Source organism: Motacilla alba, chromosome 12 (assembly GCF_015832195.1).
Source record: "Motacilla alba alba isolate MOTALB_02 chromosome 12, Motacilla_alba_V1.0_pri, whole genome shotgun sequence".
Classification (NCBI taxonomy): domain Eukaryota; kingdom Metazoa; phylum Chordata; class Aves; order Passeriformes; family Motacillidae; genus Motacilla; species Motacilla alba.
The window spans coordinates 6621827-6743722 of NC_052027.1; the positions used below are offsets into that span (position 1 = coordinate 6621827).

Consider the following 121896-nt stretch of genomic DNA (forward strand, 5'->3'; position numbering starts at 1 on the left):
GAATTTGTGCATGTGTTTGTGCCTGGTGTTTGTCCAGCCACATCTTGGGGATTTCCTTCTCAGGCATCCATCTGATCCTAATCCCAGCCAACAATAGCCATTTTATTCCATTATAGTCTATCACACAGTAATTAAAGAAATTATTTCCATGCTATTGTTGCTATTGTCTGTGTATACATCACAGACGAAAATAGGAAAAATATTTCTTGTTAAGACAGTCATCTGGGGCATTATTCAGCCACTTGTCTGTTATGATTTCTTGATCCATTTAGAAAATGACATCAAATTACAATGATATGGAACTCTCTAATAGCATCATTGTCTGATTTCATTCTTTCAGTTTTCTTTTAATTAAGTCAGGAGTCTATTCTATGAGGGGTAAATGGTCTTCATTTATAATACCCCATTCAAAGCTTGCTGCTTCAGATAGTAGAAACAAAAGGCCTAATGAAAACTGACATAAACTAGAATAGGAAATCTTGGTCAGGCATTTCTTATGGATAAGACAGATAAACAGATCATTCTTCTTGTTAAATACAGCTCACTGGCAGCACAGAATACCAGGATTATGTGAGCATACACCTCTTGCTGATTGTGTTCACCATCCCCAAATTGTGTTCACCATCCTCTGTGGAAGGAAATGTGAAACCCTGATTTGGAGGCTTGGCTCTGCAGAAGCCCTGGATGGGCTGGGGGTCAGTGCCAGGATCCAGCATTGTCACTCTGGTGTGCTGGGGAAGGAAATGCAGCAATAGCAGTGGGAAGGTGTGGAGAGGAGCCTGAAGGAGAGGGAGTTAATGCTGTGACTGTGCCATGGCCTCACCCAGAGCACATTTTCCTTGTCTGTGAGGAAAGGCTGAGAGCCTGAACACATGGGGCTGGAGATACCTGGCACAGCCTTGTTGGATATTTTCTCATACCAGACACAACCAAGTTCTTGGGGACAATAAAAGAGGGAACCCTCTGCAATAGGTGCACAGAGCAGAGAAGTGATGACAGATGGTAGATATCAGCTCTCTGAGAGTTGGTTGCAAATCCTTTCCTTTCAGAATCCAAAAGCTTGGACTGTTTCATGACCCAAACCCATTAGTCTAGTTTTCCAAATGGAGTCTTCCAAGAAAAATAAAGGCTTGTCCTGAGGTGTTATGAGAAAGACCTGATTTTGTCTTGTGGGAATGGAAATATGCTTGGAAAAAACTTTTGGGTGGGGATTATTGTTCAATACCAGTCAAGAGAATGCAATTCTTTTTTTTTTTTTTTTCCACCTTCAGTATTTTTTTTCTCTTCAGAACTTCTTGTTTTTTTCCAGCAGTGCAAAGAAATTATAGTCACCAGGGTCATGCTCTTTAGACACATGAAGAATTTGAGATGAGCAAAAAGAATGGTAGGATTTCATATCATTGCAATACCTGGACGAAAATTAAAACCTAATCAGAGGATTTGTGTTCACCACCCCAGCAGCTGGTAACTCCTGAAGCCAGCATAGCCTTAAAGCATGTCTGCTACCACCCTGCTCTCCCTGGGACAAGCTCCCAGCAGCTGTCCTCAGTGGGCATATGGATCCACTGCTTTTGGCTACCTGAGTGCAGACATTCCTATCCCACAGAGGTTGTCTGACTTGGTGTGGGTACAAGAGCACTGGAGTGGAACAGCTGGATCAGCTTAGAGTGCTCAGGGGCCAAGGTACCCCTCAGCCTAGTCCCAGGTGAGGTTAGCACAACCAAGAGACTCCATACAAGGAAGCTCTCAATGACAATGTAACTGTTTTGGCTAGAAATATTTCTTTTTGAAGCTTTGGAACTCCCAAGCAGGTCTTGCATTTGTTGTCTGAGTCAGGCTGTGGTTACAGCTGTGGACATCACATCTGTTCTCGTTAGTTACTCATGCTCAGCCCTGCCTCTGATCTGACCTCCCTGGCTCAAGCACATGGTGAAATTGCAAGGTAATTGGCTACCAAGGTGATTTCCTGGATAGGAATTTTGAGACCAGCTTCCTACTCAGTTTTGCTATTTCCTACTCAATCCAATTTTCACTGCCAGTGTTGGCATAAATGGGAAATCTTCCTCCATGTGTTTGTCAAAATCAGAACAAAGCCTACAGCTCTCAAAGCAGCATACATCTTTTGGGGGGATGATGAAGGGATATTTTTAAAAATCTAATTTTCAAAAAACAAAAATCTCCAGCATAGAATTACTCTCTCTACATTAACTTTTTGTGCTCAAAAATGCATATCTGAGGTGTATAAGCTGGTTTTCCCACAATATTGATCCTCTAGGGTACTTAAACATGTGCATTCCATGGGCACCAATACATAATGAATAATAGAACTGTAGAAGCTTTACCAGAACATGGGTGCTGAAGTGGTCCTGCCTTCTGTGATCAATCAGCTTTGCAGGTTCATCAGACTGACCTGTACGTGGCTGATGTGGAACACTAAAAGCATGTGATCACCCTTATAAAGAACTCAATCCTATTAATTTTCTTTATTTCTCTGCATTTTTAGTCAATCAAAAACTGGGCAAGACAAACATTCTTGGTATGCAGAAATCTCTGAGAGGTGGGAACACAGAAAAAAAAAAATCTTCATTTGCTTTAAAGATCTCTTATTTCTCCACACACAGGGTTTCTACTTTCAGAAATCCTCCAAGTATCTTTTCATTTATGCTTTGAATAATCTATACTTGTAACCAAATTTTGTTTGAATTTTTCTTTCTGTTTTCAACTAAGAAATAGGGTAAAATCAACAGAGTATGTTTGCACTCAGGAATTTTGTCTATCGCTAGTCTTAAACAACTTTCCCATTATAAATTATTTCTCGCGTTTTATCTAATTTATCTTATCTAATGGCATCTCTGAATTAGGATTCACCTCTGTGCAGTTAAGAATGTAAAAACAGTTTAATAAGACCTAAACAGGTGCTTAAAGCTGAGGGTGTAAGCCAAGGTTTCTCAGATGTAAACAACTGGAAGTTCACGCTGCTGTTGTTTTCTGAAGGGTCTTGTCTAAGTCACTTTTTTCCAGCACTGCAGTGGTCCTGAGATCTGTAAAGTCCCTTGTGCACTTAAAGTTAACCTTGAATAATTGGTTGTGGCATCTGGGCTTGGATTTTGAGAATATATTTTGTAAATGTAAATATTGTCTCTCATTAGTATGCTCCAATATTTGCTTACAATGTTGTTTGTGTGAATTTCCTAGCAGAGAGATTTGCTGACAAATTATAGCTGGAGAACAGCAAAACTGAAGCCAACTCATTTGCAGGATAGAAAAATTAAAGTACACAAGGTACTACAGACAGCAGCCAGTCAGTTTTTAGTGACAGCATTCGCATTTCCACACATTTGTGATAAAAAAACCATCACAGGGGCACAGTAAGAGCTGGGCAAGGGTCTCTCCTGGTCTTCAAGAAAAGTAGGAAGATTCCCTTACTTTCAACATTTAGTTTTCTATTTACCATCCATGATACTTTCAGTAGTTGCACTGCTAGCAGGTAGTGAAATAACTGATAAAAGCTGTTTCTTAACTATTTCTGCTTTGCTGTAACTAATTGACATAAATATTTATGTTGTAGTTATCAGTAAAATATATTTTTCTGTAAGTACCAATAAGAAACCAATCCTTTAATTATGATATAGAACAGCTGGTGGCATTCACAGAAACATTTCCTTTTTACAGATAACTCAGAGAACAGGGAACAGTGCTATTTTCACTTGGACCCTTTCAAAGAAACAGGAAAATAGGAAGGGAGTTTTAATATTTTATTCTACATGAACATTAACTCCCACATTGTTCTCTGTCCAAGATTATAAACAATGTTCATTTGAGAGGCTTTAGATTCATTCCTATTTTAAATACTGTAGGGAATGATTAAAGATACTGAGCATTAATCTTGTGAGGATACATCAGAGGCACTTCCAGCTTGTGCCCTGCAAGCTAAACCCTGTGCAGGCACCACAGTCTGTAACCTTTCTGCTGCTCCCAGATCATCTGGTAAAATTTTCATCAAATACTCAGCCCTTTTTGATGTCTGCCTATGTGATACTTGTCAAGAGCTGGAGAGACAGATTGGTGCTGGATAACTACTGTTTGGACCCAAAAGTCATTTAATATCTGTTACAATCCCTAGAAACTGCTCAGGGATTCTTTACCAGCAGTTAATGAATGTGCTTTAGTGATGAAAACAAAATAGAGTGAGCTGAGCTCTTCCTAATGGTTTGTAAATCCTAAATACAAGATGGATTCTGCTCCTAACTCCATCCAGCAGTTTATAAGTTGATATGAGAGTGAGGATGATAGGAAGATATGGCTTAAGGCAGCTGTTGTCTCATGGTTTTTGAGAACCAGCAGACTCAAATTCAAAGCATCTGTTGCAAAACTAAATGAATTCTAGTTGAAATTTATTTCTACAAAAGTTGTCCACTGGGACATTCCTACAGTAAGTTGAATATTTATTTCTGCTGTGAGACATAATTGCATCTGCTGTGTGTTTTTGATTTCTGAACGTCTGGGGGCAAAATTTCAGTTGCTCTAAATGGGTAAAGCTGTCCTCCCTGCTTTTGTTATGGAAAATTCTGCTTGAGATATCAAGCTGTGGGAAAGTTGTTTTGTTTTGGATTGTTGTAAGGAGATGACTTTGGATAGGTTCATTTTTTGGTGGGTTTTGGGTCTTTTTTCCTTGTGGAGATAGGGTCAAACTACAAGTAGAATACTTGCAGAAATGTTGTTCTCCTGTGTCCAGTAAAAAGCCTAATTTAAATAGTTTCCTAAATTAAAAAAAAAAAAAATTACTGTCCTAGTAAAAGTTATTGTTTTGCTCAAGTTTTTATTTCCTATGAGCACAATAATATATCATTAACAACCTAAATATTTTCATTCAAAATGGTGCCATTTGTCTAGTTGGGAGTATGAAACTTCATCCTTTCATCCTTCACTGTGGGCCAGGTTCTAAGGCTGAACTGTCATCTATTATGGGGAGGAACATAAACTCCTCCTCTGGCTGGTTTCCAGTGACAGAGATTTGGGGCTTGGGAGGTCTTTTGTAGGTGTTTTGGAGTTTTGTGTTGTTGGATTTGTTGGTTGGTTGTTTTTTGGTTTTTTCTTTTAGTAAGAAAATATTTTATTTTTAACATTTCTAGCTTTGATGTGTTTTTAAACAAATTCCACAGCAAGGTTTTTTTTTGCTCAGTAATCATTTTGCCCTTATTAGAGTTTTATGTATGATCTCCCAAAATATCTCCCCAAAGCTTCTCCAGAGTCATTTACTGCATGTTGGACAAGGTTTTTATGGAAAGAGGGGCATGCAGGCAGAGTAGGTACACATCTCTTTATATACCCAATTGCTATTGTCCCATGCTCAGTGGATCTCAACATGAGAATCACGAGATACCTTTATAATGTCATTGTTTTAATACAGAGGTCTGGGGGTTTTCTTCAGGATTTTCAGCTGTTGTTTCTTAGCTCTTTGTCTAGCTACTTTGTGCATGAAATAATTCATGTGGTTTGGACACCTATTCAGGAGAAGGCTCTAAGTTCAACTTTTAAACTGTTGAGTTTGTGTATGAGAAATTTTTTCCCACTAGCTTTACTTTGGACTATTAGCCATAGCTGTATCTGGGCCAAGATTTTCATGAAGCATCAAGAATTTACTGAGTACATATTTTCATTCTGTTTTTCCCCCTTGAGACTACCTTTCTCCTGCAATCCAGCCTGGAAAAGAAACTTACCACTGACACAGCCTTGACACTTTGCACAACACTTCCTATCCTTCATGTACTTCTCATCTTGGGTTTTTCAGGAAACCGCTGGGGCAGTGTATAAAACTGCAAATGAAATGCAAGTTTACGATTATACCACTCATGGATAAAAATCACAGTTTAAAGAAATAATTAATAATAAATAATAAATATTGGACATGTGGCAGAAGACAGAACAGATTAGCATTTAGTTGATATGCAGAATTTTTTCCTGCTTTATTAGAGTTGATATCATGTGCTAGTCTGTACTTTAGGAACTTGAAAATAAATTTCTAATCACAGAGAGTCAAAACTGTTAGCAGGGTGCTTAAACCTCTTGCTTTGAGCTGTGGACCTGCTTCATGTTGATTTTTAATTTTTTTTTAACGAGACCAACTCAACAAGTTTCAACTTTCAGCAGAAGATGGTGACCCAGAAAGAATAGTCCTTATCCTCCCTGATTTTTCTGACTTCATCCTCCAAAATCTTATCCTTTCCTACTAAGTTTCCCAGGAAATGCAGCTTTGCAACAGACCCAGTTTTATTATTTACACTATTTAAGATTGCCCAGCTTGAAGCAGATTTTCCAGCAAGGGTGAAGGGCTCCAGCTGCTTGGGTCTTTTAAGCAGCCTTAAACTTGACAACCAAAAATCATGTAAGCAATTTACGTACCACACCTGAAACTCTGGGCTGTTGTTTAGTTATATTCAATAACTGAAGATTCTCACCAGATTCTTGTTTCTGTTCAAGCTGTGCATGCCTTCAGCAGAGGGACAGAAACTCTGCTACTAGTCCTGCAGAGCCATTTTTCTGGGTGCTCACAGTGTGGGGTTTGCACAGCTCTTGGTTGTCATCTGCTCTCTCTTTCCTAAGTAAAAACTCTACAAGTTTTCTGCCTGTTTTATGCTAGCGATAGCAGAAAGGAGGTTGCTGGAGAATGTGGATGCGAAGCAAAAGTTTTCATGGGTTTGGATTTTATCACAGTTGGCTAGAGTGAACTACAGTTGGCAGAAGTGAACTTTACCTTTAAAATATCACTTTTTCTGTAGCTGTTGTCTGTATTCTCTTTGCCCTGGATCTCCGGGGGCTCTTGTGTTTTGGTTCCCAGTCGCTGAGTGTGACTGGCCAAGGACTGAGAAGGACAGGTCAGAATTACCAGAGTCATTTTACCTTCTCCTCTGACTGACTGCCAGGCAGGACACAGATGTTTTCAGATTCTCCTGCTTGATGATATCAGGACATCAGTTTGTGGTTTATTGCCTGAGGCAAATTCTCCTCATGTGCATGATTGCAAATGCTACATAAGCATTATGTATGATAGAATGTAAGAATGTGATAGATTAAGTAGAATAAGTAACTGCACTTTGCAGAGTTCATATTTGATGTTCAGCTTGCAGCAAGAATAAGAAATTAAATTGTTTAGCCCACTATTTTTTGAGGACTATCACTAACAGTGATAAAAATGACAGGATGACAAGACCACATGTGCACTTAAGACAGAAAAAATAAAAGCATGGGATAATTCAATCCGTAGATTTAATTTTCATGCTCTTGCAGTCTCTAAGGACATTAGTGACTGACAACTTTAATAGCAAAAATCTGGATCTGAGGGTCTTCCTCCACTGACCCAGCAAACCTTTGCCAAGTCATGATGGCTGCCTGATGCACAGCCTGAGTGTCAGCTGAAGAAAGAGAAACACCTGGGATTCACGGGCTGAAAAAGACATTCAAAAAGGAAATAGAAGATGAAGTGGAAGAAGGTCACAGGCAAAGAGCAAAGACTGGAGTAGCTAAAACTGATGGAATGGACATTGCTGGGGATGAGACAGTTCCTGCTTCATGGATCATAGGGATTTCCAGCCTTGGTTTTGTCACTGGCAGCACTGTGCTGCTGTGATATTACTAGTTTGAGAGTGGATTTTCTCTAAACATCCCTCATGTGGCAATGCTCTGAGCAATGGGCAGTTCTATTCCTCTGAGCAGAGTATCAGCTACACCTGGGTGTAAGAGAGGTGAAGGATACACCAGGGAGCAGTGGGCTGCAAGGAGAAGCTCTGCTACCAACCGGGAATGCCACAGAGCTCATCTGCAGATGTGAGCTCCTATTTAATGTGATTTCCAGCAAATCTTTAATCGGGCTCATGACCAGCCTTCTTATGTCACTTTTATCTGGATCTCTCTCGTCTCACCCCATAAAAAAGTGGCTTTTATGAAGATGTGGAGTAGCCTACTGCACAAATGACACATCACCTCCTGAAATCTAATAGAGCTGTCATCCTCGTGCTGCTGTTGTATCTGTTAAAGCCATCAGCTGAACATCTGTCCCTCTGTATTTTATACATTACAAACCACTTTGCCAACTGCCTCCACCCAGCTAGGTTGCCGGAAACACTGCATTTTAAATGCTTTTAGAGTGGGAGGAAAGAGGGAGTGTTTTTTTCATTTTTCAGTCAGCTGCATCTGATAAAAGAACACTTTGTAGTGCTGGGTAACCCTAAACATTTAAAAGCTGGTTTGCAAGCCATGCTGCAGTATTATAAAAAGGACTGGAGCTCTTCAAAACTCATTCGATTGGAATCACACTGGACCCAAATTTGGCAAGAAAACCACCTAATTTCAGTGCTGAAATCTGTAACAAACTGGAAGTAATTCTCCATTAGCATGGAGTTCATATAAATCAAGGCTTCTGCTTCCAAAACTGAATTACCCACAACAGCACAAGCTATTGTTGCTTTTAGGAGCAGACATCCAGACCCAAGCATGTCCAGTTCCAGGTGTTCGATGCTGTAATGGGGGCCAAGATTTTTTGAGATATTTGAATAAGTTAAACAGCATGTAGAGCTTTCCTGAAAAAAATGGTCTCTTTTTAGAAGGGATTTTGACCCCTTCCAAAAACAAACAAAAAAAAATCTGTTTTTTCTGATTCTGAATATTTTTAGAAATATTCTAGATTTCTACAGAAATATTCTAATTTTCTGGCAGGATCTTTGTGTTTGGCTTGATGATGCCCACAGGAAAGAGCTGCAAAGAGCTCATGAGCCTGGACCAGCAGCAGAAGGCTGGAGAAAGCAGTGATGAAACAGGGAGCAGAAGCAGACTGGAGGGGATGGCCAGAGGAGCTTCCTTGGCAAGTCCCTCTTCCCACACAGAGTTGGGTAACACAATTTCATCACATGCACCTCAAACAGAATTTGATCTCCTTGTAAAGAGTGAGGAGCTGAGCAGATTGCTATTAAAATCAACCAGATTTCGTAGAATTAACTGTAGGGTGGCAAACATGAAATAGCCAACTGCTATTTCTTTTTTACCCTTGTTTTAATGCTTTTTTGCCTAAACAGCAGCAGGTGTTCTGGGCTGCCCTGTCAGCATTTCCATATGGGTCAGAAACTAAATCAGCTACCAAATATGGATGCAGAGTAATTAATTACTCCTGCAGTACTTCTCTCTCTTTGCTGATATTGCATTTATATTCGTTTTGTGCTGTGTGGCAGTTCCCAAGGCAGTGTCTGATTTTGTTTGTAACTTGGTGTAGTGAAAAGAACATCATTTGCTATCCCTAATTCTAAATGTTACTATTGTGTTGTGGGGTTTTTTTTTGCCTGACACTCCTTTGCTCAGACAATGCTGGAGAGTCAAACCATATATAAAGATGCTGTAGGTTTAATGCCTTGTGATTGGGATTGATATGGAATATGGTGTATTTGAGAGTTCATCTTGAGGGAAAAGTCACAGTACAGCAAATTTATTAGCCGTGATGCTTCTTAATATCTTGAGAAGCTCACCCTGTTGCACCTGCCAAGAAAGGCTGTCTCCTGGAACAGCTCAGGCAGTTTATCTCAATAGATACTTGGATACAGCATAAAGGACACTTGCTGGCTCTGTACCTGCATTTAAAATGGGTTAAGACTAAACTGTGTGTGTCTGCAGCCTGAGTATGTGCTACTGATAAACTCATAATCAAAGAAGTGAAACCCTTTTGAAGATCAAAGGAGCCGTTGTTATGTGTATCTGATTACAAGCCATGGTCTACAGTGTCTTGCAGCAGCAAATACAATCAGTGACACAAACAGGAGTGGTTGGGATGGAGACATGGGGATTTAGGACTCTTCCTTCGTCTTGGGCACTCTGACCCAGTGTTAGGAGCAAAATACACATCGTTGCTGCCACGTACTTCCAGTTTCTCCTACAAGCTGAGTTTTCAGTCAACTGAAGAGACCTGGGAGGATCAGTGAAACTGTCAGATGTATTTTGTCATGGAAAGATATCCTGACTTCTAGACACAAAGAAAAGCTGTACTTTTTCCCCTGCTTCTCCTTTTCCACGTCAGACATGTCCAAGAATGAGGGGGAAAAAAAAAAAAATCACACTTAACTATGACATGTCTCATCCTTGCATTTTCCAATGTTATGAATTCATGTTGCATGGTTTAGGCTTTGTTCTAGTCCTAAAATACTTTCTAGTGCATTAATAATCATATAACCATAACCTTGTCTGGCTCCTGAGGTTTGAGGGATGAGGGGAATTTTTGTAGACTCAGGGCACACAGACTAAAGTAGCCATGTGCCAAGATCAGCGCTGATGGGGTGTGGAGGAGTTTGATTAATATGCTGAAACTTAAGCTGTATCTGCCAGAGACTGGTACTAAAATACCAAAAAAAAAAAGAATTCTAACAAGATAGATGTTTGAGAAATGCTGTAGATGCCTCACGTTGTCAGGGGCACAAGGAGGAGAAACTTTGCCTTCTTGTACTTCTGCACAGACCAGATATTATTTTGTTGGTAGATATCAAGAAGCATGTGAGAAAGGATAAATGGAATATCTGGAGACAGTGATTTCCATCAAAACCACCTCAGTGGCAGCCCCAGAGCAGGTTTTTCAGTCTGAAGCAGATCACATGCACTGTAACTAATCCTTCCCTCCCATCCTCCATTCTAGGCAAAATCATTTGTGCTTGGCAGCAATTGCAGGAGTTGTGGTGTGAAGGGGTCTGTGCAGTGATTCCAGTCTCATCTAAGATATAAAGTGATCGTGCTCTCTTCCTCTCACTTCCTCCCCCTTCCATATATCCCAGCAATGGATTTCCCAGAGCACTTCTGTCCCATAAATAAGGCATGGTGTCACTCTTGTTTGCCTGCCAGAGAAACTGGGTAACACCTGAAAATCTGAAGAGGAAGGAAAGGAATATTTCATTATAAGTGATTTCTAAAAAAAGAATTTTAGAACAAGCAAGTCAAAAGTTTATCTTGAGGAGAAAGGAGGTTCAGTAAGGCACTGTGTGTTGGAAATGCCAGCTGTTGTTTATAAGAAATGCTGCATGGAGTCATAGCACAGCCCAGGTTGAAAGGAATCTTGAAAGATCATCTGGTTCAACCTTGTCAAGAAGAAAAAAAATGTGATTAAGAAAATGTCCTGGTCTTGCTATTTCCAGACATGTTGGATTGTGCCTTGCTTTTGCCAAGGGCCAAGGTCAGACGGTGTCACTCTGATAAGGCAGAGTGGGAAATGGGGCTGGTAGGACACTTCTATTAGTTTCCACATGCTCTATGTAACCAAAAACTGAAGCACAATCTGTTGGCACAAGATTGTCTGTGTATCCTTAGTTCAGTCAAAGAACTTTTCTGAATACTTGACGTTTTAGTCTCAACCATGGTTTACATCTGAACTAATTTGAAGGTTTATTATGATTAGAATCTCAAAAGTCATTTTTGATTAGCAGTCTGCATAGATCAGAAATGATATTGTGAATCTGAAGCCCTGCTGATTGCCAAAGGTAACACATTCTCTGTGCTTACTCAGGTTTTCAGTGCTGAACTTTTTTGAAGTTGAGCTGAACCATGGAATATTTGTTTGCTTTGCAACTGTTGTCTAGCCATCTGCTTTAGGTTTTGCTTGATTTCAAGAAGGGTTGGATTGTTTTGGCTTTTTGTTTTTTATTAAAGATGTTGGATGCATTAATCCTCTGAAAAATCAAAACGCCCTCAAGATTAATTACAGATATGGGTCAGCTATTTGTTGCATTCTACCCATATGAAACAGGTGTTTGGGTTGGCAAGTCATCCAGGGGCAAAGGAAGGACTTCATAGAGTTTTTTTTTTTCCTTTGAGTTTATGGTGAAACTGAGCTTTACACGTTCTCCAGGAGTCAATTACTTCAAATGTTGTGTTCTGCAAACAATCCTTACTGGAACGCTTTCATAGAATCACAGAAAAACTGAGGCTGGAAAGAAAATGTACAGGTCATTTCGACCAATCCCTACACAAAGCAAGAACATCTGCCTTTGTCTTTCTCATAGCCATCCATGAGGTAGCTGGGGAAAACAATTAGATGCACCTATCCTCAGCTTGTTCCTTTCCATGCTGAAAAATTGCCATTCGTGGTCTGTCCTGCGCTCCAGTCCTTGCTGACTTGGTTACAGCATTTTCATGTCTTTCTTGACTGAACTACTTCCTATGGAAATACAGGGCAATCTCTTCCCCTTACCGGTGTCTCCACACATAGCCTGAAAGGTTGGATTGGGTTAGAGAACAGTGCAGGAAGGTCTGGGGAGATAAACGGGAAGGCAGTAAATTCACAGCTGAGACAGGCGCCTGTGGCTGGCAGCTTTCAGTGGGAGGTGCTGAGCTCACGGTGTTTTCCTGGGGGGAATTCTCCAGTAGCATATTTTGGTGTTGGAACCCAGGTTTGTTTTCCTTAGATCTATTTGGCAAATGAATAGTGCTTCCAGCAGCCAACAGCACTTCAAGTTTGATCCAGCAGGGAGCCCCCTCCTCAGGTAGAAGGGATTCAGACTGCAGAGGTTAAACTCAAATGCTGGAGTCCCATCTCAGCACCCCACTCATAAGAGCTTGCTTGCCATATGCTGACAGATGACTGTCTTTTCCTCAACAACTAAACTCTTGTTTAGCTTTATTTCAAATGTTTACTTTTCTGCTGGGGTTTCAATAAAAGCCCCTTGTCCTGCAGCAGCAGCAGCAAGTCATCCAGGACAAGAATGGGGTCTGTAAAACTGTCCTGGTTTTGTGCTTGTAAAGCTCTTTGAGGGAGACTACACTACCCATCCTGTGTTTTGCTTTTGGAAGGAAGTTAAACATACATTATTTAAGTTATTTTTGTTATTGTTAGATCATGGGGACAAAGGGACTGACTGGTAACAAGCATAAAATAGTTGAAATTTATGCCCCTATGATTCTTTTTCTTAAAAACTAAACAAAACAAACTTCCAAAACAGGAAAGGAAGAGGTGGGGGGAAGTGAGGATCAGTTGTTATGTTTTGAGTTGCTTTGGTTTACGTGTTGCGTTTTTTCTCTTTGAGCTCCTGTTAGCCTACTGCATCTCAGGCTGTCTCTGGTCCCCAGAAATAAGGCCACTTATTCAGTTTCTCTAACAGAAGAGTTGCCTTTGAAAATTAAATTCTAGACCACTGGTGTATTGGTCCACTGAGGAGAAGTGCTTCCAGCACAGTACTGTGCACTTGCCTCTGTTTCCTGGCGGCTTTTCCCCTCTGTTACTGCACAGTGATCAACTCCCTGCCACAGAACAACTGCTACAGCAGCTCTGGACAGGAGCAGAAAGTGTATTTTAAATTTCTCTTTGCCTTTTCTGTTTCCAGCTTTAAATGGTGCTGAGTAGTGGGAAAAAATCAAGCCTTAAGAGCAGCAGCAGCAGCTCTTGAGCCTGCAGTAGCTTTGGGTGCGCTCAGTGTTGATTGTGCAGCTCCCACAGCATCCAGCCCCAGTGCTGTGCTGGATTCAGCCCTCCTCCCAACTTCTGGAGAGGAGGGAGCCAAACCTTCGAGTCCTTCTCCCCTACTGGTGTTGACTAAATCATGTGAGAGGGATTAAGGAGAGCAGTGAAGCATTTTAACCCTGCTCTCTCCACAAGAGCACTGGGAAACCGGAGTGTTCTCTGAACAACTGAACAACTGGGCATGTGCATCAAAGGAGCTCAGACATGAGAGAGGGAGAGAGGTGGAGTTTGACAAAGAGCCCCTAATCCAGTTAGCTCTTGCTGCTGCTGATGGGGCCACAACATGGAACTAAGGAGTGTTTGCTCTGGGATTTCCTCCCTCTGGACGCTGAGCACTAAGGATCTTCTGGGTTTCAGGAAGGCAGAAGGGCCATAGCAGATTTGTGTGGTGCTTCCACAGGCGTTCCCACTCCTCCCTGGAGCTTTCTGAAATCACTCTGCCTTTTGATAGTGGCCCAGCTCCCCAGTTCAGTGCCTCCTCTTTGTGCAGGCACCATGGAGTCCAGGCTGGAGGGAGATAATACTTCCTGAAGTGCTCATTTATCCCAGCGGGAGAGAGGCGGCTCGCAGCATCCACACGGGTTATTAAGCTGAACTGAAAAGAAAGAGCAAACTGCAGAGTTGTATTAGTTTATGTATTATCAGCGTTTGTAAGGTACCTGTTGCCCTAGTAACGAGGAACAATGTATATAGGTTCAACCAGGCAAAATCACCCTCTGGTCAGGGAAATAAAAATTCATGGCCTTTCCTCTGGAGCCACTCCTCCAGTGCTTGGGGAGGAGGGCTTAGGAGACAGAAGAAACTGAGCTGGTTGTTATGATCATACAATCCCAGTTTCTGTTCATTCACTGCTCCTGGGAACCCTGCAGAGCTGCTAACAAGCTGAGTGCATATTGAGAGCACGTAGGGATATGCTGGAGGCAGGGGGACAGAGGGGTGGGCAGGTTCACATAATTCGAAGCCTGCACAGTGCCTGCCAGTGCAGTGGGCTTGGGGATATCTGGAGCTGCCCTTTCCGTGTTCCTCTTGCTCTCATCTCCAAAGGACTGGCTGGGGAACTCACCAGTGGGGCTTCTCCTGACCCCATTCACCTTGGGAACTAGGCTGTCTTGGCATGAGAGCAGTGACAGGCTCTGCTGTTTGTGTGACAAGTGTATGTGCTGCCCTGTCCTCACTTCTCAAGGCTTGGTGTTTAATCATTAAATGGGAATCACAGCATTGCCAAACCTGAAAAGCTACCACTCACAGTCTCACTCACAGTAGCAGCTGCTCTTCTACTGAGGGCTGAATGAGTGAGTGAATGTGGTGCTGTTGCTGTTTGTGTCACAGGATGGTCTGAAGACCATCACACTGGGCACTGGGAGCTCACCATGGCTCACTGGTTGCCCCCTCTCTGGAGCAGGGACCCTGGCTGAGTACATGGTCCTCTGGACTTTCAGATGCTTGACACTTGATGTTTTCCTTACAGAAAAATAGATTGCTCTGTATAAACAGTATAACAAGATAAACATTGTGCTCAGTATGACAACCAAGAAAAATACTGCAAGGATACCTTAAAGGCTGAGATGGGTTCAGAAGACAATGCTGACTTTGTGTCAATGTCAGGGGGAGAGTCATTGCTCAGGTCCTGGCAGCTGTAGGAGATAAAACAGCACTTTCTATTGCATGTGGGTCAGCTAGCATGGACTTGTTTCTAGCATTGATTCTGTATGCTGGCTAATGACAATACAGTTATTGTTCTTACACCTGTTTGCAAAGGGAAATGAGTTGATGACAGAATTTTAGTGCCTCTCCATGAGGCAAATGGGTCAGGTTTCTTTATTTTTGCCATTTAGTGACAATGGCAAAAATAGTCTTTCAAATCCAAGCTGCAACCCAAGATATATATAGGCAATTCAGCCCCTTGTTTTATCATCTCCTAAAACACAATAAAGTAAGTCATTAAAATCTCCACCAGAGTGAAACAGGAGGTGAGATTCTGATAGCTGTAAACTAGGCAGCCAGCTAAGGGGGATCCAATTATTTGTGGCACTGCAGGGTTTTGCTGCAGGATCACATCACAACTGGTAGCCAGCAGCACAAAACTTACTTCATTTTGGCTTGATTCTTGTCACAATTGCTACACAAACAGTAAAAATTCATCATCTGTCACTGTTCTGTGTACCTATCAATCTCTTTGTTGCATCAGAAGAGATTTGTCTTCGCTCTCTATCAGCCACCACAGTGATTGCCTCACTGTGACTTTGACTATAATTTTAATTGTCTATAGATCCTGCACTGATCTTTCTGACACTGAAAGATTTAAGAGTAGAGTTAAGCCCCAGAATCGATGTTAACAAGTCTTTACTTGGGACCCTTATTTAATAAACTCTCATAGCCTCTAGGGGTGATTTACAAAACTGACCTTCACTGACTGACTGTAAAACCAGAAAATCAGTAAATACAGTTCTTCAGAAAGTAATGGATGCTTCCTTATTGGGAATCATCATGGCACCTGAGCCATGGCCACAGCTTTACCTGCCCCAAAGCATTACTGCTCTAACTTTTGAGTAGAAGATTTATGCCCTGCAAAGGGCAGAATAAACCCAAACTCCTGGTTCAATGCACATTAAAATGTTGTAGCAGAGGTAAAAGTAGCTGATTACTTGCAGTGTGGAGCCTCTTCCCATGTCTAGCAGAACTGACAGTGTAGTTTTAAATGGTCCAAGTTATAGGAGTCTGAACCAAATGTGGTAAAAGATACAGTATGGAAATGCAGGCTTTGATGAGGACATGGCTGGATAACCTAGCAGGCATTCCTTGGCTTAACAACCCTGCAACAAAGTGCAATGACTTGTGTGGCTTTGAGTTCACTATGAAGGTTTCTGCTTTAAAAATTAAAGGGGGACAAAAGTAATTGTGTTGGGATTCTGTTCTGGCAGACAACGTGCGGCTGGGACCATGCCCCCAGTGAAAATGCCATGGAGAAAATGTGTCTGCTCCTACCCATCACATCGCTTTCCAGTGCTTTCCATGCCAGTGCCTGGCTTCAATCCATACACAAAACCCAGGCTGCTGGCTGCAGTGGTATTTGCAAAGGTGAAATCATGCAACTGTTACTGAAGCCGGCTCGTTCCTGATCAGAAAAGTCGATAAACATTTTACAGATGATGGGTTTGGGCAGCGGGTCTAAAGTGACTCTGCTCTGCCTCCTTTTGCCCTCTGGTTTGACTGCTGGAGATGCTGTGTGCAAATGGGTATCAAAGGTTTATTAAGCGATACAAGTCTGTAAAGAGGTGCTATCCACAAATCTGTATAAAGTATTCCAGGCTATTGTAAGGCCTTATTACAAGAAAATGGAAGGATTTTGCATCAGTTGATTAACCAGTTAGGAAACTGTGCCTCTCATTAAACTTTTATATGACATATTAAATGTACAGTTGTAAATGAAAGGTGACTAGGCCATTTATTGCAAAACAAATGGATTGATATGATTAAAAGGGGGCTGTGCTTTTGTGTGGGGATACTGTCAAGAGGAATAGGAAGAGCACTCGCAAAAATGAGAATGCCACGATGTGCTTTTACTTCAAAACAGAGTCCTGAATCTGCCCTGTTAGAAAAATCTATCACTGAGACTTGAGTGAAGTATTATCTAACCATCTGAGACACAGCCCTATAATTCATGGGTCATTGACACAGTAGAGAAGATCAGTTCTGGCTATTGTAGCAGCAGAGGGACTCTTAATCCATGGATTATTAACGTGGAAAATTGAAGGGGCTGTTACAGGCTTGTGGTTTATTAGACTATTGTGGATTTAGGGAGCTTTAATTTGAAGATTATGGACACAATGGAGTGCAACAGATCCCTTGACAATGTCAGTGGCAAGGCTTTTGTACAGGAGAAAGCTTCTGCCTGAATTCTGTCCTTCTCCATCCCACAGGATACTGCTTAAGAAAACACTTATGGGGCTGCAATCACCTTTGAAGCTCATTTGATCAAAGTAACTCAGAAACACACTTCTCTGAAGATAATGTTCCCTCAGCTCTCCAATCTGGAAATTATTTTGTTCTAGCAAGGCTTTTCTTGCCAGCACTTGATTTTCATCCCCTATTGCTGTTTTGTCTTGCAAAAATTTGATGCTACATTGTGTTTGTATAACATCATTAGGTCCATGGGATGCTTTGCAGGACAAGTGAGCTGAATGTGTTATGTTTTGGAGAAGGACTAAGGAATGAAACCTTGGACCTTCACTAGCAACAGCTTTTTGAAATACCCTTCTGCCTCTGGTCACCATCTCAAATGCCTGGGTGAGCTTATCTCTGCTCCCCATCCACCTTGAAGGACTAATAGAGATGTGAGGAGTTTGTGGGTATGGAGAGGCACAATGAGGCTTGAACCCATAGTTCCAAAGACAACCAGCCAGCTCTGAAAGCACACCAGGGAAAATTTCTCCCCTGCCGAAGAATGTTGTATGTTTTCCTTTCGCCCTTCTCTGCTCCAGAAGAAGGGAAGGAAAATGGAAATTGTTACAGGAAACACTGTGGGAAGGGTTGAGGGAGACTCAGAACTGGCATTGGGTAAGCTCTGTAACTGCAGTGGTTCCACTGCCCAGCATGGGCATGAACTGGAAACCTTCCTTCTCCATTCTCTGATTTATGTTTGCAATACAAGAGGAGCTGTGAGCAGGCCAGCACGGAGTGGCTGGTTGGATCAAGGCTCGTGGCATGTCTTCTGTGCCCGTGCTCAGCTCGAGGTGTCTGTGCTTCACACGTTGTTTTGCATCTCTTCCATGGCTGTCTGCAGCTGGGGAGGGGACTGAGGAGAGCAGGGAGGAAAGCCAGAACGCCATCTGTGCGGGCAATGTTTGTTTTGTTGTGTTTTTGTCCAGATAAAGCACAATTTTTCATGGAGCTTCTTGCTGCTGGAAGCTGAGGAAGCCAAAGCATGAATGGGATCAAGAGGAACTGCACAAGCCCATGGTTGGTGGCTCATGAATGGCTTTTGAATGGTGTCTCAGACACAACATTGACACCAAGATTTCGAGCAAGAGGGAGGACAACAGGAAGAACAGCCACATTGCCCTCTTGTCCAGGTAATTTTCCTAAGTTGGATACTTCCTACTTCTTCTATTGGATTTCGTTTTAGGGCTAGACAAAACCTTAAAAGCTTTCCCAACAGGGGAAGGAAGAAGGTAGCTACACAAAATAAACTACAGTGTGTGTGAATTTGGGGAATGGAAAGCAAAAAGGATACAGGGAGTTCTCTCAGGCCAAGACAGGTGAAATGAATGCTCCAGTTTCCTGGCCAAAATCAGTAACATAGAGTCACTGTCACTATGTGATAAGAGAAAGCATGTGCAGGACTTCAGAAGGCAACTCAAGAATTTCTAGGAACAGTCCTGGGCACCGGGACAATCCCCACCCTCTGATGCTCCAGTGTGTACCAAAGGCTTGGTATATACAAAAAATCTCAGCAGTCATGCAGAGTCTTGATCAAATTGTAAAATTGGTTGAGTGATTATTTTAATTGAAAAATATATATTTACTTGAAATAGATTCCTGTTTCTCAACTATGCTTATGTTACACAGATAGTTTGGTTTATATTTGAATAGAAAATGTTTAATATTCAGCCTGGGAATAGTAATTTAGCGCAAATAACTATTTCTTCAATATTAATTTCCACTTCAAGTATTTACATTTTCTTGCTTTCCCTCTTTGCCCTCTTCCATTCCTCTCCCCATCAAAATTTACTTATATTTCCCAGGGAATATATGTGGTTTAGAGTAATGCAAAACAAATGATGGATTGAGTGTATTTGCAATGCCCTTTGAAAACTGTCCCAGTGTTCAAATACTGTTCAGTTTTATTCCTCTAAGTGTTCTACAGCTTACTGCTGCAACATGTCATCTACACAGCCAGGAAGTTGTACAAGATACACAAGATTCAAGCCAACAGGATAAAATCCAAGTGATCTTTTAGCTAGCTTTTGAAATGAGTAGAATTTTGTGACCCAGAACTCCAGAAATTAATATTATCTGAGCAGTCAAACACAGATGGTCCACATGAAGTTTTCTGTGTAACTTCTAATTTGACATGTGAAATATTTTATATAATTTTTTTAAATATACTGTGATTTTGAGCCCTATGCTATTTAATAGAGCACATATTGTTGGAAAGGAGCAAAGACCTGAGAAGTGTTTGGTTCATGAACATTGCAGGTTTAAGCAATTTTTAGAATTTGTGTAGCTAAAGATGCCTGATTTTTGACAAGCATTGTACATGCAACTCCATGAAACGGGAGCACACCTTTTAATGCTGATGTGCTGGACACCTGCAAGGAGTTCTGAAAAGTTCAGTCGCTCTGACACACTAAACTCTCAAATAGTGGGAAATTTTCCTTTGATTTCAGCAGATGTCTCCCACAAGTACGCAAGAAAATGTTTGTCTTTATATTATCAGCAGTTTTTATATTACAAAATAGCCAAAGGTCAGAATTTCATTTTCTCTCGGGCATGGTGCTGAATGAACAATAGCTGAATAACTGTATTTGGATTCAGTCACTGATTGCACTCCCTCAAGATATTCTCACAATCACTTATTTTTCCATTTCTGCCCAATAAAGTGGCTGGAGTTTGGTAAACAGCTGGAGTCACAGGGGTGTGGGAGGTAAAAATACAACTGAGGTAGGTGAGAGGTTCTGCTGGTGAGAATATGAAGGAAGGAAAGACTCTGAGTTCCTGGAGCTTCGGGCATCACCCTCCCTGTGAGAGGATTGGGAAACAATGCATATTTTGGTCATTTGGTTGCTAATATTCAGAGCAGAATTACATCCTAATTTCAAGTGTTTTGCTAGCAGATGAAGCTTTTCTACTGCAGCCTAGGAAACAGAATGGTTGTGCTTGACAGTCACGTTCACAGGGGATACCTGGGGCTGCTGAAACACTCCATGCTGTATGTGGTGAATAGGAGCTCCCATTGCCATGTGAAACACTGTGACTTGCCCCCAAGGGTGCAGGGGAATAACACTGTCTGGGCAACAACATGGAATTACTCCTACTCAGGTTACTGCTCTTCTCTGTCTCACGGCCTTCCTGTACAGCAAGGTCACATGGGGAGCCATCAGGAGGCTGCTGACACTGACTCAGAGCAAGCCTGGCCACTTCTCCTCCTCAGCTTTGCCAAGATAACCATCTCTGCTGGGAAGAGCCAAGGTGGGGATCTCTTTCTTTACTTGATCAAAGCAAATCAATTACCTCCTTTTAGAGCTTTATATATTAGCATCACATCTCTTTTCACTTAACTGCTTCAGCCATTCATTATCCATTCAAATGGAACCTGGCAGAGCTTCCCATATTCAAGTTTTTTTGGATCACTAATTATATCTGTTATTGGTCCAGAAAACATCAGATTTCAGCTGACCTCTCCCTCGCATGGAGCTTTTCCTTTCAAACCAAATTTTTTTTTGTTTAAATATTTAAACATTTATTTATTTAAGTAGCAAACCCATGCATCCTCTACTCTTGTCAAATTTCACTAGACTGCATTTCTCTGGCTTTGCTTGTTGTCTTATGGCTCAGCAGATAATGTATTAATGACCTGTACAAAGCCCCAGCAGGATATATCCCAGGGAGAAAATGGACAATGTCTGGGTTTCTCAGTGGTCCTTCTTTTGGAAATGTTACTCAGAAAGGTGTTACAACTCTGATGAAACAAATTCAGCTGCTCCTTTGCAGATACTACATGCACAATGAAAGATTTTCCATCTTCATTTGCCTCGATTCAAAAGTTGCTGGTGTTTCCTACAGGAACACTAAGCTCTGTGTTTATTAGTCCAATAAATGGCCGTCACTTAATTCTCCAACCAATCCTCCCAGCAATTTCCATCAGCAGGGTTCCCATGCTGTGCATCAGTGACGGTTCGTGAACTTGCTTCAGTAACTTCCCGTGAGTTAACACAGCTGAACCAGACAAGTCAAACTACAATGACTTCGTTTTGTTGGGGGATTTGGAAGCCTGGCATCCTAAAGAGATTTCCACCATCACACTGTAAGTCTCTACACCTGAATATGTTGTTAAGTTCTATCCAAATTTGACAGACAGCTAGGTATGTCAGCAATAGCAAGATAAGCCACTGAGGAGAGATAAGATCCATGCTGCTCAATCAGGAACAAAAATTGACCTGTAATCTCAAGTAAATCTCAAAATCCCTCAGACTACTCATAGGAAAAGTATTCCTGCTATAGGAGATGTTCTGACTTGGAGTTTGTGAGTTACTACCCAGAGACTGGCCCAGCCCTGAACCAGGGAGCCAAAGGCAACAAGGCTTTGCAGCTTCTGTTGCTCACAGATTGGCTTCTTGTGAAACTCCTTCCTAATTTCGCTGTCAGAGATGCGTGTCAACCTTTGGACTTTTGTTTTAAATACACAAAGGTGGGTTTTTCCCATTAAATATTGTGCAAGTGTGCTGAGAGGTGCATTTCCAGTACTTACTTTAGTAATAATTCTTGAGCATGGATGGGAAACTGAACCTGAGGGCAGGGAGCACAGAAAGCTTTATTGCATTAGAGAGCATGGCAACCTGAGAACATCTCTGTGTGGGATCACAGCTTGTAGAAAATCAAAATATAAATGTCCAGATGTATATAATGTGGTGCAATGACTCCACAATCCCAGAACTCTGCCTGGCACATTTACATTTGGACCACAGTGGTCCTGTGATGAATGCTGATGGAGCAGTGAGTTCCTGACAGGTCTCAGGTCTGTTCTGTGGTGGGGGCTGGTTTCCAGCTCTGTGTGTTTAGTAGATCCTCATGACCAACTGCACACTCTGTCACTGCTGAGGAAAGGTGTTGGAACTGAGCCCTGCTTTCATGTGTGAAGCTTTTCTCTCCTCCAAATCTGCAGCAGCATTTCCTGCTCAGTGGAATAGGAGAGCAGTGATGCTGTCCAGGCTCTGGGTAGCATTGCCCATGTGAGGAGAGTGGTTCTGATGATAAATATTTGATAGGTCATTCATGTCTGATAAAGGCGAGCAGCAATACATTAAACTTTTCATATTCCTTCATCTATCTCCTTTTTCCAATGACTTGTTTGCTGGAGTGCCTCACTCTCCTGATCCTTCCTGGTGAGGTAGGAAATCACTTGTTTTGACATTCTCTAAATAACAGAATTTCTAAATAACACAGAAGACTTCATCTGTTGAAGCAAATTAGGTGAGAAAGAGGCACACAGAGCAGTTCTCAAAATTCCCCCAAGATGTCTAGATCCCCTGAGCACTGGGCATTAAAGAAATTCCTATAAGTTTTCTATTTACATCTTTGCTAGCCTAAATCCCTCTGAATGTCTGGTACTAACTCATATACCCGTGGTTACAGAAGGAATTTGATGTATACAGGAAACAAATCCTTTCCCAATAATAAAACCAGTGTTTAGCTGCTGTCTTTTCCATCTCACATGCTGCATTCTGGAGAGCTTACCAGCTTGAACTGGACACCAGTTATAGTGTTTTTATTTATTACCAGTTTATTTGTGGAGGGAAACTCAAACTGCTTTGCATCAGGAGCAATTTATATATAGAAGTGTATATGTATAAATATACGTAGTGTGCGTATGCATATTTGTGTGTACAAAATACATTTACAGGACTAAGAAAATAAGAAATGAGCGGTTCTGAGAGTCCAAATTCTCATCCAAGGGAGAACTACACCTGTTGCCACTGGCTTTTGAAAACTTTTGTGAAAAGTGTGAGAGCTACATTGCACTACATTCCTCACAAAACTTAAGGATGGTGAATGAACACTAGTAAATTCCGAGTAGCTTTTTTATTTTTTAACTTAATTTTCCCAGTAAACTCCCTCCTACCAGAAGTTCAGCTGTGACTGCTTACTTAAATTTATTTTGCTTAAAACAGGAACTGAGATTTAAAACCATTATTAATAAACAGTTTATTTTTTACTGTGAGGCATCCAACGTAAGTCATAAATTATTGTCCACTTAATTAAAGACACCTTTCTAGCTGTTGCTCTAATCAGCTCAATCTAGAGCAAATAAATTCAGTGCTTTGCCAGTTTTGTCAGGGACTTTGGTGCAGGCACAGAAAGTGTCAGGGTTCCTTTGCTCACCACTCCAGGTGTTACTGGGCCCTGTTGGAGCTGATTTTCAGAGGCCCTGAGACATCCTTGAACTTCTGGGAACTCTGACTCTTCATCAGCAGATTGTCTAAGATGTGGACTTACATGCCTGGCCAACAGAGTGAGCTCACCTCTTGTCTTTATCTTTTTCTTATTTTCTTTGAATCCAAGAATGGGCCTGTGAGAAATTATAGTAATTTGGCCACAGCTATCCTGGAAGAGCAACTCTGCCATTGATGGAGCCAGCAACTTGCTCAATGACCCTTCAAGCTAACCCACACACAAGCTCATTTTCTATGAAATGGATAGGGACATTTCAGGCAGCTGGTTGGAGAGAGGAGCAGGTCTGTGACTACTACCCGTAGCAAAAAAAAATTCTCATTTTCAGTCTTTTCTACAGCTGACTCTCTGTAAACCTCCTGAGTCCATGGAAAACAATTCTACTGAGAGCTATGAAAATACAAGTAGAAAGATATCACCTTGACCCCAGAAGTCACCCATGAAGTTTGTTACAGAGGCTTCAGGAGAAATGAGAAACAGAAGATACATACAGGTAGCTGGAAATGTCTGGGTTGGTAAAATTCACCACTCTTTTAGAGTAACCTGCAAAAGAAGGGACAGTGGGTTAACCTTTGTTTATAGAGATGTGTCAAAGGTGTGTATTCCTCTTCCCTGCATCTCATCCTTAATTGACTTCTGTTCCCAGTCCTGGTATGCTCCAGTGGCCTCTGATGTGATTCACAGAGGGGTCAGAGAGAGCCTAGGATGTCTGCAGATAGGAGAAACCAAAACATGGCAATAATTACAGGTAGGTGGGTATTATTCTGAAATCACACAGAATTTCACCAGCTAACTCTCTCTGTCCTCTACTGTCAGGCCCCAGAAAGTTGCCTTGAACCTCAGTGTTTGTGTAGGAGGGCAGACAGAAAAGAGATTAAATGCTCCTTTTGCAATATCTTTTCAAGCATCAAAGCCATCTCTGCTGACCAAGTAACTGCACTTCAGTGACTATGTCATCTGCCCAGTGACATTACCACTGGTTTGCAGTTAGATAGCACTTCTCAGAAAGGGAAATTTAATCTATTGGATTACTTTTTCTGAGTAACTGGGGCAAAACATACAAACAGGGAAATTTTGCAAGGCCAGAGTTTGTTTTTATTTATGACATCCTTTAAAACAAAGGTTAACCTTCTGTTCAGAGAATTTCTTGTAGGGCTAAGGTTCAAAACTGAAAGTAGCAGCCCAGCAGAAGATGTGACTGGGAATTGTGTAGCAAGTTGGAGACAATGATAAATCTGAATTCTTAAGAGTATATATGAGGGCTGGGGTGCTGCTATTTTGGGTTAGTTTCTCACTTTATGAATTTTTAATATTACTTTCTATTGAAGTTGAATGGTTTGTAGTTTATTAAAAAATAAACATTTTTAGGTTGGAGAGAGATGGAAGAGAATGATGAATGTAGCCTGGGAGGCTGTACCAAACTCCTCCCTTCTCAGAGGTAGATGTCCTCTGAGCCACTTGAGCTGGTTTGGGATTTTTTCCCTTAGCAGCTCTGTCCAGGGTCTGTTCCCATGAAGCAGGACCATTAACTGAAGCCTGAGCATGTTGGAGCAGGGGCATTCTCTGCAGAATGTCCCCTTCATACACTGCAGCAAAACTGGAGCTGGTGCCACTTGAGTGCTTTGGGTCCTGTGTTTGTGGATTTAACTTCATTTTCTGCTCCAGGCCTCCTGGTATGTAAGAGAGCAAATTCAAGCTTGTAGTTGTGTTCAGTAAGGCAGCAAACTTGCAGGGGGAATACTGCCCTCCTGCAGTTCATGGTGTTCTTCTAAACTATTTATAAATAGGTCTGCTGCAGCCAGTGTTTGCATTTGGAGAGCCTCACTGTTCTCATTTTCAAGGCTTCTCTCAGATCTGAAAGTAAAGGTCAGGTTGACTCCCCTTATTTGAAACAGAGAGGAAGAAAGTTAACCCTGTAAGCAGGTGGCTCTGATGCAGTAATTCTCAGGAAAATGAGTACATCTTCCCCTCCCTTTGGCTCCATTTGAATTTCTCTGCCCTCTTCATTAGCTGATGATAGTTCGAACTTCCTGCATCCTTTTAAAGAGATCCCCCTGCAAATCATCATCTGGGACTCATGAAATGCAGAGATCTGGTAAGCAGCACAAATCACACGCTTCTGGCCCACACTTGCCAGAAGCCCTGGATAAGTTTTCAGCTGAGTTTATGCTTCACCTCCCTCCACTCTACAGAACAATAACATACAGGCCCATTTTCCCCAAAAAAGCTTGCACCAAAACCAAAATCCACTTCATGGAGGATTATTTTTTGCTGATTGAGAGGTGTTTGGAGATGACAGGCATCTGATCTCATCTTAAGCCTTAAATTGCTGTAAATCCTGTATTGGTTTACTTTTTACTTCAACCAAATAAGATATTATCCTGCCTCAGAGTTAACACTTTCCAAGCTTGCCTCAGCTGAGTGTTGCACACCAAAGGCATTATTATCTGCCACCACTGGACAAGGCACTGCACAGAGCCACCAATTCACGTGTGACATAGCTAGAACACTAAACAGGATTGCACGGCTCAGAAGGTAGGAACTACATGCATGTAACAACCATTTTGCTTCTCTGTGGGGCCCTTGAAGGGCAGGTAAAATACTGGGACAGCCTGAGATGTGCTGTGTAGTGTGTATGGGCAAAGGATATGATGTCTCATCATCTTCCAGATGTTGCAATCCAAAGGCTGCAGTAAGAAAGTTGTCAGTGGTGGATATTTACTTCAGTGAGGACTCAGTGGAGGTCACAGCCTATGTCTGAATGATGGAAACAAGAAGGAGGGTGTGAAAAAATTTACTTCTGAAATGCAAAACACTTTTTTTTTTATTTCTTTTATGTTAATATGCAAGAGCACCTTACCCTCCTTTATCCCAGGAGCTGTCTTAGCAGTCTCCTTCAGAATAGATTATCTTTGACTCAAGCGGTACATTTATTTTGGGACAGATTGCTAATAAATAGAGTTTTCTAGGTGTTCTGACTGCAGGGAATGTAATTGGTAGGCAGGTACATTATGAACCTAACTAAAGAAGGCTTACAAGACTAAATATTGTTTTATTGCCTATTTAAGACTTTGAAATGAAATGTTTGTATAAAAGAAGGTGCATTATCCCAAGACAGTGGTTTTATTTGTGCTATTACTTAACAGAATGTTACAAACACCCGAGAGGCCTCTGTAAACTTTCTGACTGAGCTGTGAATTGAGGCCAAGGTGAGTGTCGTGGTTTGGCACCGGCCAAACACCAGGCGCTCACGCGAGTTGTTCACTTACCTTCTTCTGCTACAGTTGGGCAGAGGAGAGGGGAAAAAAAAATTAATCAAGGGTTCACGAGTTGAGTTAAGAACTGGGAGAAAAAGCACTCTCAAGGCAAAACAAGTTTAAATTTAAAGGTATAAAGTAAATTTATTATTAACAGAGTCAGAGGAGGATAATGAGAAGTAAAGTAAGTCCTTAAAACACCTTTCTTCCACCCAGCCTCTCCCTCCTTCCCAGCAACAGCCCAGGAAGACAGGGCATGGGAGTTTTGGTCAGTTTGTCACTGGATATCTTTTTCTGTTCATTCAGGGAGAGGAGTTTTTTTTCTGCTATGTCGTGAGTCCCTCCCACAGGCAGTCTTCCCAAAACTGCTCTGGCTTGGGTCACTCATCCCTGGCGTGCAGTCCTCGAAGGATAGGCTGCTCTAGTTTGGAAGCAAGGACCCTCTCTCTCCATCTCTGGCAGCAGGGGCCCTCTCTATTCGGGTCTCACACTGGATCACAGCTTTCTCTGGCTTCCACCCACTCTGGTGTGAGCAATTTGCCCACGGGCTGTGAGTGGACCTCTGCAATGGACTTCATGCATTCCAAGGGACAGTTTGTTTTACCATGGTCCTCACCACGGCTTGCAGGGGCAGCCAGGCAGGCAGAGCTCACCGTGGGTCACATGGAGATGGCAGCGGCCTTGGCAACGCATTGCCATGTACCACACCAGGGATGGCCCCGGCACTTTGCCACTCCTGGAAAAAACAATGTTTTGATTTTCCTCTTAAATGTCATCACAGAGGCATTACCAACCTCTCTAACTGGGCCAGCAGCATGTCCATCTTCAGGGCCATCAGAGATGGGCTCTGTTGGACATGGTGAAAGCTTCCAGCAGCTTCTCACAGAAGCTACCCCTGTGGCCCTCTCCCGCTACCAAAAACCAGGCTGTGCCAAATCAACACAATGAATTTCTCCCACTAAGTCCCAATCACTGGGTAAACATGTTCCTCTTAAGGAGGTAACCTGGTCAAAATGCCTAGAAGTTATTCTGATCAATAACAGAGCTCCTCTTTATACATTTTTATGGATGTGCGAGGTTTTTACTCCCTAGTAACACGTACAGGTATAATTTCTTTTAGCACAGAAGCAGTAAATAATTAATTCATTACCACCATTCTCTTTGGGCATGTTCAGCTGCTGCTTGTTGTGAACATCCCAAGGACTCTGAGGGGTGGTTTCTGTGCAGGCAGTGGTGTTACCCTGGCAAGCAAGTGTTCACCCACTGTTTAGAAATCTAATTTTCTCTGCTGGTATGTGAAAAATTGCATGGCATTCTTGTCACAAAATTCCTTTTCCAGTTTTCCTGTGTTTTGTGCTTTCACAATTCTCTTTGGCACAGCAATTATTACTGTACCAGCTGCAATGCTTGCAAAAGGTAATCATAATGAAACCTTGCTAGGTGTCTTGTGAAATGCCAGCACTGGTGAGTATGGGCCCCTCCAGAGCTTTTATTATAGATTTTGCTAATTCATTTGGGTATGCATGTGAAGGCTTTGATGTCATTTACCTCACATGACAGATCTAAGTGAGTTGCCATAATTATTTACCTATGAACCATAATTTTTTATCCAGAAAAGTGCAGTTTGTGGCTGGTGTTTTGGGACGAACTTCTGCTCAGTGTGTTCTTTGAACGGCTTGGCACCTCAGGTGAATGACAGAGGTTTTAGTTTTGTACATCACTGAAAAAAAGCAACCTTATAAAACACTGTTAATGAGAACTAGCTCTGCATTTTAACAACTGTTTTTATTATTACCAAATTATTTGTTTTACTATATTGTCATTTAAAATTTAATTTTTTGTAGCTCTGTTTTCAAGTATAGAGACTGGTTATGTATATTTATATTTATATTTGTAGGTTTACATTTTTTTTATTCCTGGAGACCTTAAAAATTGAATTTACTTCTGTATTTTTCCATTTATATTGATAAAATATCATACACTAAGTAATTCCCATACCCATTACATATGATTTGCCCACTCGTACTTATTTTGTCAACCTTACTTCCTCAGGCTATTTTCAACTTTAAGCCACTGCTAATCCATGACCATAGTGCTTTTGTCTCCAGGTCTGAATTATATAAGTATTATGGAACAAGGATTGAAATTAAGTACTCTTGACTTTATTGTACAATGACAGTCAGCTGATTAGCTTTTCTATTTCCACTAACTTAAATAATAGAGCAAATTGAATTACTTTAATTTTTTAAAAATTATTAATTATTTATATATTTTTTTCAATGGGGGAAGGCAATTTATGAAATATTTCTAAAGGGAAAGTGGAAATGAAAGAAAATAGTGATGGTCTGTGTTTCTGGGTGTCCAGAATTGCTGCCAAGTGCACAGAAAGACAACTGAAGCAAGAATGTACCCTGCATTCTGCAGTGCCCACTGCAATGGCAGTGGAATAAAATCTGCTGAGACCAAAAAGAAAAAACAAAAAGCACTTTGGTCACAGAGCTGAAATGGAAAAGCAGCAACTGTTAAACGGAACTTTTGTAGTGTGTCTCCTCAAACTCTGTCTCCTTCCATGAGACTCAAAAAGCAGAACACCTGTAGAACGTCAGGTTTCCTTTCAGGTGCAGGAGAGCAGCATTGCATGGCATGGCCATGTCTCCAACAGGCTGGGCAGTTTGCTGCTGCTCCTGTTCCAGCCAAGCTGGTTGATTGTCATTTGAAATGCTATCTCTGAGCTGCTTTTGTTCAATTGCTTACTTTTCTGAAAGGTTATAATCAAAAGGCCATACTTCAGGAATAATTTGGCTCCCTTGAATGATACTGGTTTCCAAGTGGCATGTAAATAAGGGGTCACATTTTCCAAAGAGAGCGCTGCCCCACCATCAGTGCTGTGAGAAATCTGCTTCACAGCTCCATGGCTGAATTTAGGGGGAAGCATTGCTGACAGGCTGAGTCAGTGGCCCAAATTCTTCTCCCTTTATCCATATAACCACATGAAAATTGTTTCTCCTATCCACAGAATGTGCATGAATAATTTGCTTGGCATGGGACTGGAGCTAACTAGCACAATAAATGCTTTTGTAAGCTCCATATGTCCCTTGCCTTGGAGCTTTTCAGATGATCCAAAACCCTGGTACTGTGACTAAAATGAGAAAAGCCTGGGCAATGACTTCAGAAGCAATTGGGAGTGACCTAAAGCTCATAAAGGATTCTTGGCTCCAATGATATTGACAAAGGTCCATCAGACTTACAAGTTACATCCAGACCTTATTGAGATCCTGGAATGACCCCTGCAGTCTGCAGAGATGGGTTTTTAAACCCTGCAAGGGGGTCCGAATTTCCAAACTTCAGAAACAGCAGACTCTTTAACTCTCCTTTTGGAAATAAGTTCAAGAAACGAGTGCACACAAGTTGCCTATCCCTCTCCTTCTCTTTGCACTCGATATTTTTGGTGTAGTAGAGTTCAGTAACGGAAGTGTAAACCTTCTGTTTACATCTATAAACAAGATAAGGTACAAATTGCTGCAATACAAACTTCCTTGCTCTGGCCCTCCGCTGACCTCAGCTATAAATGACAAGGACCCCTCTTTCTCACAGTTGCAGGAGTCTCCAGTCTCTAGGGCAAAGTTTAAACCAGCGAATGTGCTTACAAAATCTTCTGTGTGAGGTTTTCTGACTGCTGTGCTAGTCACACGCTGCTCAGGGCCAGGGGCTCATGCCTGTGACACGAGGGACAGATGCAGCTGGACCTACATTTGGAGGGTGTCGCAGACACCTCCAGCTGCAGGGTGCATTTGCACCCATTTCCTGGAGTCAAGGAGCAAACTACATGCACTTTTGCTGAAGGGCTTGGATAGAGAAGGCCACGCTTGTACCACATTTTAGACCTACAGGAAACATCCGTGTCACTGGATCTCATGCTTCAAGCCTTCTCCTGGAAGCTGAGTCAAATAAATTGGTTGCAAAATATCAAAGATCATGCCAAGTAAACACAAGAATAATTAGATTTAAAAGCTACTCATGCATTGTCTTATTTTTATTTCAATGGGTGCAGAAAGAAGAGCTGCCAGTAACACAAAAGCTGTTCTAGGCACAGGAACCAAATTCCTTGGTGACCAGGACAGATGACACATGGCCTAAGGGAACAACACGAGAGGAGGAATGGGGCATGAGAAAAATCTTATGGAGTGGGGCAGAAAAGGAAACTTCTGAACCTGACAGCTGTAACTGTCTCCACACTCAGAGATGTCACAGCCACTGGCAGTCACACACACACATCATTGAGACTATGGTGGGTATTCCTAATCAGAATTGTTAATTTGGGATTTCCACAGCCATGTCTGTCTGGATGGTGAAAGTGGAAACTAAACCATCACGTGTGGTACCAACATCAGACCGTAGAACAGAGCAAGGTTGGGCTTTTGAACACCAGCACTGCATTTGCACAAGGGCAAGAGTTACATTGATGTTTGTGTGTCCCCAGGCAGGACTTGTGTCCCTCTCCTCCTGGAGCAGCTCAGCAGAGGAGCACAAGGACATCACCTCTGGCATGGGTCACCCAACTGCAGATCCCTGGAAGATGGACTGGTGCTCAGGCAAGGCCCTGTAAGCTTTCCTTGTTCCTGCCCTGTCACCACTGAACGCTCACCATTGGTGTGCCCTGGAGAGAGAGTGAAATGGCTCGAAGAGGGTCAGGTCAGTAATTCTTGTGTGTTTAAGCAATGCAGAAACTCCTCTTTTCCTTGTGCTGTGCAGTGGATTGCAGGAGAGTGACTTAGGGGTATCTGCAAGAGAGAAGGGCCATGGGGATGGTTCTTGGTCACTGCTGTTAATGATGCTGCAGAGGGGTGGTGACACTGGATCCCTCACAATGCTTTCAGCAGAAGCATGTCAGCTTCTGAAAAGTGCCAGCTCCTGGCCCAGAGGCCTCTTTTCTATATGTAATGGTATCAAAAAAAAAAAAATCATGCAATTAGATACTGCTGCCCTAAAGCACATGGTTTTATATATGTATAACTAGGGCTACAAAGTTCCATTTTCACTGTTCAGAGGAGTTAACAGATGCACAGAATCAAACAGGATAACATGTTTGTTTCAATGTGTCCAGTTCTACGTGTGTTTGGGGGAAGTTGCTCTTTTGGCTCTCCATGTGTTTCACAAGCTATGGCAGGTCTAGGAGTCTCAGCCATGGGTGAGCATCTCCCTCTCCTGCTGTTGAAGGAACACAAACATCCAATTTGTTGGTAGATGAAACGGCTCAGATTTGGACAATTCTCTGTTTTGACCATGGGCTTTGTGCTACAAAAAACCCATGTGCTGGAACCTCGTATGAAAACAAGAGAGAGAAAGAATGCTGCTGGTGTGTATGAGATTTCTCCTCCCTTCAACAAATGCTATTCTTAGCAGGCTGGCTGGTGTGGAGTAACGCATTAACTGAGTGTGATAAGGCAGGGGAATGCTGATACTGCCCCCATTTTCAGCCCTGTGTTTGCTCTGCCATTAGACAATGGGGTCTTGGTCCCCTAGGAGGCCCTGACATGCCAAAACAACGTCAGTTAAGTCAACAAATATCCTTGTGTTACAGTCATTTCCAAATCGTGCTGTGTCCATTTAAAAATTCTGACTGGAAAGCTAAGGGATATTTAAGAATTAAGATGATAAAATACGGGGAGACAACATGGAAACAGCTGGCTTACAAACATGAGCCTGATTCCCATCACCAGCATCTGTTAATGTTATTTATGTTGTAATGCATATAAGAAAAAGGAAAGGTCTGAAAAACATGACATGTATACATCAGCATCCATGAGCAGGGTAGGAAATTACCCCCTTAGCAGAGCTGCCACACCTCCAGACATACAAGGTGTGCTGCCCACATGCACATCTCCTTGGGTCTGCCATGCACCTGCAGGGGTGATGAGGGGCTCCAGCAGGGCCATAGTTCTCAGGAAGGTCCAAATCCTTCAGATAATTTTGGGTAACGCTTCTGGCTGAGGAAAGAAATGTCATGCCCTTGCACTGGGTATGGGGGAGCTCAAGTCCTGGTGTCATTGAATTCAGATATTGTGGGTAATAGTGCTATAATCCTTACTGCCAAATGATCACACCTGGATTTAGAAGCAGGTTGCATGTATGAAAACAACACTGAGATTACTGACAGGCTGCTTATTCCTACTGGCATCCTTATGGCTCCTGTCCCAGCTTATCCCTCCTTGCATGCAGAAGACAAAGGCTCAGTTGAAAAGTCTTGGGAATTTTGAGGGCTGTTCTTGTGTGCTTAGAGTTGACAAAATCAGCTGCTTAATTCATTGGCTGAAAACAGATGAAAGTAACACCTACTTGTGCTATGAATAATTCATCAGTGAAAGAAAGTGCTGCAGGATACTATTTGGGATGAAAACTGCACAACAGTAGTCTCACAAGTCAATTTGCTACCTATAAAGGAAGGGATTTCTCTCAGCTGTCCTCTCTTCAGGGAAAAAAAAAAAAAACAAAAAACAAAAAACAAAAAAAAACCACAAGTCCTCTTAACATTGTCTGCATTTGGAAACAGCCTACATTTTAAGTAATTAAAACTGATGTTCCTGACAAACATTCGCCTCCAAAGAAATGGTCTATTGTAAATGTAAACTCTCAAGATCCTTCCAGGCATACCAGCAGACTGTCTCCTAAAAATTCTTCCCAAGCCATCTGGTGCCTTATCTTTGTAGCCAAGCCATACAATAACTTTAAAAGAGGATTGTTGCTCGCAGGGTTTAGTCTCAGGACAACAGATTCTCTTGGAAGTATCCCAGTTCACCCTGAACCCGTTAGACAGGCAGCTCTGGTTATGTGAATTCTCCGCTATTTTTAATCAAGAACCAAAATGTGCAGCTGTGGTTCTGTGGGGAGATCCTCTCTTCCTGTGGTTTGCAAAGGGAATGAAGGAGTTACAGGGAGAAGCTGGAGATTTCCAAACAGGGATTTACACTCCATTAATTCTCTCTCCAGCATCCCAGCCAGAGTGGCATGACATGAATGTGGTTAAGAAGGCTGCAGCCAATTCACATCATTCTTGCAGCTCTCCTCGCACCTGTGAGGGGAAAGGATGGATTCCAGGTTTGCTCCTAGACAACCTTTGCCATCAAAAAAAAAAAAAAAAAAGGTATTTACTGAGTGAGAAGGCATGAAGGTATAGAGCAGAGACGGCTGTTGGAAACAGCTGGGAAGAAATTTTGTTTCAGCTTTGCAGATCACCCAAAGCTTGCTCTCCCTGCATCCTGCTACTTTTGTGCCTGCTTTTTAACATCTCACCTAAACAACATCTTCTAAGAAACTGAATTCTTAGTGTTAAGTCCCCTGTTTTGGTTGCAAAAGCAGAGCCTGACAGTGAAGTTAAGCAGCGAAGCCAAGGCTGCAGGTACCTGACAGCAAAGCAGCAGCTCAGGCACAAACCAGAGTGAGGGATCCTGTGTTAGGTGTGCCCAGCTGCTCAGGCAGTGACAGCCATCGGGAGAGACAGCGCAGGGTGTGCGGCTGAAGATAGAAATTGTTCACCACTCCTTCATCCAGGGCAAACGCAGCATAGATGGGGAGAGACCAAATCCCTTTTTTTTATTTTTTGTCCTGTATTTATATGCTGATTCTTCAACACCTTCTAGTCTGTTTCTTATCAATGCTGCTTTCAGAGGAAAGGAGGAAACTGGGTGCAAGGGTATAGGAGCACCTATAAGAAGAGAGCTGTTTCCTCAACATATCCTGCAAGTTGGAGACTGCTCACTTAAATCTGAAGCATCACATTTAGGCAGCATCTCTTAATCATTTAGCATGGCGGGGGGGGGGGGAAGACAATGGCTGTGGTCTGTTGCACATTCTGGCTGTGGTAATGATGTGGTACCAGCAGTGCTACAAAGTGATGGGCTGCCATTAGATTATCTTCTCCCTCCCTGTGCCCATCTGTTCTGGGAACCCTCAGCTACCTGAGAAGAATTTTAAAACACCCTAGTTTTGGTACTGCAACTTAGCAAGCACAGACGTATTTCTAAGTTAAAAAAGAAATGTTTTTTTCAAGCTGTTGCATCTTGGTAAAGAAAAAGTGGATGTTCTATATGCTTGTCAGGTGGATATTAATGAGCAAGATGTGATGCTGTCAAATAGCTCCTGGAAATGACAGAGATTCTGTACTTCTCCAAGTCAGTAGAAGTTTTGATGATGAGTTTTGACAGGCACTGGATTAGGCCTAAAACATTCCCAGTTTTTTGGCCATTGACAATTTTTTTGACAGTTTTATAACCGGTAGAGACTTCCTACCACAATACAAATACGACAACACAGTGAAGACTTCCCCCAGGGAGACGTCTTTGCTTTTAGCTGGGTACCTTGTTACACCCCAAGGGAAATCAAACAGTGTAGGGATAAAGAACTTGATATCTGTAAAGTTGCTTAGCTTTTTCCCTGCTCTACTGGATATTTGTATTTTGTTATCTCTGGAGACAATCTACTATTTGGGAAAAGAATGAAAACAACCCTCCTAAAATAGAGTTTTACAGTTTAATGATCCCTGCACTGAAATATTACATTATACACTTAGGCTGCAGACAAGATGGAGAGGGAGGGTGGAACTACAATGAGGCCAGAGCTCCATGACCCCATGTTCTTTGCCGAATCAATCATCTCAGTCTTTTTTTCATAAGGTGATGGTGACACCTAACAGAGCTGTTACGATAATTTGTTTATATAAGAAAAGTACATGACTCGAGGGATAAAGCTTTTTGTACCTGTATAATTTCCAACATTCCCAGGTTGCCTTTTGGTGTGGGATTACAGAACATCTGCTCTATTTAGTCCTCCGAATATTACTGTTAATGTTTTGGCAAAGGCACCTGAAACATAGCATACATGCGTAAGTTCATAATATCAAAAGTCACGAGGAGTGTATTCAGGTCCTGTTTGATTTATACCATGTGAGATTGCAAAGTGACATTGCAAACACAAAAGATAAACTAATAGAATGTTTAGCTTGATGTGGCTTAATTTGCACAAAAAATGGGAAGATTCAGAATTAAGTGTTTCTTAGCTACTTTAGGACCTCTCCCAGGTTTACCTGTAGTAAAAGGGGAGATGGGATCTATAACTGCTTATTAGACCAAAGGAACTGCCAGGCTGCAGCGCGACCCAGAAGCTGGGCTACCCTGAGCACTTTCCACGTGGCAGATAAGAGGTGTAAGGAAAAGGAGCAGTGTGTGAACAGTCAGCAGCAATGCCGGGAGCAGGGGAGGGACAAGCTGGAACCAGCAGTTTCAAGTGGAGAGCCTCAAGGGATCATTATGTCCATCCGTGCTGACCTGAAGATGAAAATCCCACACATTTGCAGTGTCTACGTGGGCTTCGCTGTTCCTCCCACCCAGTCCCTAGTTCCTACTTCATGTATCTGTTTTCCAGGGTCAAAGCTGTTTCTGAGGCAAGCTGAAGGCCAGTTTCCCTGCATGTGAGTGGAGCAGTGAAACAGACTTGTTTGTGTTCCCTCCTTCAACTTCTGTTCCCAAATGGTGATTCCCTACCCAGGCAGACAGCAGGGATGTTATCTGCAAGGACAAGGCTACCCTGCATTTCCACTGTGCCCCACCTTACACCAGGGTGCAGAGCAATGGATGGCTCTCACAGGACACAGCTCCTGCTGCAATGCACTGGCTGGGAAGATGTTTGAGTTGCCCAGTTTGACCCAGGACTGAGATGAAGGATGTTTGGGTATTATTGGCCTGGGTAACCTTGAATTAGTCACTCAATGTGCACATCTCAGTGTTCAGGGGAGTGGGATGGCACTGATGGCTCTGCAGCATCCTGGCATATCATTTCACATCTCCCTCAGCCACTGGCCCTAAAATGGGGACCAGGATATGGGCCCACGGAGAGCGGGTTGTGACAGCAGTACAGTGCTGGTATTGCTGGGAATGGCAGGGAGCACTTCCCAGCCTCCTACGGTCAGAGGAGCAAACTCCCAAAGAACCCAGTGATTCAGACCTTGATGGCAGCAGCATACTACATGGGGTAAGAAGAAAACCCCAGGGAGGAAGCAGGAGCTTAAAGGACTACAGTAGATGAGTGTATTTAAATCCTTTTAACGAGGACCAAAAAGAGTTGGCTTGGCACAGATAAATATGAAAATTAAGTATACACCAAGAACTTGCAAGTTTCAGTCCCTCCAAACAAATGTGAAAGGCTTACAAAACTTAAAAATCCAGCTTTGACACAACTGCTGAAAATGTCTTTAAAGAGAAGCCTCTATGAGAGCTTTCAAAACAAAGAGAAAGGCAGTCCAGAGTGGTATCCTTTTTACTAGCATCAGCAGATGAATGAGAGAGGCAGGAGAGGGTGGTCACCTGTTTGAAGAGAATGAAATCTTTCACTTTCTGACCACACAGATTAGACAGAAGGAAAAGAGTTGGCTGTTTCAGATATCTTGTAGCATTGAGGGGCAACCATCAAAGAGAAACTGTCTGCCTTGTGGGATAATGGTTGGGCAAGCAAGAGGATGCAGCAGATAAAGGAAGATGATGCTTGCCCAGAGAGACTGAGCCACAAAAAACAAAGATTAGTACTGGAGATGGCCTCACCTATAGTGAAAATTAAATGGTAACAAGGGGGAAAAGCAGTACAAAAACCTCAGGAAATCTGGGTTCTTCAAGTGTATTCTTGCAGCAGTGTGCACTGCCTTAAATTTCTCACTGAAGTTTTGCTGTTGCAATCAAGTTCTGATTTTGTAGTTTATACGAGAGGCATTTGCAGCTCAAGTTCTGCAGTATTTACATAGGCAAAATTCCCAGTGTTTTAAGGGGATTTTTCTATGGGTAGGTAGGGGCTCTTAAGTCTTACTTTTGACTGGGTGAGGACTTGGAGTCTGCACAGTTACCATACCGTAAGTATTAATAGATCCTTCCTAATAGGAAAGTTATTTGAATTTAAGATTGCAGCTTAGTTTCTCTAAGCTCCACATAATCTATTTACTCACAGTACAGCTTTCATTCTGCACTTACTAATCTCCAGCTGTAAAGATTCAAAATGCCACAGAACATACAACTTGTGCACATTGATGGAAATGGCTCTGGAAGTCATGTCATGCTGCATGGAATGCATAAATGTATGTTTAGTGCCATTGCGAAGCCAGGATTTGGTCCTGGGAGGTTTCAGACCGCTCCCAACTCTGCCCCATAATGGAGTCCCATGAGTTGGATCCCCTCTTCTCTAAATGATGGAGTTGTGTTTCTCGCCTTCCCTCAGGTTGGTGGTGTCAGATCAGTGGGTGAGGCTGTGAGGATGCTCCACAAAACAACCTTGCTCCATTCAGCTCAGTGCCAAAAAGGGAAGGGTCCTACCCAGCCAAGTCACAGGCATGTGCTGTCACTTCTCAGCCTCTACCAGCTCCTGAGCTCCATCCAACCTCACCCCAGAGCCAAATTAACTGGTCACCTTGTAGAAAACTAAGGAGGAAAAAAAACTCCAAAGCTTTGGTAACTTTTCCTGTGACAGTGAGCTAACAGAAGCAAGGCAGCTCATTAGCCCCTGACATGGCAGGGGGGTGCTGAGGCTGAGAGTGATGGGATGTGGGAGAGGACATTTGTGAAATGGGGACGCCCAGGGGCAGCCCAGATAAACCAGACCTGTTTCCCAACACTGCTGATCAGAGGCCTGAAGGCTGCACCCCTCTTTCCCAGACACTGGCAGGACAAGCTCCACGTAAGCCTCCTCCCCTCCCCTCTGACTCAGCCCTAATGCTATGTTAAGCTTTTCACCTCCCCTTCCTCAGGCAACTCGGTTCACTTTTCCTCACTCCCCCTTTGCTGATCAGCTGCTCAATATTGCTCCACATGCCCAAATGGCAGCACAGGCTCCCCCTGGCACTCCTGGGAAATGTGTCCACACCCACCTGAGCTCGGGATACAGCCTAACCTTCCTTCTCCCATGATTTCTGGAGCATTATCCCAAGCTCAAGCATGCTGTATCTCTCTCTGTGAAGACTGAAAGGTTTGGGGTACATATGGACATTGTAGGGAGGTGGTCAGGGCTCAGGGTGCTCTGCAAGCACTGCAGCTCAGGGAGATACGGGTGAGTTATCTCTCAGTAAGTATCCAAGATTTTAATTAAACCTGGTTTATAAGCGTGGGAACAATGCCATGCAGGGAGGTTATGTGCCATTACACCTTGCCCTAAGGATGTGCTGACTTGGTCTCCACAATCCTGGAGATTCCTGCACTGTCGAGGCTCTGCCTCTCAGCCCTGCAACCCTGGCCAGCCAGTAGCAGGGTTGAAGATGCACAGCTTTGCAGGTGATGCTTTATTTACTCTTTTACATTCATCATAGAAAATTAATAATTGACTCTTAATAGCTGAGGTTTGTAGGACTCCACCAGTTGTTTTGAAGAGTCAGGAGGTGCCATTTTGCCCAGAAGTGGATTCTGATTTGATTTTTATTATAGAACTTTCTGCAGAAAATACCAACATTTCTGTGCCTTGTGCCAAAGTGAGCAAAGAATGTAAAGAACTTTGACGTTTTCTATGGAAGTGCAAACTGAACTTCCAAACTTCTCTTTTGGCTTGCTTACGGGTTTTAAAGGTTTTAAAACCTTTTAAACCAAGGCTGAGGGTTTTGATTTGAAGGAGGGGTAGAAGCCAACACAATTATATGTAGCTCTAAAGGATGTCTTAAATTTTTACAGAGACCTTTCAAACTGTACAACAAAACAAAATAAACTCAGATAAGGATATAATCTTCCTTTTGCCTCAGGGTGCCTGAAAAGTGCACAACACAAAACTAATCCTGAACAAAAGTTGCTTGAATTGCCTCTTATCTGAGAAATGCAGAAGAAAACAACTGCTGTAAGTGCCACACGGGATTCTTCAATTGCTGATCCACTTCTTCAAGCTGCCTTGGAGAAAAAAAAAAAAAAAAAAGGGAAAACGTTAATTAGGTAAGAAAACTCAGCTCTCCTCCCAGTGAGTGACAAAGGGACTCATCCCCACCAGGTCCTGGCAGAGCAGGCAGCTGCCGGTGCCGCTCTGCCAGGGCTACTTTAGGATTTTAAAGCCTTTTGGATGGAGCCGGCGGGGAGCGGGCGCCGAACCCGAGTGTGCGAAGCCGTAGCTCGGACTCCCCCCGCCCGCTCCATGCAGCTCCAGCGATGGCTTTTCTTGACCAAAACCTGCGACTTCGGCTTTCGCCAACGATGAAAAAAGTGACATGAAGGAAGGAGTGGAGCGGAGGAGGGCGGGCTTGATCTATGGAGCACGCCCCTTTTTAAACAGAGTCCCGGCAGCTCTCGTCCACCAGCCCGACGGGGGGAGAGGCGGAAAGCGAGGGAGAGCAGGCAGGCGGGCGGGCGGGCGGCTCCCCCGTCCCGGCCCGTCGGTCCCGACCCCGGCCCGTCCGCCCCCGCGCACCATGCGCGGCCCCCGGCGCCCCGCGCGCCGCCGGCCCGCCCGCCCCTAACGCCGCCCGGCTCCTGCGCCTTCCCGCGGCAGCGCTCCGGGGGCCGGGAGGGGGGCCACAAGAAAGGAGAAGAGAGGGGAAAAAAAAATTAAAAGAGGGAAAGGGAGGAAAAAGGAGGAGAAGAAGCGGAGGCGGGGAAAGCTGCTCCTCCGAGGACAGCGCGCAGCACCATGCAGCTGGCGCCGCTGGCGCTGGCACTCACCACGCTCTTCATCGACGGCTGGAGGACGGCAGCGAGGAGGCAGAAGCTGCACCCCAGGCAAGGTAAGGGGGTGCTCGGGGAGGGGCGCGGGGAGTGCTGCGCTGCCGCCCCCCGGGGCCGCGGGGCTCGGCCACTTCACTCAGCGTCTGTCCCCTCGCAGCCCAGCTGCTGGAGAAGCTCAGCGAGTACGAGATCGTGACTCCTACCCGAGTGAATGAGTTCGGTGAGCCCTTCCCCACCGATGTCCACTTCAGGCGGCGCCGGCGGAGCACCAGTGCTGCCCCCGACGCCTGGACGGCGGCTGCCGCCGACTCCCCGAAGGCACACTACAGGCTGTCCGCCTTCGGGCAGCAGTTCCTCTTCAACCTGACGGCCAGCTCGGCCTTCATCGCCCCGCTCTTCACCGTCAGCCTCCTGGGAGAGCCCGCCGCAGACCAACGGCGCCTCTACGCCGAGGCGGCCGACGCCGATGTGAAGCACTGCTTCTACCGGGGGCACGTCAACGCCCGCCCTCGGCTCACCGCCGTTATCAGCCTCTGCTCCGGGATGGTGAGACCCCCGCCCCGCTGAGGGCCAGGGGCGGAAGCGCGGAGGAGGAGCGGGGCGAGAGAGGGTGGGCGGGCGGAGCGATGGCGCCCGCCCCTTCCCCTGACGGCGGCGGGCGGCTCCGGCCCACCCCGGCCGGGGCTTGCTCCCACGCCGCTCTTCGTCGCTCGGGTGCCGGGGTGCGCCGCTGCTGCTCCGCGGATTTTGAGGGAAAAATGCCACCCACCGACACCCGGAGGGGCCGGCCCGCGGGCCAGACCCGGGCACGGACCCCGCCTGCCTCTGGGGGTGCCGGTGAGGGGTGGCTGCGGGCTGGCCCCGGAGCCACCCGGGACCAGGGGCATGTCCCGATCTCTGGTACCCTAGCTGGGTGCCCTTCGGTGCGGGGATGTTGGCACCGGGATGCGCAGAAGCTCCTAAAAGGGCTGACTCTTCCGTCTGTCCTGGTGCCTTTCAGTGCCACGGGGTGCCAGTCCTAGGGGCTTCCCGGAGGTTTCTGCTGGCTTCATTCAGTCCCGGGGTTCCTCTGGGTGCGTGTGTTCACCTAGGCTTGGGCACATGTGTATGTGGCTTCTCTCCCAGGTGCTGACTGTGGATACCAGTATGGGATGGCTGCAGAATGTTTTGTCTTGGATATTTTTTTATTTACCCACCAAATATGTGCATTCACAGTTGTGTGCAACTAGGAGCGTTGATGTCTCCTCATAAGCAGGGATTTCACTAGCTGGACACCTTCCTCTGGTCCTTATGTGTGGGTTAAAAGCCTGTCTCAGGGAAACATGCTGTGTGAAACCAGCACTGGGGTTGCACTGGGGTTTCCCAGTGGGGAACCACCCCAGTGATGGGGTTGCACTGGGGTTTCCAGCACACAGCAGCACCATCATCCTTTGGGCAGGACTGTCTTGGTGAAAGTCACTGGCATAAGGGCAGGGTCTGGCAGACATGCCTCTCTCATGCTCCCTGCCTGTGGGTTAGTAATTAGCCCTCTGTAAGCACCAGTGGGTTGGCTGTGCAGCCCAGGGTGGGTGCAAGCAGTGTGACCGAAGCTGGAGCTCCAGCCACTGCCTTCACAGGGGTTACCACAGAACTAGGCACACCTCCCTCATTAACTGCTTGCTTTGTGGGGTAGTGCTGCTAGGTGGCTTGTCATTGCACAAAGCTGACCTCCTGTTCCTCTCTCTGGACCCTCTCAGCTAGGCACATTCAAGTCTGATGATGGGGACTATTTTGTAGAGCCACTCCTATCGCTTGAGGAACAGGAGTATGAAGAGGAGCACAATAAACCACATCTTGTCTACCGACACCGGACACCTCCAACCAACTCTTCAGGGGACTGGCAGACTTGCAATACTCCAGGTACTCATTTTCTTACTGCCTTGGATGACTTGATACTTGGAAGCACTATTTGCAATTAAAAGGCAGTAGGTTTGTGGGGAAAAAAAGAGATTTGGAGTTGAGGGACCCTTCTAGAAATGGTGCTGGGACTGGGCTCGTGGCAGTAATGTTGTCCTGGTGCGCCCATGCTTTCTAGGAATTGGTTATAAGGAAGTTGCGGTCAGAAAAAAAGTTTCCTTTTGATTCCTTATGTAAAGCTGGCAAGAGAGCTTTTGATCTGTCTTGCCTTAAGTATCCTGTGAGCCCTTAAACTTGTTACATCCTACGTGTAATTCCCAACTATCCTAATCTGATATACTCTCTGTCTGATACTCTGTCCTTTAAATGACATCTGTCTTAGTCTTGCTGTGCTCCTGGTCTTCTTTCCCAAATCTGGCTGTGAGTTGCCACCTCTTATTTCTTTCTAGTGGAAATGAGGAGGTCCTAACACCAAACCTGAAAGTTCTTCACTTAGTAATCACTTTTCCATGGTTCATTTTCAAAGGCTTTTTTTTTTTTCCTCATGGCCCTTCCTCAACCAGCACCATCTCCCTGACCTCCTCACTCCTTCTTTCTAGTTCTTGCACATATGAAAGAGCACAGGCCTTTTTCTCTCCCCCTTCATGTGCCTGGATGAGCAATAGCCTTGTTCCTACTGTCCCTGTTATCTACAGTGGCCTCCTGCTTCTCTCTGCTTCCTTGACTTCCTGATGTTCACAACTAATCCTCCCCTTTGGCAGCAAATACCTAAATTTTCTCTGCAGAAGCTTATTCCTTCGGTCTCCTGTTTCACCTGCTGTTTTGCCCTCCTCCTTTGGCCTGCAGCTAGATCTACAGGAACTTTAAAACCTAAACAGAGTAGACCTTGACTGAGTTCCCTTGTGGGCTGCAAGCTGCTCATATGCTACAAAGTAGTTGGAGTTACTCAGGAAGTAAAGGTACCACTGGAGGAGAAGTATGGTGCCCAAATTAGGCTGCAATTAGCACATGTTACTTGTTTGGCACCCATGACTGTGGATCCTGGCTGTGCTGTCGAGCTGTCAGTCTGTTCAGCTTGCACTGATCATGCTGAGTCCAAAGATGCTCTGATACTCTGTGACCAGCCAGAGCAACATGTGTTTCTTCTAAAGACATGTGAATCCACGTCCACATGCAAACGTATGTGCCAGGGGTACAGTGGCACCTCTCACAAGGCTGTCATTGTTTGTTCTTCCAAGGGTTGCTGCTGGAATATGCCATTCTGGTTTCTCTCTTCCAGCTGTTTCTGCTCCCTTCTTTGAGATCAGATGCAGGAGACTCAGAACAGTTGGAAAGAAACACGGAATCTGGCACATTGCATCAGTAACCCTTGGAGGAACGGAGCAGCAGATCACAAGACTCATTGAATCAAAGGTAGCTGGGAGGGCTCTGAATTTTGCTTGTAAACTTGACTCTGTGCTTCTGTAACAGACTGCTGTATTTCACCCCTCTGTATCTGAGTTCCCTTTTAGAATATTATTCTTCTGTATTGTAATTCCCAAGAATGATACTCCATCTGTGATTTTACCAATGTGCTATATATCTCTTCCTCGTTCGTTCCAATATGCTTTGCTTCTTGCTTGTCCTTGTTTTCTTGCTCTTCTCAGTTGCTTCATGTAGTGGAGGGAGGAGTTCTCACCTCTCAAACACAAGTTTAAGTGTTCCAGATATGCATGAGAGTCTTGTCTTCCTGTCCTCTTTCCCTCCATCTCTCCCCCTTTACCGTCTCTTCTTTTTGTCATCGTCCAAGCTTTTGAAAGGGCATGATACTATGGCCATGTGTGTATGGTGAACAAGTCTTGGTTATTTCATTTAAGGAGCAAGTTCAGAGCAGCTTGGGCAATGCTGAACCTTGGCATCCTACCTGAGGTTACATCTGGTGAGCGGTGTCTCGCATGTCTTTGCAGCAGAGGTGAATGTGCAAAATCTAGCAGCACTCACTGTTTTAGATGAGGTGTGTCTCTCACTCCTGCCAGAGAAGAATGGTTTCGTGAGAGTTTGGGAGTTAGTCATAATTGTAGGGTGTTGTGTGAATCCACTCTCTTTTGTCAGAAGAATGTGTGAAACGGTGCATTTGCTTTGCAGGCTTCTAGCAAGGGTGGAAATTTGCTTGAAGAGGAAATTCATGGGAGGGAAATCTAAGTACCCTCCCCTGAGGTGAGCAAGGGACCCTATGTTGCCAGGCAGTGGTGCTATTAAGAATGACTTTCTGATAGTCATCTTCCTGGAAATGATTAATAGTCAACATACTGGTGTGCCCTTGCCATAATGATGTAATTTTAGACTTCTTGAGGTATTCAGGAAAGTTTCCCTTGTGAATTGACTAACAGCTTGAGTAAAAGCTTTCATTTGCAGCAGTCTCCCTGGCCTTACTTTTAGTTTTCAGCATCCTGAGGTCAGCTTAGAAAACCAGGTATTTGCTTTTGTTAAGTTTTAATTAGCAGTTTCTGATAACAGTTTTGGGTCCTCTGACATAAAGGATACTCTGCAGGTGTTCTGGAAAAAGATCTTTTTCCTCTGAATGCTGATGGATATCAAATGGAAGCTGTGCTCTGCAGATGAACTTTCACAGCACAGCACTGGGGTCTCTGGCAATGCATTTCAGCCGTCTGGCATACAGCTCAGCTGCTGCATGAAAAATTTTGGACAGAGTTTTCCTTGGGGTAACAGGTTAATGTAGTTTCAGTCATAGGAAATGGTGCATTTTCCTCTCCTTCTTTTCTTTTAGTTAGTGCCGTGAATCAGTTTGTCATCTGGCCGGGGATCTGGCAGAATAATTAGTTGTGTTTTACTGAATAGCCCTGACTGGATGAGGACTTGGCCAGGCGGACAGCATGATGTCACTTAGGTTCAGCACCATTACCACCCATTGCTTCAGGATAGCAACCTCTTCCGACCCAATTATTAAATATCCGCTTTTTTGAGGTGGAGGAGGAAGAGAAAAGAAATTGTGATCCTAAAAAAAGAAAAGAGGAAGTGGCTCATTGCAAGGCTGGAGGGCGCTGCTTTCCTGCACCCCACGGAGGAACAATCTGACTCCAGTCATAAAGGCGTGGAGCTGCATCCTGCATCCCTGTGCCAGCTGCCTTCATGAGGCAGGCAGCACCTCCCCAAGCCCCCATCCAGGGGACCTTCTGCCAGGAGCAGATCCGTGAGCCTTTTCCATGTGAAACCATCAAGGTTTGATCTTGCAGAGAGATGTCCAGCTCCAGATGCCAACAGGACACTGCCTTTGGTTATCACTTAAATAAATCATTTCAGGCACCTCTTGCTCTGAGTCTTAGGTCCATTTCTGCTGCTTCTCCTTTCTATCATATTTCCCATGTTTTTTGTCAGTGATGTATGTGTCCATGTATTTCTATGTGTATTTCGGTTGTTGAGGTCTCTGGAGCTCTTCTCTTCCAGTTTTGTTGGGGTCTGTGATAGCTTTAGCCTTCTACTGAACCTTAGCAATCATTCTGCCTGTTGGCCTCCCCTTGTTCTGACACAGATGTGGCCTCCATCTGCCTAGTTGCACTGAACCACAATTCCCCTGTGTCCGTGAGTCTAATTGCAAGTATTGTGCCCTTTCATCACCCCACTTCTGTTGCCTGCCCAGCTCTTGCTCCAAACTTAGCAAATTCTGTCCAGCTTTTACTGTGACCCTGATGCAGGACTCCCAACTAAACTTTTTGGGGCAGCTCCTTCTTTGTACTCATGATGCCTTAAGTTTTAGCTTTCATAATTTTTAGATTCCATACTGCCTTAGAGTGTGATTCTGAACTTCATATAAAGTGTTAGTAAGTTCCCTTCACAGGATAGTTAGATAAAACAATCCTTTTCCGGCTTGACAACCAAGGACAGCCTCTACAGCCTCAGGCCCAAAAAGCATAAACAACAGCAAACTGCAGAGAGCAAACTGAGAGGATGGGATTTCATAACCTGAGGCTATATTTGGACAATTAACCCCAGTACGTAAATGGACCAGAACTTATAAAAGTGTGAAGACTCGTGACCGGTTGTCCATCTTGGGTGCAGCCATGGCCTGGCTCTTGTACTACCCAGGGTGTATCCTTTAAAGGCCTTTTAATACCTACTTTACTCCTTTAACATTGTCTAGTCTATGTTCCAGGTCAGCCTCTTTAGGCATCACCCACTGCCTTCATTTGGCTGACCTACACTTCCAATTTCCATCCCAGCTTCATTAGTTAAATACCTCTCTGTTCTTGCCTCATTTCTCATAGTTCTTTTCTATTTAAGGCCGGTCTGAGGCTGAGATAAACCAATGATTCAATGTATAGTGAGCGCGAGCTGCTCCCTCCCTTGCTGCTGGTCATCCTGGATGACCTGGTGTTGGACCTGGGCTCTGGGGCTGCATGTGAGGATCTTGCACAAAGTCCTCGCTCCTTAATGAGAGCATTTAAAGCAGGAATATCCACCACGGGCGAAGCTCGTCATGCAGAAGCAGCAATAACACTCTGATGGTGCCAAACTAGTAGGAAGACGATTAGAGCTGTTCCTGTTTCTGGAGGGGAGCCAAGGGGCTGTAGCCAGCATAGAGGCCTTCCAGCAGTTCGTGCTGAGGTGGTGAGGTTTTGGAAACAGGCTCAGATGAGTGCAGGACAGAGCAGGTCTTACCTGCGCCGTGCTGACTGTGCCCCCACCCACTGCTGGCAGAGGTGGGAAAGCTCAGTGACTCACCTGCTGAGGCTGCTTTCCAAAATCCACCAAGTATTATCAGCACAGATGGCTGTGGGACACAACATGCAGGCTTAGCATATCTCAGTACCTGCCAGAAATGGATGCAAAAGGGTCTCAAATTTGCTGGTATTTTGTTGGGCATTACAGCAGCTTGACTACTGAAGAGTTCATGTGTGGCCAGGCACAGCAGCTCCACGAAGGGAAGCCCCATGTGGTCCGGGTGAGGAGGAGAGAAGTTCTGTGTGTAAATTTTATAGGACCCTTCTGTGCTGAGAAGGGTCCTGTAAAAAGCAGAGGAGAAGCCAGTGGCATGAACCAAGTCTTGCTGCTGAGCTAGCATGACACAGGCATACTCAGTAATGTGTCACTGATTTTTCAGTTGCATTAACGAGTAATTTGTAATAGATCACTCTTTCATAGTAACTGTAACAACCTTTCCCACTGAAGTTGACATTGGGGAACCACCAGAGCAGAGGAGTGCTGGCTGTGTCTTGAGCAAGCAGATGCCTGTTGCTGCCAGTTCAATGACTGTGATCTTGTTTCTGCATGACAATTAGCACCAGCCTGCTCTCCTAATGCCAGCCAGCTGCATGGGAAGTCACTCGTGAACCAATGGCACAAGCAGGAGACAGGCCTGTCACCATGTTACTGTGTGCTTGGAAGGGGTGGTCAGGTTGAGGTTGCCATTGTTAGTGTGTTATCAGTGCCATGACCAGGGAGGAGACCTGGGGAAGGATGTGTTAGGTGTCTGGTACTGTGGCTAAAGCTTGACTTTGTAGTGTGGTCTTTCATTGGTGCAGGAAGGGGATGAGCTTTTGTTCCTGCTCCAGCTGTGATTCAAGGTGTGTTCACAGTGTTAAAATTGGCAATAGAATGGAATGAGACCAGTGATGGAAAATATCCTGCTCTCTCTTCTCCAGACCCTTTGTATGTGTTATGTTGTTACTTTATAGCAGTTCTGAGGCAGAAACTTTGAATTCCTTTTCCACAGGAATCAATGTTTGTACTCCTGTGAGTGGTCTGTGCTGAAATCCCAGATCCTTTGCACTTGGATTGTTGGTCTAGAGCCCTTTAGTATTTTTGCTGTTTCTTTTGGACTCTGTCTTGCTTCCAACTGTGTCCCCTCTTTTTTGTTTTCAACTCATTCACCCAGCAGAATTCTGCATTCTAGGTGTCTGGTTTCCAGGCAGGTCTTCAGGCGAATTCTGTACTGCTGAGTGTCACGTAAACTCAGGGTTGCAGGAGATCTGCAGGGAGGCTTTCTTAAGCCTTTACTTCCAGGTTGAGCAATCCTCGAGCTCTTTCAAGAGTCTGTTTAAGCTGTCAGCTTTGCTCTTGGCCTCAGGGTAAAACACTGACTTTGTTCGTTTCCTCAGAAAAATTTCTTATCTTAAAGAAGTGGATTGTAATTTTTAGTCAGATAGTAATTAATTCTGGTTTCCTCCCCTCCCAGAATAAAGAAGAGAATTACATCACAACTCCCATATGATAATGTAATTAATTCTATTTCTGCGTCCCTGTTGAGGTAACAGCACAGTAAGAGCCAGCTAGTATTTGGTCAGATGGGCCTGGGAGGTCAAGCATAAGCTTTTGCCATGCTGACCTGGGGGAGGGATCAGTCTCTAATGTTTGAGTTGTCTTGTGATGTTGGCAAGTGAAATAAGGTAATAGACTGACTTTGGTTAAAAATTATTGATCACTGTCAATGATAGAGATCCCATAATTAGTTTTTGCTTTAGATTCCTCAGTGTGAGTTATAAGTAAAGTGTATGCTTTTTGTTGTTACTCTTAGTATTGAAAATGTATCAAGCATCCATCTGGTGCCCTAAAGGTGTAAGACTTAAGATTGTGACTAAACAACTTGTTGTTGATTTGTTATTGTTCTGCAATTTAAACATGGTAAGTGGATAGAATTAAATTATTCTCCTGGAATCAAAATGGACATACTTTTACCTCATCTGTGTGGACGTACACTGAGGGAGGACAGGTGGGAGAAGCAGGGAGGGATCACTTTGGTGCTTTCTGTCCGTTCCCTAAGGCATATATTACTGAAAATAAACAGGCTGACTGTTCTGTGACTTCTTTTCCCACATGCCTGTAATGTCATTATCAACATCCCTGTGGCAAATTGCTGGACAATTTTTTGTTTTCTAATGGGATATTTTGTCTTATACTGACTGTCTGTACAAAGTTGTGGTGGCCTCAGTTATTCCTGTTGGCATAGTACCTCATAGGTGTCACTAGACACTAGTGTGGGACACAGGTACCTGTGACTGTTGTACGTTGGAAGTTGCCTGAAGAGCATGTGTGGGAGTTCTGTAAGATGATCTTGAATCATTTTCTGCCACATGTTCAGCTCATGTGTTAGTATCTCCTTTCTTAAAGAGGAAATTTATTGTTTTGTTCATTAATCTGCTTTCTGTCTACTGTGCAAAATTGATAGCTTTCACTTACAACTTTTTACCTTAGGCAGAAAAATAATCTTTTAGTCTGGAATGCATTCTGATATTCATCACCTGGAAAGAAAACATCTAGAGTATGTGTGGTCCTTAGTGTTAGCATGGCATAAAGCAGAGAATGTTTTATTGCTAGGGGAAGCTGATTGCTGCTCACTGCAAGTCCATGGTTCTCAGCATTCTGGTTCAAGCAGTGATAAGAAAGGCCGGGTCACCCTGACAGACATCAGGGTTCACCATAACCTTGAGATTTGGCACCTCCAAGTCTCTATAGTCACAGACACAGGATGCAGTAAGTGAATTGGGGTGAAACTGTTGGTTTTTGCATCAGTGATACTTCATGCCAGTCTGAACTGCTCATGGCTTTGTAGCTTTGCTTTCTAATATTCTAATAGCCTTAATATTTTCACATATTGCAAACACAAATTCCAGGCTCTGGGCTTGACACATGGGACTGACTTCAGCAGGAGGGGCTCCTGGACATGGACCTGGCTATAGCAGCAGCTCTGGTTCAGTCAAGGAGCTATCCAGAGGGAGCAGGATTAATCCTGCTCATAGGACTGATCATCTCAGTGTAGTATAGGGCAAGGCAGTGGCTGGTCCCCCATTATGTTTCAATCCCTGGCTATTGTCCGAGCAGAGTGTGAAGCTGCTGGCAGAGAAGGTGTGTTCAGCTCTGGGTTATGCTGATCACAGCAGCACCCCACAGAAGCAGAGGTGAGAATTTGGCCCCATGCAAACGCATCTGAGATACATGTGTAGATGTATGGAAAGACAAAAGTACAAAACATCTTGATATAGAGTTAGGACAGACCCAGGGCTAGAAAAATTCTTTGGTCTGGCTTCTTACCTGTTTGTGTCCTAAAGAGGAGCCAGTTTCCATTCCATTTATTGGCAAGAAGAGCCTAAAAATGTGGTTCAGTTTCAGCCAGTCTGATCTCTGCATGAGGGCAAATCCATTTTGCCTCTCTCCTCTGTTTCCCAGGTGATGGCAGTCCCTGGGGCGGCTGCTGTTGTACCAACTACAGGCAGCAAATCCAGCCAGGCAGCTGGAGCTGGGGCTTGTGCTGAAGCTTTTGGCCAGGGTTTGCTCCTCTGAGTTGGGGGAGACAGGTCACACACTGACTGACTGCGTGAGGGGAGCGCAGCTGAATTTTGGTCTGTTTTATGGAGGCGTGCAATAATTTACTATCTGTGCAACTGGATCAGAGCAGGGCTAGAAGTGATGCAGGCCAACTGCTGAGTGTCAAATTCTGTTAAAAATCCTAGGTCACACATTCAGAAAACTTGTGATAATTAGTCAGTTTGAAAGGATCATACTTTTTTTTCTAGCAGGGAGATGTTGTTAGCTCAAGAAAGAGAATTTTTCTTGCCCCCTTCTCTTGCTCTCTTTCTCTCTCTCTCTGTGTTTTACTTTTTTTTTTTTCACTGCTATGTGCAGCTCTTATGAACTTGGAGCTGAACTGGAATTGCTTGAATTGTTACATGTCTTACTTAATTGTGCAAATTGCTTTCTATTCCAAGGACTAGTTAATGCAGCAATGGAAGGGATTAGGACTGTTGGGATAAGTGATCATTCCATCTTTTAATATTTGGCTTAGTATAACAATAGTTATTATGTCAAAAGCAGATCCTGACTCTGCCCTGTCACCCTTCCATGCAGGCAAAGTACTCACACAGGGCCTGAGTCTTTCCTGCCCTCTTTCTTGTGATAGATCCAAAGTACATTAACCAGCAGGAAACATCCATAAATCAACTGAATGGCTTCTGGGCTGAGGCTTCTTGCCCAAGCCAAAATAAATGGCATTAGTGAGAAGATGCCATCAGGAAGTGATATCCTTTCACAGGATTGGGTCTCCTTTTAAGTCCCACATTGCAAAGAAGAAACCAAACAGGAAAAAAATTAAGATAAACTACCAGGTCTGTATAAAGACAGGGAAAACAGCATAGATTGTCTTAGTAAAATGGACATTATTCTAGCCTTTACCTGCCTCTCAAATGAAGATGAACTGTTGAGTCAGTGCATGGGCTCGCTTGGTACTTGAATTATTGAACGGTAGTTTGCACGGTTTTAAAGGGTTTGTCTACTCACTGGAGTTTGGTTTTTCTACAAAGTAAAAGAAAAGTGTTTTGTTTCTTAAACCCATCCAGTTCCTACCATGTGTAAGTAGATGTGTTTCAGGTCATTGCAAAGAATGAGGGCTTGCCAAGAAAACCATTTTTCTTCCTGGTTTCTGTTACTATGTTAACACAATAGAAAAAAAAAGGGGAAATAAGGTGGGGAAATATCACACCCTTTTCTGATGTTATGTGTGGCAGTAGGAAGCTGGTGCTGCAAAATCACAGTTTTGTGTAATGTGAGAGATTTTCCCTTCTGCCTGATGGAGCAGGGCAGCACAACCATTCAAAGAGAGCACTGCTGTTGTGGCCATTGTAGTGGAGCAGGATATCAACAGAATCAGGCACACAGAGTTCCTGGCAGTGCCTGTGTGCAGCTCCCATGAATGTGGTCAGGATTTTACAGATGGGTTGAGAGCAGTGCACAGCCATTAGCATTTAATTTTTTACAGGTGAGTGCACACTATCTACATGCAAGAAAGATGGGTGAAGATAACAGTTGACTACTACCAAAGTCCAGGAGTGGCTTTCCATGCAGTGCATCCCCATCACTGGGGCCTGGTTTTCCAGTAACCAGGCTGACAAACACCCAATATGTGACCTGTTCAAATAGCACACTGCAAGTGTTGGAGTGACTTTGTGTGGAAATAATTCAGTTGTTTTGGAAGTGATGATGTGTCTGACTTCATTTGTGTGCTGAATGGGGAAAGAACACTGATACTGTACCAACACTTGGCAGCATTTGGTTAATGATTGGACTTGATGATCTTAAGTATCTTTTCCAACCTAAATGATTCTGAGATTCTGTGACTCTGTGCCAGATCTCTGCAGAAAAAGGGAAGTTACTTTTCCTCTGTGCTGGGCATACCTGGCTTTGTTGGGCTCTGTTTCCCCTGCATGATCAGGGGCAGGTCAGGACTCTCAGAACAAGATGTGAAATTTCTTGGGGTACTCTCTGGGGTTTGGGTGGTTTGTGGGGTTTTTTTTTTAGCGTGTGACACCAGCTGCAGGATTTCAGTGCAAGTCCAGTGAATATCAACTTCTTTTATACACCTATGTGATAGGTGTCTTTGCAATTCTCTCACTTCCCTCTGACTGGATGGTTGGAGAAGGCACCTGAGCCTCACGGTCCCACCTGGGGCCCTGCAGAGCTCTGCCTTCACTCTGCAGCCTTGTCTTCAGCCTCGCTCAAGCCCTGTTGAGCATCTCCCCATCCTTAACATCTTTTTCCTTGGGCACGTGCTCCTTTTGGAAGTTAGTTATTTAAAAGGGAAATTTGAGTGGCAGTCTGAGGGTGCAGAGAGGAGAGGAGAGAAGCTGGCTGAAGGGCTGGGGTTAGCACCTTCTCCTCAGTCTGGTCCTCTCCTCACCTTTAAGTTATTTGTATGCATAATTGGCTCCCCAAGCTGATTGGCACTGAATGAGTCAGGATAATGTCATGGTTGCCCACGAAGCAGTGCCAGCATGAGAGCATAACCTTGCCAACACAAGGGCATTGATTAGAGCAGAGGAACTAGGGCAATCCAATTATAACCACAAATGCCATTGGCTTTCTCGAATTCTTACTCAAATAACTGCAGACTCTCTGCTGTATTAAGGTGGTCTGGACTATACCGAGAGAGGGGAATTTAGAGGACTTAGGTAGTACAGAGTAAGCAGGATTTAATTCTTAACTACTCTATTGCCTATTTACACATAGGGCAAAAGGATAGTATTTTTCATGTAGTAGAAGTTGGCTGATCCCCTTTGCCTGTCATGATACTGCAGAACATATTTCTTTATTTGGAAATTATTACAAATATTCCTAAAAGGAAACTATACAGGAAAAATAACTAAGAAGTTTCCTATCATTTCAATCTTGTTTGAGCATTGAATATTCCTTTGTTCCATAATATTATGCTTCCTCTAACCTACTCAATGGGTCAGATAAGGAAATGTGATATTTTTCACCACCATGACGAAATTAAACTAAAGCTACAAAGAGCATGAGGGTTGTAGCCTGGAGTCGTAGATGAGTAGTTCAGATCTGGCTTTATATTAAATGCAGAAGTGAACAGTCTTTCGTGGATGAATCACATTCAATTAGGTACTTCCTATGATGAACTGATTAAAAATTAAGTGGCATCAAATAAGCCTGATTTTGCTCTTACATTTAAATAATGCTATAATTACATACTAATCAGATGGTAAATCTTAATTGTACACGTTCCATATGTTTTATATGCCTGTTCTCCCTCTTCACTTTGTCCTCTTTGTATCAGCATGGAGTATATTTTCAGACTGCTTTTATGTTTGGCCTAATTGAATATCAAAAGCAGTATATGTGAAACTTCCTGAATTCTATTCTTTCACCAGTGGCAGCTGTGCTATTAGATGACCTTTACCATTCCTGTAGCACAGAATAATAAAGGGAGGGGGGGAGCTGAAGCCCAGCCGTGTTATTGTTAGAGACAGAAATAAATCATATATAATTGCTTTGCTGTGAAGGCCAAATCCTGCCGTCCTTCATGCCTGAGTTAGAAATACAGGATTTGGACCTTTGTTTCCTGTGGTTTCCTGGCCACCTTGGACGTGCCCAGAATCCTCACGCTGCTGCTGCAGTGGCTAATTACCATTGCAGGGCTCCATCCCTCCTGCACAGACCAGGAGCTGGCTCTGCTGCAGGGAATGTCCACCTCTGAGTGCTACTGGCTTCCCCAAGATGGCTTTAAAAATGAAGCCTTAGATGTTGGATTACATGGTGGGCTTCCACAGAGTGCTTCTGTTTCAGTTCCCTGCTTGTTTGGAGCAAGCCCACACAACTTTGTTGAGGTAATAGGTATTTTGACTTAGCATACACGTGGTATTAATTTTATTCACTCCAGAATGTACTGTATGTTTTTTCTGCCTTTTAACCATAGATCATGACCACAGTCACAAAAAGACCAAGCGGAAACACTGGAGGAGGCAGTGGGCAGAGAGCAGCATATTGTCTGACGTGGAGATGTTGAAACACAGCCTGGAAGTGAATTCTTTTTCTGGGGACAGCAACAAGACGGGGACCATGAGTGAAAAGAAGAGCCACAAGCGAACGAAGCGGTTCTTGTCCTACCCACGTTTTGTGGAGGTGATGGTGGTGGCTGACAGCAGGATGGTCGCCTACCATGGAGCCAACCTACAGCACTATGTCTTAACCCTGATGTCAATAGTGAGTGTTCAACCAGGGCGAGTAGATTCACCCACAAATCGTTTTCTAGTGGTCACAGAGCCCCTCTCTGCTGTGTTCATATGCAGCGCCATCAGTTTGCCTTTCTTAGGCTTGGAAACAATGCTGGTGTTACATCAAAAATGGTAAAACGTGGCTGGAAAATGCTGGCTGGAGTCTTCTTTCCCAGATCCATCACGCTTCCTGATCCTTCTCACACCTCTCTCTTCCAGCTTTGTGAACATCACACACCATGAGCAATATCACTGGTTGTTTAGTTCGCATGCTGTACTCTTGTTTTTATTTAAGCCCATGTGAAATAACAGCTGAATTAAGAAGGTGCTTTGGGCACTGTGCCTTCCAGGGGACTGAGGCTAGTAGGTTATGCAATTGCCTGACTTCCCTTGCTGTCACAAGGAGAAGGAGCCTGTTGTCACCTTGATCCTTGGCATAGTTCTCAAGTTGGCTTTCCAGGCTGAGAACAAGCACCTTAGTAGCTGCAGGTATGAGGATGCAGTAGTGCAGTTTCCAGAAGGCAGTTCTGTAGATGCAGAGTGACTGGCAGGGAGTATCCAACATAATTGTGTCTCTGGAGGAATGTTCATCCTGTTTGAGGGTAGAAGTGCCGTGAATATGTGGTCTGAATCTGCCCATGTCAAAATCAGGTGCTTGGAAGAATAAGTTGCTTTTGACAGCCTTGTTTGGTGGTCTTTGTGTCTCCGAGAAAATGATCCTTTAATTTGGTGAAATGTATGCTAAAGCAAAAGGAAATATTGGGTTTCTGTGATACCAGCAGGGGTTTTTTTATTCTAAAATTGTGCTTTTGCCAGGAGGTCTCTCCGAGTAGCATCAGAGCACTGAGCAGGGCAGAAGAGCAGCCCAGGAGAAAAACGGTTGCAAAATGGAAAATATGTGTGTTGTCTTAATTGTTTGTTTCCTTGAATGTTAACAGTAATTCCAAATATTGCTTTTTGAAACAGGTGGCTTCTATCTACAAAGACCCAAGCATTGGAAATTTAATTAATATTGTTATTGTGAAATTGGTCGTGATACATAATGAGCAGGTAATGGAAATTATTTTCTTCACCTTCTGCTTGACAATGGCATTTGTAGTGAGCATTGTCATGAATAATTAAAATACCTGCTTTCTGTGTGTTGCTTATCAGGATGGCCCTGCAATATCTTACAATGCCCAGACAACATTAAAAAACTTCTGCCAATGGCAGCAGTCCCAAAACCACCCAGAGGGAAGTCACCTTCGGCATGATACAGCTGTGCTTGTTACCAGGTGTGGTGAATATTCTCATGAAAACTGTAGCCAGTTGTGTGTCAGGGGCTGTAGGCATGTCATATATGGGAAATGTTCAGGTTTTGATGTGGAGTTGTGGGAGCACATGTCCACCATAACAAGAGATGATTTTGAGAGGTTCAAGGCTGTCTAAGGTCTGCCTATGGGTTTAGCATAAGATGAAAAACTGTGACTGTGGTGGGGAGTTAGTTTGGACTCTGGATGATGTGGCAAACCAGCGTGAGAAGGTCCATTGAAGGACCAAGAGTTGTTTCTGCTGTTGTTACTGTGCTTGTACCTTAACTCACTGCTGCATTGAGAATTAATGTGTCAGGTCTGTTCTGCTTTCAGACAGGATATTTGTAGAGCGCACGACAAATGTGATACTCTGGGTAAGGGAAACCTTTTTTTTGTCTTTTAATAACTTTTTTTGTAGTGACAATGTTAGTTGCCTGTTCTGAACAGTGAGTGACATTTCTTTTTCTCTCATAAACCTCTGTGTTCTCTCCTAGGTCTGGCAGAGCTGGGCACAGTCTGTGACCCATACAGGAGCTGTTCAATTAGTGAAGATAACGGACTGAGCACTGCTTTCACGATAGCACATGAACTTGGCCATGTGTATGTTTTATGTAAATACATTTACATTTAAATAGCCCACTATTTTTGCTAACTAGGGCTTGCCTTCCCAGGCTGGGAACTGGTACTGCTGAGCCTAATTATTTGAGGGGAGATCAATATACTTGGCTAGAAGATGCGCCACTGAGGTAGATGAAACTGGGGTGCTCTGGAGCCTACCTGAGAACAGCCAAACCAGCAGGGCCAGGTTTTGGGGAGAATGAATGACAAAGTACCACAAGCAGCACCTAAGAAATGACATCTTGACCAGGCTGTTGGAACTAGCCAGGGTTTTGGGCAGAGGTCCTTGGGGAGGACCAGGACAAAGGAAGCTGGCATATCTGAATGATCTTTTGGGACTGAAGTCTTCTCTGAGAGCAGGTCCTCAGCCTGCCACAGCTTGTCCCACAGCTCTGTGTGGTGCTGGTGAAGGCAGTGCAGCAACTATGTATGAAGGAGGAACTTACTCAGGGCATCTGGGAAGTGATGAAGGTGTAAAAGTGAGCTTGACTCAGCTCTTGAACTGTTTCATCATGGAAAATCTTCTGCTGCTGGGCATCCCCAGAAGAGATGCTGCCATTCACCTCCTCCAGCAGAAATTTCTTTCAAATGATTTTTGCTTTTTCTCACTACTAAGTAGTCATGAGAAAAATCAGCTTAGATCACATAGTCCTTTACCCCTGGCTACAACCTTTGGCAGCTGATTCAGTCCCAAAACACGCCTGCTTTGCAGTGGAGGTCTGTAGGTGTGGGATGGATGAGTACTTAGGAACAGATCTCTCATTGTTCTAAACTCTTGTTTTTCTTCATGGAGAGCTGGCTGAGACAGTCTATTTTTAACCACAGTAGTATTTGTTTAAATAAGACTTCCTGATAGAAAGTCCCCAAAGTTTTGGTGTTCCCCACACCTAACCTGTGCCTAATTCCTTTGCTAATGCTGCCTCAGAGCTGCTGGGGGGGTTAGCAGTACTCCCGAGCAGGAAATGCCTCTGTGCTCTTTTTTTCAGAGAGCAGAGTGAAAAGATGGTTTGTTGGAGGTAATCTTAATGGAATACAAACTCCCCAGCCTTGGAACACAGGATCACACCAGGTCACTTCCCCTTCCCCACATCAAACAGCGCAGCGCTTTAAGCCGCTCTCTCTCCATTAGTGAATTTACCACATTCTTCAAGGTGTCATGTGCTGCAAACTTCATGTTGGTTTCTGCTGATACCAATGCTTGCTGGCATTTTGTAAACCTGCCACATAAAGTATAGGAGCCAAGTCTATCCCTGGTGCAACCCTGCTTAGGCAGCAGTGTGGCCCAGAGTATTCAACTGCATTAGAAAATACTTTGCATCCAACACGATATTTCCTGTGTGCGTGAGGGTCTGCAGTCAGTGGGCTCATGTCAATCATCTCCTTCAGAATTCTCTGAGACCAACTCCTGGATCTGTGGTCAGTTCCAGAGTATGTGCCATTTTTATGAAGGAGGGGCCAGACTTCAGCCTGTCTGCAGGATAGCAACAGTCAGCTGAAAAGGAAACTGCAGCTGGGTTTGCTTCTTACTCCAGGCTCCCTGGAGGACTTGTCTGGCTAAATATATGCAGTCATGGAATGGAGAGCTTAGCAGGGTGCTGCACAGCTTTTCCCAGATGAGTGCTAGAAACCCTGTTCATTAACACTTCTAAATTTATTATGAATATGTGTGTATTAATACTTTTATTCTGTAATATCTGTCAGCAGCATATTTAGGGAAAATTCTTGGGTTTGCTTGCATTTAGTTCACACTGTTGCCCTTGCTATGCTAAACACTTGATGTCTGCCTCTTAACTGACTCTACTTTTTGCTGCTCTTTTCCTCTTAGATTTAACATGCCACATGATGACAATCACAAGTGCAAGGAAGATGGAGGTAAAAACCAACAGCATGTCATGGCACCAACACTGAACTTCTACACCAATCCCTGGATGTGGTCAAAGTGCAGTAGGAAATACATCACTGAATTTCTGGAGTAAGGCCTTGCATATGCATGTGTTGGGCTGTTTTCACATGTCCATGTGTCCCATGGAGTTCTTCAGTTAATTTGGAGCCCTAGTGTGCAGCGTTTGGAGGAAATCAGAGGGATTTGTGTGTGCACACATCCTTTACCTAGAGCAGGAATGCACCCCTGGCATCCAGTCCCTGCCAGTTCAGCCTCATGATAAGCTGGCAAAGACCAGCCTCTCAATGGGGAAGAATAAGTCTTCCCCCATGGATATTGCTTTTAAGGAATGTGTGTTCTCCTCAAACCTGAAGGATGACTTTTCCAAGCTTTGTGGCCCAGATACGGAGCTGTGTTTTAGAAGGCAGATTGAATCTGCCTTTCTGCTCCACAGGTCAAGATAAAGCCCTGGCACTAATCCGTTTGGGAACACCGTTCCAGGAGCCCACGGGTCAGTTTGATGCATAGTGATTCGCCCATTTTGCTGTCATGCCTTCCCGTGTGTTGTGGTGTGGAACAGAATGAGAGCCATGATGGTGTTCTGGCAAATCCAGGAGCTCAGTCCCTTGGGCAGTTCTGCTAATCAGTGATTTTTTTTTTCTGAATTCTTTATAAAAACGCGCCAGTGCTTGCTCAGCAACTAAATGCACACTCAGAAATGCTTTTGCCATGGTAGCTGACTGTGGTGTGGTGGATGGTTGCTGTCACAGCACAAGGGTGATGGTGTATGGGTAACACACCCTCCTGTGCTTGAGTTTGGAATAGCTCTTGTAGTGCTTGTTAAATATGGCAAACGTGGTGTGCAACTGCCCTAAGGCTAATTCAGGCAAACACAAGTGGCTTCTGATCCCTCCTCCTGTTTAACACCAGTATTCTCATTTGTGTTGTAGCACTGGTTATGGGGAGTGTTTGCTTGATGAACCTTCATCAAGAACTTACACATTGCCTCAGCAGCTCCCAGGGCTGATTTATGACGTCAACAAACAATGTGAGTTAATTTTTGGACCCGGATCTGAAGTGTGCCCCTATATGGTAAGTGAAATTTCACACCTTATTTTTCCTGGTATTACCAGAGCAAAATGAGGTCTCCTGGGGTTGGGTGAATGGCAGGCTCACAATCCATCAACTTACTGTCAAGTTTGTGAGTTAATGATAAATCCTGGGGGGATAATTTCATAAAGGTCTGGTAAGGCATGTGATACATATTTAATGTTTTGATCTCTGCAATCACTCAAGCAGATGCAGTGTCGGCGACTTTGGTGTATCAACGTCGATGGTGCTCACAAGGGATGTCGAACCCAACACACACCTTGGGCTGATGGGACAGAATGTGAGCCTGGAAAGGTCTGTAATACCTGGTGGTTTGTGCCTCGTGGCTCTATTTCCTTGGGCTGAGGCTGACCATATCAGTCAGAATCATCCTACCCTAATGCCAGCTGTGTGGGGCACGGCTCTGACTGCAGTGCTGGAAGCCCAAAGCAGCTCGATGTGTTTTCAGCCTGGTGCTGCCTGGGACATCACCAGCTCAGATAACATGATTAAAGTCAACTGCTTGGCATAACATTGTTTAAAGCAGGTATTCCTGGAGTGCTTATCTTCTTGAATTAATGCCCTTGAGTGAACTTTTGAACAAAACTTCTGCAAAGCTTCCCTATGTGATGTGAGCAATTAGTAATTCTGTGTAACATAAACTTGTCAGCTGGCTTTTCATCTTGACAGCTTCACAGTAAAATATAGAATTGGTTGACATTTTATGTATGGAACATTTTTGGCAGTAATTCATAGAAACTTCCCATTTCCATGTGCAATGTTAATTTCCAGCTAGCATTGTGGTTTCTAGGATAAGTGTTTAATTTTTAGTTATTCGTATCTGTAGAAAAATAGTTGAGAGCATTTTTCTTTTGTTGAGATACTGAAGCTTTTGAATAAAAATGCTAACTGTTTCTTACTATTTGTGTCTAAGCAAAAGTATTCTCCATCTGTGTCTAGTAAAAATAGTGTGATGTTATTCTACATGATGTGGCTTAAAATTTTGCTTTTCTGGCTCTCAAGATCAACATTAATAATGTTTTCTTTAGAAAGAGTCAAAGTTTTAAATCATAGTCTGTCAAAGGTACTTTAATGAAAATGCTGGATGCTATTTTAAATATAATTTTCCATATTTCTTTGGAAATTTATCTTTTGATGTATGTGTCTGAAAACTCGATTGTTCAATGACACTTGACTGATTTCCTTCAGAACAATGAGCATCTTGTATCAATTTGCCTTCCTTTCTTAGGGAAGAGTGCAATTGCAGATTTGTTTTTATCGTTGAGAAAGTGCATTAGAGGTATAACTGGAATGTCTAATGTTTTTTTGTAAAATCCCCATTTTGAGCGTAGGTGTCTGCAGAGTCCCTATGACTTGAGACCTTGTGCCCTCAACTTCTCTGTTGGTGAGCTTGCGACCTGCTCACTGCTGAAAGATCAGCAAGAACTTTGAAATTTTCTTGACATTCCAAAAATCTGGGCTGCAGCAAACCTGCACTTACCCTTGGATATGACCAGAGTGGTGTGCAAACAGCAGCAGCTGAGCAGATCAGCGCCCTCTCAGAGCTGCCTCGTGTCATGCAGTGTCCAGCTGCATGGCTCTTAATGTGTCTCTAACTGTGTGAGCAAAAACATATCAGGCCACAAATTTAGACAATCTTACAAGTTTAGGCAAACTACATAAATGTGATCTGAATGTCTCAGCTGAGAGCAGATGGGCTCTTAAGAAAAGTTAATGTAGCCCACTCATGTTTGGGCATTTAAATGTGTTCTCACAAAAGGGCTTTATGGAGTAATTTTGCTGTGTGTTCGTCTGATTCAAGCTTGAAGTTTGGATCAACATAAGCTCTGTCCTGTTTGGTATTTACTTGGGCTTGTGAAGTGCTGAGGTGCGAGTCTGAAGTGCCTTTCCCTGGAATAAATTGCTATCTTGGTACTCTGCTGTGGCCAGGAGCCCTGTCAAACTGCTACTTGCTGACTAATGCCTCAAGTCTGCATGTCTAAAGCCCATGCTGTATGGGTTGGCAGATGGAGAAAATACCATACCATTTTTTATGGAGATATCTTTGGAAATAAGAGAGCCTGAATAGCTAAAAAAAGATCTAGCTAAAACTACTGGGGTGTAGATTTAACTGGGCTCTAAATTTACTCTTAAATCAAGGGCATTAAAAAACATGGGAGTATTAACTTACGCATATTTTGCATGTGAGGACACTGAATCTGATACGGCTAAATCAAGCCATAAGCCCAGCCCAGAGTCTGGCTTTGCTGGGTGATGGTTTTACCATGTTCCACAGAACCAGCTCATTGTTGGGTGCAGATAAATCTCTGAAAGAAGATAAAGGGGGTTGTAAATTTGGGCCACTCTCCGTTGTGGTTTTCAGGGTTGTTTAAAGAATGGTAACAGCAGAGCAGATGAACAGTAATGATTGGTGTCTGCTGCCCTGTGGCAGCAGGTAGTGTGTCTGTTATGCATGCATGGAGCTGCACAGCCCCTTCTGCCCCCTGCTACTCCATTCAGCCAGCCCAAGGATGGCGGCTGGATTTGGGGCATTATCTGGAACTCGAGTGGCAAGACAAAGAAAGGAAAGTCTGCTGTAATGTCTTCCATCCCTGCCAGTGCTCTCCAGCTCCACTGTGTGTCTAAGATATTTTGAATTTGCTCCAGACAATCTGCCTTTTATTCTCTTCATTCTGTGAGCTGTAAGCTTATAGGAAGGAGAACCCTGGCAGGCTTTTTAGTCTTTCTGCTGTATCTCAACATAGAAATTATTTTTAAAATATGAAAGGCATAAAGGTTGCGCAGCCAGACTGTTCACATTGTGGTTCCAAGAAGCACCATTGTGTTTTCGTAAGATAATCTTGCCATTTATTTAAAACAGCTGCTCTTTTCCCCTGCTTTGCTTTACCATCAACTCCAACCCTCAAATTTTTAATAAAATCAATGAATGTAGATGACTTCCTGGTTAATACTCAACCATGAGATGGGAGACATATAGGTCATGTCACGGTCTGTAAGCTGTGTTCATTCACTAGTTAGCTATTCAGTCATCTTCCCTGGGTCAGTGGTGCCAGGCATGACTCTGGTTAGATATTTAGCTGTGAGCATCAACATTGCTGCAACAAGTTCTCCACTGGGACAGCACTGTTGGATTGGTGTCATGTATTTCTGTTGTTTAATGATAGCTGTCAGACCTCTTTGGACCTGTATAGGGACCCCAACCTTCAGGTTTTCAACCTCTAAATGCCAGGAAGAGTTATGTGTTGTAATTTGTCCTGCAGCAAAGAAACAGGCATTTCAGCTGATTTTATTGCTGTTCTTTACTGTAGCAGATGGGTTTTAGTCAGTTTTATCTGGGCAGTCAGATCTTCAGATGAAAGCAAATCTGGGGCATTTTGCAGCCTAGAGACTATGTTTGTCTCTGAGCAAACACCACATGCAGGACTCATGAGTTCTTCAGCTGTCCTGCAAACCATGTCCATGAGCAAATGCACCTGAGATCAGCTTTCTTCATCAGCAAATGTAACAAGGTCAGCTTTCTACATCAGCTATGTAACAAGGCAGCCTTCATGGGCAAAAGGTGTCCCATGTGCTGCAGTGCTAATGTCCTGTAGGATGCACAGCCCCATGACAGCTTGATTCTGCTCTGTTTTCCTAGATAGCTTTATCCAAAGTCGTTCATAAGGGTGTCTAAAAAAAGCAGGATGAGCTTGTGGTGCGTCTTGACACAGCTTTGTTGTGCTGTTAGTGGAAGGGCTGGAAAAACACAGTGCCTCAGCAAATTTGACCCTGTTCCTATAAAGATCATCAGATCTGAACAGCACCTGGTGCACAGAAATACTGCAAGGGAATATTTTAGTGATGCTCTCTACCTGTGTTCTATAGTTTGTAGCCTCTTCTAATCTGTGAGCAATCAGCGATGTTTGGGCTTCCCATAATTACAAAGATTTAGGCATCTGCATGTCTCTGGGTTTAAAGCAAGTGTAGCAGGCACTGTTCACTGAGAGGGGACATTTTTCCATCTGTTCTGGTGAGGCCAGAAGGTGACTCTTTCCCTCACTTCTGCAGAAGTCTGTGTAGTCCATGTAGTAAACATACCCCAAAGGATACAATTTATACCATGAAAATAGGGATAGGGGCTTGCCAAGGTAACTTAATCCAGTTTTCCAAACAAAAGAAAACGAGTCATAGCTGGAAAACAGAAGTGTAGACCAAGTCTTGGCAAGTCCCATGTTATGTCTGAGTGTAAAAAAAAAACCACTTGGGCTTGAGGAATTAATTTTTCTATTTTATTTGCCTTTTGGATTTGGAAGTTTTCTGCTTTGGGTAACTGTGGGGAGGTTTGAGTTTTCCCTGGTGTTTCTCCTCGTTGCCTGTCTCCTCCCCTGACAGGGCTCTCCGTGCAGAGTTTCTGCAGCTCTGCAGGAAATCAGATAGAGCAGCTTTTTGAAAAGCCAGTGCTGTGAGCTTGCTGTGCTGCTTAGCACCAATAAACAGGGAATATTTAGTGGTTGCTGTTTTCTTTAGTCTTCATCCCATAAATCATTCCACAGACTCAGCACCTTGCCTTCACTTTGCCATTTAAGGGTATGGAGAAAGAAAAATATGGGGGTGACAGACAAAAGAAAAAGTAGTTCAGTTTTATTTGATTGCAAAATCATTGTGTGTGGCTGAGAAATAAGCAAGGCTGAGTTGCCTTGTTGCAACTGTCTTGTTGCCCGAGCTGTCAGTCGCTCATAGTGCAAAGCAGCTCAATCCGACCTTTGCCATGTCTCTCCTTCACGTGCAGCACTGCAGGTTTGGGATGTGTGTGCCCAAGGAGCGAGAGGCGCCGGTGACAGACGGAGCCTGGGGCACCTGGAGCCCCTTCGGGACCTGCTCGAGAACCTGCGGCGGCGGCATAAAGACGGCGATCCGAGAGTGCAACCGGCCCGAGTGAGTGCACAGAGGGGAAGGGCCGCAGGGTGAGATGGGGAAAAGCACTTTGGGCTGCCCAAATGGGCTGGAATCAACGTTGGCTGTCCCCAGTCCTTGCGAGTGCCAAGGACAGGTGGGTCTGCCCTGGGGATGGGTGGCTTTGCCCGGCATGAATGAGGCAGGAGCTGGTCATTGGTGTGTGGGTGAAGTGTTCTAAAAAGAGATCCATTCAACAATGAGGGATAAAAAGCTGATACCTCCATGGGTTTATTACCTTCTGTTTTCCTGTGGAGGCACAGCTGGGGTCCCACTTCCAGAGATGTTTTTCTTTCTCCAAAGCTGTGATTCAGAAAGGAGGGAGAAAGGAAGGAGCCTTCCTTTTTCACCATTTTACCCCTGCTTCGGTTGCTTTTGCAGCTGTTCCTAGAGGCCTTTATAATAAAGTTTTCTACCGTTTTATTCCTGCTTTGTCTGGTTTTGCAGCTTTTGGCTGCTTTTGCAGCTGATCCTTTATACAGCTACATTTCAGCCGGTGCAGACTAGACAAACCTCAGCAGAAATCTGTGCCCTATTAAAAAGTGGTACTCAAGAATGTTTGCTATCAGCCTGGAATGCAAAATCCTGCACCGTTTGAAATGGCAGGGTATTTTGCTGTGGGCTTCAAGGAGACAAATATGTAGCTGGTGCAACAGTAATAGCTTGAGCAACTGGTATCAAAGCAGCCTGTTTACGTAAATTGTGAATTGTGCTGGTTTCTGTTTAAATGCCTTCTTGCAGAAGAAGGGAGGCTTTCTGGGCTTTTATTTGGGACTGAGATACAGGGAGGAGAGGGTCTGTGGGGCTGGTTGCACTAAGGGGTCTTAAAAAGATTTCTATTTCTCATCATTGGTGTTGGATGGTTTATTGCCAAGGAAATTGCCACTAGAGATGTGCCAGTGATAGTTTCATCACTGCTAATGGGAGAAGGGGGAGCTTATACCTATGACACTCATGCTGTGGTAACAGGAGAGGCTGCCCAGCACAGCTGGGTAAGTGTCAAAAGTTGAGGCTGAGAGAGTAGGACACCAGCGTGTTAATTAAAACAATGCTAAGAAAAACTTTACCAGTGCAGAGAGCTCTCATCTGGCTGTGCTGAGTCAGCACACTCCATATGGTCTTCTGTAGCCATGGAAAGAAAAAAACAAAGCATCTTTGCAGCTCTGCTGCTGATACTTTGGATGCTGTCAGTGAGATGTATTCCTGTCTTCTGAGAGGCATCTATTCAGACTGATAGCTTTTTGTGATAGAAAATCTCCTTTATCCTAAAGGCTAGCCAAGGGATTTGAAATTCCATCTTCCCTGATTGCTTGTGGTTTGTATCCTGGTGCCTCAGTAGGTGTATTGCTGTAGCTGGGATTTGCAAAAGCACCTAAACACACTCGGCACCAAGCTGCCTGAGAAATCCTTGTGATTGATAGTGGTTATTTTCCAGGCCCCCTTTCCTGAGCCTTGTGCTGGCACTGGCCTCTCTTCTCCAGCCCCTCACAAGGTCTCTGGGAGGAGTAGCCTGTCCTGGAACCATCCACAGAACTTTCCTCTGATTGTTGGTTTGTGCCTATAATTTGACACCATAGTGTGAGGTCCCACCACCCGTGTCCCCATTATCACGGGGCTGCTAAAACAATGCAAATGGATGAGACCTCACTGGATTGCCTTTTCCCCTTCTCAAAGTACTTTAAAAGAGACAGTTTCTCCTCTGTTGTAGAAGGCAGCAAACCCATCCCAGATACCTCCAGTGAGATCTGAAATAATTCTCAATAAATTTTTTATATTCTTAGTTGGTTTATCTTTATAAAGCTTGTTGGTTTTTGTTTTTTTTCTGTGCATGAGAATCTGGGGTGGGATCTTGCATCCAGTAAAAAATTGTGTTAAATCTGGCGTTGAAAATTACATCCATTCTCTCCATGCTACCGAAAGTAAGGCTGCAGCTCCTGCCTCTTTTTGTAGAGTTCTCTGACACCTACATGATGAATATCCTGCAGGGATGCAGGGAGAGCTGTAAGGCTCTGGAATGGCAACAGACTGTTTTGACATAGCCTGAAGGAATGTGTTTGCTAACCAGACCAGACCCTTCCCATTGAGATTGCCCGCATGGGAATTCGAGCCTGGCTGGTGGACAAAGCCCCTGGCTGTGGTGCATCATCAGAGGGGCTGTGCTGCAAGCCCTGGTTTTCAAATAAAGACATGCTGCAGAATTATGGGAAAGGGCATATTTGATAGCATGTCAATACCAGAAGCTCTGTTTTCAGGAATGGCTTTTTGGATGGGGGAATGTTATCTCTGGAAGTGAATCAGATCACATGTGCATTTTAGTCCATCACAGAAGTATCCACCTGTGCTTAACTCTCTGAGCCTGACATGTAAACTAATGTATAGATAACTGTGCTAGCCACCAACCAATTCCCAGTCCTAGGGCTTTCTGGAATGTGGGGAAGGATATCTCAAACTGATCTGTGCACACTGGAGCTTCACAGATTTTTCTGCAGTCACACATGAGCACAGACTCAAAATCTGCAAGTGAAAATGCTCAAGGTGAATGGATTAAACATCATGTATTTCAGACCTCTTGAGGTGGGAATGGGGATGAGACCCCATCATTCCCTGGGCCTGAGAGTTTCTGGGCTGCTGGGAGGGGTGCAGTGGGTCTGGGGTGTGTGCAGGAGCCTGTCAGGGGAATGGTACTGTACTGAAAGTGGGTTCATGCCAGCTGTTAATTGGCCAAGTAGATGACTCCGAGAAAAGGGGAATGGAAGCAAAACAAGGAGGTTTCAATGCATGTACTGCTTTCCCTTCTGTCTCTGTGGTACATTGTTGATGATCCATAAAAATATTACACAGAACGAAGTATGCTGTATTTCTTCATGACTCTGAAAATTGATGTTATATGAGGGTGGCTTCTTTTTCAGGGTCAGCTCTTTCTGTCCCTCACCTTCTATGAGAAGCAGTGCTGCTTAAAAACACTCTGAAACTGTCAGGGGAGTTTGGGGCTGTTTTTAAGTGTCAGAAGTGTGAGTGTGCTTCAGCCCCCAGCATTATCTGCAAGGAGATTTACTGCCAAGGTTACAAAGCTGACAGTTTGCAACAAGGTGGCAAGCTTTAGCATCCTTCAGTTTGTGCTGTGTCCATGTGTCAATGTTATCTCAATCTCAGGGGTCATGTCTAAGGAAGAGAAAAGTAAATAGTAGCTTGGGATTTTCGGATTTTATCAGACATACCTTAAAAAAAAAATAGAAAAGGCTCCTGAATGTTCTTCATGTTCTCCTTAACTAAATAGTTGAGAGTTTCACTTTAGTTAAATTGATTTATATTGGAAGCAGTGTGGTTGCCATAAAAATGTTGTAATTGCAATTTTTTTAAAAAGAAATGCCCTCTTAAAGGTTTGTATAACTCAGAGGCTTTGTCAAACTGCAGCAGTCCTGCAGAGGTACAAATGCTTTTGAAGTGAAAAAGATGAATCCTGTTAACTCCCCCATGAATGACTCAGACTCACCCAGGTCTGGAGTGTGCTGCTGCCATGATAAAGAAGTTTCCCAGTCTGCTGTGTAGTAAGGTGGTTGAGATGTCCCTTTGTAGCTAGAGGTGCCTCATGTGCATGGGAACAGTCCATGGGATGGGCTCTGGTATTGGGGAACGTCCAGCAAGTGCCATTGTGCCTGCAAGGCAAGGAGGAGTTTGGGCTGTGTCTGCAGGAGCTGCTGTGCTGGGATAGCCCTGGAGCTGTCCCAAGTGTAATCAAGTAAATTCTTTGAAGTTGTTTGTCACAACAAGGTGGACAACAGACTAAATCAGTAAAAACCGGGTTTAGACTTACTCCTCCACTAGGAACTGTAAAGGTGTAAAATCAGTCTGTAATCAGGAATCTGCAATGGCCACTGTGCAGTTGCTTGGGCTTTTTATCACTTGTACTTGCTTAATTGCAAACACCAGAAACCTTTGAAGTGACAGGCATTTCACTTCCACGTGGCATGTGAGAACTGCCCTCAGAGCAGGTAGAGCTGGTGTTGTGAGCTATTGCTCAGGGCTGTGCCTGAAGACAAATCATACCCTGTGGTATTTAGGGTAGGACTAAATGAAGATAGAGGGGTCTGCACCCCACAGGCAGTGAGGATCTCAGTGACTGGAGGGTGCTGGCAGGAAAAGTCCCACGTGTGTAACTGGTGGTGCTCAGCATCTCACCTGCAGCTGCTCAAGGACACAACTCCTTCTGCCAAACCTGTGAGCATCCCTAGTGTGGTGCTGATGGGGTGGTGGGAAGTCTGCCTGCCTTTCCTGCTTTTGCAGGCATTTTTTTGGCAAGGGCAAGCTGTTCTGTGCTTCTGTCTCTCAGTTGTTTCACAGGAACTCTGCTACTTGAGTCACAAAGAATTTTCAAGCGTAAGAGTTAAGAATTCTTATTTGTGGGAGAAATGGCACTGCTGGGCTTCCTGAGGTGCAGAGATGCTAAAAGATTCTGTTCAGCTGCAGGAACTTGTTGACTCACTCTGTGTAGAGACCATTGTGCAGGTGAAGGGGGGCGCCATCTCTTTTGTTAGAGGTGCTGGCTGCGTGCAGCTTGGAGATCTCATGGTGAGCACCTCTGTTCTGAGGACAGGGGTGTCTCCCATTTGTCACTCATTCACCTGCATCTTGAAGGGTTCTCCAAGTGTGCAAACTCGTGTGTGTTCCTTCCCAACCAAGCTCCAAGGGAAGGAGCATTCTGCCAGCATCCCTGGGGCACTGATGGGCACCTGGTCCCCAGGCGAGGCAGAGCTGATCCTGAAGAACAGCCCTGGAAGGCAGGAGTTGTGAATGCACAGTTGTTGGAGCCTGGCAAGTCACTCTTCTGATTACACTTCTTGCTACTGGAGGCACTTATTTTTCAGGGGGTAGGAAGAAGATGTAGGTTTGGTGGTTATTTTGATGTGCAGCTCATTCTTGCACCACTGCTGGCAGCAGATGGAATGGGAGAGGCTCTCTCAGTCCCCAGAGTGATGTTCTTTGGCAAAGGCTTCATCTACATATGAGAAAAATAGTTTTATGACTACAGCCCTGAATCTGTGAGTCAGGAAATTTAAAATGAAAGCTTCTAGGCTTATCCACTGGGTTTTATGTGGCTTGGATGGGATCTCTCTTCCCAGTTTATACCAGTGTCATCCTGCTATAAAATGGGGTTAAGTTATTTATGGGCTGTATTTGGTGCTTTCTGGAATATATGGAGGTAAAGTTGTTTCAAAGTGCTCAGCATTACCATTTTTAACATTTGGGGCTAGAAATCCTGAAGGACTAAGTGCTGCCTGACCTTTCAGCCTCTGCAGGGAAGGAAGCCTTTTCTCCTGTAATGTTTAGTTATTTGCAACCCGCTAGATCAAAGGCAAATTGTCAGCCACAAAATCCATAGGACTGATGGGGTTGTAAGGAGACATGGGCCTGAGTGGGATCCCTCAATGTGAAAATAAATCCTCAGATGGGGAGAGATGTTGCTCTTCCTTCTTGTTTCTCTCACTACCATGGCATCCATCAGAAAGCAAATATTCTCTTTTTCATCCCTTTTTATTGCCTATGGGGGATTTTTTTGTTAGACACCAGCATAACATTTCCTGCTTGTCAGCCTGGGATATTAATTAAAGATATGCAGAAAGACAGAGCCCACAAAGTGCTGCTGCAAGTCCTGACTGTACTGAACTGGATGCAGAATTGCAATTCCACCTCATTTCCAGCCTGGTGTTGTCTCTGCAGACCCAAAAACGGTGGGAAATACTGCGTGGGCCGTCGCATGAAGTTTAAATCCTGCAACACGGAACCCTGCTCGAAGCTGAAGAAGGATTTCCGGGATGAGCAGTGTGCCGATTTTGATGGGAAGCACTTCAACATCAACGGGCTGCCCACGAACGTGCGCTGGGTCCCCAAATACAGCGGCAGTAAGTGGCTGGGGGGATGCAGATCCTGCCTCCTGGATTGCTGCCTGGGGTGAGGGTGTTCAGATAACGTGCTCCTGGTCTCCCTCCCTCCCCCGCAGTCCTGATGAAGGATCGGTGCAAGCTGTTCTGCCGGGTGGCGGGGAACACGGCCTATTACCAGCTGCGGGACCGCGTCATCGACGGGACGCCCTGCGGCCCCGACACCAACGACATCTGCGTGCAGGGCCTCTGCCGGGTAAGCATGGTCCCTCCTCTTCACCAAAGGGGCATGGCAGTTTTGTAGGGCGGGCTGGCGCTTCTGCACCCTGCTCCAAGCAGTTGGTGGCATGTCCCCTTCACTCAGAGGATGCCAGCAGCATCTGCAGGCTCTGTCAGCCCCGAATGGTCTGAAACTTGTGCCAGCCTCCAGATTTGCCAAAGAGACACACGTGGAATCATAGGATCATTTTGGTTGGAAAAGACCTTTGAGATCAAGTCCAGCCATTAACCCAGCAGTGCCAAGTCCACCACTAAACCATGTGCCATATCTACATGTCCTCTAATACTATCAGGGAGGGTGACTCCCACCACTGCCCTGAGCAGCCTGTTCCAGTGTTTGACAACCTTTTTGGTGAAGAATTATTTCCTAATATCAAATCTCAACCTCCCCTGTTGAACGTCAGACTGTTTTCTCTTGTCCTGTTGCTTGTTACCTGTGAAAAGAGCCTGACGCCTGCCTGGCTACAACTTCCTCTCAGGTAGTTGTAGAGAGTGAAAAATCTCTCCTGAGCATCTTTTTCTCCAGGCTGAACTCCTCAGCCCCCTCAGCCACTCCTTATCTTAGTCTAGACCATTCACCAGCTCTTCTTGGGGCACACTCAAGTGGAACATGTTTACACATCTGCCCTAAGTCCCTGAGGGCTGTGGAATCTTAGCCTAAATCCCAGAGTTGCTTCCTTCTGTGATTTGCCCCAGTACTTCCTGATCAGGCCCTGGAGCCCTACATTTCCATTCACAATTGTTCTTCACACTTTTCTCTATGGGAACAATTGATGCAGAATTTTTTTCCTAGTGAAAGCATTACCTGGTGCAAACAGTTGTTCTGATTCTTGCTTTGTAAAAAAGCCTTTTGTTGTAAAACCTTGTAGGATGGTCACACTGTAAATCAGTGGAAAAAACATGGGGAAGCAAACCAGTTTATCTCACCGCAGCCTTTTGCATACACAGCTTTTGTGTGCCTTAATTAGGAGATTTGTCAGTGCTGTTCTAGTCTGTGTTTGCTCAATCTGTTTTTTTTCAATTTTTCTCTTAAAGCAAGCTGGATGTGATCATGTGCTGAATTCAAAAGCAAGAAGAGATAAATGTGGTGTTTGTGGTGGGGATAATTCTTCATGCAAAACTGTTGCAGGCACATTTAACACGGTGCATTATGGTAAGAATCTGTTGCTAAAAACTTTACAGTGAAAAAATGTGGGTCTATAAAAGCCATTACAACATTTAATCTACAAAAACACTGATGTAAAACACAAAATCCTTCTAGCTATAGTATATTCTATTTTATAACTATTTATGCTATGCCTAAATGAAAAGTATCAGCTTGTGTAATATGAGGTAACTTAGCTCATTTCCCCTCCCCTGTAGAAAACAAATCAAATGCCTGTGTAATAGCCTTGGCTTTCTGTAAAATCTTTCCTAGGTTATAACGTTGTGGTTCGCATCCCAGCTGGTGCCACTAATATTGATGTGCGTCAGCACAGTTACTCAGGGAAACCAGAGGATGACAACTACCTGGGTGAGTTGTACTCCTTATGTCACTCCAGAAATCTGCTTGGTTGTCTGGTTGTGGTGATGTATCTACTGGCAGCTCTCTGCTAGGGAGGTTGAAGAATTAATTTGAGGGAGATGTTTTCTTGGTGAGAATTTTTCTATGTCTGCCAAACATTCAGCCTTACCTTCTTCCTTTTTTATTTTTTTTTTTTTTGCTCATGCCATCTTAATTGCAAAGTTTGGGAGGTTCACCAATTATCAGAAATATTCCCTTAGGGTGTGTCTAGGGCTGTGAAGGACTGTTGAGCCTGGGTGGTAGCTGAGGGACAAAGCTGGGAACCAAACTGCATTCTGAGCTCTGCTGGAGTCTCCTCACTGCAACTTTGTCTCTGCTGTCACCATGCTTTGGTTGGTGCCATGTCCTGAAAGATGTTTGTGTAAACACATACAAAGAGAAATTATTTTCTATTCTTCTGAGAATAATAATTCTGATTTCAGTTAGTAAGGTCTTCTTGTCCCTGCCTGATAGTGATATGTAACTGTAAAGAAATACCCTGCACCAAAGATGTTGGTTTGATTTAAACCTAGCAGTAACTTGGCCTTTGGCTGTAGGAATTTCATAATCATTGTTCTCTAATCTGTGGCTGTGTCTTTAGAGGCAGAGAAAAATGCTTGTGGTGCTGTGTTAGACCACTGTGCTACATGCACATATGTGCTGTTAGCATGGCCACGAGTGTCTTTTCCACCATGATCACTCACCCCACAGATAGTTCTGTTTGGCTTCAGTAGCAGAGATAATACAAATGAACATCACGACGGATGTTACACTTCCCAGTTGAGGGCTGATTTTGCCATTAAGTCCTGTCAGAGTCTCTGGTCCTCCTCTTTTGCACATCCTGTGCCTTGCACCACCAGCTGTGTTCCAGCAGCACAGGGTTCTGTACTTATATCTTTGAACAGGGCCCTTCATCTTGTTCTATCTCACCAAGTTCCTGGGACTAGGTATGTTAAAAAGGGGAGTTGGCTGGTGGTCCCTAGCCCATCAAAGGTGAAAGGACTCATTTGAGAAACAAGTACCAGAGACTACCATGCACCAAAGGGAGGCAATGACAACCTTGGCTGTTGCTCTGAAATGCCATCTGTGTGCTGGGCCCTTCATTGAGGCAAAAAGTTGAGGTGGTGCAGCATGAATGCACATCAGCACCAAAAAAAACCGTTACTGAGGTCTCGGAGTTTTCTGTCTTGGAGGAGGGAGCCAAATTTTATTTTTTGTCTTTCCTGGAAAAAAAAAAATCCTCCCTATGTTGTGCCTATTCAAACTGGTTCACCCCAGAAGGAGCCCCAAACTTCTCAGCTCTTCTTGGAGGGCCTTTAATCTTCTTGGGAAACAATGAAGTCAAATCTTCTTTAATGTTGCTTTAATATTGCTGGGAAAGCATCTCTTCACATTAGGCCTGACTGGAAGCAAATGAGAAGTGTGCATGTGTCCACTTACTTTGCAGCTCACTGAGTGTGAAATCTTGGGCCCTCAGTTACTGTGAACCTTGTAGTTGCTTAACAATTTAGGAGGAATTTGATGTTGTCATCAAGTCCAAGATGTACCTACTGTTATAGGAGATATAGTACAAGAGAAGTAATCCTTTAATGAGTTTTACTACTGCCTAATAACATTAAAACCTCCAAAGTGTGAAACTTGGTTGAGTGTAGCCTCTGCTTTGTGAGGTTTTCTCCATCTATGTCTTTTTGCTACTAAGCAGTGTTTTGCTTCATTATCTCTCCTCATTCGATGGAAAAACCTTCCCTTTGGTGTTTTGGTGTTTAGATTTTTCAGTACAGGGGCTTTTTAGTAACATAGCTGTGATGGGTGAAATGGTGGGGAAACTAACTTAGGAAATTAGCTACATAATCGCATTAGTGTGAAGTTGTGCAGCAGACTGCTGTTTTCAGGAAACTGTTCCTTTTATAAAGCATTTAGGCTTTAAGCCTCCAGTGCTCTCACATACCTTAAGATTTGGAATAATAAAAAGTATGGGGGGAGGAGGGAGAGGGAGACCAAGGGGCAGATACTGACCAAACTCTCTGTAATTATTTACTAGAAAATTATGTTTAGGTAGTTAGGCTGCGTGCATTTACCCTAAGAACACACCTGGAAACACCAGGGAAGCCACCCTATCCACAGAACTCATGGAAAAGTTTGGACAGGATTATTTCTGTGGTATATGTGGGGATACAGCCTATGTGTGCTCCTTGCAGCAGCCAGCCCAGAATGCCTTTTGGATACCTCTGCATTGGGTTATGGATGAACTGTTTAGCAACAACTTCAGGAATTCAGCCTTCATTTTTAGGAGGCTTTCCAGTGGAAAAAGGAGAAGGCAGAATATCTGCAAGAGCTCTGCTGCTCACTTTACATCCTTTCTGTTTGAGAGTGCCAGTGGGCTTTTCCCCCCACCCCCCCCCCCCCCAGAGAAAGGAGCATTGAGAGCACATGACCCTCATTGTTATGTATGTATGAGTTAATTCTGCCTCTTTAGTTATTGTTTTTTGCACCTATGCAGCTTTATCTAACAGTCAAGGAGACTTTATATTAAATGGAGACTTTGTCGTCAGTATGTTTAAAAGGGAAATCAAAGTTGGGAATGCTGTGATCGAATACAGTGGCTCCGATAATACTGTTGAAAGGATTAATTCTACAGATCGGATTGAGCAAGAAATAACACTTCAGGTGAAGTATATGTTGTGTGTATGGACAAGTCTGCCCAGCATTGTTGGACTGAAAACAGTGGGCAGTGATATCTGTTGGTTTATTCTGCTTCATTTTTCTTCCTCTCAGGTTTTATCAGTGGGCAATTTGTACAATCCTGACGTTCGTTACACATTCAATATCCCTATTGAGGACAAACCTCAGCAGTTTTACTGGAATGAGCATGGCCCCTGGCAGCCCTGCAGTAAGCTCTGCCAAGGTGGGTGCTTGGGAGGGTAGTTTTATCCTTGATTCATTTGGAGTCTGGGCATTGCTGTCATATCCCTCTCTGTTTGATTTCTTTGAGATTCTCACCCTGTGGGTACGATTGTTTCCCTGGTTTGCAGTGGATGATAACATCCTGGAGGGTGCTTCTGGGTTTCAGAGCAGGGCACTTTACACCCCCTCCCAGCTGGGTGAGCTTCATAACCTGATTTGCAGGTGAGGAAGCTGGAGCACAGGAAAGGTCATGAGGCATTTCCTAAGGCTGCAAAATGCACTAGTGTCTGGTTTTGCGTCTGAAATCCAATCATGGTCAGTGCCCACCCTGCTAAATACTCAGAGCCCATCCCTATGGGGGTACTGCAGCTCTCTGCCTGTGCCCATCCCATCTGCGATAAACCCCTTCTGCTCTGCTTAGTGTTCACCCCCTCCCTGTTTCTGACAGAGGTAGAAAAGCACACCTAAACATCTCTGAAATACTGCTATAGAAGGTGTAAGAGAAATAACTGAATTAATCACTTTGCTGCATGACTCAAACCAAGTGCTGGTTTTCTCTGTGCAGGAGAACGAAAAAGGAAGCCTGTGTGTAAGAGAGAGTCAGATCAGCTCACGGTGTCAGACCAGCGATGCGATCGAATTCCCCAGCCTGACCCCAGCACCGAGCCTTGTAACACAGAATGTGAATTAAGGTGCACTGTGCTCAGCCATGTATATAAATAACATTGTGTACTTATTATTTACTCCTCTTTCCTTTCGCTTCTCACCCTAATTCCCTTTCTCACCAGCCTGTATTAGATTTTGAAAAAGAAAAGTGTTGGTAGTTGCCTCTTTGTCAGCCAAGAGGGATTGTCATCCACCAGTGGTGTTTTGAAAGGCACTTTTCAATGTTTTTACATTTCTCTTGCTGGATTCAATTAGAGCTAGCTATAACAAAAATTCTCTAATGTTGAAAAATCTCCCTGTGCAGTACAGGGCCTGAAATTTGCATCTGCCTGGATCAGAAATGCTCAGCACCATTCCACATACAGCCTGCAAAGGGGAGAAAACATATACTTAAAGCAAAAACGTAGCTAAGACTTGGATTTATCACTGTTTATTTAAAGCAAAGAATAGGCTTAAGTGTGGAATGGGTTCGGGGTTGTCCCCAGACAATTCTTGGCAAGCTGGAATTGATGGAGCACAGTCTAAATCATCACAACCCATTTTCCTTTAAAAAGCAATCTGTTTTCCTTCCCGGGGTTTAAATGTGGTGGCATTAAGCGTCTGTCTGCTGGTGAAGCAATTCAGATGGCCGAGCTTCCCGAGGGGTTTCTCCAGCCCTGTTAAACGGGGCTGTGCAGGGGCTGTGCGGGGCCGGGTTGTCGCGGTAACAGCTGTTGCCATTGCAACAGGTTGGAAACTTGAGAAGGGCAAAGCAGGAGTCTGAAAAGCATGCAGGGATGTGAGGCTCCCACCAGTCAGGAGCTATTGATTCCAAATCCCCTTGATGTTATTCTTCTCTGGGCTGTGATAGAGTCTGCTCTCTTGGCTTGGGAGCGGGGCTCTGTGCTCCCTGTACAGGCACAGGCAGCAGCCCGAGGGTCTCCAGGACCCCTAGAGGATGTCACTGCCTCCTCCCCCAGAAACCACCCCTGCCAGGTGTGAGGGGCAATGGGCTCCTGTTTGCTTTAGGGTCTCCAGCACCTCCCTGGATCAGGCCTCATGTCTAGCATCTCTTTCAGAGCTGGGCTGATGTGAAGTGGGGGTGTACTCCCAGGTGGGTGCCTGGGGGCCTCCAGCACCATCCTTGTTGTCCATCTCATGGAGGAGGCAGCAGGGTGGAAATCTGTCAAGAGGGAACACCTCTAATCCCTGCTGACACACCTAGGGCTTGAGTATCTTGTAGAAAATCATTTGCTTGTTCTTTGGAGAGCTGAAGCTGCTTTGTAGGTGTGGAACACCTCTCCAGCCTGTGCAGATCATTTTCTGATGCTGTATTTTCCAGTTTTTAGATGCCGAGGTGGCAAGTGCAGGGGAACATGGGGTGGAAAGCTTTCAGGAGCTTTCAGAGCACTGCTTGGCCATGAACTCCCCTTGCCACCTTGTCTGGTCCCACAGGATTACAGTATGGCTTTGCTGTCTTTCTTTTGCTCTAAGAAAGACCTTCTGACAATTCCTTCCCTTCAAGCAGCAATGCTAGGGTAATTGTAAGTCCCAAAGCACTGGGAAGTGTGACACAGAGCCAAAACTTCCTGTTCAAGAGCATTTATTGGTTATTTCTGTCCAACACCCTTGAGCACGGTCCTGCATTGCCCCGGGCTGATGTTTGCTGTCCTCGGCGCAGGTGGCACATCGCGAGGAAGAGCGAGTGCACGGCACAGTGCGGGCTGGGCTACCGCACCCTGGAGATCTACTGCTCCAAGTACAGCCGGCTGGAGGGCAAGATAGAGAAGGTGGACGACCGCTTCTGCAACAGCCAGGCCAAGCCCAGCACGAGGGAGAAGTGCACTGGAGACTGTAACGTGGGAGGATGGCGGTACTCGGCCTGGACTGAGGTAAGGGATGCTCTGTGGCACGGCAAATGCCGCTCCTTGCGCAGGAGGACGTTGGGCTGTTGAGGTTGCTAACAGAATATATGTAAAATATGGCCACAGTGGTTCTGCTTTCATTGCTTCCTCTGGAGGACACTCCAGTCTGAATCAGCCTGGTACTCCTTACCTTCCATTGCAATTAACCTATGCTTTAAGTATCTGTCTTCATTACATGAAGCTCTGCTAGCTGTCTTCTGCCATCAAAGGTGTTAGCACTGCCAGGAGCTGGGGAGGACATGTTGCTGCCATCAGAAGACTTCTGAAATTTGTTTCCTTTACACATCTTGGCTTTTGCATGAACAAGAAAATTCCTGAATGCAGGCAACCGAGAGATTGATGAGCCTGGGGTTTTCAGGGAGGGCACAGTAAAGTGGGGCTGGTCAGAGAGAGTTAATCTCTCTCAAAATGAGAACAAGCAGCAGCCATTTAGGAGAACTGAAAGGCAACACTTGTAAAAGTAATAATGGGGTTATAACCTGAAATGAATTTGTGAAACACATTGCCACGACATTTTATTAAGCTTAGCAAGATTAGCATTTTAAAGGAGTATATAAAGTAAAAGCTTGTTACTTAATGTATAAATTGTTGCTCTGGAGGTTTCCTGCAGTCACTCCACAGTGACTGCAAAGAGGGAGGTGGCAATAGCAGTAGAGTGGCAGGAAATGTTGACTGGGCGTGTGTCCCTCGCAGTGCTCCAAGAGCTGCGGCGGGGGCACGCGGCGGCGGCGAGCCATGTGTGTGAGCACCTACAACGACGTGCTGGACGACAGCAAGTGCAGCCAGCAGGAGAAGCTGACGGTGCAGCGATGCAGCGACTTCGCGTGCCCACAGTGGAAAACCGGCGACTGGTCCGAGGTGGGTGCTGCTCACCAGGCTGGGCTCACCCTGCTGCTCCTCCACCCTGAGGGGCTGGTGTCTGCAAAGAGGTGTCTCCATCCCTGCTGGTCTGCCGTGATTTGTTTGTGCCTCCTGCAGAAGGTGGCAAGCCTGTGCGCAGGGAGGCTTCAGATGGGCAGCAAAGTCATTGGCCTTGTCACCACTGGTCAAGTGGCCACTTTCCTCCCTGCAAAGCCACCAGGGGTTAATGTCTCTGCAATCCCGCAGTAATTTCTCCACAGTTTTTCCGTAGTTCTGCTGTGCATTTGGGAAGAAAAATACCTTCTGCCCTCATTTTCCCTTGAGATTGTCCTCAAGAGCCCTGGCAGCTCTGGCTGTCACTGGAGGGCAGGATTGCACCCTGCTGATGTTTTGCTCAGCCTCTCTCTGCTGTTTATTACTGCTTCCACTGCTGCTGGTGTTTTTTGCAATGCAACAAAATGATCTTGATAGGTTTGTCTCTGCAGCAGGACTGGGGGTCCTGGAGAACAATCTTCAAAGGGTGCTCATCATCATTGTGGCCAAATTTCTCTTGTTTCTGTGAGTCATGTTCTTTTAGGGCATAATGAAAGCAATTAAATGGGAACAAGGATTGTTTTCTACTAAACGTGTCTTCTGATTCGAGCTGGTGGCAGTCCAAGCCACGCCAGGGCAGTGGAAGAAGTGTTCACAGCCTGCAGAAGCTAAGACCCTTAAAATGCACACTCAGAAAGAATAAGTGTTTTAGAAACACCCTGTTGTGCACAGCTAAAACCCCACAGGGCAGTGCTGTGCCTTTGCCCTGTGTCTCACAGCTTCTGGAATTCAAGAGCCTTTGTGGTCTCACTTTGCCCATGCTGAAGTATTCTAGCCCAGCTGTGCTCTCCATTATCCAACCCCTGCTCTAGACCAGCTCCTGAGAGCAATCTTCTTGTTGACAAGACACTCCCCTGTCTTCCAGGACATGTTGATATTAGCTAAAGAGCTGCACTTCAGCACCAGGATTTTTTAAAGCAGTGGTTGCAGTAGATCTCCAGGTTTATTTTCCGGTGCCAGGGCAGATGCTGAGCTGGCAGTGCATCCCCAGCACCACCTGAGCTTGCTCTTTTCTCCTCACAGTGCTTGGTCACCTGTGGAAAAGGGCACAAGCACCGCCAGACGTGGTGCCAGTTTGGAGAAGATCGATTGAACGACAGGTTTTGCGACCCCAAGATGAAGCCGGAGTCGGTGCAGATGTGCCAGCAGCAGGAGTGTGCCTCGTGGCAAGTGGGGCCATGGGGACAGGTACCACACAGCCCCACAGGGCTCCTGGCTGGGGGGATCTGGATAAGGGTGGCTGGGGCTGGGCGCTGCCCTTTCATCCAGATTCAGCAGCATAACTGTGTTAATTGATTTGTGCACCAAAGCAGCCCTCTGTTTGCTCGGGTTCAGCGGATAGGCAGCAATAACAGTACCTGCCCTTTGTGCTAAATTTAATCTCTGTCATACTGAATTGGCCGTGATTTTCAAAAAAAAGGGGTTTCCAAGGTTACGCTCCTAAATCCATATTTAGGCACATAAATACATGCCCTAATTTTCACAGAAAAGCTGCTCACTTTGAATAACTTTTGTTGCTTTTCATGTTTTCCAGTTTCTGGGTTAGTGAGGGTTTTTTTTCTGTTAAAATACAAGTTACTCATTCCTCCCAGAGTGTTTTGGCATCTGCTTTTTCACAAAGCTGTTAGCTCTTGACTTAAAAAACAGCAACAAACCCAGACAGGTTGTCCCAGTCAGACATATTTCCCATCAGTAAAATTATTCATTAGCTGCTCGTGCTACCATGGGGCTGAACAACCAGTTTTAAAGAAGGATATCATACAGGTTCTACCAGACTCAGATTCTAATGTGTGCAGCAAAGTAAATCATTTCAGTGCTATCACCTTCCTTCCCAAAGAAGCAAGTGAAGCGTGCAAGGCACTGGTGGCTGCAGTGAGTTAAAACTTTGACCTAATTTAAAGCTGAAATGCATGAAGTGGAGAGAAACCAGAAGGGAAACTGTCTATCATTTTTGCTGCTCTTGCTACGTGCCTAAACAAAGACTGGGCTAATTAATACTTTCTAACCAAAGCACCTACTCAGACCCAGTGCTCTTTTCTCCCATCTGTCTTCTCCCAGTGCACTGTGACTTGTGGCCAAGGCTACCAGATGAGAGCAGTGAAGTGTGTTGTGGGCACCTACGTGTCAGTGGTGGATGATAACGAGTGTAATGCTGCAACCAGGCCTACAGATACCCAGGTAAATCCTGCTCTCTTGTCTCCATCTCTTCCCAGTGTGTGTATAGAGGTTTCCAGGCTACAGGTTCAGGGGATATGTTGCTGCAGCAAAGCTTTGCCCCGAATGCCAGCCCTGCAGAGCAGTACCTTGGGCTGCTCATGGTTGTTGGAAAGATGCAGCACAGCACCCTGCTTTGGTAGAAATGGGATAGATAAACTGTGTTCAGGGAGTTCCCATCCAGATCCTCTCCATGAGGTTCACCTTACTGAAGCACCAGATTGCCAGAAAGGCAACAGACAACCTATGAGGGTATCAGGACTTTGTGGGTGAAAATTAATTAAATTTGCTTATGGTTTATATCCATGGAGCTCTAGTCATGCAATGGGTTGTGAAGGTGTGTTCGGATGCAGCACTAAAGCTGGACTCTTAAGAGCTCATGAGCTAAAGAAGCTGCAGTGAATGAATCTGGGATAACAACAAGAGACCTCAAGGTTGAGACATATTTACTGGCCTCAGAGGTTCAGGTTCTGACACAGCAGACACCTCCTTTGGCTTGCATGGAGTCCAGGATGCCTGGCTGTAGTCTGGGCTCATGTGGCTGCAGGACTGTTGCTGTTGCCCCTCACCACAAATGATGGTGAGAGGCCATAGTTGCTTGTCTCCTGCATGTGACAATGTAATGTCTGTGACAGCTGCAGTTCCAGACATGTCCTCCTTGGCCAGATAAATTGGGAAACGTTGCATACTCTTTGAAAATTTGCTGAAGAGGCTTTCCATGCTGTGTACTTGGAAGCAAACATGTAAATTCCCATTTCAAACAGAGGATATGTCCAAGGTGTCTGGAGGAGCTGAATAAAACAGAACATTACCATCTATCTGTCATCTAGGAGAACTGTAGTGCTCACGCCCTGTGCAGCTTCAGGCTTGCATGAACTCAGAGTTTAACCAAGGCCACAACATTTGGGAAAGAGCTGGTTTTCTCCTGTATGGAGACCAGTTGCACTACAGTCAAGGGGTAGCAAACCCACCTGTCATCAGCCATCATTTGGTATGCATGCCTCCAGCATAAGTGAAATCACAGCAAAACAGAAATCAGGTTTGCCATTTGTCAGAAGCTGCTCTCCCCCTCACAGGGACAATCACTCTTAATTTCCTTTTTGGCAAGGTCTACTCAATGGAGTAAAGTCATGGATGTTCATAGTTTCTGGCACCAGACCTCCTGGGAGGTCCAGACAGGACCAGAGCCCTCCTGTGAGGCATTGTACAAAGACTGAGCAGAATGACACGTCTGTCCCCAAAACCTCACATTGCTTGGTGTGTGGTGGAGATCAGCCCATGGATATAGGTGGTCTGGTAGGCTGCAGGGAATCAAAGGGCTGCAATCAGCAGCATAACCTTTATTGTGTGGGCTGCAGGTCTCACACTGAAGGAAGGGAGCTTTGAAGGGAGATAAAGTTGCTGTTTTGCAGATGTGTGTTCATGGCAGAACGTTTAATGAACTTTCATCTTTTGCCTCAAAAACATCTGGTTTTAATGCATGGAGATGGCACATGGTTATGGGGATCCCTATTGTAGAGTTCCTAATAAGTCAAAAGTCCGTATAGGGAACTGCATATGAAGGCCCCAGGAAATGATGCTGAGTTTTGCTGATTCACCAAGGGGTTGCAGGGAGGAAGCTGCCTGCACAACGCGTGCAGGTCACAGAGTTTCAAGATGTTGCGTGTTCTTCATAATTACATTGAAGAGGAGGTGGTTTAATCAAAACATCTGCAAATTCTTTATATGCTGCTTTTCCCCCATGTATTTTCTGTACAGGACTGTGAAATAGCTGTTTGTCCTTCCCATCCAAATAGTCCTGAAGCCAAGAGAGCCATATCAGGCATTCACAGGACACAGTGGAGATTTGGATCCTGGACACCGGTAAGCACCCATCATAATACTTTCAGGATTATTTTACAATAGACAATGTGATATTTTTAAGTGCATATGCCCAACTTTTCATTACAAAGTCCTTGCAATGTATGTCAGGCAACTTCCTAGCGGAGTGTTCTTTGCTCTTCCCTAGTGCTCCGCAACATGTGGGAAGGGAACCCGGATGAGATACGTCAGCTGCCGGGATGACCAGGGCTCCGTGGCCGATGAGTCAGCTTGTTTCCACCTTCCAAAGCCATCAGCCACAGAAATGTGCACCGTGACACCGTGCGGGCAGTGGAAGGCCTTGGAGTGGAGCTCTGTAAGCATCACACTGTCTCTTGCAAGAGACCTCATTGCTGGAAATGTGCTTCATTAATCTGTCGCACTTGCCCTTTTATAAGTGAGGTTATTTGGGTTTTCTGCTGTTCATTATTTGCAAGAGCTGGTTTTCAAGACTGGAAATATGACCATGTCTCCTTTTCCCACTGTAACACAGTGCTCGGTGACTTGTGGTCAAGGTAAGGCAACGCGACAAGTGATCTGCGTCAATTACAGTGACCAGCTGGTGGATAGGAGCGAGTGTGACCCAGACGACCTCCCTGCCACCGAGCAAGAGTGCTCCATGTCTCCTTGTCATCCAAACAGCCATGACTACGGCAGGCCCATCCCCCCTTTCCTCTATCCGGATCATCGCCTCAAACCGCACCCTGGGGGCAGCCCGAACCGAAACCGAGCACATATACCAGGAGGCAATCAGTGGAGGATTGGCCCCTGGGGTGCTGTAAGTGCCCTGAATCCCTTATTCCTGGGTTTTGTTGGGTTTTGTTTCTTTCCCAAGCTAATCCATGTTTTCTTAAAGTCAGCACAAAGGGAAAAGAGAGAGGGACCTTTCTCCCCACTGTCTGCTCTCTGCTCACACAATCAAGTGTTGCAGAAGGGCTCAGGCATCACTTGTCAGCCTCTCATACCTTGTATCTCCAAGGCAGTCTAGGCAGAAAGCTGACAGCATTATTTTCCATGAGGCAAAGGCTGGCCTCTGCTACTTGGCTGTCTCCTGGGGCATTTACAGCTGTGCAGGGTTGTTGCCAAAGCACAGCAGAGCCTTGATGCCAGCTCCTCTCACTGCAAACAGTATGCAATGCTTTATCATGGAAGTCTCTAAAGGGAACTAAGCACAAATGGGATGTCAAACACTGCAGCAGGGATTACTCACCTGCTTAAAACTAGTCTGTTTACTTTCTTTGCTTAGTCAGCACCTAAGTCATGGCACTGCTATTAGCAATAGCTGGGTTTTGAAGTTTAATAATGCCTGTTAGATGTATTAAACTTCTAGCAGTGCATTCCCACAGTGCAAGGCACTGGGAAGGAGCTGGGAATGCAAACCTATTCCTGGACTTAATGAAGCTGTGGGCAATTGTGTCTTCCAGTGCTCTAGCACGTGTGCAGGGGGGTTCCAGCGGCGGGTCGTGGTGTGCCAGGATGAAAATGGATACACTGCAAATAACTGTGATGAGAAAAGCAAACCCATGGAGCAGAGATCCTGCGAATCCGGGCCCTGCCCTCAGTGGGCCTATGGCAGCTGGGGAGAGGTGAGTGCACCATCCATCTGGGCTCCCTGCCCAGGGCAAGACTTTCATTAGCAGGTGGCTGAAAAATGGGAGAAGAGAGGGGTATTGTGGTGACATTTATTAGAAGGACTGGAACTTGAAGGACAGCCTCTGATAAATGAGGGAACCCAAGCAATTGTTGGGTGGTGTTTTCATTTCCATTTGTCATGGGAAAACTTTCTTCCCAAGCAAGAGTAAGTTTTACAAAAATTAAGATTTTTTTTTTTTAAGAGAATGCTAGTTTAACTGAAGACCTTTTTTTAAAATAAAAGCACTGCTTCCTTTTGAAAATTAATCTGAGATGAGCAATTAGAGATGTAAACCTCCATTATCACATTAAGTTGGGCAGTATCATGGTGGAGTAGCATGAGCAGCCTTAGGGGGAGAGAAGCTGAGTCAGCTGAAGGTCCATCTGAGGCTCACGAGAGGGATTTGGCTGAAGTGGATTAGTTGGGAACAGAAACTACCATTGGTTTTTTGAGGTGCTAGTGCTTTGGGCAGCAGGTGAGCAATGTTTTTGCTGTCCCAACGGTGATTGCTCTGTCCTCTGCTGACTTGCAGTGCACAAAGCCATGTGGAGCAGGGACAAGGACACGGCTGGTGGTGTGCCAGCGCCCTAATGGAGAAAGGTTTACGGACCTGAGCTGTGAAATCCTTGACAAGCCACCAGACAGAGAGCAGTGCAATGTGCAGGACTGTCCTAGAGATGCTGCCTGGAGTGCTGGTCCTTGGAGCTCGGTACGACCATAAACTATTTCTCTTTATGAACTATTTTCTAGATATCCCCTAACAACATTTAATTTGCTTCAAACCAAGGTGCTAATGCTTCATGTCTTAAAACTGCACTTACAGAGGATTATTTACAATATATTCAGAATAACACCTCTTCAGGAAGGGCTTACATTAGGGGAGCTCTGGTCCTTTAATTTAAAAGGCACTTTCTGCTAAGTAGCAACCTTTGTCCATTTTATTACACTGTGCAAGTGCTGTGCATTATGAATCTTGGTTCTGACTAAGTTTTTGCATATGGATTTAAACCTGGGATTTAAGCAGTACATTTCCATTGAAGTTAAATTATTCTGCTCTTTAATGGTAATACTGCACTGGGCACCTACTGGTTTAGCAGTGGTGTGTTCTCTGCCAAAGGCAAGAGAAGTGGGGAGAATGTGCTAAATGGCATCAATTCCCAGGCATGTATAAGTGTGTATAGATGCGTGTGCATGTGGGCACATGCCCACACACAGACCTACATAGAAACATGTGTGCATTCACACCTGTGCTCTATTTCTGTTCCTGTGTATATAAGACTGTGATGTACAGTGCAAAGGCACCTGTAAGCTATTCTCATGCATCTCTCTGGTTCTGGAGAGTGATTGTCTAGCTTGATCTCCAGCTGCTGCTCTATCACTAAGCCAGCAAATGATCAGCCAGGTGTTGGAAGGCTTAAAACCCTGGCAGTTTCCCAATAGCAAAATAGTATTTGGAGCAGAGGTGTCTTACTTTGCTCCTTTGCTGCTGGAGGAGTCTGCTACAGAGATGCTCTTGTGAGGGCAGAGCAGCCCTGAACCACAGGGTTAGGGTGCTATTTTGGGTGCCACACCTTTGCAATTCTCCCTGCCCAGAGCAGCAACCTTTTCTGTGAACCTGCACCAAAGCAAGTGCCACCTGAGGTGCTTCTGGAGCCCTGGAAAACCACAGACCTGTCCATTTTGGAGTGGCCTTCAAACAGATGTAAACCTTTATTGTGTATTTTGTTATAAAAGCATTTGAAGACAATTTAAAAAAAAATCTGATTCAAAAGCACTTTATAGGAAAAGAAAAAAGAGGCCTGTTTTTTAAGGTATTGGACTTCCTCAGTTGTCATAGATGGAAAGTCATCTTGCCAAAACCTGCTCTCCTTCTGTGGGTGCTTTCAGTAACACGGATGCCTTCAGTAACACTCTTCAATATTTTATCATACCTCAGTGAGTTCTGCAATAGCCATAAAACTGCTGAACTGGTGTGTGTCCGGTGCTTCACCAGTACAAGAGACAGTGCTATGAACTATTTCATTTGAGGTGCTAATGTACCCCTTGTCCATCAACCTGCCTGGTGCTAAGGAAGAGCGAGGTGAGGTAAGCAGAGGTAGCGATGCGTGTGCTGGCTGCCCTGCAGGATTTGCCAGCTGGGAGATGCCTCCAACTTTGTTTTACCGGACCATTTACAAGAGCCAAAGGTGTGGACAGAGTTGTGTTTCATTCTGGTGTCACTCAGCTTCTTCGTGGCTGTTGAGGACCAGGCTCCAGGGCTGCACCTGCTTCTCAGTGTTGGAAACACCGGGTGCAGTCCTCTAGTCTGGTGGTTTTCTTTTCACCCAGGAGAAGTTCCCTTGGCTCCGCTCTGTTGTATTAGTCTCAGTGGATTGTCTTTGCTCTCCTGGGAGCAGGTGGGACATCTGGCAAGACAGGTGGAGGGTAGGGACACCCTGTCCTGCCTGCGGTGTCTCCTCCCGGCTGGCGCAGGGCCACAGCCCTGGGGAAGGGGCTGCAGGGCTGAGCCCCCCCTGTCATTGCCATGAACTGATTTGATTTTTCAGTCTCATTTACCGAGGTGTCCTTGGGCTCTGACATAGGGGACCCAGAGCTGTTTGAAGACTGAGGAGTATCTATGGGGTCCCCAGGGCTTCGTGTCCCTCCAGCAGAACACTCCACATGTATGTCTACCTCGTGCTACTACTGTAGGTAGTAATGGCCAAATTTTTCTCCTTTAGTGTGGTATCACCTGGATTTGCTTTAGCTCTGTCATCCGTTGGAAACATCATTCTGTAGCTGTACATACTTCATCTGTTGGGATGGAGTGTCACTACCATATTTTTTTTGGTCACTTTTGAAACAAGAGTATAGTATTAGCTGAAACTTTTCAGCAGTATGGATTTATGTATTTATGTAAAAGTGTATTTATTTTTCCAATACTGTTATTTAATTTTATATAAATATTGCATACATTTACAATGTTTAATGTTAATGTTGAACAGTGAAAATTAAAGACAAGTAGAATGTAATCATAAATGAATTTGTATAATGATTTCTTGAGTCTTTTGCTAAATTCAGATCATATACTTAGTTTTGGTAACTTTTGCTAAATTTTCTGAAACGCTTCTGCAATGTTTCATCTTTTATCTGGCTTTTCTTTTGATTGCTTTGTTCTCCAACAGAAATTGTCATTCTCAATGATTAAACAAACACAGTTAAAGGTGTATGAAGTACAAAGTTTGGATAACTAATTTCTTGCAATCATCTGACTGGCTTAGCATTACTCAAATTTCAGTGAAATTAGTACTATAAAATACGTACAAATTAAAGCAGAGAGTCTGAAGCACCCAACCTGCAGTGCTCAGGCAAAATTCCACTGGGATTTTATACAGTAAACAAGTGATCTTTATCTGGGTGGTTAAATCCAGGTTTGGAAGAGATAATTAAATGGATAAACAGATTGTATGTGTAAATGATAATTTTACAACAAGAGAGTGGTGAGATGTCTTGTCATTTTAATGTATGCTCAAAGAGGACTAAGAGGAGGTGACACTTTTATTCCCTTGCTTATTTAAGAACATGTATTTACCCACTGCAGAATTGTACACCATGTGATAGACCTGACCTTCTTATTAAAACCATGCTTTAGAAAACGTGCACTGACTGTCACCAGAATACAGAGAGTGTTTTTTCTCCTCTGAATGCTTATGGTATGAATGCAGATCTCCATACACACTCTCAAATCCTGAGAGGAAGTCTTGCCATGTTCTCCAGAATGAGGGAGATGTTCACAACGAGAATTACCCATTGCTTCACTTAAAACCCAAGGTTTGGTTTTAATAAATATACCCATATTTATACCACATATATAAAATATATGCATAACTTCCCTTAAAACACCTGTCTTGGAGCAGATTTGCTCTGTGCAATAATCTCTGCTATTTTGAGTTTGCCTTTATATCCAACTGTACCCTGGTACAATTTAGGAATAATGCTGAATTAAGTTGTTGTGGGCTTCTCATTCTTTCTGAGTTAGGAAATGGTCACAGATAAGGTAAAAACAATTCTATCTTACAGCATCCTGTTTCAGTTGGGTGAATCATTTGGGCTTCACTGCACAGGGCAGTGATCATTTGACTTTAAACTCTGGAAAATGGGTGGGTGAGGTTTAGATTTATTTGGAGTTTGTTTGGTTTTTTGTCCAAAAATTTTATAATTTATATTATATATAAATTATATATATAAATATTATAATAAATTATATTATATATAAATATTATAATTTTAAAAGTAGTCTGCCTTGTCAGGTACTTGTCGATCTTGGGTATCTGAAGTTCAAGCTGCTGGTGCAGTGGTTGTGTAGCTCTCAGTGCTTCCCAGCTCTGTATCCTGTAGGCAGAGGTGCTGGTATCAGAGTCTTTGAGGGCCTTTTGCTCTAATGAAGAATCAGAAGCTTACTGTCAAGTAATTAGAACATTAACCAGACTCTCTTATTGTGGATGTGAGTTCAGGTTTGGGCTAGGACAGCATTGCTTTCCCTTGGCAGGAAGCTGGTGGCTTTGATGGCTTTGCAGGGCTCTTTGGCTGCTCACAGGGACAGAGCAGCAAAGGAGCTCTGAACTGGGAAGTGGAAGAACTGCCTGGCCAACATCTGTGTCAGGCAGCTGGCACTCTGGAATTTTAATCTTAAAGTTGGTGTCAGTGGAAACTTTGGGTTATTTGTATTTAATTCTGTCAAAGCCCCAACATGTTGTTTGCAAAATGCCTTCCCCGTGCAGCTGGCTGAAAATAGGCTGCTCAACAGCAATATTCTCTGTGTCATTGTTCTGATGATGTTCATAGTAGGCAGGATGTCAGGTCTTGCTAAGGCAGAAGTGATAGCCAGGGACAGATTTGGTTGCAAGTGTATATAACTCTGCTGTTCCCTTCTTCTCCTCTGCAGAAAATGAATTTGCTGTGACAGCAGCATTGCTGAACTGCTCTTGGGGTTTTGTTTGAAGAGTCTCAGCCTGTTGCTCCTCTGAGGCAGTGGTGATAGATGCTCATGCATCTCTCTCCTCACCTCAGTGCTCACAGCTGGTGGCTCCAAGGCAATCACAGGTGGGCAAAGCCAGTGGTTCCCAGCTGCCCAGTAGAGTCACATCATTTTTTCCATCTCTTTTTACCCTAAAATCTCCAATTTTGTTTTCCTTTCCATTTTTATTTTTTGCCTATTATTATTTGCTCCTTCTGTTTCTATTTAAATAAGGAGAACTATATGGGTATACTTTTGTAATCAGTGCTCTGTCTCCTCTTTGCTGGTGTTGATGCTCCATTAGCAGGAAAACAACCATGGAAATCCATCAGCTACACCCTGCAGGTGAGGGACCACCCTGGGCCACCGTGTGCTTAACACTGAGCCACTGAGCCAGCACCTTAGTGATTCCTGGATCAACTCCTCACAGGATTGATTTCCTGCAACTTAAAGCTCAGCTGTTGCAATCCACTCTCCTCCTTGCAAGCCCCCATTGGTCTTTACACCCCTCATGACCTTTTAGTGTGATGGAGGAGTAAAAGGACTGGTCAGCAATGTCCCTTCTGACCTCCCTAATCCAGTGACTAAATGCAGGGAAGGACCAGGGAAAGGAGCTGCAGAGAATCTCATCTGCTGTCCTTAAACAACCTCTCCTGTTGCCACTGCCAGCACAGACAGGAGCTGGACCAGTGGTTGGGGTCACAAAGAGTATTTTCAGTTGTCTTTAAAATCTTCTCATCCCTTTACCCCCAGACAATGCCTCTCCTCCCCAAGTTCCTCAGTGCACTTTCCCACTTAGAGCAGTCTCCTCCCATAGTGCAGTGGCTGTTTGGCTGCATTTGGCATGCCTCTGTGGTTGCCTTTTTACACCTCCTCCTTTGCACATTTTCTCAATGAAATAGTCATTTCCTAGGCCTAAACTCAAACAAGAAGTGGTGAGGCTGCTGTTCAGCAATGGCTGGCTCAGTCCTTGTGTTATGGGTGGCCCATCCCTGGCTGCAGATCTCCTGCACATCTGCACATGCCCGCTCAGGAGAAATAAAGCAATAAATGAAAGGGCAATTGCTGGGAATATTTGTCTCCCAAAGCACTGACTCTGAGTACAGGAATGCATTAGACTGCAAGGGACATTGAAGCAGTAACACACTTCCAGGGACGAGCTGTGAAATGCAGCATCTTCAGGCAGATCCCTGAGCTGGGTTTTGGGAGTCTGCTGTGGTTTTGCCCGTTTTCCAGAGTCACACTCTATACTCCACACTGCAGTCATTGCTGTTGCTCAGATACTAGGGATTTAGAAACAAGGATGTATAACAATGAGGGACATTAGGCACAAAGAGATTTGCTGTGCTTCTAACTTTCCCAGTGACTGATTTGAGCAGTTATTAAGAAAAAAAATGGGGTAGTCAGTCCTGTTCCAGACACACTTAAAGCTCTATTCATATTTTAATTTTACTAGCTCACAGGGGAGGTGAGTGAGCCAGCAGCATGGATGAAAATCTGTCTGATGCCCAAGACCATGTACAGGTTGACAATATTTATCCCTAGTGCATTAAGCCAAAATTCTTCTTTATAAAGTGGGGGAGCAAGCAGCAGCCCAGTGCTCCTACAACCCCCCAGTGTGATGCACACCTGTGAAACAGGGCTGACATTTCTTGGAGAGCTCTTTACTTTGTGTTTTACTCCATCCAACACAGAGAAATCCTATTCTGGAACAGAATATCTAAATAGCATTGTAGTACCACTGTTCACTAGAAATATGAAGTGTCAGTTAGCTGAGGCACATTGCTGCTTCAATTGGTACTCTCCTGGAAGTGCCACAGCATGGAAAATAGGTTTCATCAGTACCTTCCACATCCCACTGTATTGGTGTCCTCAGGTAGCTCACACATCTTCTCCTGATTTGAGGGAATTCCATCTACTGCCTCCCTCCCTGGAGAGACCTGCAGTGCCTCTATGGGGCTTTTGTTTGTTGTTCAAGGTGAATAGTGTGGAGCCGGACAGGGACACAGCTTTTAGGAGAGCTTTGTGTGCCCACAGCCCTGCTAATTTCTGTGCCTGGTGAAGTCTTTTGTGGTATAACAACAGGCCAGAGAAAAGAGGGGGAGAAGGTGCTGCTTACTGGGTGGATGCTGCAGAAGAGGAGATGCATGGCTTCTCCTGCTGCAGTTACCTTTCTTCTCATATATCTTGTGAGGTTTCCCAGCTTGGGGAAATTATTGTATTGACTTTGGCACTCAGGCCTTAAATCTTGCAGGAGTTAAGAACCCAAGAGCATCCTTTCCTCTGGGCAATTTGTGCTGGAGCAGTGGGCTTCAGACACACCAGCTCTTTCTTCCCCTGCAGCAACACATTAAATTGGACCTTTTTCTCTGATAAATTTTCCTCCTTTTTTTCTGTTTTTTTTTTTTTTTTTTTTTTTTTTTTTTTTTTATATGTGTTATAAGACATCATCTGAGACCACACACCAGTCCCTGCAGCTGAGTTTGGTGGTGGGAAGGTGAAGATTTAGTGATTTTTTTAGAAGATTTCTCCCTTTTGCATTAATGACTTGGGAAGCTCTGTGCCTCTGCTCCAAGCCAAGAGCAGAGCCTCTGGAGGATGGAGACCTTGTGGGCACTGCAGAGACAGGGCAGGCCAGCATGGAAGCTCCCTCCTGCCCATGTCTGGGGCAATGAGGGCTCCTTGGGGTTGCTGGGGCAAAGCCTGCTCCTGTTCAGACTGGGGGCTGTGCTCCAGCTCTACGAGGGCTCCTCAGAACAATTCCACAGGGGCTCTGGACAATGCTTACAAGCACATTCAGACTATACATTCCAAAATCCCTAATATTCATGCCTTTTTTTAAATCACCCCATTTCTCTGAGGAGTCCATTTGGATGCAACATTCCTAAAGCCTCTTTCAAAACTGCAGTGCAGTGCTTTAGTGTGTTTTCTTCAGGTCTCTGGTCCATTTACCCTCCCTTAAATAGAGACCACTCTTCCCTTTTAAATGTACAAGAATCACATGTACTTTTTGGCCATGCACCAGCTAAAATCACCATGACCATACACACTCAGCACCCACGTGTCTTAAGTCATGGCTCCTTAGTTTGTGAGGAAAAGAAGGCCAAGCTGGGTGACTCCTGCCCTGTATGAATCCCCACCCAATTTTAGAGATTTCTCAGCCAATGCAGATGGGCACAAGACCATGATAAAACACATTGGTGGGAGAAACAGGGCTTCAGAGCAGCAATAAACATTTCCTAAACATCTCCTGAAGTGCTGCAGCCTTGCTTTCAGCGTGTCTCACTGAAGCCAAGGGAATTGCCAGCTGAAATACCTTGCTGTTGTGAAGCTGATTTGGTTTGGAAGCCACAGAGCCCCGGCTGCTGAACAGCTCACAAAGGTTCCAACATTTTAAGATTCCTGGTAAAGGTTCAGCTGGTGAGGAAGGATCCAGGCTTTCCTTGATGATGTGTCTGTTGATGTACTTTGTGCTCAGAGACTTCAGAGGTACAGAAGTCACCAGGATATGGTTTCAGTATCTGACAGCAGCAGTGATAGTGGTAGTAAAAGGTGATACAGACTAATAGGCTGCTGCAAGGTAGCTATGAGGGTACATTCTTGGGTTTGCTTGTAGTTGGAGGAGTTTGCTGGCATCCAGGAACACAGCCCTCTTGGAAAACGGGTGTAAAGCATTGGAGGGCTCTGTTGCTTTTCTGCTTTATTTCATCCAACATGTTTTGTCTCAGATTGTTGGAAAGGATGAACCAGAGCTTACTTACAGCTGCTGACTTTCCATAAAATCCTTAATGTGGGGCAGTCTAAATCTACGAGGATTGATTTTAATTTCCTCCAAAAAGTTGCTCCTGGCAGAATCTGATAAAGCCATTTTCAGTCTAATCCTTCCCAGCCCTGCCCTTGCTGAGCTATCATTCCTATCTTTGGGAATTCATTGGGTGATCACCACAGCTTGCATTCATTGTCTTAAATACCTCCCAAATCGTTGTCGGCTGATGCATGGTGGGTCTGAAAAGTGGTCTGACAGCATTTTCTGCAACTTTTCACTTCTGGGGGAGAGTGTTCTCAGGCTCTTGCTTGGGATGTACCCTTCTGCCCTTTGTGGAGCTGCCCCTTCAGTGCACAAAGTTTACAAGGAGCAGTCATTCCATTTCTTCTTGACTGCTCTGTGGTGCCTTTTTCTTGCTGAGATCTGTTTATTTGTGCCCAGGGCTCTTGAGTCCTCTTGGTGCTGGACTGACCCCACTCCCAGAAATTCACCAGAAATTTTGTACAAATTTTTAAGAGATTTTGAACACATTCTGTTGTTTGTTTTTTTTTTCCTGCTGCCAGCCCTATGCATCTAGTAGCAGCCTTTCTATTTTAGAGAGGTCTTAATTAACAAGATATACCTTCCTCTCCAAAACGATGAGATCAAGGGTTACTTTAAAGCAATTTGCACACACTTGGTAAAACAGAATGATCATCTCCTAAACTCCGAAACAGAAAACAAATTTTTTGTGGAAACAAAAGCACAAGCAGAGCAGAGCAAGGCATTGCAGATGTTTAGCATCGTGTTCTGACCTTTATGGAAACAGTTGATATGGAAATATTTCTGCTGTATTTATTTAAACCTTTTTCCTTGAATTTATTTAAACTAGGCAGTATATTTATTTGAAAATATCAGCAGCATGCCAATCTCCAGTTCTTGGCAGGTTAACACTAATCATGCAATAAACATAAAGCCCTTAAATCTGTGCTAAGTGCTTTGATCCTAATGCTCTTAGGAAAGTTCTTTTGTTGTTGTTCTCCGTGTAAAGTGCCAGGTGCAACTCTGGTGGGTTTAGGAGATAATAAAGATAATAACAAGGGGAAGGTTTGCTAGAGTTTTAGAGTGATGGCTACAGCTGATTTTTCAAAATACTGTTTCTCTATTATTTTATGCACCGCGAACTTTTTTGGTGTTTTTTTTTTTTTTTACAGAAACATAACAATTTGTTGCTTTCACACCCTCCTCCGTGCCTGGCTGTCCTCCCAGGTTCATCCAGAGGTGCCATTTGCTGTTGTGCCTCAATCACAGGCTGTAAACAGCATTTTCCCACACTTCAATGGAGGCAGAGGCAAGTTGACCACAGGCATGCCCAAGTGCATGTGATCCTGGACTCTAGGAAGCTGATTAGTGAAAAAATTCCTTACACTACCTGGCTACACCTTCAGGGCTGGCCCAGAGGTGCTTAAAACCTCTGGTGGCTTTTCTGTTGACTCAGAAAACCTCGGATAAGGTGAGGCTGTTATTCCAGAGAGCCACCATCTGCCCCCAGTACTTCTATGGGGAGTGTGGGGAAAAAAGTTCAAGAAAAAGAGGAATGTGAAGGCAGTGATTTTGCCAAACGTTTTGAGGGAGGCAAGGTCAAAGCTTACCTCATTGTGGTACTGTTATTGGTAGGTACCATAAGCAGGCAGCATTTGCAGCCACGAAGAATCCTGTTAATGAAATGCAAAGTTTATCCAGGGTCCAAAATAAATGATGAGGCTGATGGTGATAGTTGGGTGTAGCAATTCCCGGACTCACATGGTGTTGAGATGCAGCCCACTATTAAATTATGCTTTGCATGTGGCTCACATATGCTTAAAATCTATGTGCCAGATAAAAGTTGAATACCTGAGATGAATTAGATGGCAGTTATTAAGTAGACTCTTTGCAAAGGAATTTTCAGTCTCTGATACTTGGTTAAATTAGATTATTCAACCTTTCTTTTCTGTCAGTGCAAATGAGATCATAACTCAAATGTGCATGAAAGCAAACGGGTGGTTTAGATCTGAAAATGCACAGCTGCCTAAATTTGATCTATATTAAAGGCAGACATAGAAATGATTCATTCCAGCATCTTGGGAATTACATTTAAGTATCAAAAAAATTAAGCAAATTATGCCTCAACCTCTGAGTGCACCAAGGTTTGCACGCAGACTTGTTTGATCATGGGATCACGAGATAAATGTCACAATCAGGCTCCACGCCAAAGTTAAGCATTTTGTCGGGGAGTAATAACTTTGGAAATAACTAGGACCAAATTGTTTGTGAGATCAAGCATTTATCAAACACCTTCAGGTCCCCAGAAAGGTGCTTGCATTGTTGCACAGTGTGGTTAGTCTTACTTTAGGATAAGTAGTGGCATCCCATGTATTTTTTAAATGAAGGATGCTCTGGGCTGTATCAGCTTAGGATGTGGGACATGAGAGAGTCCTGATCAATGCTGTAAATTTACTCTTTAACTTTGGCTGTCACAGTACAGTGGCATAACCTGCATGAAGACTGTTTATCAAGGAGCGCTTGAATTTTTGTTTAAGCATCAGTGTTGGTGTTTAGTCCAAAGACAGTAAGTGGATGAAAATACTAGAGGTTTAGAACTGGGTTTTGTAGGATGTGACATTTCTGTCATGCTGCTGACTTTTGTTGTCTGGGGAGAGAAGTAGAGAGAATGAAAAAATTAACTTCTGATGAAATGTGAAAGCTTGTAAAAATAGGGTAGCATTAGCTTGATCTTTCTTCTGTTGATGCTAAAGAAAAGAAGTGAAGTTTATGGATCTGGGTAGCTCGTGGAAGTTTTATTTTATTGCAACGGACACTATGTCTTCTGGTTTTCAGTGTAAGGTTAGATGTTGCTTGTTGGGGTTTTTGGCCTATCTTGATCTGGGCTGGGGAAAACTCAGAGGCCACTATCCCTGCCCAGCCTCTCAGAGGAGCATCATTAATGGCTCTTAAAGCTGTTGACCAACAGGACCTCAGCAATCTTTTGTCAATCTGTAACACTCCCGCAGCAGGAAAACAACCTTTTTCAGGGCATCATTTATACAAACTTTTAAGCATCAATATCTGGCTTTTGGAGCTACATCCATTTCTTTCCACATTGGTCTGAACTTTTTCATTTAGAAACTGCTCTCTCGCTGATTTTGTGGGCTGAATGAGCTGTAAGTAGGGCTGTAATATAAAATATTCACAGGTGTCAATGTATATGCCAATTTCTATTCTAGTGGCTCTTCCAGAGCTCTGCTATATATATAAATTTTTGAGGTTCCAATGTATTTATAGGCTGGGAAGAGCTTAAGCTGTAATATATTTCTTGGGAAATATACTGATGGAGTGACTCCAAAATGAAGGTTGAAGCCTCATTTCTGTATGTTTTCTCCATTCTGAAAAGAAAGCACATTTTATATGGAGAGATGGTTAAAACAGTGTTTGCCCTCAAGGATTAAACCAGTATGCTTATGGTGTAGCATGTAATAAAGAAATGGAAGCTGAGTTTTTGGGTGCATCATGCTGAGTAAGAGCCTTGTTCTACATGAAACTGTCATATTAAATTCGTGTCGTGATTCCAGACCCCTTTGATTCCTAAATCTTTGGAGGAGACTAATCTGAAATCAAAGTGAAGTTGCTTGGGGTTTGCATGCCAGAAGTGGTCACATTTGAAAAAGTTCAGTGAACCTGCAGAGGGAGGTTGAAATTAGTTGCTTCACTACAAAGCTTGCAGCTAACATACCTGCTGGTTTGCTTTTTGCTTTGATTCTCCAGGCTCTGCCTTCTTGCCACCTTCTGAGTTGTTTTCAAAATGCATAAATCTTAAGGATGAACATGTCCTGGTTTCAGTCTGTTTCGTGAAGAAAAAAAAAGAAAAGTCAGACTACACTGATAAAACAAACATGAGCTTTTGTACCAAGGACAAGGAAATGCTGCACTTTTCTGCCTTGTCCTTTGTGCAGTTATTCCCCTCTGTGAAGGTGCAGAGCACACTTTACCCTCCTGATTTACCAATATTTGACATCCCTTTGTACCAAGGTAAATGGAAATGGTTCCTTTCAAGTTCTTCTAAGTAGACACTGAGGGCTCCTGCCTTGATCCCTGTAAGATGACTCTGCTCCTTTGAAAGGACTGGAGCAATGCCAGGAATCCAGGCAGTTATCCCTGCTGAATGTCAGCTGTTTTCTCTATTTTGATACTGGCATTTTTTGGGGCTTTCACCAAGAATATCACACGATATTAAGTGCCTGCACTCCCCTCAAGCTTTGTGTAGCCTGCTGGGGACGTGGGGAGGTGTTTTTTGGTCCTGCTAAAATAAAATGCCCTGGGTAGCCATGGCCCTGTGTGAGTGTGAGAGCTGATCTGTTATTATTTTATATTTACAGTGTTCTGTCTCCTGTGGAAGGGGCCAAAAGCACCGCAGTGTGTACTGTTTGTCAAAGGAAGGGAGGCATGTAGAAGAAGAGAATTGTAAACACCTTGCTAAGCCCAACGTGCAAAAGAAATGCAGAGGGGGCAGATGTCCGAAGTGGAAAGCAGGAGATTGGGGCCAGGTGAGACATGTTGTGTACCCTTTTTGCACCTTTTGGTATTCTTCCTCCATCAAATTGGCTAGAGCCTGGTTTTCCAATCACTTCCGTCCTCATGAATTATTCAGGGATAAAGGTTTTGGGCCAGATCCTGGTGTGAAACAGTGCAGCTTCATGGACAGCAGTGTACCAGCTGAAAACTAGGCAGCTTGCTTTTAGTGTCTATCTGAAAGCAAATCCTTTTTTTCAAATTCCAAAATTTTAGGGTTTTGCTAGAAACATCATTAGTATATAACATTAAAGAGAATCTACTGTTTATTCATGTGTTTAATATAATTTAAATATCATAACTCAAGTAAAATCTTTGTTTTGAGAAATAAACTCATTGCTTGATTTTCCCTTGTTAAAAAGTCAGGCAGTGATGCTTAGAGCAGAGGCTGCTGGAAATGAAAAAGTATTTTGAGTTATTAAATTCTTGCTTGCTGAAAGCATACCTTGAATCCTTGTTTTCCTGGAAATAATGTCTTTGTCATCACCTTGAATCTGCTGCATCACATTTTTAACTCTTGCTTTTCCCTCTACCTCATTAGCGTGCTAATCAGAGGAATTATTCAAAATCCCAGACTAAATGAACTGTTAACTTGTAAAGCATCGAGTTCCCTTGCATTCTGTCTTCCAAGTTTAGGTACAAAACACCCATTCTTGGGGTATTGCAGTTCCCTGAAAGACAAACCATTCACATTGCTACAGGCACACATGCAAATGCTAGGACTAGGACAGCATGCTGTTGATTAATGTCCACTAATAAAAAGGACAATAAACCCATTAATGATCTGTGATTGTTTTCAGACTGGTATTAGGGGTTTTTTTAATCCTTACCTTCGGATTCACAGGATAGGAGTGTTTGCCATTATGTGAGTGAGGGACTTGAGTGCTCTTTGACCATGGAGGTTCAGTTACCAAGGTCTGGGCTCTTTACCTGCGGGTAGGAGCATCCAGCCTGTGAAATCCACAGTACTGCTCCTATACTGGCAATTAATTATTAGCTTTATTACCTTCAGGACTGAAACCTCACTTTTATACAGGAGCCAGACTAAAATGAAATGCAAGGCCATTAGACAATCTTGTGGTATCCAATTTGCACCTTATTTAAGTGACTACTCCTGAAAGCAGTTTTTACTAATAATTGTAAACATAATAATGTAATGGTCTGCCAATTGCATTAAAATACACTAATACTAATTGGTAAAAGTAAGTGGTTTAAAATCCTCAGCTTTCCACTGTATCATGGATATTAATTTTATGCAACTAGAGAAAGAAATCCAAATTAATAGGAGTATGAGGTGATTTATGGTCTAAGGTAATCTCTCATGACCAGGCAATTAAGGAATATTTGTGTGCTAATGATAAGGCCAAGAACAGGCTTTTCCAGGAGTAGCTCCTCAGCCCAGGTTCCTGATGCAGGATGTGCTCAGCCAGCCAGCATCTTGCTTGGGGAGAAAGAAAATGTCAAACTGGGCTTTTTAAAGCCCTGTCAAATGCTGTGGCATGGATCTCTGAGCCTTACTGGTGCTGGCAGCATTTTTTTTGTCTGTGACAGGTGAAGAGTTGGGGCTGTCACAGGTTGGGAGTGCTGGTTCTGTGTCCCTTGTAAGGGGGGTGTTCAGGGCTTTGCCAGAGATTTAATGCCGAGGAGCCAAGCTGGATTTAGGTGCTGAACTTCTCCTTAAGAGCATGAAACAGACACGAGTTTGGTGCTCTGAATACACGGTAGATCAGGGTGTAAATTGGGCATGAAAACTCCATGTGACTTTCCCTATCTCCAGTGCCACTGTTGCAAATAGGAACCGTGATCGGTTTCCACTTAGATATTATCCATGAAACCCCCCAACTTTCTGAAGGTCTAATTGTCTCAGAATGTTAATCCCAAAGCTGAGCTGCAAAAGTCTGCATGAGAAATAAGGCAAGGTTTTCCCATAAAAGTGCACCCTTTTGTCACTACATATGCACAGAACCTGTGGCACATACCTTTAGGTAGGTGTTGGAGGTTTTTGCCTTCTGGAAATGGAATTACTGAGAAAATGAAGATAAAAAAATACAAGAATGGTTAAAAATCAGTCTCACTTGGGCACTGGCTGTGCTGGTGCTCCAATCCTTGGTATTTTTCTCTTAGGATGTTTCGTATTCAGAGGGTGGTTATTTCTTTTCTAGATTGTTAAGAACCCACTTCCCTGGAGCAAAGCATCTTTGATATATCTCTAAAAAGGCTTTTTCTCCAAGTTTTAAGTGTGTTTACGTCTGCACTGAAATATCATATTTAATGTGTTTGTTTCTCCTAAGTGGTATCAATTATGGCCATTTACCTTTCATTTAACAAAAATACCAATATTTATTCTGCTGTCTGGTATTTGCATACTTCAGCTACAGGCTGAAATCCAGCCCTGTATAAAAACACAGGCAGAGCATCAGGTAGAGTTTCTGGCACAGTCCAGGGACCATCCTCTCCCCAAACCCAGGTGTCACACACACTCAGTGCAGCCTCCCAGGAAAAAGCCACGGTGTCACTTGTGCTCTTTTATCCATACCTGGGCTTTTTATGTTGGTGATAAATGCAACTCAAAAGATATCTTAGAGCATGGTAGGCATCCTGGTGTATATGTTTCTCCAAGTTTGTGCCTTTATTCAGTTTAAGAGTCCCCTATGGAATGCATTGGACAAAGAGCACTGTTAATCCCAGGGAAGCAGCAGCATATGGGAAGCATTTGCATCACTAGTGACAGAAATCCCACTGCTGCTTTCAAAAGCTACTCAGAAATACTCCCACCCTCCTACGAATATCTGAAGCCAGACAGATAGTCACAGTCAGCTTTTCTCTGGTTTTCTTGGCTTTATGGGGCATTTGGATAGTAAGGCAAAGAGCATTATGGAGGAATATAGAAAAGGGAATTGCTTCCCCATTATGCACCACTTCATTCCATGCCTTAAGAAGTCTTATTTTAGTGGACCTTGCAATAACAGGCTGTGAACTTGTTTTCTTAGTTCCTGATTTATTAATAAGTAATATTAGATGTTATAAATAACTAATATTAGTTGTTAATTCAGCTGTGGTTTTAATACATACCTTTATTTTTTATGAACTTTCTTCTACAAATGCAAATTCTCTTTACTCCAAATCTATGTAGTTTGCTTTAAGGTCTAGCCAGGAGGAATCTGTTCCAGGGGAATATTAAGTATTGCTAAACATTTTAGTGTGCAGTCACAACACTAAGAAATGTTGCGTGAAAGAAAAAATAAGCTGTTAATAATATTGCAGTATAGATAATAATTTAAAGATGTCTGAGAAACAGAAAAATTCAGGCATTTGTTGCTGTGCCTTGAAGTCGGGAGAAATGTGCCCACAGTGCAATGAAGGAAATGTGAAATGCAGTTAATTTCAAAAAGACATTTGTTTTCAAAAACTCACTGTATTCCCTGCCTTGGTGCGTGGGCACGTTTAGATGCATGCTGAAAAAAAATCTCAGCTGTATCACACCTTTCCCTCTCTACAGCTACACAGTTTCTTCTATACTCTCCAAGTTTGCTTTTCATTAAAGCCCACTCTGTTCGTGGCATTTGATGTATTTTCAACTATTACTTTTTTGAACCAGTGCCTGAGAAGCAACACTCAGAGCAATACTCAGAGCCTGGCCGCCTCTGGCATGTCGAGGTGGTTTAACAGAGCTGCTATTTTGCAATAAAAACAGATTTTTCAATAAAAATCCTGTCCAGGAAGTCCTGACCCCACTGAAGCCGACAGCAAATATTCTCACTGGCTTCAGATTCCCAGTTTTCCCTTGCTCAATGAAAAGCCTCGCTTGGAAGTTTTATAGAGCATCGCTACCGATGCCGCGGAGCCCAGAGCAGAGACTGACCCCCCTGAACTTACCAAGGTGGCCGCGATGGGCAGCTCCACTCACCTCGTGTCCCTTCCTGCAGTGCTCCGTGTCCTGCGGCCAGGGCGTCCAGCGCCGCTCCGTGCAGTGCCACGGCGGCACCCCGAAAGCAGCCCAGGAGGCCGAGTGTGACCCGGCCGGCCGGCCGCCTCCGCAGCGGGACTGTCACCTCCCCGCGTGCCCCACGCACCGCTGGGCAGCTGGAGAATGGCAGCCGGTAAGCAGGGACCCCCCTTCCTTCCTTCCTTCTTTCTCCCTGGCCACGGCTCCTGTGCTCTCAGGCGTGCCATGATGCTGGATGCCGAGGCCGGAGGCTCGGGGGGTTTGGGTTGCAACCTGGGGTTGCAAAAAAAAAAGAAAAAAAAAAGAGGCAGAGGGAATGCTCATGCATGCTGGCTGAAAGGGGGAGTGGAGAAATGCCTCCGTAGGGTTAATTTATTGCTTCTGCTGCCCTGTGTTTTGCTGGGTCCTATGCAAATACTGAGCAGGTTTGGGTAGGGTGGATTTGGGCCTCTTCCAGGAGACAGCCCTGCTGCGCTGCTCCAGCCTGAGCCCCTTGGCTGGAGGAGTTAGGGAGCAGTGGTAATTCCCTCTTTCCTGCCCCGTTACCCCAGCTCCATCTGACATCCCTATCCTTTCACTGAGCTCCTGGTCTTTGCTCTTTTATAAAGCCATGAGCAGTGCTGAGATCAAGTCTTCAGTGGGAGATGATGCTCTTCTGTGTGACCAGGATCAGTTCCCATCAAAAACAGTTCCTGAGACTGAAACTGGGGATAAAGCTGCTGCTCCAGTGGTTTAGGGAGTGACTCCAACTCTCCTGGAGTGTGGGCAATGAGTGGCCTCAAGGCTGGTGGGTGGTAGGAGGACGAGGGGATTCTGAGCAGGAGGAGCCCTCCCATGCACTGCCAAGAGGGTGCTGTGTCAGCCTTTGATTGCCCAGAAGTTTTTGACAGAGGCAGTTCAGACCAGACAACAAAATTATTCTTTTCATTCTGTTTTTTTTCCATTTTTAGCCTCTGCACGTGGTACCTCAGCCTGACGGGAACAGGACACACAAGTTTATCTTCATTTCCCCAATCTCAGCAGTGCTGGGAAGTTGGGTTTATAATCCTGTGTAACTCAGCCACAAGTGCAGGAGGCCAGAGGGGGCTGTGCTCTTTCCCAGCTGCTTCCCAGTACACAGGGAAGTGTGATGGAAAGCAGCAGGAGGCAAAGCTGGGCTGGTCACACAGTGGTACCAGATGGAAACATCCCAGCCAGAAAGGGAAATGTAGGAACAGCTGAGGGGGCTCCAGCAGCTTCCTTGCAGTTTTAGTTTTACAGAGCCTATTGACTTCTTCAGCTAATAAATTTAAAGACAGCAAAAAGGTCACCAAACAGCATGTAGTGTCAGTCCTTACCTAGTGCTGTAATCAGCCCTGAAAAGAAACAGCTCCTGCCCCATCCTTTCTAGAATCTTAGAATCATTAAGTTGGAAAAGACCTCCAAAATCATCAAGTCCAACTTTCAACCAAGTTTTGCCCTGTCTCCCTTATTTTTGCAACTTCTCAAAACAGTTTGGAGAGGTGCCTGCCCCCACCCTTCTGAGCCCTTGATGGGATTCAAATACTGGTGTTTTCTGAAGTTTTCCAGGACTCCCCATTGCACTGGGCAAATTTTGAGCATATTGTGGAGATTTGTTTTTTCCCCAAGGGGCTTTACTAAGAGGATGGACTGGAGGTTTCCTCACCCTCATAAGTACTCATAAGTAACCATGAACAGGAAAATGCAGGAGCTGCCCAATGTGAGCTTGCCCCTCTGGCTGATTCCAAGCATTTCTTCCAAGCACTTCTTATTTTGTTCTGGTGTACACAGTGAAATAAAGGAATAGCACCTCCCCCCCAGCCATGGGCAGTGTCCATGAGGAGGCACAGATTGCATTGGTATTCTCTGAGCAGGGAGCAGCAATGAACCCTAATTGACATGGAAGGCAGGATATAAATAACATCTCAGTGCCGTCTTGTTCTTGATTTCTTATCTTTAAAGGGAATCTCTCAAGAGGGTTTGGGGTTTTTTAATTGCTCCTTTTTATTGTTGTACTTGTGTTGTTTAGAAAAAAAGTGTTGGTCTTGACAATGAGAAGGAATATGAAACTTACTGGAAACCATTTACTGCTCTGTTGGGGTATCACCATTAATCACCTGTTCTCAGTGCCCTCACCAGGGAGAAGAAAGTCAATAGAAAGAGCCTTGCTAATGTCAAAATGAAATTCAGGCTAGAGTCACAAAGAAAAAGAGAAAATTGGGAGAAATAAAGGTTTTTTCCTTTAATATGAACCTCTGTGGAAGGACAATGCACAGCTCTGGAAGCTGCCATGCAACTCCTGAATCTTTGACATTTGCCTTTTTGGGGGAAATTGTGCCATCCTTGCCTGATTTGAATTGCAGAGTTACTCAGGCATGTTTCAAGCGTTCATGGCATGGGAGGTACATTTCATCTCTGTGTCAGGTTGTTATTTACAAAAAGAAGAAAACAATCAATGCTTTTGCAAAGCAATGCCTTTGGGGTTATTTTAATTATTATTATTGCTCTTCTAAAGCAGTTTCAGAAGTGCTTGAAATGATCCTTAATTTGATCTGCCAGGAAAATAGTTCAGAATTTGGGAAATGAGGCAAAAGAGACAAATATTGTCAAATGCCTGACCTGTTTTCAGATTTTGCTATCAATAGCTGTTATAGCCTGGCCCCCACTGTTTTGTGTGAGATTTAAATCAGTCTTGAACATGAGAATTCATGTAAAATCTGTCACTGCATTAAAAGGAAAAATAGCCTTTCCATGCTAGCTGAACTGTCTGCTTTCTACATGAATAACATTTTATAACTTTGGGGTGGCTGATTGGAACCTCTGCAATGTTTCTCTTTGATTTAATTTATGATGGGCTCCCTGTCTTTGAGCCTCATTTAATATTTCAGTGGGATTATTTTACTTGCCAGTTATCCTTAAAAATACAAATAACCAAACTTTCAATTTCTGATGATGACAAAATGCACAGAGCTGGCTCAGGTTTATTTGGCCACACAACTGTTGTTTGCAGACAAACCCAAATCAGGCTGGCCTGTGCTTGGGAGTGTCAGTCTTTCATCAGCAAGTAATGATTTTAAACAAGGATGGGCTTTTGATGTGATATCTTCACTGCCAATGTTAGAAGATGCCTTGATGGCATAGACATGGTTCACCCTCTTAAAGTGAAGCATGAGCCAATGCACTTTGCAAATTTTATCTTGAAATATAAATTAAGGAGACGAGACAAAATCAGGCTTGGTTCTTCCCACTCCTTTCAAGGTGCCTCCTTTGGCTGTGAGGGGCCATGGAACAATTCACCCTGTATTGCTGAGCCCTCGCTGGGCTGGAAAATGCCAAAGCAGAGAGGAGGGAAGCTTTGAGCAGCCTGTGACCCCTCTCCCACTGAGCAGGAAGGTCGGGGTTCAGGCTGCCCCAAAAGGTGCCTGGAGAGCTGTCAGGGAAGCTCCCTGATGATGGAGCTGTAGTGGTGCCATATTCACACACAATGACCCCCTTTCAGTTTTTACTTATGTAATAGGGAAATAATCAGAGATGGGCAAATATAGCTCACTTGGTTTGCTTTCTGGGGAAATCACACTCCAGCAAATTCCTCCAACCCCTGTAGGATTGCCATGTTTCAGCACAGACCTAGAAGGAGCTTCCACTCCAAGGACTCAAAGCAAGAGAGTAAATAAGGTTGAAAGCACACAAAGCCCTTGGGGTCTTCTGGCAGACTGCAGATTTTGCAATGTTGACTGTTGCCTAAGAGCTCCTAAGTTATTCCTTTGGAATAAATGCAGCTTTGTGGAGCTGCCTCTCCTTCCCCATCCCTTTCCACTTTGCCCCAGTTTTAAATATTTACACCCAACATGATGTTGTGCTCATTGCTGCTCTCCTGGTTTGCTGCTGCTGCCACACACTGATCTAATTTTTCAATATTCTCAAATAATTTACAATCCTGGTTCTGACAGCCAATTACAGTAACAGAGCCATGACAGTGCCTGCATTTTGCAATTAGCTGAACCCACTAATATCTTCCTAATTGTTGGCCAGCCAGGAGAACAGGAGCTGCTTCAGGGAGGCTGGAAATGATGTTTGGAGGGTAAGACTCTAGCTAGATTAAACTGGCACAGTGTTCCAAGCCTAGGTAACTTCAAGCAGTGTTTCTGTACAGATAGGGATGGTCTGATTGGATGTTTTATCCTTTTCCTTAAGGGGAAGACATTTCCTACATGTTCTATTAAATGATTATTTTCATGCATTTTTCTCCTCGTTAATCCAGTTAGTTGAAAGTGTTAGAAGTCCATTACAGGCAATAACTAAAAGAAAATAGGGTTTTATCTAGACAGCTGCTCTTACACTGATTTATTTTGTTTTATGTGTTTTTCTAAGATACTCTCCAAGGACAGCCTCACTCCCAAGAACACAGCCTCACAGTCAGGCTTGTTTTTCTGTGACAAGCAGAGAAAGAACTGAGTCCTTGAAATCTCCAGAAGGACCTGGGGAGCAGTTGTACTTGTCTGGCATGGGTTGCTCTTAATATCAGGCAGGGCAGTGTTTAAAAGAGAATAAACCTGCAGGGCTGCCTCCACTGCAGTGGTTGCAGAGTTGTGTTCAAGGCCAGGCTGGGTGAAGCTCTGAGCAACCTGCTCTAGTGGAAGGTGTCCCTACCCATGGCAGGGGGTTGCAATGAGATGATCTCTAAGGTCTTTTTTACTCAAACTACTCTGTGATGATTCTCTGTGTCCCCATGCTAAGGCAGAGAGCTGGGGAAGGAGCTCCCCCCACGCCAGCCACAGCCAGAGGTGCAGCAGTGTGATTTTTGCAAGGGGGATGGTTGAGTTGTCATTCTCCAAACTGCTGTATTCACTAGGGGTTGAAATAATGGGGGTTGGTCCTTTCTTCTCCCCTTGCCCTATCTCCTGGCCCAGCATGCTCAATCCTACCACAGCTGGACCCCACATCTGTCCCATCCCAATATTTGCTACCGTGGTTTCTCCTCTCTCCTGGGGATTTGGGTCAGTACCTCCAGAGGTCAGCAGCAGTTTGTCACTGGCAGCAGCACGTGGAAAATTTTCCCGCAGGTGATACCAATGACAGCTTACAGGGGTTGCTGGGAGGAGGGCTCGCTCTGGATGCGGGTTCATTCCCTGGAGTCCCTCAGGGTTGCCTGAGCTGTTGTTTCTTGCGCACAGTGCACGAAGACGTGCGGGCAGGCGTCGCGGTTCCGCGAGGTGTTCTGCGTGGATGAGAGCGAGCAGCTGCAGAGCAGCGGCTACTGCGAGGCCAGCAAACGCCCGCCCGAGGTGGAGAGCTGCGGGCTGCCCCCCTGCGAGTACATCTGGATCACGGGAGAGTGGTCAGAGGTGAGGCCCCAGCCCCATCCCTGCATCCCTCTCCTCCTCTCAACACTGCCCCTGCTGAGGTGTTGCAGCCCCCATCAGCAGTGGCAAGGCAGCGCTGTGGGTTTTATTATTTTTCGGTTTATTTCGGTGTGCAGTCTCCCTGTTGGATAGAAAGGAGCGCTGCTGTGGGAGACAACCAGGATATTAAAGACTAAAAGCAGCGTGCTCAGGGTCCTAGCTAATATTATCTGGAGGCAATTTTCTTCCAAAGCACAGTGCATTCAGCGGGCACCCTCTTTGGTTTTCTGCTGGTTTATTTCATTTATTTAATTAATTGGTTTTATTCCCATCCACTCCCTGGGGGCTCTGGGGCCCTGTGAGTTGTGTAAGGGTCCAGATGTGCATCACGGGGGAGAGGCAAGCCTGGAGGTGACCATGGGGGCACATCCTTCCTCAGTGCTGCCTTTGCAGGGGCAAGGACCCAGAGTGAGGGGAGGCAGGACATTCACCCTTGCAGCTGGAAGGCGAGGAAAATAGATGAGTTTTCCTTGCAGCGGGCGCCGCATGCGGGAGGAGGCAGGCTAATCTCAGCCTGTTTCCTTCTGCAGCCAGTGAAGGATTACTTTCCAGTTGGAGAAACAGCAGAGGGAAATGACAAGGCAGCTGCTGACACAGCACTGATTAAAGAGAAAGAACAAGAAAAGGGAAAAAAAGAAAACATGGCAGGACTGAGGGGAAGGAGAGCCAAGCCACCTGAGATAGTGCAAGGAGGGAGAAATGTGGAGACATGAGAGTATCTCACAGCAGCCTGGTCTCCTGAGTGGTTTCTTAAGAGAAATATTGAGGTGCCTGTCAGGTTGGAGCTCTGGCTGCTCCTTGCCCAGGCATCCTCTACCCACCCCCAGTGCCTGGGAGACCACCTGGGAGCACTCAGGCCCTTGAAGACAAAGAGGTGAAGAGAGCTTACAGAGCCAGAGTTTGGCTCTCCCAGGTCCCACTCAGCCTTTTGATGAGAAAGGCAGAAGTGCTGTTTATCCTCTGATTACAATGGAAAATTTCTCATTCTTCTAGTTGCTGACAAGTACCTGCAATTCAGGGTCGACCTTCACCATTTTCTATCTCTCTGTATCCCATGGCAAAAAAAATCCACTAAACCAAAACAACTAATGGAGACATTTTTGAATTCCCATGGATCTTCTGCCCGTTTCTTTGTGCTTGGGAAGAAATAACACACAGCCAGGAGCCAGCCTGGAGCAGCTGTAGATCCAGCCCAGAGATGAACTGGCTGCTCAAAGATAATATTAGGCACCAGCCCACTTGCAGTAGGCACTTACAATATTCATTACTGGCTTAAATAGATACCAGTGATCCCTTGAAGCAGCTTCCAGTGTTAAAAGCTGTCAGGCCTGGCTTCCTCCCCTCCCATTTTGGGCAGCCTTCCTGAAGCACGTGGTGCTCACCGGTGCTTGCTGTCCCCGCAGTGCTCCGTCACGTGTGGGAAGGGATACAGGCAGCGCCTCGTGTCCTGCAGTGAGATCTACACCGGGAAGGACCACTACGAGTACGGGTACCAGAACATGGTCAACTGTCCTGGCACACAGCCCCCCAACATCCAGCCCTGCTACCTCGGAGAGTGCCCCATCTCCGCCTCCTGGCGCGTCGGCAACTGGGGAAGCGTAAGTCAGGCAAACTTCTTTTTTGGCCAAAAAGGCTGGAACAACCTGGGTTTTTTTTAGACACAGACCAAAGGTTTGGCAGGGGAATGTTTTAGAGGTGCTTAAATTAATGCATGGAATGCTCTGGTGCAGCAGCAGGCCTGGTGTGTCTAGGGCTCCATACCTCAGACTGAACCCCTTTGTATAGGGGAACCCCAGCAGCTAAAAGCAGAGTCATTCATCAAAATTGGGATGAAGATGACATTTGTGGCCGTGTTGATGGCCATGGTGAATGCTTAGTCAAAGAGTGGGGTCATTGCAGAAAACAAGGGTTTGAAAGCCTTGTGCTAGAAGGATTGGTGGGTCACTGGCAACTGCAGTGGATCCCGCTTGGCCACATGTATGAGAAAGACTTGGGAGCCAGCATTAGGCTGAAACATTGGTCATTTGAGCCTTAAAACTATTTTTTTCTTGTTTTTTCCTCCCCCTCCTTCTCACAAATGCTAGGACAGGTCAGGGGAAAGAACCTGGCCTTTCTGCTAAAGTTATTTGTGTTGAGCCTCTTCTGGGACCTGAACTACAAGATCAAATTTTAGTTAAGGTGATAACATTTCACTTCTTAGGGCTTCTGACATTCTTTGAAATGTGATGTTTCTCCCATAAACTTGATTTATTAACGCAGCTCAGGCATTTGTAGGAATTTGTCAAACCTTTACAAGGCGATGAGTGTCAAGCCAAGTAAAAGGTAGTAGAAGTTGTCACGGTGACTGGCAAAGCCATTTGAAACCTAAGTTCCTCCTGCCCCATAGGAAGCTTCAGATCCTCCCTGTGAGTCAGCACAGAGGAGTTATAGCAAAGAGCTCAGCCTCAATTAATTGGTATTTTCCCTCAGAATTTAAGTGCTAAATACCCAACTCATTAATCCAACTTCACTGCAATGAGCACTCATTTCAGAGAGCAAGACCTTTCTCCTCACTTTGGGCTGCTAAATGTCCCAGTGACCACCAAGTGCCATGACCCTTGTCAGCTGTGATTTTGAAAGGGATTTAATGTAAAATGCCATCACCTTTGATGGACAGAGAGGGTCCTACTCAGCACTTCAGCTAAATTTTATGGAACTGGACTTGATACAGAGTAAATGCCCAAGCTGTGAATACCATGAGCCATTGAAGACCATTTTCTTCATGGTGTATTCCTTTAGAATAATAATTTCTAAATGGATGAGAAACTTCATTTTCTTTATAGCCTAAACTAGTAGCTGTAGAAAGAGCTGATTTTCATTTCTCAAGTACCTGAAAGAACAAGTTGTGGATGGAGGAGCAAGGTGCTCAGTAGCTGGATGCTCTGCTGCTTGGTACCTCCAGCAATTTGTGCAATTTCAGCCTTAGGATTGCCCTTAATCTGGATGGTTTCAGGTTGACCCAGTGTTTGCACAGATGTAGCCATTTTCCCAGCAGGTGAGGGGAGAGAAGATTTTCAGGCTCCATTTTTTTTTTGGTGCAATTTGTGTGGAAAACAACAATCTTCCTAATATGAAAAATAAGCAATTTCACTTGAGCACATGGTTCTCTTTAACCAACTGCCTCATCCAGCAAAGTGTGCAAACACTGAGCAAAGTATGGTAGTCTTGAAGTAATCAATGATAATAAGGAAGGGATTAATTACTGAAGGGACTACTCATTTGATTAAAATTAAGCCTGTGTTTGAACACTTCACAGGATTGAAGTCTTTGCTGCTGTCTCTTGATACAAGGGAAACCATCTGTCTCTGTTCTTTTTTCTGGAGCCCATAAACCCTTGAGATAAACCAGGAATCTCTGTCTTGTGTCCCACAGTGCTCTGTCACCTGTGGAGTTGGGGTCATGCACCGCTCAGTGCAGTGTTTGACCAACGACGACCAGGTCAGCAGCTTGTGCCATGTGGACCTGAAACCTGAAGAGAGGAGGACATGTCACAATGTCCATGACTGTAAGTCTGCAGATTTACACCTTCTTTTGCCTTTCTCATGGCTTCAGCATCTTTTCCCCTCAAACTCCTAGAGATCTGCAGTATTTCCAAGCATTGGGAGCCATCCAAGTAAGCACTAAGACACTTCAGAGAAAGCTGTTAAAAATAAAAAAAAAAAGATGTTTTGATGCTTTGGAAGCCTCAGAGTGTTCCAAAATAAATTTTGAACTATAGTTGTTCAGTGACTACAAGTATTTCTGTTTTGTTTCAGGTGACTTACCAAGGAGTTGCAAAGATGTTAAAAATCTCGAAGGTGTCACTGAAGATGGTGAATATTTCCTGCAAGTCAAAGGAAAGTCATTAAAGGTGCATTTCAGCAACACAATGATAGTTAATGGTGTAGGAATGTGCCCCCTATGGACAGAGTGACAGAACCTTCCTCTGTCCCCCAAAAAGGAAAGAGCCCAGAACTTTCTCCCAGTGATCAGGTAGAAAAGTCACTGATAGGACCTTGGGGACTTCACCTCAAGTTTGGGGACAGCTAATTGGCCATGAGCCAAAAGGTCCCGCCTGGGCCATTGAGTAGAAAAGCACAGAACAAAGAAACCAAATCGCTTTTTCACCAATAGTGAGGTGTCTTTGCCAGGAGCACAAGCTTGTGGCCTTTTTGTTCCTGACGCTGTCACATCAGCCTCCTGCTCCTTTTATGCCTTCCAGAGAATGCTGAGCTATTCTGGGGTGTAACGTTGGGGTGTTGAGAGCTCCTCAGATCAGCTCGAAACCCCCGGGCAAAACGGTACATAACGGGTTTTCTAAAGATTCAAGAGGACCCTGCCCATGGTCTTCACTTCCACTCTTGGATTTTCTGCCTTTAGTTGTCTCAGTGATGCCTTTGCACATGACACAATTCTGGCTTCTCTCTCTCAGGTGTATTGCTCTGGGATGCAGACTGACAGCCCAAAGGAGTATGTGACCCTTGTAAACGGGGATGCAGAGAACTTTTCAGAGGTGTATGGATACAGGTAAGAAATCCTGTAATCATGAACCTCACAGTGTTTTTGTTTTCCATGGCAATATTTCCTGGTCATGAGTAGAAAGGGTTTTCTTTTGATTTAGATTGCATAACCCGACCGAGTGTCCGTACAACGGGAGCAGACGAGAAGACTGCCAGTGTAGGAAAGATTACACAGCAGCTGGGTTTTCCACCTTCAGCAAAGTAAGGCTGGACCTGAACACTATGCAAATAATAAGTGAGTAAAAACAGGGCCTTGCCATTAAAAAAAAAAAATGTTTATTTTACACAAATATAGCTGTAACTACAAGCAAGCAGTAGTACTATAGTGAGCAATATTCTTGAGAATTCCTGTTAAAAGCTGCTTTTAGACTTGGTCACCTGTTTGCTGCTTTACACTGGGAGACTGAATACATCAGAGATGCTCATGATATTTCTCTGTAAAACAGGAAAATACTAAGGCAATTCCTGTTGTATCTGCTCTGCAGAATGAGTATTTGCATGCTCCCAGCAGCTCAGTGCATTTTGTGAAGGATTTTATTTTATTTCATTTGCTCCCCTCTTTTCAGAATGGACTCAGACACAAAGCCTAACCAGGGAGGAGCTGCCCCACTCCCCCTCCACCCCAGTGCAGGGGTCTCCACTGAGGGGGGATGCTATTCCCAGTGGCCAGGGCAGAAAAGTCTCTCAGCAGAGCCAGACCACAGGGAAATAACTTGTGTTGAGGGCTGGGGACATGGATTTGCAATGGAGAAAGAGAATATATCTGTGCAACAAGAGTAACACACTGTCTCTTTTGTCATTCCTGTGAGCTGGGAGCCCATCCCACTACCAGAGACCCTGTAGCATTCCATGGGGTTATGGTTTCAGTCCCCCTGACTCCACTGCTATCAGTTTTCAGCAAGTGTTTTAAAAATACAACATATTGTTGGGAGTTCATTCAGTAAATAGCTAAGTGGTTTTTAGCAAATCAAAATCCTTCCCTGTAAAACGACTCCTTATCTGATAAGTGGGTTTTATCACTTAATTTTCAAGACCTCCCAGTCTATCAATCTGTAAAAAGCAACTAATAATCTGTAAAAGCTTCTAGGTAAAGATCTCAAAGGAACCACCCTCTGGGAATTTGATACCAGCTCCCTTTGAATTTCAAAAGGAGCTGGGCACCTACCTCTGTCAGGCAGGAGCTATCTCACATCCCCATCTAAATGAGTCTCAGTTACTTCAGATCCCTCCAGAGCAAAATACTCCAATTCCCTTTGAAAACCCGACCCCTGGGCTGGGGCAGCCAGGAGAGCAGAGATGTTGTTTGCTTTTGTTTAAAAGAGAGATTTAGAAGGTGCTGTAGCCTTTTTGAAAGTGAGGAATTTTTGATAGCGAAATAAACCCCAAGTTAAGGGTTTGAGTTTTGTTGTTATTTATACCTTGTTCCTAAATCACCGACAGATTTAAACTGAGCTGTAAATACTGAGTGTAAGTGTCCTGTTAAATTCAGTGCTCATGTGCTGGGAATCACATGTGGGATGAATCAGGATATTTAATATTAAAAAATACAGTAATATTGATATCATAAAAATATAGAAGTCTTGACTTCCTACGTTAATGTGGGAAGCCAGCTTTGGTGAATTTAAACATTAGCAAAGAGCATGTTTACATTTATTTTGTCTCTCTCCCTGCATCTTTATTTCCATGTTACTCACCAACTCTTCTCCACAGCAACTGATTTACAGTTTGCACAGACACATGATGGACGACCTGTTCCTTATGCCACTGCTGGGGACTGCTACAGTGCTGCCAAATGCCCGCAGGTATTTGACAAGAGCATTTAACAGGAATTGGTGCCATTTGTTATGTTCAGGCCCTCTATTAATTACTGCTGATCGCAGCAGCCCAACTTCAGTGAGTGGCACATTCTTATCTCAGCGATCTGAAACTTTTCCCTTTGTGAAGAGGGAGAAAGTGATGGAGAAAGTTCCCTTTGTGAATGGGAAGAAAGTAGTTTCCATTTTCCATGTTATCAGGCCAGTGGCTGCCTAAGAGACATTCCCTAAGGAGAAAAGGAAGAAGAAAGAGGCTGTGGAGGGAGAACTGGGTTTTGCCTGCACAGTTGAAGACAGGAGGATCAGTCCATGACAGGACTTGGTGGAAATGCTGAGCAGAGAGAGCAGCAGGGAGTAGATGCTTTTCAAAAGTCTGTAGGGGACAAATAACACTGTGTTAGGGATGGCCGGCTGCATGTCCCCAGCACAGCTACTTTTTCTGGGGCTGGGAATGGTAAGTGATCTGTTTGGACTGTCCAAGGTGCTGGGTGGGCATTACTGGCAAAGGGCATTAACAGGGTGTCACAGCAGCAGACAGCAGAGGGCAAACCTCTCCATCTCCTTCCCGCCCTGCTTTCAGAGCTGACACTTTCCTGCACAGCTCAGCAGCTTAGGGATTGACTCCTTACCTCAGGAATGCTCATAAATGTTAATATCCATCCACCTGACCCAGACAGTTTGCTCCTCACAGAAAATCAGCATTCCCAAGCAGCCAGTGCAAGGAGCAAAGCTAGCAGCCATCTGGTACTGCCTGGCCTTGCTGGGCTGTGGATCAGCCTGGGGATGTGTCCAAAGGATCCTTCCATGGGTCCAGAAATTGGCAGGACGGGAGTCTGCCATGGGGGTGAAGGGAGGGCTGGGGGGCTGAACGTTGGATGCTGGCATAGTCCTTAATTTTCCATCCTTCTTTTTCATTTTGAGAAAGAGTGGAATTAAATGTTTTAAAGAAACAGAAGAGTTTTTATTTCACTAGTCTGGGAAAAAAAAAAAAAAAAGTGGAAAATAAGGAAAACAAGGACAAGTGTGCCCTCTCCAGTTGAGGAGGGAGCAGTGAGAGCAGCTGCAGCACATCCCTGAAATTCCTTCCCATCAGCTGCGGGAGCAGTCAGGCTCTGCAGTTTGCCATGGGAAAGCCAACAATGCCCTCAGCCGGCAGAGAAGCAGCACTGCAAAAACAGAGTAAAGCAGTGAAAACCTGGGGGGAAAAGGCAGTTCTAAAGCAATCTGAAGTCCCTCCTCTGCACCCACCAAGGAGAAGAAACTCCTAATGTGAGCCATGCTGTGATTTGTGCAATGATCATAGTCGGAGCAATGGAAAACAAGGAAATCTCTGCTGTCAAGATGCTGTTAGAAAAGTGACAGCGTGGCATGCTGGGAGTCTGGAGCATGGCATTTTGGCATAACCAGGCTCTTGTTGTTTTCTAGGGTCGCTTCAGCATAGACCTGTACGGGACAGGCCTGTCCCTGATGGGAACAGCCAAGTGGCTCTCACAAGGGAATTACGCGGTGTCGGAAATTCAGAAATCCCCGGTAAGTTCTAACTTTAATTATGGCTATGCCTGCTCATCAGAAGTTTTTAATCACCACATTGTCATTCATGGCAACATCTTCCAATGGAGACTAACAAAAAATGAACATCTGACATTAAAGTGTTCTATGTACTTGTAGTGGGGCGAGGCCCTTGCGAGTTTAGCTTGATCTGAGTGATTGCAATTAATTAGTGGGCCTGATTAACTGTGAAGCTGAAAGTACTGAGTGCTGTGGGGCAGACACATCCTTAATCAGTTGCCTGAGATGTCCAGCATGGAGTATGCATCACAAGGCAGGGCAGCAGGGCAGGGTCAGAGCACAGTTGGACCTTCAGGTAGGGTCTGGTGCCAGGCAAGTGCCCTGAGAATTGTTCCAACACATGGCTGATAAAGCATGGAGGATGTGGACCTTCCTGCTGGTCTGGTCTGGGTTTATCTCCTTGGGAAAGTCACCAAATGTTGCAGAGGCACTATCCCCTGTCACTGCCTGGGGCTCTACTGGCTGCAGCCTCAGGGTAAGCCAGGCAGCCCTTCACAATCACTCACAGCCAAATTTGTACTTGTACTGCTTAATTTGCCTGCCTGCTAACACCTCCTGCAGTCACTGTGTGCCTCCACTCTGTTGCTTCTCTGTCACATTCTGAAATGATAGAAACCCAGAATGGCTTTTTTGGCTGTTACTTCATGTGAGTCATCCCAACTGCCCCTGTTAAAACTCTCCAATGGAGGTCACCATCCTTTAACAAACAGCAATTGGCAAAATATCATCTCCTGTACTGCTTTCAGTCTCCCCCTGGCTCTGGGGAGCATGAGTCTCCTCTGTGCTGGTGCTCTTAGAGGAGAATTAATGTTACAGATCTGACCACAGTACAGGTGGAAGAGGACCAGCCCTGTATGTCAGCTCCAGCAGGTGCTTTTCTATCCTCCCCTTCTAAAAGGAGAGAAGTCAACTTTTGGGTTGCAGAAAACATCATGGCTGGCAAAATTACAACAACTTTAAGGAACAAGGGTGCTCAAAAATCCTCCATCACCTGGTGGCATCTGTCAAGTGCTGTTCCAAGGGTGTAATTGCCTGCAGGAGCAGAAGAAAGAACAGTGTAGTGAGAAGAGATGATAGCAGCCTGCTGCAGTCACAGATCAATAATGTCAAGGGCAGGGTGGAGCTCGTTTAAAAAGAAGTGCTTTGTGCAAGCCTATTGTGTGCTTAAGTCCAATTTTCTGGTAATTGAGGGTTGAATTCCCCTCAAGGACTGTCTGTCCATTCTAATGACCAAGAGGAGAAAGAATCTGCAGAGGTGAGATAAGGAAGGCCAGGTGGAGGTATTAATCTCCTGACTCAAGCCCAGAGGTGCACCCTGCTTGCCTGGCTCACCTGGAGACCACTTCAACCTCAGGACCACTCCATACTTACCCCTGCTGGCTGTGGGAAGGGGAGCAGGGTTGGCACCTCAGCAAGTGACATCACCTCACCCTGTCACTTTCCCTCTTCTCTTGTCTCTGGAGCCACTCCAGGACTTTCCCTTCCAAGTGGATGTTTCCTGGTATTGCCTGCTAATACCCTTTCCATGCCCTTCCCATGCTCAGGCAGAGCTGAGCACTTGTTGCTGACCCAGAGTGGCTTTGTTCTTGCATGAGCCAAGTTTTCTACTCATTCCTGTTATTCACTGTGGGCAAACTGGAGAAAGCAGATATCCTTGAGATACCCTCCAAATGGCCTTCTCCTTGGGCAGCTTTCAGTTTAATAAATCAAAATTACCCTTTCCTATTTGTGTCCACCATCTGACCTGCTAGCACCGAAGAGAATTATATTTGTGTATATTTGAATACAGCAGTGATTTCACAGATTGATTTTGGCATCATTTGTGTTCTTATACACCCTAAAAACGGTGGCTGGAGTAACCCAGACCTGGCCCCTCTACAGCATGGAATTCCTGAGCTCTTACTGAGCTGTTATTTCTGATTTTGCCTGCAGGATGGTACCAAAGTAGTAGGAAGATGTGGTGGTTACTGTGGGAAGTGCACTCCATCATCTGGAACAGGCCTCGACATTCAAGTGTTATAGCAGTGGTGAGTTCTCAGCTGCTTCTGCATGAAGGAGAATCTCCCCCAAAATGCCCTGAAGGAGCAGATCAGGCCATGCTTGCAAAGAGACATGGAGTGCATTGGTGACAGCCACACAGCATCCCAGTGGGATCCCCTGCTCTCCAGTAACCCTTGTGGATACAGCACTGTCACCTGGAAGCACCTCCCCACCTTACTGGCACCCACCTTTGCTCTGCTCTTGTGCCAGTTTCTCTGGTGACGTGTTCCAGAGGCCAGGATGACTCTAAATGTGCACCTCTTCTGTGTTTTCCAGGTTCTCTGGGAGCAGCCAATGGAGATGAGAGATGGATGAAGGATAGTGATGCAATACCTCTGCCTTCCACTTTTATATCTGTGTATATGTGTATATAGATTGCATATTCCTAATGTACAGTATAATATTTATGTTTGGGATTATTTATTTTGATTTAATATTTTTGTACGTAAAATCATTATATTAAGGCTGCTTTTACTATTTTTATTTTTTATTGTTAAATCCTGCAGTCAAACCACTGCATTTTGCATACTCTACATTATATGTAGCATTATGACAAGTGATACTTAATTGTCACTGTATTCAGTTGTTTACTTTCAGTCAGTAATTTTCCTTCAGTTATGGGCTGCTTTGGCCCTCCACGGTGCTACACAATCTGCATAGGGGTATTTTTGGCATTTCAATCTGTCTTTATGCAAGGAAATTAGACAAGATGTGCTTAAATTTTTATTTTTAGGGATTAGGCTGACAGCACTCAAGGAAAACATGACAATGAATACTGTGCTAGTTGCATTAGCAATCTTTATCTTTTAGGTATGTTTTGAATTTCACATGACCTCTGTGGCCAGTGCTGAAAGCACTGGTTTGGTGCTAACATGATATTTATTAATGCTCTGTAGTTTTAGTTAATCCAGTGCCTTTATCATTGAAGAAGGGGATAAAGCAGAAAAATTGTCAGGCAATTCAAATCAATCAAGATCTACCCCAGGTTTAGGAAAATTGCTGCAGATGGATCTTCAGCTCAAGCCCCCTTTTTTTTAGGGTTCTGAAGTGAACTCACTTTTTAAAAAAAATGTATCTTTGTCTCCTAATTGCATGTGCCACTGTGCTTCCTGACTCCATCTGGAAGCGGGGTATTAACTCATCCCAGACAGGCTGATCAGGCCATATGTTTCCCTGGGCTGTGTTCTCAGAAGAGATGTAGTTTCTTACAGACTTTGTTACAAAATCCTAGCGTGAAGACAAAAGCATCCCTGTGGTGTTCCCTCCCCATGGGGCTGGTGAGGACTGTGGGGACAGCACACCCAGGGATGGGGACAGCACACCCAGGGATGGGGACAGCACGCCCAGCCAAGCCACCCCTTCTCTTGGCCAGGGTACTCCCCTGCAGGCACTTGCAGCATTTCCCCAGCTTCCTACTCACTCCCAGACCATCTGCAAAGGGAGGCTTCGCTGCCTCCTTTCAGCAAGATCACTCTGTACCTACAGATGATTCTGCCCCCCCTTCAAAAGCAAGCTGCTTTACGCCTACTCCCGTGTTGCTTCGGATCTTCCTGGTAAGGCATCTGTGCTCCTTGCCTCTCCTCATTCCCATGTGCAGCCAGACATTTGCTGTTGGCTTTTTTTTTTAATCAAACTGAGGAGCCATGTCCCTTAGGTGTGGTGGCTCCTGCCTGTACATAGCCCTCTGCCTGTGGCACGCCACGCTTTCACAGAGCTTCGCAGCACACTGAACGGGGTGATGTGACCAGGATACTGTTGTAGTCTATGACTATGTCCCTTATCTCTCTCTCCACAACTTTACTTAGTGATAGGAAGGTGCTGCCCTTTCACCTTTTATGTCAAGGCAGCCAGGAGCACAAAGTACAAGGAAAGGAAGCTTTTCAGCACAAAATTACCAGCAGTTTGGAAAACCAAAGAGGCTTATCTGCTACTCCAGATAACTCTTTCCATTTTGGATGCAAGCAGTTACCCAACGCAACCTCGGGATCTTGTGTGAGTCTTTTACAGAGCTCCCAAGGGATGTGTAATCAGTGTGTTACAAAAAGCTGGATCAATGGTGATAAATGATCCAATCCCTGGATTCATAACCTGTGTGTGCCAGGCTGTGTTCAGCCTTTGGAGTGAAACCTGTCAGCCTGACAATGAGGGATTGACACATTGCTGTCAGCTGGGAGACACCTCACAGGCGAGCAGGGCTGTGCTACAGCCTATCAGCTGGAGAACTGGTAAAGGAAAGAGGAAAAAGGGAAAGAGAATGAGGAAAAAAGGAAAGGGGAAAGGATTAATAATGGAATAGTGATTTTCTAATGATAATTGCTTATGTATAAATTCTGTAGGGGAAAAGGGAAAATTGCACTATGAACTTCAGAAAGAAATTGTGGTGCTTTACCACTGTAAGTGAAGTGAAATGAAGCGAATGGCTATTTATAAAAAGAAATAGTATTTTGACCTGTACAAATTCATTTCTACCATATAGTTTCAAGGCAGCTATTAACAGAGCTAGCAGAACCTAAAAAATACGAAATAAACTATAAGGGAAAAAATGACAGAGCACCGATCCTGACATTCCTTAATGGTCATCATTAAATAGAGCAGATTTTGAGGATCAGAGACAATAGACATTTCTTGTTCAGGAAAGAACTCTGGGTTTTGTATATCAATGCCATTATTTTTCTACAAACTGGGGTATTTTTTTGCAAGCACTTTCCTGTACAATGTTTCCTTTCTTTCTGATTATATTCAAAAGGAAATGAGAATACCTGTATGACATGTCTGTATGGTCTTGCTGCATTTGCCATCGTATTTCAATACCTGTGTCCTACAAACAGAGGCAAAATACTTTGTACACAAGGGAATAATACATTTAATGATAAACATTCTTTTCTGTGCTGGTGTTTATTTCCAAGGTTTTGGTTTGATTGTCCCATGGAAAAGGAATAAGGGATGGGAAGAATGCTGTTTGTATGGAGCCCTGCCTCAAACCTATGTTGGAGTCTGTGGACCAGGGACCACCTTGGAGAATGGCCATGACCACCCACTCATGTCCTGCTGGTTGGAGAGGCTGATGCTCCCAAATTTCTGTCCAGAGAGGACTGCTCCAAGGTGCACAATACACACAAGCACATCTCAGAGATGTCCCGGGCATTGTTCAGACCTGTCTGGTGACTGGCCTTCAATGACCAGGGACATCCTTTGACATGGCATATAAGGGAGACAAGCAGTTCATTTTGCAAATGTTTTTGAGGCATGAGATGGGATAATGGGCCTGGTCCACACCACTTCTAGTGTTATGGAAAGAAATGTGCAAAAAAAAATCAACTTTTCTAAATTGGAAAATATAGTATCAAATATGCAAGACAATTCAGGCAGGAGAAATTTGGTTGAAAAGGAAGCAAACGTAGGGACTGTCTTCCAGGATGACAATCAAGTGTTGAAGTGCAACCAGTGTTACATCACCACTGCCCCAGATACTGCAGGTAAGAGTGAAATGGCAATTTCTGTCTTACCTTATATGTTCCTCATGCTTTGTCTCAGAAAATGCTGCAGATCTCTTAGTGCTGGCAGGTCCAGCCTTTTCCAGCTTCTATTTTTTCAAAGGAGAGAGGATTCCTCCCTTGTGCTGTCAGAAACACTGACAGATGCAGAAAACAGAACATGCAGTGTTTCAAAAGCTCAATTCTTATTTTAAATGACCAATCTCATAAAAATGTCTTTTCTATAATTTATCCTTAATAAATTATTACAAACACTTTAAATGTGAGCTGCTGTGAAATTAATAGACAAACCCTGAATCATATTTAACCTTCCAGCCCTGTATAATGAAAGGTCATTTACACTTTCAGTGCTTAGGTTCTGTGTGCTTAGTGCTGAGGTTCTATGACAATTGCAGCACTCTTCTTCAGTCTCTTTGTGCAGCTTCAGAGACAGGGGTCATTGCTTGATCACTTTGGCCTTCTGCCCCAATGAGGGGCATTTTTCTTCTACAGAAAAATAAAAGACATTTTGTTGAAGGCTGTTGGAAAGGCATGTCTCAAGGAACTAGTTCTAAATCAGGACATTTGATTCCTTTCCTCACTTTCCTCATAGTCACACTTTGAAAATTGAAGAGTGCAGAGAAGCCTGTTCTACTGAGTCTTTCCAACACAACTCCTCAAACAGATGATTGAGGGCTGACTCAGAAGAAAGCATTCTGTCAGAGGAAGAGCACTGAGGTGAGACACCTCCCATTACCAGGCAAAGGCACAGCAATTCAACCCAACCCAGGCATCATTAACAGCTGAAGTGGCTCAGCCCAGGCCTTAAGTTCTCCCATCACTTGAACTCTTCAAATGGAGAACTCTTTCAACCAGGTCGTTGTAAGAGAGTGCTTCAGTTCATCCAGCAGTCACAGCCCTTTGTAATGTTGGTGACTCTTGTGGGAGGGGATGAGTCCCTCTGCAGAGCAGATTCCTGGAGGCAGCTCCGGCTCTCATTGAGCAGGAGGAGGAAGCTGATGACCGAAAGTGGTGCCTGTCAGTCTCACTCCAGCATTTTCCAAGTATTTTTGCCTGTGAAGTGATCCAGGCAATTGGAATTGTAGCTTTCCAGAAGCAGATTTAGCTGACAAGTTTCTGACC

General features: G+C 44.4%; 1 protein-coding gene and 2 long non-coding RNA genes across 10 annotated transcripts; 1 reads left to right on the plus strand and 2 right to left on the minus strand.

Moving 5' to 3' along the window:
* Positions 1–35416: 35416 nt before the first annotated feature.
* On the minus strand, positions 35417–41904 carry LOC119705941. The gene is made up of 2 exons (XR_005258365.1): positions 40566–41904; positions 35417–39799 (listed from the first exon to the last, which is right to left on the minus strand). It is a non-coding gene; the product is annotated as an uncharacterized LOC119705941 (long non-coding RNA).
* On the plus strand, positions 39810–121673 carry ADAMTS9 (ADAM metallopeptidase with thrombospondin type 1 motif 9). 5 transcript variants are annotated; one of them, XM_038148877.1, is made up of 40 exons: positions 39810–40627; positions 40726–41114; positions 42305–42467; positions 54658–54944; positions 55922–56005; positions 56108–56229; positions 56581–56621; positions 56742–56847; positions 58691–58837; positions 59698–59839; positions 60044–60151; positions 64626–64771; positions 70508–70689; positions 70788–70924; positions 71983–72100; positions 72365–72460; positions 74991–75157; positions 75266–75395; positions 75960–76086; positions 77721–77931; positions 78658–78822; positions 79942–80106; positions 80977–81096; positions 82891–82995; positions 83141–83308; positions 83486–83770; positions 84417–84578; positions 85158–85334; positions 97779–97946; positions 101898–102071; positions 107092–107262; positions 108723–108917; positions 110731–110863; positions 111114–111208; positions 111770–111864; positions 111959–112092; positions 113568–113659; positions 115097–115201; positions 117173–117267; positions 117557–121669. In XM_038148877.1, the coding sequence occupies exons 1-39, from the start codon at positions 40534–40536 to the stop codon at positions 117260–117262; spliced, it is 5796 nt and encodes a 1931-aa protein (XP_038004805.1). In that variant the 5' UTR covers positions 39810–40533; the 3' UTR covers positions 117263–117267; positions 117557–121669. The 5 variants fall into 5 exon arrangements, 4 of the variants coding, with proteins under 4 accessions (XP_038004805.1, XP_038004806.1, XP_038004808.1 ...); XM_038148878.1 differs by having other exon boundaries at positions 60047–60151; XR_005258364.1 differs by lacking the exon at positions 117557–121669 and having other exon boundaries at positions 111959–112058.
* Positions 92031–102017, minus strand: LOC119705942. 4 transcript variants are annotated; one of them, XR_005258369.1, is made up of 4 exons: positions 101879–101993; positions 100508–100620; positions 99951–99995; positions 92031–97243 (listed from the first exon to the last, which is right to left on the minus strand). It is a non-coding gene; the product is annotated as an uncharacterized LOC119705942 (long non-coding RNA). The 4 variants fall into 4 exon arrangements; XR_005258367.1 differs by having other exon boundaries at positions 92031–96788; positions 97136–97243; positions 100508–101938; XR_005258368.1 differs by lacking the exons at positions 99951–99995; positions 100508–100620 and having other exon boundaries at positions 92031–96788; positions 97136–97243; positions 101879–102017.
* Positions 121674–121896: the final 223 nt, after the last annotated feature.

What these genes read in the sequence shown, in the direction of transcription:
- ADAMTS9 (XM_038148877.1), top strand. Translation starts at nt 40,534, where the DNA reads ATGCAGCTGGCGCCGCTGGCGCTGGCACTCACCACGCTCTTCATCGAC. An exon ending in GCGTCGGCAACTGGGGAAGC is followed by an intron (nt 108,918 to 110,730) that starts GTAAGTCAGGCA and finishes TGTGTCCCACAG; the next exon opens with TGCTCTGTCACCTGTGGAGT. An exon ending in GAACACTATGCAAATAATAA is followed by an intron (nt 112,093 to 113,567) that starts GTGAGTAAAAAC and finishes TCTTCTCCACAG; the next exon opens with CAACTGATTTACAGTTTGCA.